The sequence below is a fragment of the Lampetra fluviatilis genome, chromosome 46 (assembly GCF_964198595.1).
Source record: "Lampetra fluviatilis chromosome 46, kcLamFluv1.1, whole genome shotgun sequence".
Lineage (NCBI taxonomy): Eukaryota > Metazoa > Chordata > Hyperoartia > Petromyzontiformes > Petromyzontidae > Lampetra > Lampetra fluviatilis.
Genome location: NC_136320.1, coordinates 2,353,403 through 2,497,581, shown reverse-complemented (window position 1 = coordinate 2,497,581; position 144,179 = coordinate 2,353,403). Strand labels below are relative to the sequence as shown.

The 144,179-nt window shown below is 49.7% G+C and overlaps 2 protein-coding genes across 2 annotated transcripts; both read right to left on the bottom strand.

The window, feature by feature from the left end:
* Positions 1–58,051: 58,051 nt before the first annotated feature.
* Positions 58,052–71,159, bottom strand: CIMAP2 (ciliary microtubule associated protein 2). Its single transcript, XM_078876791.1, has 12 exons — positions 71,052–71,159; positions 70,497–70,592; positions 68,503–68,684; positions 66,959–67,046; positions 65,870–66,043; positions 65,542–65,664; positions 63,910–64,026; positions 63,071–63,214; positions 62,168–62,329; positions 60,107–60,238; positions 59,775–59,902; positions 58,052–58,423 (listed from the first exon to the last, which is right to left on the bottom strand). The coding sequence occupies exons 1-12, from the start codon at positions 71,157–71,159 to the stop codon at positions 58,354–58,356; spliced, it is 1,524 nt and encodes a 507-aa protein (XP_078732917.1). The 3' UTR covers positions 58,052–58,353.
* LOC144947656 (dual specificity testis-specific protein kinase 2-like) lies at positions 70,891–123,384 on the bottom strand. The gene is made up of 10 exons (XM_078876915.1): positions 122,096–123,384; positions 107,199–107,320; positions 102,670–102,718; positions 99,881–100,027; positions 97,372–97,454; positions 91,351–91,441; positions 89,215–89,298; positions 76,970–77,056; positions 75,188–75,326; positions 70,891–74,550 (listed from the first exon to the last, which is right to left on the bottom strand). Exons 1-10 carry the CDS (start codon positions 122,450–122,452, stop codon positions 73,256–73,258), a joined length of 2,454 nt encoding a protein of 817 aa, XP_078733041.1. The 5' UTR covers positions 122,453–123,384; the 3' UTR covers positions 70,891–73,255.
* Positions 123,385–144,179: the final 20,795 nt, after the last annotated feature.

Here is a 144,179-nt window from a genome sequence, read left to right as displayed (position 1 = left end):
ACGGGTTGAAGTTGTATTCTTCTTCTCATGATAAAATCCAGCCTTAAATATACAACGATGCCGTTGCTATTCTTTCCCATGACATGTGCTTGAAGGAGACGCGATCAGTGACAGGTCCAACATCCGACCTCCTGACCTCCTCTTTGTGCCGACCAATTACGTCCCATCTATCACCGGGGAAACAGGCTGTTTGGCAGCCGCGAGGTTTAAAAAAAAAAACCTCCCCGCACACAACACACACAAACTCGCGCAGAGATCCTTGCGTGGAGGCGAAGGGAAACAAAATCAGCGTCCCAAGAGGGCCCTGGGGGGGAAGCGCTCGGGCACCGCGGACCAATTGCAACTTTTGCGCTCCCCAGGGGAATCATCCTGAGGAATGTCACTGGCGGATCTGCTCGACTGACTGACTGACTGACGGCTGAGCCGCCTCGTTCCCATCGTAGGAACGTGGAGTTTCCACGGTGGTGGGCCAGGGGCTGTGAGCAGGAGTAGAAGGAATTGCACCGCGTACAAGCTCACTTGGGGCAGAGAAGCGTTTGTGACTTTTTTATTTTGCTCGGCAAAAAAAATCTCTTGCAAGGGAGACCTGGGATTGTTACTGCCTCAAGTCGTTTTTTTTCATCATTAAATGCATTTGTGCATTTTACTAATTCGGTACTGTACAGGTTTCTACGTATGTTTGTTGAACTTCTTTCACACGATACGTAGTCAACCGTGCTGATCGGAGGTTCGGAGGAAGGACAACAAACGACGGGTCTCTGTGTGAGTCTATGGGTGTCTATGTAGTCTATGGGTCTCTGTGTGAGTCTATGGGTGTCTATGTAGTCTATGGGTCTCTGTGTGAGTCTATGGGTGTCTATGTAGTCTATGGGTCTCTGTGTGAGTCTATGGGTGTCTATGTAGTCTATGGGTCTCTATGTGAGTCTATGGGTCTCTATGTAGTCTATGGGTCTCTGTGTGAGTCTATGGGTCTCTATCTGAATCTATGGGTCTCTGTGTGAGTCTATGGGTCTCTATGTGAGTCTATGGTCTCTGTGTGAGTCTATGGGCCTCTGTGTGAGTCTATGGGTCTATGAGTGAGTCTATGGGTCTCTATGTGAGTCTATGCGTCTCTATGTGAGTCTATGGGTCTCTATGTAGTCTATGGGTCTCTGTGTGAGTCTATGGGTGTCTATGTAGTCTATGGGTCTCTATGTGAGTCTATGGGTCTCTATGTAGTCTATGGGTCTCTGTGTGAGTCTATGGGTCTCTATGTGAATCTATGGGTCTCTGTGTGAGTCTATGGGTCTCTATGTGAGTCTATGGTCTCTGTGTGAGTCTATGGGTCTCTGTGTGAGTCTATGGGTCTATGAGTGAGTCTATGGGTCTCTATGTGAGTCTATGAGTCTCTATGTGAGTCTATGGGTCTCTATGTAGTCTATGGGTCTCTGTGTGAGTCTATGGGTCTATATGTAGTCTATGGGTCTCTGTGTGAGTCTATGGGTCTCTGTGTGAGTCTATGGGTCTATGAGTGAGTCTATGGGTCTCTATGTGAGTCTATGAGTCTCTATGTGAGTCTATGGGTCTCTATGTAGTCTATGGGTCTCTGTGTGAGTCTATGGGTCTATATGTAGTCTATGGGTCTCTGTGTGAGTCTATGGGTCTATATGTAGTCTATGGGTCTCCCGGCGCGGCAGCTGATACAATGGTGCAGCTTTTCTTAAATCACCTCTGTCGCTTCCGTCCAGCCACCCAGCTAGTGTACACGCGCATACTCCACAAGTTATTTGATTACGTGCGGTGCGGTAAAGCGTGAGTACGTCCACCGCTTCCAAGATGTTTTGGGTCAGTGTGGGAAAGAGCAGACCGAAATACAGTCTCCTTCTGCCAGCAGTGGAATGAGCGAGCTCATGCGGGGCTGCGGCCTTATCCTTATTACTCTAAGGTAAGTGTGTGGCGTCACCAGCAGAGAGGCACGTGCCCACCGAAACCCTTTATAAGCTAAATTTCGATTTAAAGCTTTCGTGACTGCAGGGATTCATCTTCTTGGTTCTTTCGGTGAAGTCACGTAAAAGGGAAATAATAAAATAATAAAATAAAACATAATACAATAATTCTCACGACGTTTCGGCCACAACGCAAGCAGTTCTTCAAGGCGCTCTTCCCCCTCCAACCCAGCTTAAATATACGCTCCAAGCGTGGTGGTGTTTCATTCAGACGCTGTCTCCCCGACAGACCTGGTCTTCACCTGAGGACGGCTGCTTGCGTTGTAGCCGAAACGTCGTGAGAATTATTTTATAATGTTTTATTTTATTATTTTATTATTTCCCTTCTACGTGACTTTACCTTTATAAGCTCTTGTTGTGAGCAGATCTTTCTCCTAAATCAGCAGTTGTCCTGCTGTATCGGAACGTCGTGATTTATTTTATTTGATTTCTACCCACGTGACTTTGCCGAAAGAACCAAAGAGTATAGAGGCACGTGTGTTTTGGCAGGCCTTGTAAGTATTCACGTTACACGTGTGAGTTGGACTTAAAAGCCAAGGCGAAGACAACACAAGCATGCCAAATCATTGACAGTACAGGTCAGTGTGTGTATGTATTCCTAGCACAGGTGTGTATCACCGGCAGAGGTAATATGTCTTCACTGGTACTGGTTTGTTTATTTAATCAGCATAGGGAAGTGGGTTTTACAAGTACAGGTACGTTTATCAGTGCAGGTGTCTGTTTTTGGAGCGCAGGTGAGTTGATTTTATCACAACACGGCGGTGTGTTTTACCAGTGCAGGTGTGTGTGTGTGACTCGTAGAGGTAAGAGTGCATTTTTAGTGCAGATAAGTCTTCACGTTACACATGTAAGGTTGACTTATCAGCGGAGGTAACGAAAACACGGGCATGCCAAATCAATTACAGATTGAAGAAAAACCTCCCGAAACTCAAAAAAATAGGAAAACACGCCGCCACACATCAAGTATTTACCGTAACAATCTCCGCTTTCTCGAGTTTTCCTTTGCTGCGAGCAGATGACATCTGTGTACAATTTCTCTCAAATTGGTGGAGCACTGCTTGTTTCAAAGCCAATTTGTCCGGCCTAACTGCCGCGTTCCAGATGGCCAACGCTTGAGAGCTCCCCCACTTGGCACGAGCGCGACTCTGGCACGAAAAAAAGAGAGTGAGCGGGAAGGAAATGGCTGGGCCCGCCACTCGGAGGAGGCACAAGCCACGGGGACAATCAGCCGCCCGGCCACTCCACCACTCGACCACTTGACCACACGGCCACACAGCCGCCCGGCTACTCGCCCACTCGGTCACTCGGTCACCCAATTGCCTGGCCGCTCCACCACTCGACCACTCGACCATACGGCCACACAGCCGCCCGGCTACTCGCCCACTCGGTCACTCGGTCACCCAATTGCCTGGCCGCTCCACCACTCGACCACTCGACCACACGGCCACACAGCCACACAGCCGCCCAGCTACTCGCCCACTCAGCCACTCGGACACCCAGTCGCCTGGCCACTCCACCACTCGACCACTCGACCACACGGCCACACAGCCACACAGCCGCCCGGCTACTCGCCCACTCAGTCACTCGGACACCCAGTCGTCTGGCCACTCCACCACTGGGTCACGGCCACCCAGCTGCTCGGCCACTCGGCCACCCGGCCACCCAGCGGTTGGCCCCATCGCTGCCACACGGTGCCGCGGTGAGAATGACTGGCGTAAGCGGTAGACAGCCGATGCCGGGACTTTTTTTTTTCTTCATCCAAGAAAAGTTACGTTAAGTTTCGTGGCTGATTTTAAATCACGTGGCACGCTGGTCAAATATCTCTCAAAATATTCGAGCCAATGCTCAAATTTGGGCTGATCGTCACTGTCAAGGTCATCGTCGTCGTTATATCTCTGACGTCGTGGTGATTTAAGACAAGTTAAAATAAGTGTTCTGGCGAGAGAGATGAATTATTTCACGTGGCGCATCGATAAAATGTGATTAAGAATTGTGTGGGTCACCACTTGGTAACGCTTTGTCATTATCACCGTCATTGGCAGCATTGCAACATGTATCTTATTTTGATGTTTGAACATCTTAACACCTGTTATATTGCCAGAAAGAGTAAAACCTATTCATATATATATATATATTTATCATTTTTTATACTTCAATGAAGGTATTCCATAGATATAACTGCTCAACCCGAGCTGTAAGTGCTCAGATACCTGCATTCTCTTTGTTCTGTTCGCCTTTTGGCGTCGTTCTCTGGTCTGACACTAGTGGTGAGACTCGGCCATGAAGAAGGCTGCTGTGTCTCTGGTGTAGGCCAATCAGTTTCAAAGACAATGCCATCATATTGTTTCTTTGCATGTATTGCCACAAGTATGTGTGGTCAATGCAGACTTGATGCCTCGCTCGCATCATGCATCTCTTTTGGTATTTGAACATCTTAAAACCTCGTGTGTTTATTGCCAGAAAGGGTAAAACCTATTCTTAAAATGTTATCGTAATTCTTGATACCGGCAAAGAGGTCCCAATAGATATTGGGAGCATGATATATTTTACTTGATCAAGGATATATGCCACTGAGACCACAATTGAGATTGGGGGGGGGGTAGATACATGTAAAACAAAACACACCGAGTGGCAGGAAATAGACTCTTAAACACAGAGTGTAAGTGCCACAGACTTTGCATGATAAGAAACTCCGCGCATGCACGTGAGTCAGACTGCCCAGCACCGTCTAGCAACGGGTGTTCTCGTATCGAGTTGAACAAGGACCCATTCTGACCAGAAACATCGAGTGGGGGGGGGGGTTGTGGGGGGTCTACGTGCAATCTGCCATGTTTGATCTAGATTCGAAAAGCAAAAAGTGTCTGAAAGTATTCTCTGCACACGATTCTTACGTGCTTTGAAAACATTCTAAACTCGATGCCCGTGGCTATGTTTATTTGAGTTGTGAGTTAATGTTAGTTTTGTAAAATAAATACCAAATCTGGCCAACATTTGGGAGACAAACACTTTCCTTGACAAGCGCTGAAACTTATTTTTTTTCTCCAGCTTGAGTGTTGTGGGTTTACTCTCCAAAACACCGGTGTGCTGTACTAGCAACGAATTGGCACGTTCTGTTTCCGTCACAACACCTTGCTAATTAGCTGTGTCGGGTGATGGCGGTTTCTAACGACACATTTACACCCCCCAAAAAAACCTCTTTTATGAAAATGTCTCGCGTTGTTTTCCGGCAATCGACGTCGCGTTAAATTTACGCTTCGAGAAGTTGCGACGAAACTTCTCGCTCCGCATGTTTTTGTCCTGCACCACACGCGCGTCCTGTTTGTCAGCGCCCGGGGTTGTTTTTTTCTCTCTCTATCTCTCTCTCTTGGAATAATTCAAAATCTCGGTGTGTGCGAAGAAAGGAGCAATCGGACCTTACTATCAACATTGTCCTGGCGAAGACAAGAGGGCAGACGACGGAAGCAGATATGACAACGTTACGGCAAACAATCGGCGAAACGAAAAGGAGCCGGGCGAAAGCCGCGCCACGCAGTCGACGCGCAATCTGGCACGGCATCTCGCGTCTGATTGCGCTCCACTCGCGCTGGAGTTTCCCTGCTTCGTCGGCGCCGTGGTGGGTTTGAGATCATGCCCGTGTGTGGTGAGGGTTGAGATCGTGCATGGGGTGGGTTTGAGATCATACCCGTGTGTGGTGAGGGTTGAGATCGTGCCCGTGTGTGGTAGGGGTTGATATCATGCGTTGTGTGGGTTTGAGATCATGCCCGTGTGTGGTGAGGGTTGAGATCGTGCATGGCGTGGGTTTGAGATCGTGCCCGTGTGTGGTAGGGGTTGATATCATGCCCGTGTGTGGTAGGGGTTGATATCATGCGTTGTGTGGGTTTGAGATCATGCCCGTGTGTGGTGAGGGTTGAGATCGTGCATGGCGTGGGTTTGAGATCGTGCCCGTGTGTGGTCGGGGTTGATATCATGCCCGTGTGTGGTAGGGGTTGATATCATGCGTTGTGTGGGTTTGAGATCATGCCCGTGTGAGGTGAGGGTTGAGATCGTGCATGGCGTGGGTTTGAGATCGTGCCCGTGTGTGGTCGGGGTTGATATCATGCCCGTGTGTGGTAGGGGTTGATATCATGCGTTGTGTGGGTTTGAGATCATGCCCGTGTGTGGTGAGGGTTGAGATCGTGCATGGCGTGGGTTTGAGATCGTGCCCGTGTGTGGTAGGGGTTGATATCATGCCCGTGTGTGGTAGGGGTTGATATCATGCGTTGTGTGGGTTTGAGATCATGCCCGTGTGTGGTGAGGGTTGAGATCGTGCATGGCGTGGGTTTGAGATCGTGCCCGTGTGTGGTCGGGGTTGATATCATGCCCGTGTGTGGTAGGGGTTGATATCATGCGTTGTGTGGGTTTGAGATCATGCCCGTGTGTGGTAGGGGTTGATATCATGCGTTGTGTGGGTTTGAGATCATGCCCGTGTGTGGTGAGGGTTGAGATCGTGCATTGCGTGGGTTTGAGATAGCGCCCGTGTCTGATTAATAGATGGCCTTTATGAACTTTCGGGGTTACTTATAAATTTTGTATCACACGAATGTGGGAAACTTCCAAACTCACTATATCTTTGAAGTAGTCGGGATAGTGCAGAACAGTAAGTGGGTTGATTCCCTCTGTGAGTGTCATCTCCCCACGTGCGTGGGGTTTCTCCAGGTTCTTCCCACAACAACCAAAGCATGCGCTCGTGAAATTGGCATAGCGTCCCAATGTAGCAGGGCCCTCGTAAAATAACTCTGTGCTATATTTCTGGGCAAATATTTGTCACGAATGTAATTATTATTATTATTGGGGTGCAGCGGTGTCAAAGGCATGAGCGCACTGATGTTTGGAACCTTGCAACGTGAGTTCGATTCCCGATGATGGCTAACACCAGCGGCACAATATATCACACCCAGTCCTCGGCCCGTCCCTTTACAACTCGCGTTATTGACCGGCGTGGTGAAGTATGGCCTAACAACTCCTGTGACCGACAACAGCATGGGCAGCCTTTCATCCAGGAGTGTAGTAATGAGCGATTTTTAGTACCTCACTTCAACACGACTATTTAAAAATATTAAACATATTTAAAATATTAAAGTTCGTGTTTTTATTCGTGTCATAATTGAGTGCGTGAAAAATTAGCATTGCGACTGCCCTGTGTGGTGGCTGGCCCGTTAAAGCGTTTCAGCTTCCGCGGATTTTTATTTATTTGTTGTGTTCGTAGCCACGGTGGCTGGCCCGTTAAAACGTCTTGGCTTCCGCGGATTTTATTTATTTATTGTGTTCGTAGCCGCGGTAGCTGGCCCGTTAAAGCGTCTCAGCTTCCGCGAATTTTTTTAATTTGTTCTGTTCGTACCCACGGTGGGCTCGCCTGTTCAAGCGTCTTGGCTTCCGCGGATTTTTATTTATTTGTTGTGTTCGTAGCCGCGGTGGCTGGCCTATTAAAGCGTCTTGGCATCCGTGGATTTTTATTTATTTGTTCTGTTCGTACCCACGGTGGGCCCGCCTGTTCAAGCGTCTTGCCTTCCGCGGATTTTCATTTATTTGTTCTGTTCGTACCCGAGGTGGGCTCGCCCCTTAAAACGTCTCGGCTTCCGCGGATGTTTATTTATTTGTTGTGTTCGTAGCCGCGGTGGCTGGCGTGTTAAAGCGCCTCTCAGCTTCCGCGGATTTTTATTTATTTATTTACGTTTTCTATTTTCGCGACGCGCAGTCATCGGACGCTCGATGTGACCGTGCCAGGCAGCGTGCGCCACCGCCGAGGCTCGCGATCCCCACAGCGCAGCCCCCGGGGCCGTCGATCCCCATCAGAGCTGGGAATTTAGCCAGCATGGTGCGGAGTTTTGACAGGCCTAGGTTCATCTTCTTGGTTCTTTCGGTAAAGTCACGTAGAATGGAAATAATAAAATAATAAAAATAAAACATAATAAAATAATTCTCACGACGTTTCGGCCACAACGCAAACAGCCGTCCTCTGGTGTAGAACAGGTCTGTCGAGAAGACAGAGTCTGAATGACACGCCCCAGGCTTGGAGCGACTATTTAAGCTGGGATGGAGGGGCGAAGAGCGTCTTGACAAAATAATCTGCATATCAAGAGGAATTTTGCATATTTATGGGAAATGCAGATATGCGATTAGTACTACTTGTGAAATGCGTAGGAGATTTGCCGAGGGGTTTAAAGCCTAGGTTCATTCACTCGGCCACTCGTTCATTCGTTCTGTCATTCCCTTTGCTGAGTTCGCTCACTCACCCATTCGCTCACTCAACCATGCACTCACTCACTCATCCACGCACCCAATAACTCACTCAACCATTCAATCACCCACCTACTCACTCGTTCACTCACTCACTCACCCACCCACCGATAAGGATTGCCACCGGTCTGAGTTTAACCCAGACATATTCTTAGGTTTTTCGGTAAAGTCACGTAGGTAAAAAAATTAAAATTAATAAAAGTCACGAAAGCTTCAAATCTAGAATTAACCCAGACAGTCCAGAAATAAGGCTTCTGTGCTCGGGTGGCAGCAGTTTATTTATACCGAGATCTGGTGCCAACGTTGCTGCGTTGAACTTTATCGCGAGCTTTGTGCACAGCTTTCATAATATAACAGGCTGAGGCTCACGGGGAAAGTGCCCGGGTTTGGTTTGTGGGAAAAGTAGCCGCTCTGTTCACGCATCTGGCATCAAGTGGATAACCACATCGTCGTCTCTATCACGAGGGCTGCGCCGAAAGTTCTCAGCCTTGTTGTGATCTCCTGTAAAGAAGTGAACATGATTTTACGCTGAACAATAGTTCAGAAGGTGAAGGCACAGCCCTGAAACAGCTTGCTTACGCCAACTGCTTACGGAAGTGCTTCTCGAGGGTCTAGAGTGCAGTTTGGCCGACTCGTCCACACGCTGGCCACACGTCTTGGAAGCGCAGCATCTTTACGTTCACTCTGCGACATGGAGACGCGATCACAGCCAACGCTGGCGATGTCGCTGCCCTTCACGCCGTAGCTTCCTTCCTTCTGCTCGATATAGGAGTCTTTGTTGCACAGTCGTGAGTTGTCGTGGCTTCACGCGACAAAATGCCTTCGCAACCATGAATTGCAAACACCCCTGAAGAGCACACTGTGCATGTGTGTGGGGAGGTATAATATGCTTACAGATTCATCATCATCATCATCATCAGTCATGATCAATCCACTGCTGGATGAAGCCCCCCACCACCCTTGAAGCTGTCGCCATCTGCAACGACCAGTCCAGATTTCACCGCTGCGTCCTTGCCACGCGCGGAGTTCCCTCCTTTAGCTGCCGCTCCACGGTTAGTCTCGGCCATCGGCCACCGTCAGATTCCACGCGGGTGTTTTGTGGCTTTGTATTCACTCTCGCGACGAGGCGGCCTATCGAATATCAAAAGCTGATTGGTAGAGGGAGTGGTGGGACGGCGGTGGGAGGAGGGGTGGAATCGCGCTCTCCGTAGATTCCCCGTCCACGGATAAAAGTAACGTGCGCGCGCGCACACGCACACACACAAAAACTCCCGTCACAAAAAGTGTGTTTTTTTCTTTCTTCTGTGTGTGCGCGACGACAGTTGAGTGGCAGCTGTAATATTCCAGGGGAAGGTAGAGAGGAGGGTCGGTAATTAAACACGTCACACAGATGTCGGCAACAGGGCCCGAAACCAAAACCTGGCTTCCGCCTGCCAGCTCGCCCAATATCGTCCCTTCTTTTTTTTTCGACTCGGTCATTTGCCAACGTTCCGCAGATGTTTTTAGGACATTTTTCGTTTGTTTCTGGGACAGGGATGGGGGGGGGGGGTGTGGGAGGCTGCGGCCGTCGGCGGTGTCGGTTTTATTACTTTCATTATTCTCGCTCGTTCTTTGGACCGAAGGGGCCTTTGAAGCGGCGTGCAAAACTCACAGCGACACACGCGGGAGAGGAAACGGTGCCGACCGCGCTGCTTGCCGTGGCCACGCCGAGTGCCGGACCCCCCGGGAACGATGCCAGCAGCGGACAACTGCAGCTGAGCATTTGGTTTGGGACACGATTGACCGTTTGGCCACCACCCGGTTGAAGAGGGGGGGGGGAGGAGCTGGAGACAATCAAGAGTCCCAGGGGGAACCCGCCTCTGTTACCCGGGTCACCGTGGTATCATTTTTTTGTTGTTTGTTTGCTTTCACGATACGATAAGTCTTCACGAGACGGTACGATATCGAATTTCACAATAACGATGGTTATCGCGATATTCAGTTTCCCATAACTCTGCGCGTTTTGTCATTCTGCGTTTTTTTTTATTCACTTCGTTCGTTCGTGTGCTTTGCCGTACAGTTCCAGAACGGGCAGATATTATTTTAAGCAATTTCAGCTGCAGTTCACTATCAGCAAAAAAACTGCCACGAGTCTGGCGCTTCTAACGCACATGCTGTCAGTCACACGACGGATAATTCAGTAAAAATTGGGAAAATTGCCAGTCGTGCCCATGGTTGGTTTGACCACTGGTCACCCACCGCTTATCTGATCTGATGATTTACACAATACGAAACTTGTAATGTCAAAATAATAATGTACAGCCCTTCGTCAATCCGCTGCTGGATGGAGGCATCCCCATGCAGTGTCGGTAAAGAATTGTTTGACCATACTTCACCACGCTGGTCAGGGCACATTGGTGAAGGGGTAGGCCCAGGGTTTAATTTCTCACTCGACATTTCCCAGAACGCTGCCAGGCTGGCTTGGAGTAAACTTTCTTGGCACAAGACACTGCCACTAGATTATACCTATCAACAATAACCTTATATTATTGACGAAATTGAAGTTGTGGTGTGCCCAAAAATACATCCTATCTCGAACAACAAAGCGAGGTGTTTGTGGCGTGGCCCAACATTAATTTCTGGAGCAGCGTTCCGTTCCGTTCCGGCTGCAATCAATCAGCGGGGGTTACGGCCCACTGGCCGGCTCAGATATCACTCACCACCTCACGTTAGCCGTGGCCCAGGAATCGAACTGGGGTCTCCGGGGTCTCGGCGCGCGGTTTATTATCGTTGCGCTCGCCGTGGGAGTGCCAGCTTTGTCTAGACACCTGAGGCTGTCGCCTCGGGCTTGTGCCTGGCGTGGTTATCGTCACCCGGCCCTGATGCCTTATCTGGGCCAGCGGCTCGGTGGCCATAGAGACCTCCAGATAAACCTCGTGACCGCAAAGCCAGCGGCGTCAAAACCTGGCCCTAGGGCGCGATGGTGCCTGCACGTCCCACCCGCACGCCCGTTCCTGTCACCGTCAGCCGCCCATGGGAATGCCCTCCCCGTCGAAGCCGGCGAGAAATCCGTGCCCCCCCCCACTCTTTAAATCAGCTAGAGAACGTCTACAATGGGCGCGCGGTCGCCGGGTTTGGCTTCGCGACGCCTCGAAATGTCGCTCGCGTACCCACAGAGAGAGAGAGAGCGAGGAGGTGTTCGTTCCCCGCAGATCCGCCACGCGCGGCGAATGTGAGGAGGACGAGACGGGGGAGGTTGTCGATTTCCCTCCACGCTCGCCCACCTCCCGAGGGGACGGGGGGGGGAGAAGAAAAGCCACGCGGGATCGCTTCTCGTGGGGGCCGACACGAGGAGCGACGGCGGCGGCGGCGGCGAATGTGTTAGCGATTAGCGGAGCCGTCAAGCGAGCGCGCGCGCGCGTGTACATTCCTCGGGCAATTATGAATAATTGCCATCCCTCCTTCGCAAAACTCGAAGAAGAAGAAGAATAAGTTGTCATCATGGCACTTCAGCAAAGCGGCGTTTAATAGGCGTGCTCAGATTATTATTTTTTCTCTCGCCCGGTTCTCCCGAACACAGTGAACGACGGGGACGAGGGTATCGGGTTACCGCGGATGTCGAGGCTACGTGTGCGGAGGTTTTTTTTTTGTGTCTTTGTTCTGCACAGTCGGTTGCTGTGCACAGGCCCCAAAAAGGGGGTGAAGCGGTCATAAACAAATAGGACACTATGAACGTTGCAATAGATAAAAGTTAGCACGCTTAATGAGTTGAGCGAGTTTATTATTGTTATTGTAAGAGCTTGGGGAAAAGAGATGATGATGATGATGGGAAGAGGGAATTCCAAAGTGGAGCAGTCTGGTGAGTAGGTGAGTGACCGTGTTATTGTGACTTAGGGGCCGTCCATAAATGACGTCACGCGATTTTGGACGATTTTTGACCCGCACCCCCCTCGTCACACGGCGACACAAAAAGTCAGACCCCCCTTCAAATATGACGTCACAAAGCTCTGCCCCCCCACCCCAAAAAAATAAAACATGCTTAAAATCGCTTTAAACTATTGTCATTGTAGTGCGTATTTAATGTGGCGCTGCACTCTGATGTTGTGTGAGAAAACATTTATTTAAAAGTATATTTAATTAAGGAGAACGTGTTGTCTGTATTTATTTAAAGTTGCGCATTTTTACGTGAGGTCACATTTCTCAACCCCCCCCCCTCGTCACGCATCGTCACAAATGTCTGACCCCCCCCCCCCCCCCACGTAGGTGCGTGACGTCATTTATGGACGGCCCCTTACAGCGTGGTGGTCTACCAGACCCTGACCCTATCATCTCATCCACACCCTCGTGGATGTGACGACAAAGTCAGCGTCTGGTGGACGCGCGTGGAGCAATTGACGAGTGCAGTTCACGGGAACGGTAACCGTGCGGTCGTAGCGATAGAAGAGTGACAAGGAGGCGACTGACCGCTTGGTGAGTGAGCGAGTGACCGGAGGAGTGCGTCATTCGAGTGCTGGGTCATCGATTGCCGGGACTGCTTTGCCTTGAGTTCTGCCCAGTGCGGTGACGTAGCAGCTGGGTGCCACACCCAAGATATGACGTCAGCGGAGAGAGAGACCATTCCGTTTACAGGGAACCCCTCGACTTACGAACATTCGACTTACGAACTTTCAGAGATACGAACAAACCCGGTCCGTATGTCCAGTTGCCCGTTCGGACCGAGAGTCGAAAGTTCAACCGCCGCGCAATTGATGGCGGTGGTGACATCTACATCTGCGCAACACGAAGAACCAATGGCGTCTACGTCTATAGGAGATTATACAACTTGTAAAGCCATTCCTCGTGTTTAGTGGACACGCCGTACAACGTGTTTGGAATCGACAGGAGTAAAGTTGGACTTACGAACAAATCGACTTACGAACAGACCTCTGGAACTCGTTCGTCAGTAGAGGAGTCCCTGAACTGTTTTAAAACCAGGCGGTGAGAACTCAACCGGCCAGGACGATTCTCTCATTTTCAAGAGTGACCCGGGGCATGAGTCTGCCGCAAGGTCGCTATGTATGATCCCAATTGCGGAATTTACGGGAAGTTTTATTTTTTAACTAAATTTGGACCCTGATGCCGGCACACAAAAGGCCGACTCTTGCGAATGATGCCAAGAGGTCTTTAACGTCCGCTGTATGTGTGTATGTTGAACTTCTTTCGCACCGTACGTAGCCAACCGTGCTAATCGAAGGACAACAAACGAAACACAAAAAGCAGTTCTCAAGAAATTCGTCTTCACGAGGCGCGTGGTAACGTGACGATTACTTCCCACCACAGTAATAATCAGGGCGGCCGCTGGATTCCGAACCGCGCGGTGGAATCAACGCCCTTGGCCATGGTGACACCTTGATCTGGATTCCAACTGTGACCACAAAGCGCACTGTCACAACCACTGCCAAAGACCCCCCGTATAGCCTGAACAGTCTTCTTGGGGCAAGTGCTGTTCGCGAGTAGCACCTATGAAGGCCGTGACGGCACACGGGCGGAGGGGGTGGGTGCCCAGCACGATGCCCGGCCGCCCTTGTGTCCCCAGTAACAACATTTACACATCAAATCGGCTACTCATTTGAGGCTGAGTCGACCTAGGGAAGGCCCAGGACCGGTTCAGATAATCGTCACTGGTGTTGGTCGTGAGCTGGAATCGACCTAGGCTTCGCCGGGTTTCGTAGCACAACCGCGCTAACCGCTGCGCCACCGCTCCCCATGACCACCATCCGACGTGCATGGAAATCCGTGCAGCCTCCTGGAGGCCGAGCGCTCTGCCCTGTGGCTGAGAAGGGAACTCTTTGGAGATTCCCGTGTCTTGGGTGATCTGGGCAAAGTTCCCGCAGCATTTTTTGTGTGGAAATCAATTCATTATTGTGACCGAAATTCCATTCGGCTCATATAACCCGTCACTGCGAAATGGAGTTATTTTAGAGGGGAGTGCAGGCAGGGAAAAACACCGACAATCATCATTACAGGAGAGTTGCCGCCTGAGTAGTGCGTTGTCAAGAATACATGTTTTTTTTTAAAGACGAGAATAATTTTCAGAAACATTTCGCTAAGTGAAGTACTTTTATTTATAAAGGGCTGTCTTTAGCGTCGTTCATGCTGTCTTAATTTTCAGCCAATGCTCAAGAAAGAAAATAAAAAATAAACGCAACATTACATACGTGTCTCTTTGTATATTTAAATTTCAGACAGTAACTGCTTCCACGTGCGGAGAGAGGAGATGGGCCCGTGTGTCACATTTGCGATTCTAACAGCGGAAAACTTCACGAATAAAATGTTCAGTAAGAACGTCAGCGAAACTTTCAGCAATCAACAACAAAAATCCGCGGCAGCATCGGTCGGGTGTGCTTGTGGATGTCCATCGGCAGAAACAATAGAAATCCGCGGAAAGGCTCAGATTGCTTGGAGAACAAAGGAAGTGATTACGTCATCGTAATTCAGTCGGCATCACGCGCCTTGCTCAAGCAATCTGTTAAAAAGAGCTTTACAACTCATCGGATTCCTCCGGTATAAATAAACATTCTGATTATAGTTATCAACGCAGTGGGCTCGCGTCTTTGTTGGCGGTGCTGAGTCAAAGGGAGAAATTTCAACATTCCATTGGCAGGGACCGGCTCCTTTTTCCTGCAGAATGACGGAACTCATTTGGAAGAACACAGCGGAATGTTTGGCTGAGAGCGGGCGCTTGGTGATGCAATTCCAAGATCTCTAAATAATTACCGCATCACTTATTAAATTGCATCACTCGTTAATTGGCTGGCAAGACTCTAATATGTAGATGATCACGGAGCTTAGGAAATTTTTGGGAGCGACTGACTGCTGCCTTCCCGTTCTCGTCTGTGGTTCCTCCTCGTTCATCCTGGAGAAATCCGATAAGCTATGAAGCTCTTTGTCACAGGTTCCAGTGGTCGTTCTCTCTCTTCAAGAGCGAGCGGATAACCGTGCGACGGCGGTGCGTTAGAAGTTGAAATCGCCATGATCGGTAAAATCGTTTACACGAATCAGATCATTTTTTTCGAAACGTTTCAACAACAATAAAAACGTTGACACATTTCGGAGTCGGTCGCTTCGACTAAATCCGCACTTTCTAGATGTTCGAAGGAGCCGTCAGTCACTGTTTTCGTTGCGTACCACCACGTAGGTTATTATCCCTACACTGTGGTTTTCGGGGTAGTGACCACGCAAAATGTTGTTCGGCACGACGTCCAACGTTTCGCTCCGCGTGCCCGCCGGTGAGATCGTGCACGAAATCGATGCTCGGGAACCAAGGGAGGAGCTGTCACGGCACGTGCAGCGAAAACGTCGGACAAACAGCAAAAGGAAGAGGGGCCGTCGCAGGGAGATGTCGAGGTGGCGGACACGCGGCACAGCTCCAGAAAAAACAACAACTTTGCTTTCTAATCAAACAACGCGCTGCGTAATTGTAGAGACACAGACAGAGAGAGAGAAAAAAAGAAACCGCACGAGACGGCCGCATGACGCATCTCGCGTGCTCCCCCACCTCATCCTCCTCCTCACTGCCCACCAGCCCGCTCCAGACGCACTAATGAGCATTAGAATTGATCTGCGGAATGCTTGGAGCCAGCGGCCCCCACCACCACCACCACCACTCTCCAACTCCGGCCCCCTCCGCCGCCGCAGCCCCCCCCCCTCGCCACCCCCGACGGGACCCAGCTCGCGGTTACGATGGATCGACGCGTGGCAGAATCGGTTGCCGTCATCACGGGGAAATAAAAGTGCCCCCCTCCTCCCTCCTCCCACATCACCGACGGCAACAGCAGCAGCAACAACAGCAGCAACAACAAGACGGGAGCGACTTTGACCAACAGCCACACGGCCCGCGGAAGTCGCCGTTCGGGTGGATTGTGACAAGCACGAGCACCCGATGGTTGATTGCAAATGTGCGAATTAATTCGCGGGAGTGAATTATTTTGGCAGAGTCGATCGAGAGCCTGCAACAACAACAACAAAAAAACGTGATCTCACCGCAAATAAAGCGTGCCCGTTGTTTTTTTTTTAAATACTTTATATTAAGTTCACTTGCTTGCTTGCTTGCGCGCTTACGACCGTGCAAATATTTCGGTCGTTTTTTAACCAACTTCCCCTGATCCAATCGAGCTGACATTTTGCACACAGACTCGTTGTGCGTGACAATTTATTTTCGTGAAAATGTTTTTCCAAAATGTTACACTTTTTAGGTACATTTTTTTATATTTAATTACCAATTGCTTAATGGTGGCAGGCAATCATCTGACCCATAGGTGGCAGCCATCTCAAGCCAGAGGACGAGAGGACTCTAGCCGCCCGTTTCAAAGACCAATGTGGGCTGGGTTGTGGCCCATTGAACACGCATATAAAGGATTTATAGTGAAAAACTTTGTTTTTACGGGTTAATTTTTTTACCGTTCCTTTGTGCCGGATATTTTTGTTGTTTTTAAAGCAAGGCGCACCAGAGACGGTGGCTTTCGCACGAAGGCTGCTCCAGAATTGTTTGGGCCTTGTTTGTTTCATTCTCCAGCTATCCCGGCCACATTTTGAGTCGAGTGACAATCAACTGCCAGTCCTAAATGCGAGGCGACATGAAACACGGCGTCAATCGAGGCGGCGCGAGAGGAGAGATCCCTGATACGAGAGATCCGCTAGACGAGGAATCCGCGCCCCTTGCCCCAAACGCGAGAATTCGAACGCCACGAACGCCACGACCCTCATCATGGGACCTCCTTTGCCAGTACCAAAATATACTAATAGGGGTTTTCCCCTTTTTTCTGGCAACAAAACTGACACCTTTTTTTTGCATTTGACTGCAAGTATTGTGGTTAATGTAAGCATGATTCCTTGCAAAAGGTGTCAGTTTTGTTGCCAGAAAAAAGGGGAAAACCCTATTAGCCACGGAGCTCGTCGAGGAGAATCCCACGGCCACCGCAACGTAACGCCAACAATGTCCCCGTCGCATCGTATCCCTTTCCTCTGCTGAATTATGGCTTGCCATTATTTTACACCGCTTCTTGTGTTTATACATTTTTTTTTAAATATTTTTCAACATTTAGGCAGGGCCTAAGCACCCTGCAGTGCACCCTTTGTTTGGGATCGCCCTAAAGCACGCCCTACACGCGCCCTGTCTCGCACCTCCGATGAGCACGGTTGGCTACGTACGGTGCGAAGGAAGTCCAAGGTGCACACACCGACATACATCTCGTCAGATCTCGGAATCTACGCACGCTTTTTTTTTTTTGGAGCCCGACGAGTTCCTTGAATGGGTGACCACCAGAAGGGCTTTCCAGGTGTTGTAGGTGCGGGCCTGGGTGGTGTGGCCGGTAGGCGGCAGGGCCGAGTGTCTCCTCCTTCCCCCCTCCCCCACCTCGTTTTGCGTGGTGAGGTTTCTCGAGGGGTCCTCCGGTTCCCTCCCCACACGAAGCCCGACTCTCAACGAGCGTCGCGGCGACAGCGTCGTCTCGCTTCGCGAGGAGCGATGAGAATTGTTAGTGAACTCGACTTTTGCCCGTCCAAGGAGTACATCTGAAACTTGCAAGCGAAAAGCCGACCCGCGACGTGATAATCATCGCATCGATTCGTGTGCAATTTGTAAGGGCGCGGTGACACAGACCTGTTTCATTTAAAGGTTATAATCCCTTGTTCAGCACGACGTCCTTTTTACTTTGATGTCTCAACAGCGTCACGGAGATCGCGTGACGTGAGGATTCTGCCTTTGTAGTGAGGGTTGTGAGTTGACGCCGAGGAGGGGGGAGGAGGCGCCTCGGCCCCCCATGTGGAGTGACGTCACCCGCTCATCATTATTAATGAGGGGGGCTGTTCGATTTGGAGTGACGTCAGTGAGAGGGGGGGAGTACGACGTCACCCGCTCATGATTATGAATGAGAGGTGGGGGGGGGTCCATTTGGAGGACGTAATTTGATCATGAATATTAATGAGGTGGGGATGGTCGATGTGGAGTGACGTCACGAGCGTTAAGGACATTCCTGTGTGATTATACAGTAGTAGGTATGCCGGAGGAATGTGCAGGCAAAAAGACAAAGATCCCCCGTGTAGCGCTTGACAGACCGTCGGGGAAAGTGCTGTTAGCGAGCACCTATGAAGGCACACGAGGGGTGGGTGGCCAGCACCACGCCCGGCCGCCTTTGTCTCCCCAGTGGCGATGTTTACACACCGCATTATGTATTCATTTGAGGCTGAGTCGACCTAGGGGAGGCCCAAGACCGGTTCAGATAATCGTCACTGGTGTTGGACGTGAGCTGGAATTGAACTCGGGGCGCCGGGTTCGTAGCGCAGCGCGCTAACCGCTACACCACCGCTCCCCACACACACACGCAACAACAACCGCCATTCGCCACTACGTGGCAGTGACGTCACCATGACGCTCGTGCCAGGCTATGTGCACGTTGAGGCCACGTGAAGTGTCGAACGCCAGCCGACAGGTCACGGGGCAGACCCAGGTGCCACGGGTCGACTGACTGAGATGAGTGGCCGATGCACCGCCTGTGCCCCCTACTGTGCCAACTTGCTGTGCTTTAGTCACCCGGCGCTCCGCTCGTTGTTGTGAGCGTCGCTCCTCTGCTCTCCGTTGTTGTTGGAAAGCGACTGCTCCCAACTGCCCAGTAGCAGCAGCGTCCTTCACGAGCTTCCTCCACAGAGGCCGATCTTGACACCGCTGGTACCAGTCATCGGAAAGTCCACTCAGCTCCACATCCTCTTGTACCACATCACTCCACCTCTTCTCGAGCCCGTGCCGCGCCCGCTTAGCCCCCTCGATCCGGCCAAACAAAAGCTGTTTAGGCATGCGGTGGCTGGATATGCGGGCTACATGACTTAGCCAACGCAGCCTTGCCTGCCGGAGGAGCTCACCGATGGGGATTTTGTCCATATCTTTCAAGGATATGTGAGCTCCTCACACAATCCAGCCTGGTTAAACCCAGGATGGATCGTAGGCAGGCCAGCCTAAATGTCTCTAACCGGCGAAGATGCTCCATTGGGGGGGGGGGGGGGGGGGTGTACGTTTCGCATGCGTAGAGAATGGAGGGAATGACCGTGGCTGAAAAGACCTGAAGCTTCGTGCGTAGCGACAGACCAGGTAGCTTCCACACCGCGTTACGCAACCCGATGAAAAGATAATGCCGCTCGACTGATTCACGCGCACCCACAAACACACGCGTGCCTTTCGAGACGGGCCTCTTGTAAACTCTGACACAAGTCGACGGGCCCGCTGCTGGACGCCCGTGATCCAGGCGAGGGTCGGTGGATCACGCAGAGATTCGTGAAACTTCCCAAGCCTCGCCATGTTCTGAGGTGGCCTGGAGCTGTCAGTGCGGTGAATTGACTGAGACCGTTGGGGGGGGGGGGGGTAGGTGGGTTGGTGGGAATTCTCCCGGGCGAAGAGTGAGACAACGTCACATATTCTTAGGTTTTTTCGGTAAAGTCACGGAGGTAAAAATATTAAAATTAATAAAAGTAAAATAAAAATAAAATAAAAATCACGACGTTTCGGAGGCAACACAAGCTCCACCTGAAGACGGAAGCTTGTGTTGCCTCCGAAACGTCGTGATTTTTATTTTATTTTTATTTTACTTTTATTAATTTTATTTTTTTACCTACGTGACTTTACCTAAAAAAACCTAAGAATATGAATCCTTGCAGTCACGAAAGCTTCAAATCTAGACGTCACATTGCCGATGCACAACGACGCGACGCGGACGTCACTACGGCGATGACGCTACGCCGCCACTCGTGACGAGGTGGTCTGTGCTCGACCCACTTGAATGTTGAAATTTCCGTCGTTGCTTTGCATCGACATCAGCAGCCGCCGTGCGAAAAAAGCAGAACACGACGACGAAGAAACTGGATCTATCTTTCTAGAGCTTTGAGGGTTGTGGATTTTCTCCAAGTTGTCTGGTTTACTCGCCGTACGGAGCCGAAACTCTATATTCATGGAACTCACGGACAAACATCTCACTGCAGCAGCACCTGGTCTTGGAGCTCGGCGAGGCTTTTCCAGGTAATCGCTGGCACAACCATCGACCCACGTGCCTCTGCAGTTTTGCACAGAGACTTGAGGTGCGATTTGATTTCGATTCTACATCAGTGGGTTCTTAACCTTTACTGCAGCCTTGCACCCATTTGGTTCTCAAGCGTAAAAAAAACACATGTCTAATGTTTAAAAAAACCACAGGGCTTGATGAAACAATGTAGTTGTATTATTCTTAGGTTTTTTTTTTTCGGTAAAGTCACGTAAAAAAAAAAACCTAAGAATATGATTCCTTGCAGTCACGAAAGCTTCAAATCTAGAATTAATGTAGTTGTCCTCACGTGCTTATTTACCCTCGAAAACAATCTGGCCATGCCTCGCACCCCCCAGAAAGGGCATCTCGCATTCCACTGTTCTAGATCAATACAAATTGTATTGCATCATGACCAGTAGTAGCAACAGCACCATCATCATTATGACCATCTTCACTTTCATCATCATCATCAATGTTTACTCTACGAAACAAAAAGTTTGTTTTTGAACGAGTGAAAACGTTCTTAAATAAATAAGTTCCTGGTATCTATGGTGGTCGCCCATCCAAGCCTTAGCCAGGCTCAAACCTGCTGAGTCTTTAGAGATTTGACCGGGTCCATTGAATTCCTGGTGATTTTGCAATAGGCACGGAATAACTACATCTCGAGAGGAAATACACAGATGGTGGTGGGGGGACATCTTCAATGTTGTCCGTGGCTCATTTTGACTTTAAAGTCTTCAACAAAAACAAGAATTGAGCGAATTTCCATGAATTTTATGAAGCCTCTGTCTCTCCATCTCACATCACTCATTTGGCTCCTGGAGGTAGAGTGTTGGATTTGTGGAGGAATGGGGGGGGGTCTGACAGGGGTCCACCCCGCTCCCCTTCATCCCCCTATCCCACCAATCCCCTCCGCCTACTTTGCAACTTTATCTGCCGGGAGGCTTGCTGTTGACTGAGTGCCAGAGAGCTGTTGTTACATAAACGCTGAGATAATTTTCTAACTTGCCTGTGTTTTGTTAAGCTTGAGGTGGGGTGGGGGTAGAGACGGCGGGGGGGGGGGGATCTACAGTTGTTAGCCTTGCAGTGGCTTCGTCCTGTTGTTTTTGGCTGTTTTGTGTGCAAAGTCGACAAACCGAGGCGGCGGGCAACCGCGTTTTAATTTTTATTGAGCAACCTCCCCAGCTCTGCTTATTGGTAGCAACAGAAAAAAAACAACTCATTGTGATTTCGCGGTCGTGCCGCCGGGCGTTGCCACTGCTCGGCCCGGCGTCCCGACGTTTCGCGTCTACCCGTTCAATGCAGTTCGCTGTAGAAAGCTCCCAAGGGGGCGTAGAGGCGAAACGTCGCGACGTGGTGCCGAGCAGCGCGCGGCGGCACGAACTTGCGGGAGGCGCAGCGCGAGGAGTCGTACGAGCTGCGCGGCTGCGAAAAAAACAAAACCGGGTGACTTGCTGTCGAAATCTTTACCGCCGAGACTCAAAATCGTCGCTTTGTTGTTGTTGTTGGTGGTGTTGGTTGAGGCAGCAACGACAACGGAAAGCGAGACAGAGAGAGGAGAGAGAGGAGAGGGGGGGGCAGAGAGCACACGGAAGGGCCACAGCTGCATTTGATGAAAACGTTTCTGATTTTCGGGACAATGAGATCGGAGCGCAGAATTAATCCCTGCGTGGTGATGAGCCGGTGGGCGGGCGGGCGGGCAGTATCAGCCTCATCCCAGAGTCAGATAAGCCCTTGCTTACAAAAGCCAGATAAAAGGCATCCCACCAAGGCAGGCCCAGAGGGCAGAACGGTGGTTGTGGAGTAAAACAAAAGCGGTCGGTGGGCCAGGATTGCGAAAAGCAGAAGGGGAGAAGGGAAATCGTGCGAGGGAAAGAGAGAGAGAGAGCGAGCGAGGAGAGAGGAGAACGAAAAAAAAGGTCTGCACTGAGTGACGGTTCTGGAATGTTCAAAATTAAAACAAGGAGACAGGCCGACAGGACAACAAAAGGATGTGGTGGTCTGACGAGAGACACGGCTACAATTGGGGTTGAAGGGGCGGAGGGAGGCACGCACGGAGAGAGAGGGAGAGAGAGATGGAGGGAGGGAGACACGCGCCCACTTACACCGAGGCAAATTTCATTACGGTCATCAAAAATGGAGTCGTCTTACAAAGCCATTATTGATCGCCGCCTGTCTCCGCGACGCGCACTTAATTTACCCAGATTGCTTTGGTCACGATCGCGTGTTTTGCACAGCGTCGGCTTGAAAAGTATAACCGATGCCATTTAGGATATATTAATATATTTACTTCTGGAAAAAAAAGCCCCTCTCCTAATCCCGAGGAAACGTTAAGCATTTGCAATAGCTAAAGTAATTTCCTTTCGATTTACTGAGCGCGCAGCGCAGACGCGGGGTGGGGGCATCAAAGGCGGGCTTTTCGTAGAAGAAAAAAAACGTCAGTGCCACGCGATGCATGTACTCTACCCTTTGCCGAGAAGAAATTGTTCAGAAATTAAATATCTGTCATCCGTCCAAAAGAAAACATCATTCGCAAAAGCCCCGAGGAGGCCTCCGAACTGCATTTTTCAATTCCATAAAATGGGCGTCAAAAAAAGCCTGGCAAGCCAAGGATATGGGGGGTCACCGAAGCGGAGGTCAACATCTCTCTCCTCCGCTCTCTCTCTATTTTCCTTTCCCAAGTCTTGAGTTCTGAGCAGAAAAAAAAACCCCAACACGGGGGGAGTTGAGTTATTGGGAGTTGTTGTCGATGAAGAAAAACACACGTCAATCGCCATTTCAGCCAAAGAACATTTGTCGAGTGCTCGCCGACGCACACGTGATTTGCATTTTTGTTTCGGCCGAGGTATAGATATTTATATTATATCTTCCTCTTCTTCACTCTCTCTCACTCACCGACTTTGAAAAAGAAAAAAAACTGCCGACGCAGCAATCGGAGACGCTCGACTGCCTCCCGAGTTTGAGTTTAGCCGGTGGAGGAGGTGGAGGAGGGCTGGGCTCCGCTTTGCCTTCCACTGGAGCGGTTCACAACCGTTTATAGCTGGGGAATGTTCAAGTGAGGTTTGGGTGGTGGTGGTGGTGGGAGGGAGTTATTTTCTCTCTCTCTTCTCCCTAAGCCAGATGCAAACACAGCTGGAGGGAATTCATTTACCCTCCCATAAACACGCTGTTACTGCTTGACAGCTATTTTTTTCCCCTTCTTCTTCTTCAAATTGCGGAGGGGGTCCGAGGTGTTGTGGGTAGGGAGGCGACGATGATCTGGCGGAGTGCTCCTCGCAAAAGGACGTCGCGCGGACGTTGGGTGCGACTCGACGCGACTGGACCTCCGCTCAACCTCGGCTCGCCACATCCCGGCAGACTCGCTTCAGCTTGTGATTTCGCCTGCCGATGGCTCTCTGTGTGGAGGGCCCACCACTGTCGCACTGGCGGCGTGACGGGCATCACGCCGGGCCTTGCAATCCAGAGGGTTCGACGGTTCGATTCCATCTCCCGGCGCAGGAGTTCAAACAAAGCGGACAGGTTTCTAAACACCACCCCACCCACCTCGGCTCCTCTGTCCACCCAGCCGAATGAATGGATTCACCGCTGTCAATCAAGTTGGCCGCGTGATGGAAAGTTGTGACTTCGAATCTTGGGCGGGTGTTCATTCAGCCGATCTGTGGTGGGGACAGGACTCGCTCCGCCCCCGCCGTAGGAATGTGGAATTTCCACCACTGGCTCGAGGCTGTAAACGGGAGATGAGCACCGGAGCAGGGTCTCGCTTCCACTTCAATTCCCCAAGAAGCCAGCGTGGAAGAGTAGGCCTCTTTGTACACGGCCTTCCGCCAGCAGTGGCACGAGCAGGCAGTTGCAGGGCTGCGTCCTTACCGATGGCCATGGATAGCGGACTCATAAAGGCCCATGTCCAGGTCTATTCGCCCAAAGGCAGCCTCCTGACTATAGCGATGTTTGTTTAAAACAATGAAGATTTTTCACGTCGGTTTTCATTACACGCTTTCTTTTAACTCACTTTGTCTGTTGTTGTCGTCGTTGTTGTATCCTCAAATCTTGTAACTCAATTTTAACCCACTTCCCAATGTGGTATCGACTGCAAACTTGGTATACTTATGTCATACTGATGACAATACTATATTCTATCATAAAACATTTTTTTAAACATTATTTTTATGTGTTATGTTTCGGCTTGGGTCTAATTGCCCACGCTTAACTCACCACGGCCCCTTATGTGATGGCAAGCCTCGGGGCCACTTCCTGGAGTCGTGGAGTTCTGCCATTATTAGGACATTTCAGATTTTTTGAAAAATATTACTCATTTAATAATATAAATCGGAGGAGGGAACTCACAGCCCACCTGTTTCGTTACAAAAAACGGCACCGCCACTTGCTGGTGAGTGAACTGCGGGAGAAACGCTGCCCCACCTGGGTTCCACACCGGCCACGGCTGACATCACTTGCTGGGTGCGGACTGAATCAGTCCCACCACCACTCCATCAACCCGCACTGGCAAGCTTGGTGAAGTAAGAAGGGTTGTCACGCAAACAGACCGTGCCAATTTGTCACTAGTACAGCACTAACCGGTGTGTTGGAGAGCCAAGCCACAACATTTACAATCTGAGTACGACGTTTCGCCAGTAATTACAACAGCCAGATCTGGCTGTCGCCTGATGAAGCACCACGCCCGTCCGCCTTTGTCTCCCCAGTGCTGATGTTTACACATCACACCAGGTACAAATTGAGACTGAGTCGACCTAGGGGAGGCCCAGAACTGTTTGAGATGATCATCAATGGTTTTGTTGGCCGTCATCACAGCGCGCTAACACGCGAACGCAAAAAAATTAGTTTTTTAAAAATATAACATTCTGGAAGAACTGTGATGGAAGGGAAAAACAGTACGGCATTTCTCCTCGCGTTTCACTTCGGCCCTGTAAATGGATTCAAGTCTGGCACACGGCCTGGCCATTTAACACCGCGCAGATGGGAGATTTAAATTCTGACAAATGTTTGCTTTGATCGCCGTTATATTTTACTTCGCTCCCTCTTGTTTTGTTTGCGCGCCGCGGTCGCAGAGCCGAGAGGAGGGAGGAAGTGAGTGAGTGAGAGGAGGGAGGGAGGGAGAGGAGGGAGGGAGGAGGAGGAGGGAGGGAGGGAGACTTTCACTCAGAGGCCGCGTCGCGACGCACGCGAGCCGTGTCACCCTCACGCACGCCGCGTCTCCCACACTCAAGCCGCATCTCCCACACGCACGCCGCGTCATCTCGCGTGCCGTGTCACCCGAACGCCGCGGAGCCCTCGGCCACACAAAGGCGAAGCGGTCAACGCCCACGAACGCCGCCACCTTTGGACTTCGTCCCGAGCGCTCCCTCGCACGCTCGCCCGCTCGGGTTTCAGGTCACCAGGTCCGGCCCATGTTGCTTTTACACCCCCCCCCCCTGACCAACAACCACCACCACCGCCACCACCACAACCGCCCACCAAGACAAACACCGTCACGCGACGAACACTGCTGTCACGCGACCGACATTACTCGCACGTGGCAGAGCGGGTGGCAGAGCGCTGCTCGCAGTTCGAAGGTCACTTGAGGAAGGGCCGTTCCGAGGTGGTTCTATGATATCCGCTTCCGCGGGCGGCCGCTGTCTCCGACGGCGGCTGTGGTGCTGCTGCTCCTCCCAGAGAGCCGACACTGGTCAACGAGGTTGCTGCTACACCAACAACTCCCGATGCTTCGTGGTTGTTTTTGTTTGTTTGTGGTGTGCAGCGCGCTGAGTCTCTTGTAGGAAGGCGCTTTGTAAACGTGGTCATGTCACTGTGTAACAAAAAAACGTTTGTTCCTGGGTAATAAGTGTTATTTTCTAATTGCTTAATGCCTCAAAAGTACAGAAAATGGACATTATTCCCATTTAAAGCTTTCGTGACTGCAGGGATTCATCTTCTTGGTTCTTTCGGTAAAGTCACGTAGAAGGGAAGTAATAAAATAATAATAATAAAACATAATAAAATAATTCTCACGACGTTTCGGCCACAACGCAAGCAGCCGTCCTCAGGTGAAGAACAGGTGGCCGAAACGTCATGATAATTATTTTATTATGTTTTATTTTTATTATTTTATTATTTCCATTCTACGTGACTTTACCGAAAGAACCTAGAAGATTATTATTCCTCACAAACTTTGCTTTTGTGAGCAGGACACAAAAACAAAGTTAATAATCCAAACTAGATTCGGATATTAATCCACTCAATAACACCGTGTAACACATTTATTAATTTCTTGTTCCGGGGTAGTAAGTGTTATTTTCTAATTGGTTATGCCTCTAAAGTACAGAAAGTGGCTATTAGTCCCCACAAACTTTGCTTTTGTGAGCAGGAAAGTGATATTTTAAAATACACCTACTTTCAATGAGAAAAACGTGTGCATTTGTGTCTTTCCTTAACATAAATTCCTAGTCACAAAAGCAAAGTTTGCGGGGAATAACAGCCATTTTCTATACTTTTGAGGCATAAGCAATTAGGAAATAACACTTACTACCCAGGAACAAAAATCGTGTTACATCGTGTTATGTATTGTAATTATCACAGGCAAGCTCGCATGTGCTTTAGACGCGTTCGGTCCTCCGTTACCCCCACCCCCAGGCTGCCAAAATGTGTTTTAATATATAGCAGCCCACGCTTATTATGTCTCAAGACGTGACACCGTTGATCAGGGGCCCCGTAGTCGAGACGGAGCGCTGTCGCCAAGAGCATCTGACAGCCCAGCGTCAACGTGTCCAACGAGCCTGCTGATGAGACCCAGGCGGAGGTGGAAACCGGTCGCTCGCTTGAACAAATGCTGATGCGGACAGCGAACAGAGGCCCCCGGGGGGGTGCCGTCGAGTTTGCTGCGCGTTCCCAGGGGTGCCGTGACACCCCCAGACGTTGTCCAGAGCACGCGTGGGCCGTGTCCCCAGGGCACCGTGCGGCCACGTGCAGCCGGGCCCACGGGGCGAGGCGTAGCGCGCGGGGCTGTCAGCTCGAGCCGGCCTTTGCGTGTCATCGCTGGGGGTCGCCGGTCTTCACATTCGCGATGCGAATTTTTCGATTTAAAGCTTTCGTGACTGCAGGGATTCATCTTCTTGGTTCTTTCGGTAAAGTCACGTAGAAGGGAAGTAATAAAATAATACAAATAAAACACAATGAAATAATTCTCACGACGTTTCGGCCACAACGCAAGCAGCCGTCATCAGGTGAAGACCAGGTCTGTCGGGGAGACAGCGTCTGAAATATCAAATTCACCAGACGCTGTCTCCCCGACAGACCTGGTCTTCACCTGAGGACGGCTGCTTGCGTTGTGGCCGAAACGTCGTGAGAATTATTTTATTGTGTTTTATTTTTATTATTTTATTATTTCCCTTCTACGTGACTTTACCGAAACAACCAAGAAGATGAATTCGCGATGCGGTTTACAATTGACGATACGATTTCGAGTTCACGTGGATGATGTCGAATTCGCGGTACGATTTAAACTTCGCAAGAGGATATATTCACAATACCTTATTTAATGCACGACGCCAGATCATTTTCACGATACGATTTAAAGTCCACGATTCGATATCATATTCCGAACACGATATCAAATTCACCATATGATATCAAAGACGATACGATACAATATTCACGATACGATATCAAATTCACGATGTGATATCATGTTCACGACACGATATCAAATTGACGATACGATGACGATCGCGACATGAGTTTTTGCCGTACCATTGTAAATGCGTTTTGCATTTGTCTCCCTTCTATTTTATTGGTGTGGTCGTACAAATAAAGACGAAAGACGTTCAACTGCTTTTCGCTCGCACATGAACCTTCTCATTGAACGTTGCGATCTGTAACGATGATCACGAACGTGGTGCAGTCAGTTACTATAGTGCATTTTTACACGCTTTCTTTTAACTCACTCTGTCTGTTGTTGTCGTTGTTGTATCCTCAAATCTTGTAATAAAATTTTAACCCACTTCCCAATGTGGTATCGACTGAAAACTTGGTATACTTATGTCATACTGATGACAATACTATATTGTATCATAAAAATCAATATTTTTTAAACATTCTTTTTTTATATGTTATGTTTCGGCTTGGGTCTAATTGTCCACGGTCAACTGACGTTGGCTGTAATTGGTCACGGTCCCTTACGTTATGGCAAGCTTCGGGGCCACTTCCTGGAGTCGTGGAGTTCTGCCATTACTAGTACATTTCATAAAACCGTGTTTTTAAGAAAGTTTTTAGAAATATTACTTATTTCCCGTGTGATCAGGGGATGACTCGAGAGCTAAAGACAGCATCATTCGTAGCCAAATCAATCACTAAACAAAGTAAAACAGCAGTGAAGTAAACGGCAATCGGATCAAAAGCAACAATTTTCATAACAGAGGTTTTTTTTTGTATTAGATCACGAAGCTAGAAATGTGTCGTTAAACTCGCCCACCACCCGACACAGCCAATCAGTAAGGGTTCATACTCTTATGTTTTTTCGGTAAAGTCACGTAGGTAAAAATAAGTAAATTATAAAAATGAATACTAATAAATAAATAATAAATATAAAAATAATAATAGAAATAAAATAATAAATTACAAGCTTCAAATCTAGAATCAGTAAGGGCTTTGTCACGTCAAAAATAAACGTGCCAATTCGTTGCTAGTGTTGAGGCGTAGCCTGATGGCGTCATGGGATAGTGGGATGACGTCATGTGACGGGGATTGTAAGGGGGTACTTAAGGGGGACCCCGTGACGTAACGGGGGTCGTTGTGGGAGCCCGGGCTAAGTAGGGAGCTCTCCCGCTCGTGACCCGGCGGTGTTGGCTGAACCCCCGTCCCGGGTTCAACGAGTGGGAGAGCCGTCAGCATAGCCGAGTAGAAGACTCGAGGAAGTCCTTGAGAGCCGGCTATGGAGAAGTGGGGTGCTGCTCTCACTCGGTCGGACAGAGTTGGCTGAACCCCCGTCCCGACTCGGGTGAGAGAGAGAGCCCAAGGGAATAGCCGAGGCTAGGGACAAGAGTAGAGCCGAGGTCCAAGGGAAAAGACCGAGTGGAGTGTGCACCTACCACTGGTGTGAGTTCGTGTGATTATTGACAGTGTTAATGAACCGGAGTAAGCCCTTACCTGGAACTCCGAGTCCACGTGGCTCTACACCTCAACACTAGTACAGCACACCGGTGTGCTGGAGAGTAAACCGCCGGTAATTACAACCAGTCTCATCAGGCGATAGCCAGAGTTGTGGAGAAATCCTCCTGTTTCCAGTTATATTTACGCGATTGAACCCCTTAAAAAAACCTCAATCAATGTTAATAGTTAAACGTTTAATTTACTGCAGGGCAAGTTGGCTCGGGCAGATTAAATCCATATTTATCAGAGTACAAATTACAAAAGTGATCGTGTGCAATCAAACGAAATATTGAACTATTTAAACGACAACATCATATCATCGCCATGCCGTCAATCATAATGAAAAACAACATCAAGCACCAATTAACGGATCGTAACTATATATTTACAGTTCAACACGTAGGCTTTCGCGACCAATATCATCCATAATATAGGTTTATTTACGCGATCTAATCCCAAAAAACCGAAATGGATATATATACACAACGTTAACGATTACAACCTTAGCGATTTGCTTTTCACCGTGAATAGAACATTTGAGAAACACAACGTGAGCAACAGTCATCGCAAGGTGGCGACGTTGTGAGAACGGGACGATGGTCGCGATTGTCGCGGACCTCGCGTCGTGTGATAATATCCCATCGTGGTATTGCCACGTGGCGGCATCCTTCGCTGGCTACGCGAGTGCTGCTGCTGATGATGCTGCTGCTGATGATGCTGATGATGCTGCTGCTGATGATGCTGATGATGCTGATGATGATGATACTGATGCTGCTGCTGATGCTGATGATGATGCTGCTGCTGCTGATGATGATGCTGCTGCTGCTGCTGATGATGCTGATGATGATGCTGCTGCTGCTGATGATGCTGCTGCTGATGATTATACTGCTGCTGCTGATGATTATACTGCTGCTGCTGCTGATGATGCTGCTGCTGCTGCTGCTGCTGCTGATGATGATGATGATGATGCTGCTGCTGCTGCTGCTGATGATGCTGCTGCTGCTGCTGCTGATGATGATGCTGCTGCTGATGCTGCTATGATGATGATGCTGCTGCTGCTGATGATGATGCTGCTGATGCTGCTGCTGCGTAACGAAGGATTGAATTTGGCCAAACGGGCAACCACTCTTTTGTTGTTCTTGCCCGGTCTTGGAGTTGGGCCATCTTACACCTGGCCCAACTTAGTTCTCAGCTTTAATCAGGCAGCGAATGATTAAGTTGGCCCGGGTGCGCCAGCGTGTGTCTGACGTGTGCGTGTGGGGCGACCCAGTCCCCCAGCAGTGGAATTCAGGTGACACATGCCTGGTTGCTCGGGCCTGGCGTGAGGCCACGTTTGGTGGCGTCAATGATGAGTGTGCGACGTGAATTGACTCCTGGGCAATTTAAATAAACTCTAAAACTATTAAAAAAAAATTGTTAAAATTTGATCAGGTAAGGCTCCACTGAGCTACGTACGCGACCTGGCCACAAAATGATAGCTCAACAAAATGGCTTATACCATGGAAATGTATAGCAGCTAAATTCTCTAAACGCACGTTTCTAAATGTGGAGTGAAAAAGAAACCGGAGGACCCGGACAAAAATCCACGCGACCACGGGGAGAACATGCAAACTTCAAATATACAGCAGGCATCAGGGTCAAGATCGCACCCACGACCTCTTGCATACCATGGCGAGGTAGTTAACATCTCGCCACAGTGGCACCCCAATCGCTTTATGCGGCCACCGTCTCTAAGGTCTCGTTATTTATCGGTTCAAGCAGTGAGTGGGTCCTAACAACTGGAGCCACTCGTAGCGATGGCAAAGTGTAAGTAAGTGTACATCCTCACCCTTGACCTTCGACCTCCACGTGCTGTGCAGCACATCGGGCACCGCAGCTGCGCCACCGCTGTTGATCTTGAGCCAGCTGACCCACGTCTTGGCCTATACGTGTACATCTGTTCGGTTAAAACACGACTGTCAAGAGGGACGATACACAGGCATTCAGGGGGTCGTTCAAAAGGCACCACTGTGAGACGGCTGGGTGATTCAGCTGTCAAGAGTGGTGACCAAGCACCGCTGGGATCCTGGGTTCGAATCCAGACGGCTGCCCGTGATTGAACCGGGTTGTCGAGTGGAGTGAGACCGTGGTCTCAGCCTGGTCACGTGTGACATCATAAACTCCGTCTCTGAGAATAAAAAAAATGAAAATTTTGTTATTTGACGAATATTGTGCTGCAGCAGGGCGGGTAAGAAAGTGCTGCCTCTGTTAGTGTGGCATCAGAGGTCAATGGACGGAATCTCACGGGTAGTTTTGTGATATCCCCTTCTGCGGACCGTTCTCTAGCGTATAGGGTCACGGGGCTCTGCGAGATATCGGAGCGGGAGCTTCGTCTCGTGAGGAGGCACTTTTTCTTCTCGCGATCGAGATAAAATTGGGGAAAATTAGATAATTGTAAGAAAAATTGAACCAGTGAGTAAAATCGAGTGTGTGTAAGGTTGAGCATATTTCCGATTGTCTGGCATTGAATTTTAGATACAAATACAAATGCTTAACATTTTATTCTTAAATCTTGACTTAAAGCTTTCGTGACTGCAGGAATTTATATTATTTGGGTCTTTCGATGATTGCTTGTGTTGCGATCGAAACGTGGTAGTTTTTAATTCTACGTGACTTTACCGAAAGACACGAAGAATATGTTATTCTTACTGATAAAACAAACACCAGGTCTACAAGTTAGGCAGATGACGACCACCACCATCATCGTGTCAACAAATAAATGCCTCCCCCCCCCCCCCCCTAAAAAAAAAACCAAAGTAACAACGGCGACCTCTGAGACTTGCTCCCGGGGACTCGGGGTCAAGACAGTCATCCCAGCGAAGACGGTAATCACGTCAATCGCGGACGAAGCCCTGGGTGACGTGGCGGTGGCGGCGGCAGCGGTGTCGGTGGTGGTGATGGCGCCGGTGACGGTGATGGCAGCGGTGATATTGGCGGTGACGGTGCAGGTGGTAGCGGTGGTGGTGGCGGCGGTGGTTAGTGATGGTGGTGGTGGCGATGTTGGTGGCGGTGGTGGTGACGGTGACGGTGGTGGTGACGGTGGCGGTGGCGGTGACGGTGATGGTGGTGGTGACGGTGACGGTGGTGGTGGTGAGGGTGGTAGTGACGGTAGCGGTGACGGTGGCGGTGGCAGTGGCGGTGACGGCGGCGATGGCACTGACAGCAGTGGCGGCGCTGCTTCTCGTCCGACGAGAAGTGCCGTTAGCGGTGGGGGGGGGGGGCACGACGAGGTGGAACATCGCCGCCTGGAGACGCTCTGACTTGACGCGACAACAACAACGACAACAAAAAAATCAACAACCCCCAAAACAAAACCCAAGGCCCGCAGGTGACGACGATTGAGTAGCAGCTACTGACGCCGCCATTATCCTGTCAGCGTGCCGCCAGCGTGAGGCTGGGCTCGGTGACATGTGTGTGCGTGTGTGTATTGGCGTGTGTGTGCGTGTGTGCGTGCGTGTGTGCGAGTGTGTGTGTGTGTGCGTGTGTGTGTGTGTGCGTGTGTGTGTGTGTGCGAGTGTGTGTGCGCGTGTGTGTGTGCGTGTGTGTGTATTGGCGTGTGTGTGTGCGTGTGTGCGTGCGTGTGTGCGAGTGTGTGTGTGTGTGCGTGTGTGTGTGTGTGCGTGTGCGTGTGTGTGCGAGTGTGTGCGTGTGTGTGTGTGCGTGTGTGTGTATTGGCGTGTGTGTGTGCGAGTGTGTGTGCGTGTGTGTGTGTGCGTGTGTGTGCGAGTGTGTGCGTGTGTGTGTGTGCGTGTGTGTGTATTGGCGTGTGTGTGCGTGTGTGTGTGCGTGTGTACGCGTGTGTGCGTGCGTGTGTATTGGCGTGTGTATGCGTGCGTGTGTTTGTGCGTGTGTGTGCGTGCGTGTGTATTGGCGTGTGTGTGCGTGCGTGTGTGTTTGCGTGTGTGCGTGTATGTCTGTGTGTGCGTGCGTGCGTGTGTGTCTGTGTGTGCGGGGAGTGGTAGTGTAGCAGTTAGCGCGCTGCACTATGAACCTGGCGACATGGGATCGATTCCCGCTCACGGCCAACACCGGTGACGATTACCTGAACCTGTCCTGGGTCTCCCCTCGGTCGACTCAGCCGCAAATGAATACCTGGTGCGATGTGTGAAACATCGCCATGCCGGACTTCATATGTGCTCGCTAGCAGCACTTGCCCCAAACAGCCTGTTAAGGCTACACGGGGGATCTTTGTAATTGTTGGGTGTTGGTGTTGCCTGCATACCGCAGCGCAAGACCGAGGGCAGGTCTGTAATTTTTCCTGGCAACCATTGGCCCTGCTCGCCTCTCCCGATGGGTAACGGGACCCTTCGACTCGCATCAGGGAAGCGCGTTTGTTTTGTAATAATAAGCGCTCGCAGTGGACAGGACAGGCCTGGGAATTGGGATTTATCGAATGAGTCTCCGAATGGGGAAACTCTTGTTTTACTTGGGAGCTGCGATGCACGGCGTCTGCGTTCACGCCAAGACCGGCGAATTCTTCAGCGATGGTATTTGCGATCGTTCTAGATTTCGAGAATCGCAGATTGACCAGGGCGATCGATACATTTGGTGGGAGATTTGTAACGGGGGGGGGGGGGGGGGTTATGGGAGGGATGCAGCACTGGCATGATAGCACCCCTGTCGGGCGAGACGTGAGTAGCATGCGTGCTTCGGAGGATGAGCAGCTCGCAAAATGCGTTCACACATTCACACACATTCACACACGCGTACACGTTCACACACTCATACACATTCACACACGCGTACACGTTCACACGTTCACACACATTCACACACGCGTACACGTTCACACACATTCACACACGCGTACACGTTCACACGTTCACATACATTCACACACGCGTACACGTTCACACATTCACACACGCGTACACGTTCACACATTCACACACATTCACACACGCGTACACGTTCACACATTCACACACATTCACACACGCGTACACGTTCACACATTCACACACGCGTACACGTTCACACATTCACACACATTCACACACGCGTACAAATTCACACATTCACACACATTCACACACGTTCACACATTCACACACATTCACACACGCGTACAAATTCACACATTCACACACATTCACACACGTTCATACATTCACACACATTCACACACGCGTACACGTTCACACATTCACACACATTCACACACGCGTCCACGTTCACACATTCACACACATTCACACACGCGTACACGTTCACACATTCACACGCATTCACACACGCGTACACGTTCACACATTCACACACATTCACACACAATGAATGTGTACGCGTGGTGCCACTGTGCGTGGTGTCACCGTGAGGGGTCCCAGCCAGGTGCCACTCTCCCCGCGGGGTTCACTCTCAGGGGCCACTGACGCCCGGGGCCCGCTCGCGGGTCAGCGGAAGGCCACGCCAAGTGCCCCCGAACGCGACACAAAGCGAGAGGCCCATGGTTGCGTGCAGCGATAAAAGGGCCCAAACAAACAAACAGAACAGAACGGCGTCGTGAAGACAGATTAGCCCCGAAAGGATTTCAACAACAACAATAACAACAAAAACACACGCAACAACTAAAACCTCACCCACTCCCTCCCCCCCCGGGCACGGCACGGCCGCTCCGAGTCGAAGCCATCGCATTGTGCGGCCGACGTCAATCGGTCGGTCGCGTGCCGTTCTGCGTGTGTGTCACGCGCGCCGTGTAGAGTTCGCGGGCACAAAGCGCATCGCGTGAGAAGGCGCGCAAAGCTCGCGCTCCCAGACTTCTCGCCAGGGGCACGTCGAGGCATCGTCGGTCGGCCGGTTGGCATGGGGCAACGACGTTGCCCACCGATGTTGTTTCAAAATTTTGTAAAAAAAAAAAAATTTTTTGAGGCTTTGCCGGGTGAGCTCAGTAAGTCACGAACAGCCCGCGTGGAAGATTGTACGAAACACAGAGTTCCTCGTGAACGTCATTCACATCGTCGTCACCCAACCCCCTCCCACCCGCCCCCCCCCTAAACCGCCCCCCCCCCTCCTCCAATAACTAAACTACTTGTACACACACTAAAAACTCCCCCCCCCCTAATCTCTCTGCGTCAATCGCCGCTGGATTAAAATCACACCGGCAGCTTTCGACTTCGTGACGGGATGGCACATTTCGCGAGATGCCAAATAATCCCCGCAGCCGCAGGAGGCGTTCCCGCGACCTGGAGCCGGCGAAGAAGAAGAATCCCAAGCGGTGCATCGCTCCGACGTCCCGTCGCAGCGTATCCGGCAACGAACTCGTCGCTGTCGTCGGCCACGTTCGCTCCACTGCTGGATGAAAGCCTCTCCGAGCCGCCACTGTTACCCTGCGCTATGAAAACTTCACCCAGCATCTGCATACGAGATGATTAAACAACAAAGCTGACAAATAAGTTAATGCCTCATTGCGCCTTGCCTGTTCGGATGGGGATGGTTTAGTTGAATTTGTATGTTTTTGGGTGATTTGTTTAACTTTCTTGCACTTTGCCCTCCTATCGTGTTTCTGTGCGTTCTGACCAGCCCCGACTGGACATCCGTGAAAAAGAGCTTCATAGCTCATCGGATTCCTGCCGGATAAATACACACTCTGATTCTGATATGCACTATTGTTGTCACACGCGTTGCCATGATTATCTGCTATGGAACGAGCTCCTCCCTATTCTGGACATTTTTTTCAAAAACCTTCGGCCTTTGATAACTGGTAGCGCGCAATGCGGAGGTATGTCACGGAAGGGCATGGCAGGCACCTCGGAAGGTCCACACGAGCACGCAGGCAGGCACGTGTTGCAGATGTAATCGCACAGAGGAGGTTGCGATTGGCCGGACAGAGTGGTGTGCAGGATGGAGGAGGATCGGGTAAGCAACTGGGAGGTTGGGAATCGGGCACGGCAAGCGCAGCGTTTGTCGACTCAATCCTGGGAGGCTGCGATGGGGTGGAGACGCGTGCACGGTGGTGGAGGAGGAGGCCAGGTTGCCGAGACACGCCTTGGAGTGGCACCCAGAGGGGGGCGGGAACCAGTGGCAATGAGCGGTGGTATAATCGACATTGGCCCCGATGACCTCTTGACCTAGACCCCTGTGCGATAGAAGACCGAGACGGTAATTAACAGGCTGCTGCGTACTTTTTGGCCACCCTGTAATTACGCTCGGCTTCCCCTATCATCATCATCATCAACTGCTGCTGCCGCTGGCGTTGTGATTTTCCTGTTTTAACATTTCATTGCCGTGTCTCCCGAGCGACGCGTTGAAGCGGCCGAAATTGATGCACCACCCTCTCGCCCTCCCCCCCCGTGTCATCGGTCGGGGTGGGGGTGGCGGGGTACGTGCGCGTCCCATTGGCGTCGACGAAGGAATGAACCAGAAGGTCTCCGGTTACCGCCAGGACAATGCTTGGACAACCCCACGCCACACGCCGGGCTTTCATCATTTACGGTGGCAATTCGGGAGGTCAAGCGACGCGATGTCAGCTGATGATCCATCAACCCGCGGCGTCGCATCCGCCTGCCTCTCGTCGCCCTCTTGTTACCCTTTTCGATTTTGAGAATCGGTTTTCCCCCTTTTTTTCTGGCAACAAAACAGCTGTGTTAAGATTTTGAGTTAAATCTTTCGTGACTGCAGGGATTCATATTATTGGTTCGTTCGGTAAAGTCACGTAGAAGGGAAATAATAAAATATTTTTTTTCTTCTTATTCATGTTAAAACACCAAACTGAATCATGTCTGCATTCACCACAATACTTGCGGTCAGAATGCAAACAAAAAAAACGTACTCTGATAAAATATGCATTGTCTTTGAAACTGATTGGTCCACACCAGAGACAGCTTTCTTTTGAGCCTAGTCTCAAAACGGTGTTAGACCAGAGGACGCCGATGTTGTTTGTACTACTCATCGGTGCTTGTGGTGTACTCGCTCCTGTTCACGTCTGTCCACGCGGTGTGGAATAATTTCCACCCCGCCCCTCCTCCGCATCTCTACCCCAGCGATCCGTGCTGCCGATTCTCTGGCCCGGTTCAAGTCCAGGCTCCAGACGGCTCCCGTCGCCACTCATCGATGTCTTCCCGAAATCTGTGAAAAAAAACGAAACAGAGCTGTCGCACCTGCTCGGGTTCTTCCAGGAAAAATGAGCAAGTTAAGAGTCTCATTTTGAATACCGTCAGCGCAATGCACATCTCAGTTGTCAGTTGTATTCATTAGGTATAACCCTGTGAGCCATGCGGCTCTTGACGCGGGTGCAACCGCAGCAAAACAAAAACATGAACAAGAAACAGCTTAAAGTGACTACACGCAACAGAAATATCCTGGAAAAAACAGCAAAGTCTTCCAGACAAAACACCGTATTTCAACGCTGTGTGCAAAAATCCCAGTGGGATGCAAGTCAAACAATAACAACCATAAGACAATGTAGATTAAAGTTATCAGTCTAACTCTGTACTACAACAAACAAATATGGCTAAAACAAAACGTGTTAAAAATCACCAAAATAAAGCTATAAAAACAATATAACAGTGATCATAGGAACTGTGATTCACACTGTGTCTGTGCAGCGTCTTCGCATGCAGTTGCAATTAGACTCCACGAGTGTATATATACACATTGACGCCTGTGTTGTATTTTAAGGGAGAATGGACATGGGAGCACGCAAGTACAATACAACAACAACAACAACGTCGGGTGCTGCGGCACTGCCCTCTGCTGTCCGGCACGGAGCCCCGGTGCGGGGGTTGGGAGGTCCGAGCTGCGAGGAGAGCGAGGCGCGTCTCTGTCCGCCTCCATCAGTGGGGTGCGCTAGCGTCTGTGCGGGTCAAATCATTACGTGGGGAGCGGTAGTGTAGCTGGTGAGGACACTGCGCTGCACAGCCGATGACCCGACTTCCATTGCAGCTCACAGCCAACATCGGTGACTTGAAGCGGTCCTGGGCCTCTCCTAGGTCGACTCTGCCTTAAACGAGAATCTGGTGTGCTGTGTAAACATTGTCATTGGCGACATGAAGGCGGCCGGGCGCGGGGCTGGCCACCCACCAACTCGTGTGTCGCGCCAGCCTTAATAGGTGCTCGCTAACAGCCCTCGCCGCCACAGTCGGTCTGGGGGATCTTTGTCTTTGCGTGGATGCGTTTGCAACTTCCGCGGCATTGCGAAGCTTCGGGTCTTATGGGCCATAGTTGTGACCTCGCTTCTCTGTGCTCGCAAAACGCGGACCGCCTTTAAAGCAACGCGTGAGTCAGCTGAAAGCAATTCGGCTGGCTTTTCTTATAATTCTTCCTGGGTTTGACCAGGCTGGGATTGTACGAGGAGCCCACAAACCCTTGAAAAGGCTGTAAAAGGCCCATAAAGTGAGCTCCTCCGGTAGGCGAGGCTGCATTTGCTGAGTCATGCAGCCTGAATTCCCAGTCTCCACATACTCCTGCAGCTTCTGTTGGTCGGATAGAGGGGGTAGACGGGCAGGGCATTGGCTAGAAAAGAGATAAGAGCCGATGTGGTACGGAAGCGATATGGAGCTGAGTGGACTTGCCGATGACTGGTGCCAGTCATCGGCCTCTGTGGTGGATGCTCGTGAAGGACGCCCACGGGAAAGTTGGAGGCAGTTGACCTCCGGCCACAACGGAGGGCGGCTCTGTGCGCTCGTCAAACAATCAAGCTGCGCGGCGAGACCACGTCAGCTTGCCCAATGGGGTTCCGACTGCCAGTCATCTCATTAAGATACCCCATGACACCTGGGTTCGTCAAGTGACTCCCTGCCGATGAGCCTTCAACACCTAACGGGTGGCATCAAAGTGTCCGGAGCCTGTGACTGTTCGTGTGTGCGCTTTCGGGTGTACCGTGCCGGCCTTCATAGGTGCTCGCTAACAGCACTTGCCCCAAAAGTCTGTTAAGGCTATACGGGGGACCTTTGTCTTTTTTTGTTTGCGGGTGTGTGTGAGGGGCAGTGACATCGTCGTTCGCACACTGCGGTGCTACGAACCAGGCAACCCGAGTTGGATTCCCTGCCACTGCGAGCATCGGTGTGAAGCAGTTGTCAGAGCTTATCTCCGAAGTCGGATCGCCAAGCAACAAGAAGAGCCAATTTTTTTTTCCCAAATTGGGTAAAACAATTTTTGTTTTACTTAAAATTTTCGTGACTGCAGTAATTCATATTATTTGGTTCTTTCGGAAAAGTCACGTAGATAGAAAAATAATAATAAAAAATAAAGTGAATAAAATATAATAAAAATAAAAGAAGAATGTCTTTTATTTTATTTCTTTTTTTTCATTTTTATTCACTTAATTTTTTATTCTTATTTTTCTACCTATGTGACTACCGAAATAACCAAATAATTTAAAAAATATATATAATTTCAAAATCCGCAGTGCACGTGGAGAACAGGAGACGGTGGTGGTCCTCAATAAATCACGCGTCACGAAGCAGCAGTCCTTCAAGAGGCGCATTCGGCTGCGGAGCCGTAGGTTGCCGACCCCTGACCCCTAGGCCGGCCGAGCTTTCAAATGAATACCTGGCGCGTGGTTGTGACCACCCCCACCCCACCCCCCACTCCCCTCGTGTGCGCTTGCTCGGCCTTATTAGGCTCCCGCTCGCGGCACTTTCACCGAACAGTCCATAATAAAGTCTGCACAGGGGAAGCTTTGTCTCTGTGGTGTGAGCGAGCGAGCGAGTGAGCGCGTGTTTGTGCCACGTTGCAGCGGATCGCACCGAGCCACGAAACCCCGTGACCCGGTTTCAATTTTTTCCGCACACGGGCAACACTCGGGGGATGCGTGGCGTCTGTATCCGTCTCGGCATTCACTCCCCCCGGTGCTCGGAGAGCGTGCGAACAAGAACTGTAACTGGAGATACAAAGGCAGCCGAGGCACGGCGCTTGCCACAACACCGCCGCCACCATGCGAAGTGCTGGCAATGCGACGCATTCTCTGCACGGTATTCACTCCTCACTCTCGTAGAGAGAGGGAGAGAGGGGAGGAACCACAGACAAGCCGGTGAGCTGGCGCCAAGGCATTTGCCCACGCTCTGCGCTCCTCTATATGTTAAGGCGTTACCGGCCAATGTTCGTGAGTGATTCGCACGTGGGAGTAAAACCGGAGCACCGGGAGAAAACGCGAGTGGCTCTCCGCCACTCGCAAAGAGAGCTCGGTCCCAATCGTCTCCGTGGCGAGCAGACGGTGCCCATTTCCTTTGTGTGTGGATGTAAGCGTGCATTGTGTGCGCGGGTGCGTGTGTTCACCCGTGTTGAAGCCGGCGAACGCCTGTTTTCACTGCGCTCTGACACAAACACGTGGGTTATTAAGTAACTACACACTCGCGTAAACTCTTGTTTGTTCAGCCGACCGGTGCGCAAATATTATATTTATAATCCTCAGTCAGCCTTGCATGGCATAACCAGCAGACTTACGTACCCCGGCTGGCTAGCTGGCTGGCTGCAAAGTCGCCGTGAGTGCGATACATTCCAAGCCGCCGGTAAAAATTCCCGGACCTCCAAGAGACTCTCTTAAAGGCCCTCTGTTCATCACACTTACGCATGGCCTCGAAACAACCACCACCTCCACACACACACACATCACGCAATTCTTTCAAACTACCTTAACGCATCGGTCAATGGCCTTAAACGAAAAAAAGTCCGACGTTTCTGGAAATGGACCTTCTCTCTCCTGTTGACGATGCTGCCAGAGCGGCGATGTGACGGTCAGCACCACACATGAGGTGCACCGGTTCGACTCCATCACCAGGCGCGGCAGCTGAAGCAATGGGGGCGAGTTTCTTAAATCCCCGTGTCCCCCCCCCACCCCCGCCTTTGTCATTGTTGCTGGTCTTTTTATGACACGCTTTCTTTTAACTCACTCTGTCTGTTGTTGTTGTTGTCGTTGTTGTATCCTCAAATCTTGTAACTCAATTTAAACCCACTTCCCAATGTGGTATCGACTGCAAACTTGGTATACCTATGTCATACTGATGACAATACTATATTCTGTCATAAAAAAAATCGATATTTTTAAACATTATTTTTTATGTTACGTTTCGGCTTGGGTCTAATTGTCCACGGTCAACTGACGTTGGCTGTAATTGGCAACGGTCCCTTACATTATGGCAAGCTTCGGGGCCACTTCCTGGAGTCGTGAAGTTCTGCCATTACTAGTACATTTCATAAAAGCGTGTTTTTAAAAAAAAGTTTCTGTTAAATATTACTTATTCACTTCTGAGCTGGTTAAGTAAAGTAAAACAAACCAAACTTGTGTTGTTCAACATAGAGGGAGGAGTTGGTCAGAGCAGGCCAGAATTTGCCCTCTCGGAGGGAAATCTCAAGAGCGCTCCCCTCCCGCCGAGTAGTGGAGGCCATTCCTCCGGCAGCAAGCAATTGCAGGGGCTGCGCTTTCACCTTTCCCTACACTTATGCAACACAATTGCAATTATATTTTGTGTGGCTTCGGCGGCGTCGGCGGCGCAGAAACCCGACACAACCCAAATATTATTTTTCGCCACGTCGGAGGGGGTGCTGCCGAGCCCTGGGGCGTGGGGTCATTGGACGGGGCTCTCGGGTTGCCAAACAATTTACGCTGCGCCTGGGTGGTCCTGAAGGACTGGCTGGAGCCAGGGAAGGGGCCCAATTGCGCGCTACCCCTTCGCAAGAGTCCGACGGAGCCCTCCTGTGCACCACCGACGCCGTTATTTGGGGCCGTCACGTTCGCGAGGTGTTAACGCCCTCGCCTGGTGTGCAGGCCGTCGTGGGTTCGATCCTCGCCCTGACGCCTGCTGTGTGTTTGGAGTTTGCATGTTCTCTCTCTCTCTCTCCTTCCCCGTGGTCACGTGGACTTTTCTCCGGGTCCTCTGGGATTTTCCCTTTGCACGTTGAGAATAAAAAATCACGCGTTTAGAATATTTGGCTGCGATACATTTCCACGTGATAAGCCACTTCGTTGAGCTTTCAATTGTGGCCAGATCGCTTCTGAAAAAAAAGTTTTTTTTTAATTTCCTGTGATCGTAATCTGGGCCAGGGTGAAGAGCACCGGGCCCCAGACGCTGAGATGCTTGGTTCGAATCCGTGTCGCTTCTCAAACGGCCTCGTGAGTAAAGCTGGTGTGTCACAGGTGTAGCGTTGCTGTAACGCCAACTCCTCAAGTCTAGAGAGTTGTTGGGATCAGTTCGCGCAAGAATGACTTACTGAGAGACTCGTATAGAGAGACCCATGGCGGTACGTACTACGTAGACACTCGTAGACTTGCACGGAGACCATGAGACTCACACGAACCGACTGGTGGTTAAGCCGGGCTTTCACGTGCAGCGAGTGGGTGCGTTCAGCTCGGTCACAAAATGGCTGCACACACAAGAAAGCCATTGTCTTTAAATATTGCTTTTCACTTGTTTGACACAAAAAAAATTCCACCCCTTGAAAATTCAACATTTTGCTTTCATTACCATCCGATGGACATCTCTGTAGGGGCGGGGGGGGGAACGAGAAGATGCACGGCATGTGAAAAATAAATGTGGATTCGAGGCCGCTGAAAGGGCCTCCGAAATATTTCTGATTTCACCTTCCAGAGGCGGTTCTCCCACACGGTGGTGCACTGCTCTCTGGAGCGGAAATTACGGGAGTCTTCATTCCTTTTACCAACGACACTGCGCGCGGATTGCACAACTGCGATGATATTTCGCAGAACAGGGACACGTCTTTATCTTCCGAAAACATAATGAACCCCCACGGAGTGTGTTTACATGGCAGCTGTATCGATAAAGAATTGGAACATGAATTTGGCAGGGAAGAAAACGAATATGCAAATACTCAAGGCAATCTCACATGGCCATGCAACCAGCAAAGCGTGGCACAGAGTAAGCAGCGCGGGGAACTGGAGTGGAATCCGCAAGTTAAATCTGCAATGATGAAGCCGATTGATCATCTTAATATTTGAATCAATTAGGCGGGTCCCTTTAAAACTGATGGTCGCCCCTGGCAACCCCCCACATCCTCCTCAATACCCCCCCCCCACATATCCCCCCCCCCCATATATCCCCCCCCCCCATATCCTCATGCCACCCCCCCCAACCCAATCCCACCCCACCCCCCCTTTATGAGCAACGCCCAGCATTACACGGCAGCTAACGCTGATGGCGTCAACCAAGCCCCAACATGTCACCTCCCGTCCAGCGGCACACATGGAAACAAAGGTGACATTTCATTTTATTTTTGTCCATCTCGTTTCTTTGCGTGTGATCGGATTCGTCGAGTAATCGGACCGATAATAAACAATCAATGAGGAATTTATGCCAGCTCTACTGATGGCGCGTTCTGTGGAGGTTTGCAGGTATGTGGGTCACTGTAAAGACCACGGCATTTGCCCCAATGAGTCACACACCCGCGTACCCCTCCCTACAGCCTCCATGCTGCATATATGTGGTGAGGCGTGGCTGCCGCGGATCTTTCCAGTCAAGTCTCCATTCTGGAGCGAGATGGGGCTGCTGCAGATTTCTCCGGGCCAAGTTTCAGTTCCGCCCTGATCGTTTTGCTGCCGCAGATTTCTCAGGATCCAAGTCACCTTGCTGGGGTGAGACTCGGCTGCCGCAGATTTCCACTGAAGCCAAATGTCCATTCTGCATTTAGGCTGGGCTGCCGCAATTTTCTCTCCTCGAGTCTCCCATTTTGCAATGAGACTTGGGTGGGCTGCCGCAAATTTCTCGAGCAATGTATCTCTGCTGTTGCGCCAGGGAGGGAGGCTGGGGCTGCCGCAGATTTCTCCGGCCAAGCGTTGGTTCCGCTCGCTGATCAAACGCGGGCGCCGGTGCCGGACGTGCCACGGGTGTCTCCTGTGCTGGCGCGAGCTGCAGACGAAGGCGAACTCGTGAGCCAATCCCTTGACGGAGCCGACCTCCAAAATCCTCATCGAGTACCCAGGATGCAATGCGTCGACAACGGCTGATGATTTGACTCGTAATGCAAAAGTATCACGCACACGATATTTTGTGATTTTTATCTTTTACAAAAAAAATAAACATCTCTGATTTTGGAACTGCTGTTCCCATGCCGATTAAAAAAAACTGCTCATCGAGAAACATTCAACTGTGCCTCTTATCAGTGCCACATTTGTGTATACGGTGTGTGGCGCAGTCTACAATGATTATTATTCAAGCAGCCAATTGATGATTGAGCTGTGCTTATTAGACGTGTGGGAGGAAACTGGAGCACGCGGATAAAAAAGCCCACGCCTTGCGCGAGGGGGGAACGCTCGATCCCCGTACAGATGGAATCAAATGTCGATTAGTCCACTTTGCCGTATCGGCTTCTCCTCGCGAGCCAAGGGAACAACCATCCGTGTGTGATCCACCAACCCTCGGCTGCTGCCATGCAATAGTGGGAGCATTGGCCTACTCTTCCATGGTGGACAGTTACGTCTTGGGAGACTTGGGAGTCAGCCCGCACTTGATCCCACCACCGACTCTACAGCACATGGCCGGGCGAGACGCTGCGATAATTAATTAATAAACATGCCCAACGTTTCAGCTGCCGCGCCGGGAGATCGAGTGTGCTAAACAGTACAGCCTCTGCATCATCTCAGTTATCTCTACGCTGGCGTAGAATAGTGATAATAACAATGTCACATCTTTGGTGGGTGGCGGGGCGGGGGGTTAAGAAACTTGTATATAACTTAACCTGCCGCGCCTGGAGGTCGGTCGACGTACACACATTCTTTACGCGACCTGGGCCATCGCAGCCGCCCTGCGATCGTGTGCCGGTTGTTCCTCCCACCGTGGACGGACAAAAGACACAGAGAACGAGTGGGCGCAGACGTTTGGAAGGGACGGACCAAAATGCTTTCTGGGGCCAAAGTTACATCACGAGTAGCTTATGGGGCTCCTTGTAACAACAACAACAAACAAACAAACCCACTCGGGACACGAGACGAGACCGGGCAGACTGTGTGCATTTTGCCAGGGTCGACACTGATGCGCACGTGAGCAGCCCCGCTCTTCCAGTTTGCCGTCGGTTGCCTCCAAGTGAGCCTCACGGAATCCGTGGAGATTTGACAAAGCTCTGTTTGTTGTGCCGAGCCTTTTCTCGCTTGACAGACACGCCTGCCGAGCATTCCAAGACACCTGCAGAGGTATCCTGGACTCTCTCTCTCTCATCTCTCTCTCTCTCCGTCTCTCTGTGTGTACACGGGACCATTGTTCCCTACGATTAATACACCGCGTGTGATGGTGTGGCCCCAGCAATCGCTCGCTCACGACCCTGCTGTCAAACAGGGCCGTCGATATAGGGAGCTCTATAGAGCACATCTGCAGCGGATTTGGCCTACTCTTCCATGCCGATCATAAGTTATATTCGAATATTATCTGAAAATGTACTCGATTGGAATATGAATAGCAACCATCGCCCCCTACTGCAAAACAACTTGGCAAGACCCTCCGAAAGAAAGAGTCACGAGACTCGAACTTTCCTGGGTAGATAATAACAATGTGTGTATTTTTTTTTAAACATGTGTATTTATTTACATTATCTCAATTATATTGAAACTGCACAAAGTCAAAGACCCCATCGCATAGAGCCTCTATTGGGGCAGGTGCTGTTAGCGAGCATCAATGAAGTTCAGTTCAGTTCATGTATTAGGTATTGCCCTGTGAGCCATTCGGCTCTTGACTCGGGTGCAACCGCAACAAACAAAAACATGAACAAGAAACATCTTAAAGTGACTACGCGCAACAGAAAAATCCAGGAAAAAACAGCAAGGTGTTCCAGAAAAAGCACCGTATATCAACGCTGTGTGCAAAAATCCCAGTGGGATGCAAGTCAAACAATAACAACCACAAGACAATTTAGATTAAAGTTATCAGTCTAACTCTGTACTACAGCAAACAAATATCGCTAAACCAAAACGTTTTCGAAATCAACAAAAATGAAGCTATAAAAACGATGTAACAGTGATCATAGCAACTGTTATTCAAATTTAACAATGAACGATACACATAGCATAAGGCCTGCACGGAGCACGAGGGGGGTGGGTGGCCGGCACCACCACAGCACCAGGTTACTCATTCGAGGCTGAGTCGACCTAGGGGGAGGCCCAAGACCGGTTCAGATAATCGTCAATTATGAATCGAACTCGGTTCGCCGGGTGGACACGTGTGCTGTGTGTTGTTCAATTGCTGTTGAGTTGGCTAATTAGCAGGAGAAAGTGATAGAATTTGGGCGATTATACAAAGACTTAGACAAAGATCATCCGTGAAGCCTTAACAGAGACTGTTGGGGCAAGTTCTGTGAGCGAGTATCACCTATGAAGGTCGACACGGCTACCCCCCCCCCCCCTTCCTCCCACACACACACACACAATGACACACACAATGACACGCGCGCGTGTGTGTGTACACACTCGCCACGAAAAGCCAAATTCTTTCAGCAGCGCGAGCCGCATTGCTGAACGCGCACAGAAGCTTTGTTGGTGGGATTTGGGCAGCACCTGTTTGCCCGGAGTCGCGGATTACCCCGGGCGCGCGAATCCTTTCAGCCTCCTTTTGTTTTCCCACGGGCAGTGGCAGGAGGGAGGGTGGTGGGGCATCACGCGTTAGCGCTCCATCTCGCTCCGCGTCTCGCGATCGTGAACTTTAGTCCGTAGAGCCAAAGGGAACGGTGTGTTTTGGGGTTCCCCCCCCATCCACCATCCCCCCCACCCACCATCCCCCCCCCACCCACCATCCCCCCCCATCCACCATCCCCCCCACCCACCATCCCCCCCCACCCACCTACCTCCCCCGCCCACCTACCCCCCCCCCACCCACCATCCCCCCCCATCCACCATCCCCCCCACCCACCATCCCCCCCCACCCACCATCCCCCCCCCGCCCACCTACCCCCCCCGCCCACCTACCCCCCCCCACCCACCATCCCCCCCCCACCCCACCTTCCCCCCCCCCCACACGTTTCGGGACCACCACCATCATCGGGGCGTTGTCAACTTTTGTGATTCCCATTTCGTGATGTGGCCAACAACGGTGAAATATTGCGAGCACGATTTAAACTAAAACTACACTTTACAAATAATATATTACACCAGCTAAAGGCCCCACTGAGCTATGTAACTATTGTTCAGAAGCGACTTGGCTATCATAAATGTGAGCTCAACGAAATGGCTTAGGGGCCGTCTATAAATGACGTCACGCACGTAGGGGGAGGGGGGGGGGTCAGATATTTCTGACGATGTGTGACGAGGGAGGGGGGGGTTTGAGGAATGTGACGTCACATGAAAATGTGCAACTTTAAATAAATATAGACAACAAGTTTTAACACGTAGGCTTTCGCGACCAATATTGTTCATAATCAACGATTTTTGGGTTTAGATCGCGTTATTTATAAATGTGTACTAATCAAGTATATAATTACAATAACCCCCCCCCTCAAATCTTTGCACCTGATGAGTTAATGAGCTAATGATGACGTCACCCTGCTGCTGCTCTATATAAGAACGGGAGACACAGCAGAGCCTCACCATTCTGGCGAATTGCCCGATGATGCTGGATGCAATTACCAGCGAAACGTCGTACAACTCAAATTGTAAATGTTGTGGTTTCACGCTTCAACACACCGGTGGGCTAAAGCAGTGAACTATTTGTCTTTTGTCAACGTGACACTTTTTTTTACTGATTGGCCGTGTCGGGTGGTGGAGGGTTACGACACATTTATAAATAACGCGATCTAAACCCAAAAATCGTTGATTATGAACAACAAGTTTTACTTAATTAAATAGACGTTTTAATGTTTTCTCCTACAACATCAGAGTGCAGTGCCACATTAAATACGCACTACAATGACAATAGTTTAAAGCGATTTGAGGCATGTTTTCTATTTTGGGGGGGGGGGGGGGGGGCAGAGCTTTGTGACGTCATATTCGAGGGGGGGTCTGACTTTTTGTGACGCCGTATGACGAGGGGGGAGGGTAAAAAATTGTCCAAAATCGAGTGACGTCATTTATGGACGGCCCCTTATAACGTGGATATGTATAGCAGCCAAAACACTCTTAACGCGTGATGTTGATTCTAAATGTGGAGGGGGGAAAACCGGAGGACCCGGAGAAAAATCCACGCGACCACGGGAAGAGAGACACGCAAACTCCAAATATACAGCAGCAAGCGTCAGGGTCGGGATCGAACCCACGACCTCCTGTATACCAGGTGAAGAAGTTCACATCTCACCACCAATAAGTCGTCACACTTATTGGCCGTATGCATAATTTGATGCCACTAAAGTTTTGCTACCTCAAGGTGTTACAGTTTTTTGCTCTGGCCAATGAACGACTACACTTTACACCCAATAAAAAACACAATGGGGCCATCCAGCAACGGATCGATCAGTGCTGATCACGAGATGTACCTTCCAAGCTCTAACGAATACTTTGCCGTGAATGCTGCGTTGCCCTCTGCCGGCAGAGCTTGGCGTTCGCCGCTTGCTGCAGAGCTGCACGGTTGGAATCCAGCGGCCGTCCCTGGTGAATACTGCGGTGTGCATTAACCACAACACAATATCTACGCACCTCCTGCGTCACTCACAGGGGGACGTTCCAAATTCTGTGACGTTAATCACAAGAGTAAGGCCGTTGCATGCCAGCGTCACGTTCCAAATATTCTACATTTCAAGACATTAATAATAAAGTTTTTTTGGGTTAGATCGCGTAAATAGAAATGTGTCGTTCACCCACCGCCACTCGACGCAGCCAATCAGTAAGGTTTGTCACGTAAACAAAACGCCAATTAGTTATGACCTCATCCCACCGGTGTGTTGGAGAGTAAATCCCCAACATTTACAATTTGAGTATCGTGACGTTTCGCTGGTAATTACCTCCAGCGTCATCGGGCGATTGTTCCAGAATTTCAATAAATGACGCCCGACTGCGGCAATTTGGCAGGACCCTCCTGAAAAAGAAATAGAGAATCGTGAGACTCTGGGAGACTTTCCACCGACCAAAAACGAAGCCGCAGTGTCACACTCCAGCCCGCCTTTAATGGAATTATTATGAAGTCGATGAAAGTCGACTCGTTTGCAATATTTCACTCGTGCTGCTGGTCGCATCGCCATGCGAGAGGCCTGGAGCATTCCCACTTGTCACGTCGACACACCGCGGTCCGGTATGTTTCAGATGATATCTTTTTGGTTTAAGTCATCTCTACAGTTCCATCGGCGGCAATCATGAGACCAAGACGTTTTCATTCGAGCTCGCCAGCTAGCAGTGCACCACCCTGCGTGGGAGAACGGCAGTTCTCTTAAATCACCACCCCACGCCGAGCCTCTGTCCATCCAGCAGTTATAAAAGTAAAACAAATAACTGGGTTAAAATTCTTGGAAATATATATATATTTTTTTATTTTACCAGGTAAGGCCCCAATGAGCTATGTAGCTCTTTTTTCAAAAGAGACATGGCCACAAATGGTAGCTAAACGAAGTGGCTTAACACGTGGAAACGTATAGCAGCCAAATACTCTAAACGCGCGTGTAGAAGTGTGGACGGGGTAGAAAACCAAAGGACCCGGAGAAAATTTAACGTGACCACGGCGAGAGGAGAAAATGCAAACTTCAAATATACAGCAGGCGTCAGGGTCGGGATCGAACCCACGACCTCCTTCTATACCGGGCGAAGTAGTTAACATCTCCGAGCCACCGTGGCGTAGTCGGTCGGCAGAGTGTGGGTACTCCCACCACCCCTTAGGGCAGGGGTGAGAAACGTCCGGCCCGCGGGCCGTATAAGGCCCGCGAAATCATTTGGTGTGGCCCTGCCAAGGCAACCGCAGGCGGGACTCGAAATTCAATAATCTAGGAGCAAACCTGGAAAAGCAGTTGCGAGTAGTAACATCATCAACACCAGCTGACATCACACGCCTCACCAAAGAGAAGGAGTTCCAGCCCGTCACATTAGGGGTGAGTTCATTAAATGTTTGACCAAATATAACAGGATAATTTTTAAGTTGATGATTTTGAATGTCCGGCGAATGATGTTATAAATATCCAAGTGGCCCTTGGCAGAAACAAAAGGTTCCCCACCCCTGCCTTAGGGCCTCTCTCAAGTGGAAGCCCTTCTGCCAGCAGCGTCGTGAGAAGGCGATTGGAGGGCTGCTCCATCAGCTCGTGTACACGGCACGCACATTTCGGCCAAAGGGTTCGGCCACCAAAGACAACAACAAGAGGGAGCCACGTTTGTCGAGTTCGGTCAAATGTTGCAAGGGCCGCAACGCACCGTGGTGAATAGGAGAGCGTGGTGGTGGTGGTGGCTCAATAGACAACTTGTCACGAAGCAGCAGTCCTTAAAGAGCCGCACGCGGTTCCAGAGCCGCAGGTGGCCGACCCCTGATTTAGGCGGTAAATACTTGAACATTACAACGTGGTGGGCAGCAGATGGTAGTACAGCAAACAAACATTGTTGTACGGTACTGCACTTGCAAGCACCACTAACCCCACCCCCGAGTCTATGATCCCAGCCTTTTTGAACCCGCACTGACCAGCGTGGTGAAGCATCGCTACATAGCCACCCCCCCCCTTACCCACGACCCTCAACGGCGTGGAAGAATCTCTCATCCAGCAGTGGAGTGACAGACGTTGTGTGCACGTTTTACACAGTCGCTGCCATGTTGCGAGTTCAAATCCTGTTTCGGAAGATCGACTTAGTCCATCAAAGTCCCACGTGTCAAATAACTCACATAGGTAGCACTTTGTGGAATGGGTGACTCTGTCATGGGATGTGGAATATCCTCTATATAGGCTCGACAGTGAGGGAATTTGAATTAGATAAAAATCAACATCGTCCAGTGGACGGAGACACCGGCGGTCAAACATGAAGATACATAATTTAATTAAACTCAAACACATTAGTCAACGACACAATGGCCTTTAAAATAAAAATATAAATATAAAATTGGTGATGTTTCGGGCATTGGAACTTGATAATAGCTCACGGAGCTCACGAAAAAATAATGATGGTGTGTAATGGTCGTTTGTGAAAAGTTCAGACGCGTTTGAGATTTGAAAAGTGCGGTTACCCATGACAGCCACGGGGTGGCAGAGGCGCGCCACGCACGCGACCCGACCCTCCCGGGATCCCACGCGCGCTGCGGCGCGGGTCAAAGGTGCCGCGGTTTCCACGGCCGATGGAATCGGACCCGAGCCGTGCCGCGTTGTTCTTGGCCGCGCGCGGTTTCGTTTCATCACCCGAGCACTGCAGTTAGGGGCCGTCCATAAATGATGTCACGCACCTAATGGGGGGGGGGGGGGTCAGATATTTGTGACGATGTGTGACGAGGGGGGGGGGGGTTGAGAAATGTGACGTCACATCAAAATGCGCAACTTTAAATAAATATAAACAACACGTTCTACTTAATTAAATAGACGTTTTAATAAATGTTTTCTCCAACAACATCAGAGTGCAGCGCCACATTAAATACGCACTACAATGACAATAGTTTAAAGCGATTTGAAGCATGTTTTTTTTGGGGGGGGGGGGGCAGAGCTTTGTAACGTCATATTTGAGGGGGGTCTGACTTTTTGTGACGTCGTGTGACGAGGGGGGAAGGGGTAAAAAATCGTCCAAAATCGCGTGACGTCATTTATGGACAGCCACTTAGCCATGCAGCTTTTCCAGCCTGGACCCTTCCCACGCCGTTCCACACTCCACTCCCCTCCACGGCAAGAGGGACATATGTTGTACTTAAAAAAGATAATCAAGCTTTGTTTAATCCATGTTCAGAATAGGTAACGCTATCCCGAGCTAAAGTATATTTTTGGCTTTTTTTTTAAACGAAACTCTGAAGTTGATCGTAATTGGTTAAGGGTCATTCAGCGCATATACTTTTTAAATCCTTTATATTAAGTTCACTTGCTTGCGTGCTTGCGTGCTTGCTTGCTTGCTTAGGACCGTGCAAATCTTTCGGTCGTTTTTTTAACCCACTTCCCGTGATCCAATCGAGCTGACATTTTGCACACAGACTCGTTGTGCGTGACAATTAATTTTCGTGAAATTTTTTTTCCAAAATTGTACACTGTTAAGGGAATTTTTTTTTAAATATTTAATTACCATTGCTTAATGGTGACAGACAATCATCTGACCCATAGGTGGCAGCCATCTCAAGCCAGAGGACGAGAGGACTCTAGCCGCCCGTTTCATGATGATGCAAATGTTGACTAACCACATGGCATGAAATCCCTGCCCCCACGCTGTACAATGGAGACTATTTATAGAGCAGTTAAATTGAAGCTGCCAGGTTCTTGAAAGTGGTAAAACGGGTCAACGCTAGTGCCCTCGGGAATATACGGGGCATGTCAAGAGGTGACCTTACATATAAAGGATTTATAGTGAAAAACTTTGTTTTTACGGGTTAATTTTTTTCAGGTTGACTCAATCAATTGGGAACCCAGTTTAATCGTCCGTGGATAAAACAGACGACGTGAATCCCGGATCTCAAACATTGTCCGGACATGGTATGAGCCCCTTGAGCCATGCGGTGCGGTGCTTTTAAGGGCACGTTCACGAACATTACTAAGGAGCCACAATAAAAGTCTGCAAATAGCAAACAAATCCAAGGACAGATTTTTTTTTTACAAAAAAAATGATTACGAAATATTTTTCAGTTTTTTTAGGTGCACAGTACAGTACTTCAACAACGATATCACAGTCGAGCATTTTCAAAGCCTCGTATATTATCTTCGACATGCATCAACCAGTATGATTATTGATATAACACTGTGTAACGAAAAAAAATGTTTTGTTCCTGGATAGTAAGTGTTATTTCCTAATTGCTTAAATTTCTCAAAAGTACAGAAAATGGCTATTATTCCCCACAAACTTTGCTTTTGTGACCAGGACATGATATTTTGAAATGTACCTATTTTCAAAGAGAAAACGTGGTGTGCATTTGTGTCATTCCTTCAAGTTTGTGGGGAATTATAGCCATTTTATAATCGTTTTAGGCACAAGCAATTAAAAAATAACACTTAGTACCCAGGAACAAACATTGTGTTACATAGTGTAATTCGAGGGCGAATATGTATGTACGGTGAACTTGTTTCGCAGATCGAACGTAGCCAACCGTGCTTAGCGGAGGTGCGGGAAATATAACTGTATTGGTATGAAAAGGGTAACTTCCCCCGCATCTAAATGTAAACTCGGCGTATGATTAAGACGTTGATCCTGCACCGCACAGGATCTTCCTCTCCTCTGTTGCCTCCGACCGCCCGTCTCTCTCTCTTCTCAATAATGAAGCGTATTTATTCGCACTTACGAGAATAATGGCATCTCAACCCCCCCCCCACCCACTGATTAACATCACCATCAATTCTGGCTGTAATTAAACAAAATCATCATACCAAAAAAAAGTACCCGCTTCTGCAAACCTCCACGGAAGCGCGCGCACTTCCCTTTCACCTCCGCAAAACGCCGAGATGTCGTTACGTTGAAACAATGCGTACAATCAGTGGCAATGTGTCTCAAACCCAACTATTTCTGTAAATCATCGTTAAACCTCCATCAAAACAGGAGAATGCGTGCGGGATGGAAACAATTAGATTCAACGGCACGCACAAATGTGCTGCTGCTGCTCACTAAGTGTGTGACAGCACGTGTCACGTGACCACCACATTGCACGTGACGTGCTCTCAGCTTTGTCTCGACCACCAACTCCAGAGATTGAACACATCAAGGTGCGCTGCTGCTCACAAACAGCGTGACGGCACGTGTCACGTGACCACCACATTGCATGTCCAATGCTCTCAGCCTTGTCTAGACCACCATCTCAAGACATTCAACAACACACAAAGGTGCGCTCCTGCTTACAAACAACGTGAGGGCACGTGGCTCCCACCCATATGCCTTGCGTGTACAATACTAGCCTCATGGAAGCCACGAACTCCGAAGAGCCAAACGTTATTATTTGTTTAGGCCGCAGGCTCAAAAGATGTCAAAAAACATGGCCTTCACAAGGGGTATCGGTGAAAGGAAGAGTCGCTGACGACTCGAGGAGGAGTCGTTTGGTCGGAGTGTGCGTCCACGTGCGGCTGATGAACCCAGCGACGCACAAGTACAGACACTTACACGCGCGTGCCGCGATGCGTAATTGTACGATCCACTGTGTGAAGATGGGGCGATATGAAAACGGCTGAAATAGGAGCCCGCGTTCAGCACAAACCCCGACTGAAAGGAGAGCCGCGTGTTGCTGATGAGCCAATACCTCCCCCCCCCCACCGCCGCCCCATCTCCCTCTAAAACGTCCACGCATCGGATACGATCATCACCACCACCACCATCATCAATTCACGTGCAACGTTCGCAAAAAGTTGCCCTACGACGCAAAGCACCGCAGGTGACATTCGACGTGGGGGCCGCTGCACGGCTCTCCGAGGTGGGGCTCTTCGGCTCTCGCACCGGCGCGAAGGGCCCACGTGTCGAAGCGTTTCTCAGCGCCCGGGCACGTGCGGCGAAACGTCGGACACCGTCGCCCCGGCAACACGCCGGTGCTGCAAGCCGGACGACTCTGGCACGCGTGGGGCTTTTGCCGACGGGTGCCAAAATCGTCAAAGGTCAACGCCGCGTGCGTGGGTCACGGTGCATTTATTGGCAAGGGCAAAATGTTGACCTCAAAGCAGTCGCTTTTGAAATATCGGTGACTTTGTATCACGCTTGCTTTCCCTCCCTCCTAATCATTATGAGTATGTTAACAACTTAATTGCGTAATTGGCCCAAAAAAAAAAAACACGTGCAAAGTGGAAAATGCTAATTAGGCCCAAGACGAAAAAAACCCACCTCTGGCGTGGCTTCGCGGGCGCCTGCATTGTGCGTCAAACTCTCTGTGCCGCCAGCACACATCGGGCACCGCTAAATTATTGATGGCTCCTGAATAATGCACGCGTTGGAGGCGCGACATCTATAGTTAATGCGTCTCCGGGGGGCGGCATTCGCCGCACGAGATACGGAGCCGAGCGTGCGTGGCAAAAGCCAACCGCCCAAAGTCATCATCAACTAAGTGGTGATCATGACGATCATTGTTACTGAGACCAGGAGCAACAACGTGCTGATCATCGGCATCACCGTCATCATCATCATTATCACCACCACCACCACCAATGAGACCACCACCAGCGCCAGCATGTATCTATGTATGTGATAATCGGAGGTGCGGGGGAAGGACAACGAACTAAACACACGCAAAAAAAGCATCCACTGCAAAGGTCAATTGATCATCATCATCATCATCACCACCATCATCACCAACACGAGTGCACGCCACCTCATCTCAACGACGACTTCTGCCGCGTAACGCAATGGTGGCAGGCGGATAGTTTCCATACCGAGGGGCCTAATGAGGCATTCGGATACCTCCAAGCGGACCTCAGCGTCGTACAATCACAACGCACACATGAACGCGCAGGCACGAAGAGGGCATTGTAGCAACAGAAGTGGCCAAACGAATATCACAGCGTGCTCGAGCCAGATTGACAATATCACCTCCCACCCACCCACTCCTCCTCCCCCCGCCCGCTTGTACCCGATTAGTGCGGCTAAGACGCTTCCCAAGTGGCGAATCAATATACGTCGCGAGCCGTGTCCGAGTGGGGAGTTCGTGTCCGAGTGGTCGTGGACTTTTACCAATGACGAAGTCGCCTGCCACGTCCTGACACGCGGGGCCATCGGCTTCACCGCTTTCCGTGCAGGAACGAGCCAGCCAGCCAGCGCGCACTCGGCCACATTTACATCCATAATGCAGGTGGTTTTTAAATCCTTTATATTAAATTCACTTGCTTGCTTAGGACCGTGCAAATCTTTCGGTCGTTTTTTAACCCACTTCCCGTGATCCAATCGAGCTGACATTTTCCACACAGACTCGTTGTGCGTGACAATTAATGTTCGTGAACATTTTTTTCCCAAATTTTACACTTTTTAGGAAAAAATAAATTATATTTAATTACCAATTGCTTAATGGTGGCAGGCAATCATCTGACCCATAGGTGGCAGCCATCTCAAGCCAGAGGACGCATATAAAGGATTTATAGTGAAAAACTTTGTTTTTACGGGTAAATTTTTTTTCAATTGGGGTTAGATCGCGTAAATATATAAATGTGTCAGAGCTTGAATTAAAGATTTCGTGACTGCAGGAATTCTAATTCTTGGGTCTTTTGGTGAAGTCACGTAGATAGGTTATTTTCACCGAGAGACCCAATACTATAATTATAAATGTGTCGTTAAACCCGCCACCGTCCGACACAGCCAATTAGTAAGGTTTGTCACGTAAACAGAACGTGCCCAATTCGTTACGAGTACAGCACTAACCTGTGTGTTGGAGATCAAAGCCGCAACGTTTACAATCAGAGTACGAAGTGTCGCCGGCAATAACGCTGGTCGCGAAGGCCGATGTGGTGCATTCACATTGACATCAGTTTAACACGTGGCAGGCTTTCGCGACCATTATTATTCATAATCAACTTTTTGGGTTTAGATCGCGTTATTTATAAATGTGTTGTAACCCTCGCTTGTGGTTTCACGCTTCAACACACCGGTGGGCTAAAGCAGTGAACTATTTGTCTTTTGTCAACGTGACACTTTTTTGCTGATTGGCCGTTTCGGGTGGTGGAGGGTTACGACACATTTACAAATAACGCGATCTAAACCCAAAAACATTGATTATGAATCACATTGATATCGTTCGCGCCGCCGCATGCATTGGCGGCTCGAGCGGAGATGTTGCTCATTACAGGTCGTGACGCGGGCCCTATTTTTGGCACGGCTCCGTTCTCTGCGTGACTCATCCGTGGTGCGTTAAAAAAAAAAACAATTACGGCAACAACAAAGAAAGAGAGAAGCCAATTAACACGGCCGCTCATCGACACGAGAGGCGTTGGGGTTTTATTTTTGGTGTTAGATTCACGGCCGCGGTTTGACGGGCGCCGTCAAACAGCTGACTTCTGCACATGGCCACGTGTTTATCGCTTTACGATCCCGGAGATGGCCGTAAAGAGGTCGGACCATGAACGTCAGACTTGGATCCGAGGTTTAGGCCACCCGCATTTATGTTTCATTCGTTGCTCTGTCCGGCGTTGGCCGTAGGAGGCGCGGTCGTCGAAACGAAGGGGTGTACGGGTCTCGGTATCAATCCGAATCATCCTGCAGCAAGCCCATGTTCATTGACACGACACACAAACACAAAGACAAAGTCCCCCGTATAGCCTTAACCGACTTCCAACCGACCAGTGTAGCCTTTAACAGACTGTTGGGGCAAGTGCTGTTAGCGAGCACCGATGAAGGCCGGCACGGCACACGAGGGGGTGGGTGGCCAGCACCACGCCCGACCGCCTTTGTATCCCCAGTGCTGATGTGTACACACCGCACCAGGTACTCATTTAAGGCTGAGCCAATCAAGAGGAAAGCCCAGGACCGGTTCAAATATTCACCACTGTTGTTGCTTGTGAGTGCAAATTGGACTCGGGTCACTGGGTTCATAGTGCAGTGCGCTAACCATTGTGCCACAGCTCCCTGCTCACACACAATCCTCTCACCCTCACAATCATTGCCGGTACCCCCCCCCCCCCAGCCCCACATCGTGTACGGCGTAGAGATGAGGGCCTCCCCTCGCCGTGCATGCCTTAATTGAACATACTTCACCAAGCTAGTGCGGGTTGGTGAATGCGGTGGGGGTTGACGTTGGGGCATAGCAAGAGTACAGTACAACAGTTGACTTTGCGTTACCTGCGTGCCCTCCGTGCTGCCGGCCACTAAATAGCCCCGGCAGCAGCCTATAACCTATAATAGCACCGCTGTTATGCACGCTGGTCGCTCGTTCAAGCGCTATCCGGGCTCAACGCTCGCTTCATCTTTTCGAGGTCTACGCAGGGACGAGTTGGTCACTCGCAGGGAAGAAGCAGGGAAACTCGATGCCCGGAACGATTCCTCATCATCGCGTGGCGATGCCCAGGCGAGGTTGTCCAACCTCTGGGTGCATGTTGAGTGGTCGGAGCCTCTCTCTGTGGGAGGGGGGGGGGGAGAGTGGAGAGGGGGGGACATGGGAATGGCTAAAGTCGTGATGGATCTCAGTCCTCAGTCCATGTCTCCGTGTCTTTCCCCGTGCCTGTGTTTCTGTCTCCGTCAATGAATATGAACAATCTGTAAACCCTGCGCTGCCGCCAAGCAGTATCCGCTCGCTGTCGGAGGAGAATTTAGAGGTGCGAGGAGGAACCACGGACGAGCGGTGCAGAGCTTGTGTCAATAAATGTCAACAAATCTTTGGGTCATGACTTGCTGTGCGTTTTCTTGTCGAGGGAGCACAGGTCAAGATATGACTGATTTGTGTCGTTTTCGTGTCATCTTACCCCAGGGCACATATGCCCCGCCCACTTCGTTGTGCCGCAGGAGCGCTTGTGCCACGCCCATTTTTGAAACCTTTAAAAACGGTTGCCTTCGGTGACCTTCCCCCTCTTTCCTCCTGAAGACGATCGCTTGTGTTGTTATTGAAACGTCGTGGTTTTTGTTTATTATTATTTTATTTTTATTACCGAAAGAACCAGAATAAGTCGACATTATAGACTGCCAGTACGCTCACTCAGGTTAAGAACCAGGCTACAGTCTGCATTATAGGCTGCCAATACTCTCACCAAGCTTAAAAACCAGGTTCCAGTCTACATTATAGACTGCCAGTACATTCACTCCGATTCGAACAGGCTACAGTGTACATTAGTGTTTATTTTTATTTTTTATTTTATTTTTATTCACTTTATTTTTTTTCTTCTTCTTCTTATTTGTCTAGAAACGTGACTTTACCGAAAGAACCAAAAAATATGACGTCATATTTATATTCATGTGTATTCATGTAAGTGCGTAGTCGACCGTGCTAATCAGAGGTGCGGGGTGTTAAGGTGTTCTCGGCCAATCGATGAGCGTTTACACGTGGGAGGAAATGGCAGCGCCCGGAGAAAACCTACGCATGCGAGGGGGAAACACTCCATCGCAGTGTTTTCCTTGCAAGGCCCACGGGCCACTGGCGGCCGCCCTGTGGCCTCGAGTGCGGCCCCTGACGTGCGGCCCACCGACAACACACAAATGGTGACAACAACCCCCATCATCATCATCATCGTGCTGCTGTCAAACCCCCAATGGTTTCAAATGTGTGGCGGCCCTCACACTGATCATGTTTTATCGGTGAAAGTGTCTCTCTATCACCTCCCCCCCGCCCAAAATTGGTGAAAAACACTGCTCTATCCGATACAGACAGAACAGGCTGAAGTCCGCACTTTGTTGTACCGCCGAAGTCTCGCAACGTGCGTGCGCGGCCCACCAACCCCGGGCGGGGCGGAGCGGTGCGGTGCGCGTCCTACGCACCGCATGTACTTGTCCCACTCCAGGTCGGCCAGGTATCGTCGAGAAGACGAGGAAGGGGTCGCGTTGGCACGAGGGGCCGGTGGGGGGGCGGGCGTCCTGGGGTTGTAGCGGCCCGGACCAACAGGGTTCTGATCCGGGAAGCGAACGCGGTGAGGGGGCAGGGGGTGGCGGACAGAGAATTCCGTTAATTTACACGAATCGATCTCAGCATCAAACGTCAGACAGAAAGCAATGATTTAGCAACCACAACTTTCTCTCCAGGGCGCAGAATCTGATGGTGCCCTAAGTGGGTTTTGCCTGCGTCACGCCTGGCTTCAGGGAGGGCAAGGCACCTGGCTGCCCATGAAGAGGCGGTCCGAGCGGAAGTTGAAGCGCGCCGAGCTGCTGAGGAAGGGAGGGCGGGAGGCGCTCCGCACTTCGCGCGCCTCCAGGTTCACGTCGTAGGTGCCAGGCCCAGGCCAGCTCTGAGGGAGGGCACGCACACAGGGGAGGCCGAATCAGGAGGACTCAAGACCGAGGACTTCTTCACAATTTGGCCCAATCGCCCGATGAAGCTGGTTGAAATCACGGGCGAAACATCGAATTGTAAATGTATGTATGTTTGGACTTCGTTCGCACCGTACGTAGCCAACCGTGCTAATCGGAGGTGCGATGTTGTGGGTTTACTCTCCAACACACCGGTGTGCCGAAGTAGCATCTAATTGGCGCATCAACATCCCCGTTAGAGCCGCCAATGCAAGCGCGGCGCAAACGATGTCAATGTGAGTTCACCACGTAGGCCTTCGCAACCAGTATAATTGCTGGCGAAACGTCGTACTCAGATCGTAAACGTTGCGGCTTTGCTCTCCAACACACCGGTGTGCTGTACGAGTAACGAATTGGGCACGTTCTGTTTACGTGACAAACCTTACTGATTGGTTGTGCCGGGTCGTGGCGGGTTTAACGACACTTCGATATATTTATGCAATCTAACCCCCAAAAAAGCCATTCATTATCATGGATAATATTGGTTGGCGAAAGCCCACGTGGTAAACAGACAGGGGAGCTCAGAACTCAGTTGTGGTGGGCCTGAAGGCCACTGCTTGCCCATATCCACATAGCCACGCCCATGTCCATATAGCCACGCCCACATTCACACAACCACGCCCACACGATTGCTAGCCCTGCCACACGCAGCGAGCGGTCTTCCTATTGGGGCTCTTCGTGATGTTGGCTCCGCCTACCGTTCGGGTAGCCCCGCCTACTAATTAGTTGGCTTCACCCTCTGCCCGTATCGTGGATTGAACTACCGAGGCCAGATAATTTATCTGAAAAACGTGGGGGACAAAATCCTAAGTTTTAGATAAATCTTTTGACACGAGGGAGGTGGGGGGGGGCACATTTGATGAAATCGGAACTGTCCTGGCCAATGCAGGAGGTTTGATAGCTCTGTCTGCTGTGAGGACTGTAGCCGATGATGCAACAAGCTCGGCTATTACCCAGATGGGTTGCCTAAGAGCCCAGTCTGCGGAAAACAGGGCTGCAGTCCAATTCGAGCCGAAGCGAGGGCTGTTTGATTCAACACTGGAACTCTTCCAATCCCTACAACTGGTCATAGGGGACCTGTTTGGCCACATTCAAATAAAAAATAATGGACTGTACTGGCAGTAGTTTGCAAACAAAAATGAACTCCACCTTTGTCATTCATACTGCTTTATAGCAGAAACTAAATAAAAAATAGGCTGTTCTGAAAAAAAAGATGGTAATTAACAATAAGCTCTCCTGTCTGCCATTTGTCCATCTTTCTGTCTATCCATCTCTATGTCCTGCCTTTCAACTGTCTTCGCATGTCTCTCCGTCCATACATCTATTTGTACGTCCATTCGTTTGTCCACATCACTCCATCCGTTCATTCATCAGTTTATCACTTGTCTATCTGTGGGTCTTTGCTTCAATCTGTCTGTACATCCGTTTGTCTTTACGACAGTCGGTCAGTCCCTTCATCTGTGTTTCCAGCCATCAGTCCATCTGTCCGTCCTTCCATATCTCCTTCATTCTGTTTGTCCATCTGCCTTTACATTTGTCTTTGCATTTGACTGCCTGTTTGTGCATCCATTCATTCGGTCCATCCACCCGTCCAAATGTTTGACAATACATTCGCTTGCCCATGCTTTCATCCACTGCTCCATCAATCGCTCTGCCGGTCCCGTGGGAGTCTAACGGTGCCAATACGGCACGGCAGATGACCGTCCCGGGTCGTGCAGCGGCGTCGTTGGGCGCGACGTGCGACGTTACGCTCCACGTGCCGGCGGAAGCTTCTCTCGCGGAACCGAATCGACGCGCGCCCCAAACAACACGCGGCGCAACCCAACGACGGCGTCGCGCGTGCGCCGATCGCGGTGCGGCTCGGTTACCGGCTCCCGGCGGCAGTGAGCCGGCGCGTCCAGGCACAGGCGCAGGCCGGGCCGCGCGTTGGGGCCGGGCTCCGGGGCGAAGCGGCCGCTCCTCGTCCTGGCGGCCAGCGCCTCGGCCATGGATGGCTGGGGGCAGCCGCGGGGGCCCGACCACAGTGACTCCTGAGATCGACGGAGAGGAGAGGGGAGCGCGGTGGGGGGGGGGAGATTTTTGGAAGTCTGCTGGGAGTGGGGACACGAATGGCACTGATGCGTGTGGCGTGAGGCTCTGCTCGGGGAGTTGAGGCCAGTGGCTGACGCTCCAAGCCATTGGCAATAATGCACTCCCAATGGTGATGACGACGATGATGATGATGGTGCATTAAAATGTTACGGATAATTCCTGAACTTGCATCACACCTCATCTGACACGTTTCAAAAAAGGGCACCCCGCAGTGGCAGCTGTCCCTATTCGGCACAAGTTGCCGCAGCGCCTGGCCTTTAAGTGGGCATCAGTCTGCCAGCGGGGGGGGGGGGGGGGGGGCGGAGGGGGCGATGATTGTCGCTCTGTGTGACATCCCGATTGGGTAAAAAGTGGGGCCATTTCTCCAAAGTGCAGAATTGGGTGACTACTGGACGTCTGTGAAAAAGAGCTTCATAGCTCATCGGATTTCTCCAGCTAAAAATAAACATTCTGATTCTCAGGTGAACCTTTACCATCCACTGCGAGCGAAGCCGACAGCGCTTCGTGCCACTTCACGTTTAACACAAAACCGCAGCATTAACCAGGGCGGCCCGAACGGAATCGAACCGCGAACCTCTGCTACGAGCGAGAAACGCAGCTGCCGCTGGGGTGCCACGTCGCCGGCGACTCCAGCGGACGACGGAGCGCATCCCCCACCCCCCCCCCCCCGTGGCTCTCACCGGTGCCGCGAGCCACCCGGTGCGCACGGGGTCCGTGCGTCGGCCCGTGAAGAGGTCGTACGGACCGCGCGCGCTCACGACCCGCGCGGCCAACTCGTCCGTGAAGCTCCTGTGCTCATGGGTCCCCGGGCCCAATCCGCTGCCCTGCGCGTTCACACAAAGACAAAGATCCCCCGTGTAGCCTGTTGGGGCAAGTGCTGTTGGCCAGCAGCGCCTATGAAGGCCGGAACGTCACACGGTGGGGGGGGGGGGGGGGGGGCAGCACTACCCCCGGCCGCCTTTGTCTCCCCAGTGGCTATGTTTACACATCGCATCAGGTACTCATTTGAGGCAGAGTCGACCTAAGGGAGACCCAGGACCGGTTCAGGTACGTGAGCGGGGATCGATCCCGGCTCGCCGAATTCGTCGTGCTAACTGCTACGCTACCACTCCCTCAACACAAACAAACCCCCAAAGATCTCCGGTATAGCCTTAACAGACAACACACACATACACAAGTTAGAGACGTCGAATTGTCTTTAAATAAAAGTACGGGGGCGTTGGTAAGGCGCGCGTCACGGCTATGAAGGGACGGCGGGCGGCGGTCTAGACGGACGCAGGAACGGCAGCGGATATGGAGCGACGAGATTGCTTCTCGTCTTGCAGGAGCCGCGTGGATTGCCCGTCGCATCTCGGGACCCGTAAGAGACAGGCGGCGACTTGGGGGGGGGGGGGGGGGGAGGAAACGCCTTCATCCAGCGGTGGATAGCTCATGGCTGATGTTGACGGTGGGGCGATAACAACGCGGCACGGAGCGATAGAGAGGGGGCCCCAGCGTGACCCCACGTGACCCCACGCACCGTTTCGGGGGTGCCGCGGTTGACGATGCTGCTCAACTCCATGGGGCCGCGCGAGGAAGGTTGGTGGGCCCACGCCGCTCCCGGCCGCACGTAGGAGCCCGGACCAGGAGTCGAACTCTGCGGGATATTTTAACCACACAGTGAGCGTCGCCGCAATTGCACGGCTACGCGTTGCGATCGTCGATTTTGTATTTTTTTTCTCTCTCTCTCTCTCTCTTTTGGCGCATCAGCAGCAGAAAATGCGATTCCCCATCTCATCTCCCGGCGTTCAGTCGTTGGCAGAGGAAAGGAGGAGGAAGACTTTTAGCCTGGACTTGCAAATACTTACACAGACACTACAGACTTGCATAGAGATCCATAGACCTGGACAGAGACCCGTAGTATATCTATGAAAATGACTTTCAACCTTCGTAGTTTGAACCGACGAAGGTGGTGGTAGGATTTTTTTTTTAATATTTAAATTTTCTCAATGCCACGCTGTGTCCCGAGAGGTGACGTGCGACGATGGAGACGCGTAACGAGTTGCGATGTAAGCAGCAGGCAGCTGTTGTGACGATAAACAAAGCCACGCTGGAATTTACGACGGGAGTCGCCGCTGGCACGATCATCATCACATCACGGCGCGTGAGCGGTCGACGGGCACGCAACGTTATTTACTGCGTCAGCAAACCGCTGCCGTGCACCGCTTCACCTTGGCAAAAGTTCGTTCACGTATGAATTCAAGTTGTTTCCTGCCGAACGAGCCTGATGATTGGTAAACAAGCCCAGCGTGACGCAGAGTGTTGGAATAAAAAGGTGCTCTATCCTCACCTTGAATCGGAGCTCTCAGCGTCACGTGGCGCACAAGGTCAACACCATCGCAAGGTCTCCTTCGCGTAAAAATAAACGGCCCACGGAAGTGGATGACACAGAGCTTCCTCTGAAATTCCTGCAAGTGAACCTCTAGGGAGCAGCACTTGACCACTCGTCTTTCCCACCGAGAGTAATGGTCGTCGCACGAGAGTGTCCCAATATTTGTAATTCTCAAAAAAATGTATTTTGCCAAAGTACAGATTACAATTCAACGTTACGGGTTTGTTTTTGTGTGTGCGGTCATTGGTGGCTGTGCTGAGGACATCAACTCGCTACATCTGAGGACCAGCTTTAATCAGAGGCGGCTGCCAATTGGATTCAAACCCAGGGTCTCGGTGGTGCAGGCTCAACGCTCTGCCCTCTTAGGCCCCCCCGGTCACCTCCTACTCCACATCATCAACGTCAATAAAAAGACGCCAGGACACGATCTTCCTTTAGAGTCACACCAAAAGTTGCGTTTGCGTACGATGAGCGGAGCGCTGGGCGGATAAGCGCAGCGAGTTGGCACAGTAGCGGGAGGGGGGGTACAGCTGGTGCATCTGCCAGCCATCTCAGTCAGTGAACCCATGGCACCTGCTGCGTGTGGCCCGTGACCTCCTATCAGCGGTGCCATCGAAACTTCACGTGGCCTCAAATCGCACCTAGCATGGCACAAGCGCCGTGGTGACGTCACCGCCACTGAGTGGTGAACGGCGGTTGTTGTTGTTGTTGTTCTCATCGGTTAGGGTTATTAATATTTGTTGTTGTTAGGCTGTCAAACTTCGGTGAGTATTCTCTCACCTTGCCGATGTTCAAGAAGCGCTCCTCCAGCGTGTCGCACACTCCCCTCCGACTCGATGGTCTCTCCCGCTCCAGGTCAATGAAGTCCTTTGTGTCATAGATCCCAGGGCCTAGCCTACTTTTCTGAGGGGGGCGTGGGGGGGGAGGAATATAGGGGGTGGAGTAGAGGAGAAGCTGGAGAGAACAGGGCAAGTCTCTGCGTGGCTACATGTGAAAGTGGCAGCAACAACGTCCTGGAGCAACCAGGGAAAATTCGCCGAGGAGTCTCGGGGGTTCATTTTTTGCAGGTGGGACTTTCATCCGTCCACGAACCCCTCTGGACGAGTACCTGGGTTCGCTCCTTCTCCCAGGCCTCGCGGTGTCTGAAGTGAGGTATCCGGGCCGACCGGGACAGCTCCACCTCGCGTGCCCAGCCCGGCCCGCTAGCCCGGCGAGAAACGGCCCGCACGCCGAACCCTCCGGAGCCCTCGGGGTTGTAGCGCCCGGGACCCAGGGCCCTGACCTAGAGGAGTTGGGGGGGGGATGCGTCAAGCCAGAGTCGTTTGCCTTCGTCGTCATCAGCAGCAGCATAAACAGCGGTAGCATCGTGATAATTTGTTTTTTACCCTTCTATCTGGCAACAAAACTGACACCTTTTTATAAGGAGTCATGTTTGCATAGACCACAATACCTGCAGTCATAATGCAAACAAAAAACATAACTCTGATATTTACACCATTGGAACCTCATTTGCCAGTAAAAAATATGATAATTGGTTTTTTACCGTTCTATCTGGCAACAAAACTGACACCTTTTTACAAGGAGTCATGTTTGCATAGACTACAATACCTGCAGTCATAATGCAAAAAAAAAAACACAACTCTGATAATGTGCACTGTTCTTGAAGTTGATTGGTCCACACCCGAGACAGCTTTCCTTAGAGCCTAGTCTCACATGGGTTGGACCAGATGACGCCAGATAGAAGGGTAAAAAACCAATTATCATATTTTCACTGGAAAATGAGGTTCCAATGGAGCGGTAGCATCATTAGCGCCACCTCTGATTTGCATGGTGGGCTGCGTACGGTGCAATTTTTTTTTTCAACGCAGTACAAATATATACCCCGTGGCGATGGGAGTAGGGTGGCCACCTCTGCGTTTGGCACGGAGAGTCGAGGAATTGGCATCTGCATTGGTGCGACGGCGATCGATTTGCACGGAGACCCGCGCTGTTGTGTCGAGCTTTTATCGCACGAGATTGCAGAGTGTTGACAATAGACCGAGTGCCGACATGACAAACACGTCCGCGATGTCGGGGAGTGGGGGGGGAGAAGGTGACAATCTGACGATGTCAGGATTGGGTTGCTTCCCGCTGGGACCCCATGAGCCCTGGGAAGCCGCTCTCTGCCAATCATCCACCTCCTCCTCATCCTCCTCACCTGGTTGCTCATGGTCTGCGAGCAGTAGGGGGCCTCCGTGTAGGTGCCGAGTGGCTTCAGCTGCGGATGAATTCCAGAGACGTTGAACCTTGATCGGCGTGGCGCAGGAGGGGACAATGAGGGATGTGTGCCGGTCGAGACGGACGGTGAATTAGAACGCGTGATATCTGCATTGGCAGTGGGTGCACAGGCATTACTAACGAAGTGCACACACACACATCGTTTTCGATTCGTCTTCCTTCCTTGCACCCTGCCACTGGAATAAACTTCCCCTCTGCAATTAATTCCCCCTCATTTCGTTCCTCTCTTGAAGCCTCACCTCGTTTCCATCGACCATTCTCTTCCTACTCTTAGTTCTTTCCGTAAAGTCACGTAGGTAAAAAATGAAATACAAATTTATAAAAATAAAACAATAGAAATCACGACGTTTCGGAGGCAACACAAGTCTCCGTCATCAGGTGGGACCGTCACAGCCAGATTTGCTGCATCAAGTGTACTTAAGAGCTTACACCTTGAACCCCTCCCTCACTTGATGCAGCAAATCTGGCTGTGACGGTCCCACCTGATGACGGAGACTTGTGTCACTCATTCCTGGGCCCTTGCACTGCCATCTAAAATCACTCGACTTTTTTTGTTACCGCTTTTAAACGATGCCATCGGGCGCATTGAGCCGAGACACTCTATAAATATCAAATAAGATAAGATCGTGAACGTTGCCCGAACAATACAAATAACAATTACGATACGTGACATTCCAGGCAATTGTATTCAGCAAATCCTGTGAATGGCAATCGATTCGAGTGTGACACAGGGAAGGCCACAATGACACCGTTTACAACTGATACGAAATTTGAGAATGAGGCTTGGACCGGATGCGTCACGGCCTAGAAGGGAGGATGGTGGACACAGATCACAGAGGGAGTGGCAGAGAGAACGCCCATCGTTAAGGAGATGGAGCAATGAAATCGGCTCGTGTGCCGGCGCTGGGCGGTTTGTTTGGTGGTCGCGCACCTGGCCACGGAAAATCATGGAATGTCAGCACCTGGGCCCGGGCAAGGCGATACAAAATCAACGCCTGTGTATACACGCGACTGAGGCGGTCGTCAGTGAGCGCATACAGGCGAGACCGAGATATGGGTGACATAACATTCCTCCCTATACCTGATACCTGTGAAACGAGACGTCAGTAGCCGATACAGGTAAGATTAAAATTGTGCCTGAATAACAGGTGAGATTTGAGGGTGTCACTACATGGATACAGGTGAAGTTGGTACAGGTAAGATGACGCTACGGCAGCACCCAAATACAGGTGGCATTTGAGCCTCAGTTCCCGGATACAGGTGAGATTTGAGGGCTTTCAGGAACTCGATCCAGGTGAATTTAAGTGACATCAGCGCCCGAAGGGAGTCCCGTACCTGGATACTGGTGAGATGCGAGGGCATCAGCAACCCAGACGCAGGCGATATGAGCGCGATGTCAGTAACTGGAGGCAGGTGATCGAGTCGTCAGCATCCGAACACAGATTCGAAAAACACCTCTGTTACCTGGCCGTTGCAGAACCGAACGGGGCACCGTGGAACGCCACGCCGGGCATTGCTGCGGCTCTCCCCGGGCTCTCGCCGGGGGTTCTACTGCCTCGGCAGAGCGCGAGAGTGCGGGCGGAGTGCGTGATTTTATTTGTTCTCGACTGCGTTTGTTTCTTCTGGTGCAATTTGCCGGCCGGTCGCTGGGCAACACGAAGCCCCAAAGAAATGCGGGGGGGCAAGCGGCAGTGGCCCGGAGCTGGCACGCGGCGGGGCTCAAGCGAAGGCGAGCGCCCACTCGTTCCGCGATTGCAACAACGGTAACTACAAACTTTTTTTTTGTCACCAGCTAAGGCCCCAGTGAGCAACGTACCTCTTTTTTTTCGTTCCAGAAGCGACCTGGGCTATCGCAAATGATAGATCGACGAAGTGGCTTACCGTGTGGAAATGTATTGCGGCCAAATACTCTAAATGTGGAGGTAAAAACCCGGAGGACTCGGAGAAAAATTCACGCGACCACAGGGAGAGAGACCACACACAGACTCCAAATAGAGAGGCATCAGGGTCGGGATCGAACCCACGACTTCCTGCATACCAGGCGAGGTAGTTAACATCTCCTCGCCACCTTGGCAAGATGTTAACTCGCCACTGTGGCGAGATACGTGATGGGCCAAGTTCTTTCCACTGCTGGATGAATATCTTCCGTGGCCATATCTCTCTCTCTCTCTCATGAATCCTGTGATGTCACAATCCACCCGGTGCGAGTTTTCTTTTTTTTACCACAGTTGCTGAGCACAAGTCTAAAGGGCCCATCAACAGACGGCGCCAATAAAAAGCTGCCGAAGATGACTTTAAACTTTTCATGAATTGCGCGAGGTTATTCTCGCTATCATCGCGAGAGACTGATGGAAGGGAATTCCCAAGTGGAACAGTGCGTGGATGGAAGAAGCACAGACAGAGAGAGGTGGTGTGAGCTCCGGTGTGGTGTGACCTCCAATATAATAATTGAACAGCGTGGATGAGATGAGTTTGTCTGGTCGTGTCAGATGGTTTAGAGCTCATGATACACTCCGTCATCGCATCATTGATGATGGCAATCTGCGATGATTTCCAGTCTATTTTTGTTTTGTTTTACCAAGTAAGACCCACTGAGCTGTATAGCGCTTTTTTAGAAGCGACCTGGTTATCACAAATGATAGCTCAACGAAGTGGCTTATCATGCGGGAATGTATAGCAGCCAAATACTCTAAACGCGTGATGTTGATTCTAAATGTGGAGGGATAAAAAAAAACGGAGGGCCCGGAGAAAAATCCACACGACCACTGGGAGAGAGACACCGCAAACTACAAATACAGCAGCAGGCATCAGTGGTCAGGATCGAACCCACGACCTCCTGTATACCAGGCGAGGTAGTTAACATCTCGCCACCGCGGTACGCTTCAGTGACCTCGCACACGAAGGCCGTGACACTGGCCCCGCCCGTTGCAGACGATCGCGGTTCGACTCCAAAGGCCGCCCTGGTTATTACTAGGGGCGTCATAACCGTGACAATACTACGCGCCGTCTGCTTCACGGTGGACGTTAAAGATGCCCTGTGTGTATAACTACGTAGCCAACTGTACTTATGCCCTGACATTGGCAACGGTAGGCCATTGTGTGCCCCGGTGTCACGGTCAATAATTGGCAAATTTGGAATTTAAACCGTAAATAACTCTATTGCGATTATACATATAGCAATCATCGTCTCCAACTGGCAAAAGACTCATATTCCAGGTCACTGATGCAAACGAGACTCATCCTGGTCGAGTTTTCACCTGGTTAACACAAAATTAATTTGAAATTTAAAAGTCTAGCACATATGGCATGTAGCGATAGGTTAAACTGTGGCGTGTAACAATTATTTTCAACGACCATACATTGTAAGAGTCGTCCCACAATCAATTGCAATAACTTATTTGGTCAGACATGTGAGTTGGCGATAGAGTGAGGATATTTTACAACTCCAATGCCCGCACCTCCTGCTCCTCTTCGCGAGATCGGAGGCGGCGGGGCAGGAGACGGACGCGGCCGGGGGTTGACGTCGAGAGGGGGGCCCTGGCAGCTTCGAAGTCCTGGCATTAAGTTGACCGTCAACATCCGAACCCAGAGAGCCGGGATACGTTGCGATCGATACAGGTGACTCGGACAGTCACAACAGCACAATCGCCCCCCCCCCCCAAAAAAAAAACTAAACTTCAAAATCGATTCTTGAGTCGAAACGCCGCCCCCCCCGCCCCGAGATTGCGACGATCGCCGCGCTCTCCTGTCGTCATCAGAAAAGCGTTCTCCAATAAGGCATTCGGAAGCAAGCGGCGGCCGTCACGACCCTGTTCACTCTCGCACCGACACGCAGACAGGCAGCGGCCGAGTGTTGAAGAAAACTTTATTGCTGTTCAATTGGGGGGGGGGGGGGGGGGGAACTATACAAATTGGGGGTTAACGGACAGAACGCAAACATAAACAATCAATGTATTATCCAACGTTTGTCTTTGGTCTTTTCCAAAGAAGCGGCACTGACGAATTGCGCGCACGCCAGGCCCATCGGGAGGCCTTTGGGCCACGCCGCACGGCTGCCCCAGCCCACGAGAGCCCCCCACCCTGCACACCTCCCCGCTCTGCTCCCCGCACGGACCTCGCATTGTTAATGGACGCGGTTGTTCAGCGTGATCATTAATCGCATGAAGATGTGGGGGGGGGGGGGGGGGGTGGTGAAATCGTTTCGTCGCACACAAATATCGAAATGTTCGACAATAAAAACACATTCCAGGACTTGTTTACGATGCGGACGTCACCACCTTGGGGGGGCGGCTGCTGATGAGCCATGCTGCTGGCACCGCCTGGAAGTTGGTGGACAAACCGCGTTCGTGGCCTCGCGCCGATCGGTCCGGCTAGAACTGAACCGGATTCGGTTATAGATTCCGAAGACGAACGTCGATGAACAAAGAAAACCACAATCGATGATGGAACAACCCCTTAACGCAGAATGGACAAGAGCTGACACTCCCGACCCCACACCCCTCCCGTCCCCCCGCAAGTGCCGAGACAAAAAATAAAATGTCCAAGCTGAAACGGGACGCTTGGGAGAGTCGGGGCCGGCGGTCCGAACGTCACGTGCACCACCTTCACCCTCACCGTGCGCCATCCTCACCGAAACGCCTCGATCCATCGCCTACTACGGGCACGGTGACACGACCCGGCTCCGCTCGTTCGTTACCCGGCTCAACTCGAGACTGCCGCTTCAGTGTTCGGTGCTAAGCAAGGTACCCAAGGCACAGGTGCAAGGCGAAGCAACACGACGTTCGATTACGACGACGTGAAACACGCAGTGGTGGGGGGGGGGGCGGCCCGGCACGGCACTCCTCCTCCACAACGCCACGCAGACGGCCTCGCACTTGGAAGGCATTTTGACCTTTCGCTTACGCTGGCCGGAGGTGGACAAGACGATTGTACAAAAAGCAGCCGAATCAGTGACCCGATGAAGGCTCATCGCAGAGATAGCATTGACCTGATCAACCTATGCGTCATTTACATCGATTCGTGGGGGGGGGGGGGGGGGGGGGCACGTTGCACGCTCGTTGACGGCAACGGTTTTCGCGAATGCCGGTGACCTCAGCGTCTCAACTCCGAGTGGGCCATCGCCAGGGGCAGCTTCGATCGAACACGGAATTGGGAGTCTGGTAAACGACGCACAGGAACAGTCCAACGCTAAAAACTCTGTCACCGTTGAACCTTTACATTGAGTCATTGTTACGCAGACAGCAAAAGTACAGCCGGTAACAAGACATAGGTCAAACCATTCGCAAGGACTTGGGAACGGGTTTTTCCGGGAGGCAAACTTCACCGTGCTTTGTTGCACGGGTCAACGGGCCACGGGACGGGACTCATCCCGAAGGGTGGATGCCCCTCCCCGTTACAGCGGCACAGCTACGAGATGAGCCACTGCCACTTCTAAACCGCAGTGGCTGAACGAGCAACGTTGTTGTCATCGCCACCGCCGCGTTAAGGTTCACGTGCATGGACAGCTCACGCTCTGTGGCCAGAGTCGTCCATAGCGGTGCGCTAGGCCCGGAGCAAATCACACCGTGTGCCGCCACCCCCTCCCCCCCCCCCGACGGCTTGAAACTAAACCGGAAGTATTACATCTGACATCGTGCCGTCGATGCGCGGGCCTCCCCCCCCCAAAGTACGGGGCCCGGGGCAGTCGCTCTCCGATTTAGAGACGGCTCCGTCTGTGTCAACTGTTTGCCCGCGGCTCGGGGGAGCAGCCGTTTCCACACGCGACGGAGGTGCCCGCATATCAACAGCTCCTTAGAAGCCTGGACTGGTTGCAAGACTGACCTGCCTCGGCTTGCTAAAGAAAATTTAAGACATTCAGCATCAATAGGAATAAATTATAAAATTATTTACAACCTTGACTTTCATTAAATAGATGCACAATTTCTTAGACGGAAAAAAACGAACAATCTCTTTTAGTTTTAAACCAAATTTAGCATAAAGAGTTTGTACAGCCCTTGCATATGTGCGTTCGAGTTCAGAGCGTGTTTATCAGCATTGAGAAATGTCTCTCTTAATCTGGAGCGAGCACGCACGCGCACGCCCAGACGGGCACTGTGCGCATCCGTCTGTGCGTATGTGCTTGTGTGTGTGCGCGCGCGCGTCCACTTTTTACATTTACTTCACAGCAAATAAACGATTACAGAAGCACGCTGCCGTGGTGTGCGTTTCGCCCCGCCGCCTAAAACAGTTCCTGTTGCAGCGTCGCTCGGTTGCCCATGCCCCCTGCCGCCCTCTGCGTCGTCACGGCCACTTCGCCGGGGCTGGCGCTGCCCCGCAGCAGTACGAAGGGGGTGCTGCTGTTGTTACTGCTCAGCGAAACGGGCTGCGGGGAGAACAGCGCCTTGCCGTAGCCCGGCACGGCCTTCCCGGCAGCGGACGGTTTCCCGGCACGGTGGTACACCGGCGAGCGCGCGCAGTCCCTGTACGCCGGTGACTCGGCGCAGCCGGGCCCCTCGGCGTCCGAGTGTGGGCCGCACCTCTGCCCGTGCGGGCAGCCGCGCCGCTGCTCGTCGCTGTCTTGCCACACGTCGTCTGTCGAGCCGTCCGTCACGTCCTCGTCGTCGTCGTCGTAGCCGCGGAAGCCGTTGCCGTGGAAGCTGGAGGAGCAGTCCGTGGAGCCGTCGTCTCCGGGCTGCGAGTAGCACCCGCTGCTCGAAGTCTCGCTCTCGTCGCGCGAGCACCGGTAGCGCGGCGTCTCGGCGTGGAACCGGGACGGGGCGCAGCCGTCGCCGCCGCCGCTCAACTTCATGCCTGAAAAGCGGCTCTCGCTCAGTACGTAGTCGAGTTCCAGCGGGTCACTGTCACTGCTCGTCGATGCAACCGCCACCGCTGCCGCCATGCCTCTGTCGCCGGCGCCGCCCTGCCGTGACGACGTCAGTTCCGGGCGAGGGGAGTCGGTGTGGCGGCGGCGGTCCTGAGTCGCTCGCCACGTCACCCGGCCGAGCGTGGCGTGAGTCACCGGTGCCCGTACTGGCATGTCTCTCCGCGGCAGCTCCGGCGAGCTGGGAAGAGACCTACACGTCCGCAACGGCATTAGAGTGAAGTCCATGTCCAGCGGGCTATCCCACTCGTCCTCGTCCGCTTGCGGCCGCTGCTGCGTTTTCTGCGGAGTCGACTGCGGTTCCGGCTTCATGCCGTCCACGGCATCTTTCATCGGCTGGTCGAACGCCAGGGGCGCTAGCGTCGGCCGAGTGGGCGTGTCGAAGAACTTGACGCGCCCGCCTTTGAGCTCCTTGCGCGACGAGAAGGGGTTCACCTTCCCGCTGTTGGCGCTGCCCGGCGTGTAATAGGGGTCCATGACGCTCACCACCGCGCCCCCCCGCGTCTTGGAGTGCGGGGAGAAGACGTCCGAGTGGCTGCGGGAGAGCCGCGTGTCCAGGCGCGGCCGCGGGCTCTTCCACGCCGACTCGCCGTCGCCCGGCGGAGAGTTCAGCGGCTTGCTGCGCTTGCACCCTGGCCCCTTCTCCCGCACACCTGCGGGAACAATGCAGACGCAGAACGTTGGTACGCTGTGCATCGTCGTCATCGTCAGCTACGATAGATCCACCGTTGGATGAAGGCCTCCCCAAAGCTGTCGCCGACTCTCATGGTCTCGCGATGCAACAATCGATTTAGCACCGTCACACGAGCATTAGCTTGGTTGAACCCGGCGACCATCCCTTCTTGCGATGTGTCCTGCCCGAGTCCACTTTCATTACTGGGTGTTGGCTTGCGGGTGGGGGTGCAGGATGGGTGGTACCGTGGATTGGTGGTGATGAGTGGTGAACGGGTGGGGGTGCAGGATGGGTGGTACTGATGGGTGGTGGGAAATTGCTGGGGGTGCAGGATGGGTGGTACTGTGGGTTGGTGGTGATGGATGGTGGTGATGGGTGGTGATGATGGGTGGTGGTGATGGGTGGTGGTGAATGGGTCAGAGTGCAGTATGGTACTATGGGTTGGTAGTTGGTGGTGTTGTGTGGTGGCGATTGAGGTGGGTTGCCAGAATGGGTGGTGATGTGGGCGACTCCCACCCCTATCGGGACGTCTGGCCAGCGTTGAAGAGTAGACCAAACTACCCTTTAAATGTGGGCGTGGTTGCGGCTGCTGCCTCGGGCGTGAGGCCGAGTCGTACCTGGCTGCCACACGGCCTCGGTGCTGCCCCCCTGGCTGGACGGGGACCCGGTCTCTGTCCTCTCCGCCTCGGTGATCCTGCAAATCTCCTCCAGCGCCCGCTCCACCTCCTCGAAGTTCGGCCGCAGCTTGGGGTCCATCTGTGAGCGAGGCGCCAGGCAAGAGGACGACGCCCAATGGGGGGGTGGTGAAGGAAATGTTAAGAGTCGCGAGCTACGAGAGGAGTGAACGGTGATGCGAAGGTGCACTTCGAGGCGTTGGTTTGAAGCAGTCTTTTTCAGTTCTCGTTTTTATAAAATGTCAGTGTGGGTGAAAATAGAACAGATGTCTTGTTGGGTTTTCTTTAAAAGTCATGCAAAGTGCCTATGACCAGAAACCCATCAGATCTCGTCGCATCTTGCAAGCTAAGCTGGTTTCAGCCTGGATCGTACTTGAATGTGTGACTACCATTAATAAAACAAGCATTGTAGGCTGTGTTTACACAGCAGGAGGACACAGTGTGGCAAATTTAAATTTTGTATTGTGCTACGCTGCGACTGCTCTGTTCACCACCATCAACGACCGCACTCATCGGCATGGTAGAGTAGGTCCTACTCACCCATTCACACACCCGTCCACTCGTCATTTTGGAATTCCCCACCAACATGTCTTTTCCCAAGTCCTTAAGATAATAATAACCTTACTCAATTTTGCAACAAACGTGTCAACTCTTATCCACCACCGCTTTTGTCAGCGCCGTTTGTTGCTGGCCGCTCGACATTTTGGGCCTTCGGGCCTGCGCTCAGCAAGAACGTAAACGCCCCCAACCCCCGCCCACCCCAATAAGAAGGCACCGCAACGCAGACTCGGCAGGCCCTGCCAGGAATGCGTCACAGTTGCCAGTAGCGTGTGCAAACACTGGGCGGCCGGGGGCCGATCCTCGTGACAAGGAGGCACCTGGGTGGGACAGGGTAACGCCGGCTTGCGATTTCACCCACGCACCCGCCCGCCCGCCTGCCCACGTGTCTGCGTGCCCACCCGCTCGCCCGCCTGCGACCAGAAGCCTCCCGACCGCCACAGACAACAGCGGCGGCTGCAGCGGCGGCCTCCCATGTGTTCCGTATTATGTTTCGCCGTCCTCTTTGCGAACGGATACTCCCCGGCTCGAACAGATGTCGGGGTGATTTGTGCAATAAACGGGGGGGGTGGGGGGGGCACGCGCTTTCACTCCTCGCTTTGATGTTTCGCGTCAAGATTTTGAAAGGTGGGTCAGACGCAGACGACGCCCCGCGCTGACGCGCAACAGGGACCGCCAGGAGGAAACGGCCCGATTTTTTTTTTACTTACTACAAGGAGGCCACTCAAGAAGAAGGGCGGGGAGTGAGATCCATTTCGGCCAAGCGCAAGGGGCCGGCAGGAATAAAAGATTCAAATGATGCTCATTCGGCGCGATGTCCGACGTTTCGCCCCTCATGTGCTGGGAGCTACTTCAAAAAAGGGAACGAATGAATATGGTTTTCTGAAATTTTGGTTTGCGATTGCTTTTCTGAAGAAGTTCCCAGGCACGTGCATCGAAACATCAAAAGACATCTTGGCAAGCAAAACGCGGTACAACACGAAAACAAGTCGCAGAGCCGCATGCTCGTCCACTGTTCTTTGTTCTCTCGATATTTTAGCGTGACACGTACGCTGCCGCGGCAGTCACGGACGTGTGATCGCGGGCCGCCGTGACCTACTCGACGGCCGCCACCTTGCGGGGAGCGGCGCGTGGGAGCTGCACGTGCAAAGGTGCGCGGCTACTCACGTTACAGCAGTTGAAGGCGAGCTGCAGGAAATCGGAGGGGCAGTCCCCGACCATGTGCTGGAAAGTCTCGTAATCCAGGCCAAAATTCTGCAGAAAAACGACACGAACAAAAATAAAGAGAAGCGCACTAATTGTCGGCTTGTTCGGCACGTCGTGGCAACGCTTTCGGCGGAAACAAGGAGGTTGACCGCGGGGGGGAGGGGGGGGGCGGGGTAAGGGGGGGGGGGCAGGTGCCGCGCGCCGTTAAGAGGCGCGTAGGCGCCGCTCGAGCGCTCGGCTAGCTGGTTCCAGGAGTGCCGGAGGAAGTGGTTTGAAAGCCGCGAGCGAGCGAGATTGATCCGGCTCGTATGTTCGTCGAGCCTGCGCCCAGGGAGAACGTGTGGTCAAATGTTGCAACTTGCCCGAAACCACAGCGCGTGTGTTGCGACAACGCACGCGGTTGATAAGCCAACGATAAAGGTGCGTGTGTGAACCAGAGTTGTAATGTCACGGGAGCTCTTCTCAAATACAAAGAAGGGTTTACAGTGACCTCGACGTTGTGAGTGTCATGGAGAAGAACTGGACCAAATGCTAGATGGGGTTGTCAAAATCGTGGAGCGTGCACACACACACACACGCCCCATGGTCGGTCGACATTCAGAGCAGGGAATGTGAAGGCATGTTTATTTACATTCAGAAACAAACCGTATGTGTCATAGCATTTTCATTTCATTTACAGCCCATTGCCAAAACACTGTTGGACGAAGGCCTCCCCAAATCAATGTTGATCATAGGGATTGTCTGACCATACTTCACCACATACCGATCGGTGCGTGCTGGTTACGGAGGGGGTGGGGGGGATGGGTGGGGCAGGGGAGACCCAGACATCACCCACCACTTACGGAGGTCACTGGCCAATGAGGCTCTCCTGCTCTCTAAGAGGTTTCACAGTGGTTACACAAAACAGACTTGTTAGCCGTGGCCAGGGAATCGGGCTCGGGTGGCTGCGTTCAGGCCTCAGTCTGGGCCAACGCCTGCGCCACCACTCCACCCCACGCCGCGCACCTCGTGTACGGCGAACACAAAAAGCACTGTGCAGCCACCGAGCTCAATTACAGATCCGCTCAATAGTCCGAAGCATTAAACGACGAGCTGCCATTATGTCCGATATGATATTACGGCCGAGAAAATGAGCGGTCATTACCGTTTAACATGCCACTGCGACCGAGAGCTCGACGCGCATGAAATTAGAAAAGTCCAGCGAAGCCGATAAAAGTGTAATTGCCCTAATTAAAATGAAAAGTGACGAACGCATTTAAGCGGCAAACTGTTCGACAGTGGACAGGGCTGATTGCGACGCTTCTCGTTTGAGAGCCCCCCCCCCGTGAAAAACAAACTCTCATTACCTCTGCCACTTTCCCCAGGGAGTCCATAAATTATTAGCATTAAGCAAAGTCTGACACGTGAGCCCTGCGACCTTGCGTCACCATCACAAACCCCCAGGCCTCTCCGATGTGTTTTCAAGACCACTCGTAAAAAAAAACCGAGCTCTACAGCTACGCACTTCTATTTACCATGGTTCTCCTTTACCATGCCATGGTGGTGCAATGGCTAATACACTGGACTTGCAATCCACAGCCCGCCGGGTCGATTCACGTGATACCACGGGGCAAGTTTTTTTTTTATTCCCCGGCATTTGCCTCTGTCCACCCAGCAGCAGTGTGAATGGGTCGACCACAGTTAGTCGATAGGCAAGGCTGGCCAGTGGTGAAGACTACGCCTAAATTCCTTTTGAAGAGGCTCCCGAGAGCTCCGTCGACTAGTGAAAGGCCGTTCTTTTAGCAGGAGCGCGACTAAAAGCGATTGCGGCGCTGCTCCTTTACCCATCACCAACAAACAACTCTGGTGCTCAGCTGGGCTACGTTAAGAACGGCCCGGGCCGGCTGCGATTGTGCAACGCAAACAACCCGAGCCAACGCGACGGGGCAGAGCGGCGTTACCACTCAACACACACGCGGAGCCCGGAGCCGCGGTCGAGTCGGCACAGGAGCCGCCCCCGGCAGGAGGTCCGCGCCGCGGCCAAAACCCGCCACTCGCAGCGCTCCGTAGATTTTTAGAAAACATCTCAAGTCATGGCCGGAGATCAAAGGGAGGGGCGGGCGGTCTCGAGGGCCTGGCCTCTGACAAAATGCGGTGCGGTGGTGGTGGCTGGCGGCGGCAACGGCTTAGTGGGAGGAGCGCTGGAGTGGACACAGTGTGGGTCCTTGTCATTGGGGCCCAAGTAGATCCATCACTCCAGGGGGAAGGGCAGGAGGGAGATGTGCCAGGGCCCCCCTCTGGTAACCTTGGGTTCATCTTGGTGGGGGTTGAGGGGGGGGAACAATGGTACCATTGTGCACTCTTGAAACACCCGGGGGCGGTGGTGTTGTTGGCTCGAGCACTATTTACATATCGGAATATCGGTGGTATCTGGAAAAGCGTTTCCAAAATCTGTATCGTGAAGAGAATAATTTATTTTTACACGGTGAGCCAGACGAAATTGAAAGACGAAGCTTATCTTGCATCCAGATTCTATCCGTACTGCTTTTGTGTAAACTGGTGACGAAAAATGTAAACACACAAAGCTGGCATTGGGACATCTATTATCAGAAACAATCACCCTCCGTTTTCCAAAGCAAATTGACAACCCACTGCAAAAGCCGAGTTTAAAAAACAATCCCCACCCCCCACCACCACTTGGGAAAATCCGATTGCACAGTTCCCCAGGCAGCTTTCCGAAATGCCGTCGTTTTAGAATACAAAATAAACGGTAAACATCCCGATTTAAAGCTTTCGTGACTGCAGGGATTCATCTTCTTGGTTCTTTCGGTAAAGTCACGTAGAAGGGAAGTAATAACATTCAGACGCTGTCGCCTCGACAGACCTGGTTTTCACCTGAGGATGGGCTGCTTGCGTTGTGGCCGAAACGTCGTGAGAATTATTTTATTATGTTTTATTTTTATTATTTTATTACTTCCCTTCTACGTGACTTTACCGAAAGAACCAAGAAGAAGGTAAACATCCCGCGCGCATGGACTCGTGGTCAAAACTCCAGCGCAATCGTCCTCGCCGATGAACCATCACGAGGCAACTATCCCACGCGCCACGCGCGCTCCGCTCTACTCCGCCGTTGCGCATTCATAAACGAGAAGCAGATGGATGCCGAGCGGGCTTTGCTTCCCGTTTTCCGCGCCGCTAGAAACGCAAACCCCCGACGTAACGCGGCGGTGACGGCGGCACGGATCCTCCCGTCTCAAGGGCGACGCGCTGATAGGAGCCGGGAGCCGCGTATCGTCCGTGCCCGGCCGCCGAAGGGTGGCTCCCGGGTCCTATCAGCGCCAGACGCCCCGTGGCTCTCCGTTTTTGTCTGCGCAAGAAACGCATTGCTCCTGGTCACGGATGAGCTTAACTACTACACACACGCGGCGCGGGCAACGCCTGCCCGCCAACAACCCCCCCACCCGCTCACCCCAGCCCTGTGAATACAGTATCTCGTGAGATCACACGGCTTGCCCCGTGATGGAGGCGTGCGTGTTTTGCACTGTACCGGTGGTGGTGCTGTTTTAAATTCAACTCGCCCTTATTTGGAATAATGGCAAGGCCTGTGCCAGACAGCCAACCGAGACTTCACAGCAATGCCATATAAAGCCCTATAATTTAAAAAAATATATATAAAACCTTCTCTTGTTCTTACTACATTGGGCAAACTGAAGCCCATAGTCTATATTGTTCAACACGTTCGTTTTAAAATGCCATATAAAGCCCTATAAATGATTATTTTTAATAAATATAAAATCTTCTCTTGTTCTTACTACATTGGCCAAGCTGAAGCCCAGAGTCTATATTGTTCAACGCGTGCGTTTTAAAATGTTGTTCGTCAGCAGCGCTGGAGTGACTGCTGCTGCTGCTTGATCTGATAAAGGCATCACGCTGCAATCACGCCAGCGACACCCAGGCTGAATGTCAAAGCAAGTTGTGTCGCACCGTCCGCCTGCTGCAGTTCCATCACCCGCCTGACTCACTTCCAGCGTCTCCTGCCGACCTGCTGAAACCGGTACCAAGGGCTGCCCGCGCCAGATCGGAGAGGCTGCACGAACCCAACTCCGTAACGCAGACGCCCACACGCGCTCGATTGCTCGGGCTGCCGCAAATACTTGCCAAGTCGCAGCCAATTCCCCCATGCAGCTCCGACACGCTTTTCATCCGTCGGGCTGTTTTCTTTACTTCCGAGCGGCGCGAACGAGCGCTTTCAACGCGGCGAACCCGCACAGCGAGCCCACACGCACGCAAAAATCACGTTCTCTGTCAAACCGTCGCCCTCCGGCACAGGAGGGGAGCCTCCTTGGGGAGCACGGATGCCTGTGGACTTGAACTCCATCCCCCTACTCCCGCCTCTGTTTGCGCCGCAACACGTACGACCCGTCGGCCGTGCCATTCTCTCGGCGCGCCAACGTCTAACTCTTAATTGAGTTAAACGCGCCGTTTCAAGTGTCAAGTCGGCCGTGGCTCAACGTAAGCCATGGAGGAAACGTCCGCACGCTAGCCCTGGTCCCGTTGCAGCCGTCGAACGGCTGCACGCGCCCAGAGTCTCGCCTCCTCCGGCGGTTCGCGGTTCGTGGGTGACCTTTGATGCGCTCGAAAAAAATAACTTGTCGGACGTACGAATGTGTTCGTTTGCGGACGCCCGCTTTCGGTTCGCGCAAGGGGAGCAGCTTCGCGGTGCGGTGCGCGTCATCGTCGTGCGTGCAGCCATCTCTCTTGCGGCACGTAGCTCGCTCTCCTCAAACGCAGTTGTTTTTGAGCCTTTTGTTTCATTTGCTTTCCTGCCCGAAGTCATTTGCATTTCATTGCTTTTTGCCACTTTGGTCACTCTTCCAAATGAGACTCATTCTGGGCTCTAGAAGCTCTCACCTGGTTCAAAATTGAACTCCAACCTGAACTTTCTCTCGTTATCCCTGGCCGCCAGCTTCTCCGAGCGAGAGAACCTCGTGGGTGGAGGAGGTGGAGGCCGAGGGGGCGGCCGGAGGCCTCTTGACTGCGTCAGATCGACCGCTACAGTTGAAACTTGGCGATAGGAAGAGGGCTCGCCTGGGTGCTTTGCCAGGTGGGACCCCTAGGGGTTGGCATCAGAGAGTGGATGCCTCCAACGCGCCGTGTTGGCGCACGCTCTCACAAGTTTGCTATTCCCACCCGTGCCACCGGTGATACACACGATCCGGACACCGCCGCCACGGGAGCCGCTATGTCCTGAATTCACCTCGAGCGGCATTCTCGCACTAACGAATCAATCAATGAGCGCACGTCACTTCCTCGGCTCTCGCCCGTCACTCACTGTGCAAGTACGCGCATTTAACATTTTACATTCCTTATCCTCCGGCGTCCCCATCCTGTTCCCCGAGAGCACCAGCAGCGTCTAATTGGCTGTCACGAGTGAATAATTTGGTTTCCGTCGAATGTAGGTGAGTTGGTGCCCTTTATTTTTAAGCAGGCGAGAGCTCACCAGGGAGAGAGACAGAGGGTCTCTTCCGGGTGTTGACTAATTTTATCCACAGCCTAATGAGCGCAGCTCCCTAGACGACTTCCGCTTTACGATTATTCAGCCCCACTCTCTGGCCCGCAGGGTTCGTTTTAAACAAGCCACTTGGCCGGCAACATCAACAAAAACAAAGCCCCCCCCCCCCCCCGCGGAATTAATGAGCACGCAGCACTCATTCCGGTCCGGGCTTCTGCTGCAACATTTAAGCGGCTTACAGAGGACAATCTGAGAAATCCTCCACGTGACGAGGGAAAAAAATAAACTTGAACCTTCACCTCCTTTGTAGATGACCAACGGAGCTGGGCCTGTGCTCAATTCGCTCAAGTTAATCTTGGGTGGCAAGGATGGAGGCGCAGTGGTTAGCGCTTCTGTGCTACGAATTCGGCAACCTGGGAGGGTGGCGGCGGGGACTGGAGTTTGCGCGTTCGACCCTCTGCCGGAGAGGTTCGCGGTTCAAAATCCAGCAGGCCGCCATTAATCACGCTACGCGCAGTCTGCTTCACAGCGGACATTAAAGATCACCCGGGCGTAGATTCGAAAGAGTAGGCCATCGTGTGTAGGCGCCAGGGTCCAAATTTTCCAAATTCCAAAAATCACCCGCAATTTTCGCAAATTGGATTAGAAAAGGCGGAAATCATTGCCCCCCTACAGGCAGACTAATGCCCCAGGTCACTGTCGCAACTTACGACTATCCTGAGCCTCTTAGAGTTCTCACTTGGTTAAAGAAAATCAACTTGCAACTTGAGTTGAATTCCCGGCCATGGCTAACATCCGCACCACTGCTTGGCATGGTTAGCTACGTAGGGTGCAAAAGTTCAACATACACACGTACAGCGGACGTTAAAGATCTCCTGATGTCATTCACAAGAGTCGGTGAATGATGTGTGATGTATTTATATCGCAGGCCTCTCAAACCTCTTTCACCAGCCCACACCAAACAACCATGCCTAACACCACAGTGTGGGTGGCCTATATTCAACAAGAGGGTTGACAAACGGCTGTCAAATATTATTTTGACTACTATCATTATTAAAAAAAAATCTCACAGATGAGCTTGAAGCCAGCGATGGAAATGCCACATTACTATGATCGGGGAGGGGGGGTTGAGTTTTTTTTAAGAAGAAGAACAACACTCTGACTCTTCTTCACAAAGCGGTATTCATGTCGCTCGCACTAACACAACGGTCTCGCGGGGAGAGGCACTCTGCGGTTACTGCAGACCGCATTATAATTAGCCACCTCGCTTTACAACCGCGTCTCCGTGTGCGTGTGTGTGAACGCGCGACGGCTCAGGAGAGGCGCCCTCCACCCTCCCGCGCGCCCGCCACCACCACCCCTGGGCCTCATCTTGGTGCCACGCCAGCGAGTGCAACCCAAGCTCATGGTGGCGCTGCTTGTTTACCGAGAGGTGGCGTGTCCAAACACGGCCGCCGTCACCCCCTCCCAACAAACCACCACCCTCCTTTCTCTTGCTGCTGCTACAAGCCTGGAAGTAACCCCCCCCCCCCCCCCCCCATTCCTATCCACAACAAAAACAACATCGCCCGCAAGATACCCGGGCACTTTGTCATCTCCGGTGAATTTTCATGATTTATTTCGTAACAACGCCTTGGGACGATTCACCTCCCGTGTAATTTGGGTTGGCTCCGAGCAAGCGGGCATTGCCACTAAAATCCCAAGAATGTGCAATGCTACGGACTACGGTTTTAGAAAACGGTGGACACCCTATACGGTACTAGTGTACAAACTGACGTGTCAGGAATGACGCTTGTAAGCGACCCCTGTAATTGCTTTATAATTATTCCCGTGACCATTTTGTTGTTCTTGCTGAACGCTGCTCACCACCAGCCCATGTCACACGAACAGCTACGGTTCAGAGGGACGCTGCTTTAGCTGCACACAGGCAGTGTAACAACGCGGATTCGTTTTCATTGTTAAGCTCGCAACACGCGTGCCGAATCACATAAGGATGTAAGTGTATTGATTTGGACGTGTTGTAATGGGTGGGGCGGGAGGGGGGGTGTGGAGCGGGTGGCACATTGGTGTGCGCACCTCACTATGAACCCAGCAATCTGAGCTTGATCCCCGGCCTGGTTGCTGTCTGCACCAACATCCAAGAACCAGCATGGTGAAGTATGGTCAAACTACACTATTGACTGGCCCAGCGTGGGCAGTCCTTCATCCAGCAGTGGATTGATAAAGTCCCTTGCATGCTGTAGTGGATTTTCTCTCACCCTTGCAGTTACTAAAGGCGTGAAGATTCACTAAAATAGATATAAAAAAAAACGAATCGTGAATTGTGAATCACAACAACTCATGAAACCACCGGGAGAGGAGATATTTCGACCCCTAGTGGACAACATCTCCGATTCCAACCAACACACACCCACGCTCAACCCCAAACGCTCTACTGCCGCGAGGAATCACAAGTGGTAATACCACGGCGATATCCCTCGTTATGAAGCGGAGGAGGAGGCTCCTTAGTTTGGATCAGACACCTGTGGCGCACCATCTGCCCAGCGCTAATGCCAGGCCGATAAGACAGGATGTCCGGGGATAATCGGAGGGGGGGGGGGAATAGCTGCCGCCCCAATGCGCAAGTGTGCCGTGCCAGTCACGCACACAAAGGAGCCGCGAGGGTGGGGGGGGCATCGGGGCGCTGGACGTCGGGGGAGCAACAAAAACCACAAAACAAAGAAAAATATGTCGTTAAAGTCTGCGCCGCGCTGGCCCCTGCCTCTCTCGGTTGGGTATGAAAACGCAGATGGGCTCGCGCTCTCGCATGCGGAGATGGGTCCCTGGTGCAGCCCGTGCAATTGCTCACTCAAACCGCTGCTGGCAGAAGGACCTCTTCCACTAGAGGGAGCTTCTCTCTCTCTCTCGAGAATTTCCAGATGGTATGTGGCCTACTTTTTTTCCTTGCTGGCCAGATGTCTCGGAGGAGAATATGAGCAGCTATTTATACTGCTGGGTGGACATAGGCGGGGAGATTTTGGGTGCCACGTTGCCGACATGTTAACTACCTCGCCTGGTATATAGGAGGTCGTGAGTTCGATCCTGACAATGACGCCTATATATTTGGAGTTTGCATGTTCTCCCTGTGGCCACGTGGCTTTTTTTCCGGGTCCTCCAGTTTCCCCTCCACATTTAGTAATTTGGCTACTATAAATTTCCACGTGATGAGCTACTTCTTTGGGATATCATTTGTGACCAAGTCGTTTCTGAAAAAGAGCCTATATAGCTCGGTGGGCCTTACCTGGTAAAATCGTTTAAAAGTTTTTGTCTTAATATTCAATAAATAGCCCCATTGTCGCAAAGGCTGTGCCAGAAGTTCGAACTGAACCGGTGACCTCTGGGTCGCAAGTCCAGAGTGCCAGCTATTACACCCCCTGTGGCAGCCTCCCCGATGTCCTGTACCTCTGATTAGGTTATCTTCTGCAAAAAACAAATGTTGAGTCAAGGTTCGTGTCAAGTCGCGGAACACTTTACGGTTCACGTTACACGCGCTATCGTGCAATGTGCTCAACCTATTTTTACTCGTAATTTCTGGAAAGATCTAATACCCTCCTGTAAAAAGAGTCTCGGGGCGCAGCGAGGCTTTCTTGGATTAAAAAAAAAACGGTCGCCCATCGGGAGGTTGCGAGTTGAAATCCTTGTCAGGGGTTGGCGCAATCCATCATCCCTCCGATGTCGATAGAATGACCAAGAAAGTCGATAACGGTTGTCATATGGCGAGACCTGCGGTGTTCATCTCCAGTTTACAGCCCTGAGCCAGAGGTGGACATTCCACATTCCCATGGTGTGGTCAAGACTGTCCACGAGTCAATCTCTGTTCATCCAGAGGGATGATAGACTGAGTAAACCTCCAACCAGGATTTGAACTTGCAACATTCCAATTGCGAGCCGCTTGCTCTAACAACTGAGACACCTGGTCAGCTTGTGTAGAGTTACTCAAAAATATATTTCCACACTCACAGAGCAATATACACGCAAGCACATACACTCAGAGCAATATACACACACACTCACAGAGTACTTAGAGAGTAGGTGGCTGTCCAAAGTGCGGAAGGCAGCCAGGATTAGTTTCGTTAATCATATGCAAACAAAAAAGCTCTCCGTTCTATCATCTTGGATTTCGGACACCTGGCTGTGTCGTCATCGTATCAAAGTGAGTACCATCATCATTCTAGATTTGAAGTTTTTCGCAACTGCAGGGATCCATATTCTTTGGTTCTTTTGGCAAAGTCACGTAGGTAGAAAATAAAATAAATTAAATCACGACGTTTCGGGCGCAACACAAGCGTCCGTCGTCAGGTGGGACAACCACAGCAAGAAACAATTGCTGAAGTGGGCAAAAGGGCTGCCGTGACAAGAGGCTATAAGGTAAGAGAGGGGGGAGGAGCCAGGGAGAGATAGAGAGGGGGGGGTAGGGGAAGTGGAGCGCTGCTAGAGGGATTAGGTGCAAGGCAAAATGCCAGGGGGGGAGTGGGCGGGGCTGGGAGTGGGAGGCTGCCGAAACTCGAGATGCGGATATGAAGACAACATCATAAAGCAGTTAAGATTTTACCTGGTTAATAAAATCATTTTGCCTTGCTCGTCTTCTAATCCCTCTAGCAGTTCACCCAAACGCACCCGACCTGCTGATCGACTGACTGTGGCATACACATTGGCACTGCTGCTGGGTGTTCAGAGATGGGGGGGGGGGGGATTTGAGAAAACGTGCCCCATTTTTTCAACTGCCGTGTTGTGAGGTTGAACCAGCGACCTCCGTATTGCAAGTTGGCTGCCCTAACCATTACACCACAAACGCTTCACCATCTTCACCTTTCCCAGCGCTAGGAGTGTGCCAAGTCGCAACAACTCATTGATTACAATTGATTTACGCTCACGCTGCAGGCAAACGGATCATGCGCACAAGAATTGATTCAACTGTGATTTATGCAAACGTAATTCAAACAGTGCGCTAATGCTGGACGCGATCAATTATGCGAACAAAGCAAACAAAACCGTGAACACGAATAAGTAACGGTGAGTACCAACGCAGATGAGAAAGCAAAAATGAGACCAAAAAAAAAATCTATTTTTAAATCTAATCGCTCATTCCAATCGTGACCATCACGCACCTGACCGCCAAGCTATCTCGCTCATACCCACACCCGCACTGCACCCGCCAAGCCCCGTAGGTACATTCCTTTCGTGCCACCTCAAGGTGTGTAAAGCACGCACGCGTCTGTGCAAGCGCCTGTTCCGCCGTGCCGGCCTCAGTAGGTGCTCAACTTACGGCACTTGCTCCAACAGCCTACGCAGGCAATAAGGGGCAACATCAATTTGTTTTGCCCTTGTCCTGCAGATGAAGTCCTGAATGGACGCGACTTAATGTCCGTGTTCAAGCTCGCTCTCTGGCGTGCATTTGCATGTGGCGCACATGTTAGGCGCGCACGCCTGCTCGGGATCCTGGCCGCCTGGATATACAAAGTCACGTACCTCTGCGACCCGCAAATGTAGAACGTGCACTTGTCGAAATAACTGCGTGCGTGCGCTGGTGTGTGTGTGCGTGTTGCGGTGGAGCAGTTCGTGCGCCGCACTACGAACCCGGCGTCCAGAGTTCAATTCCCGCACGCGACTTGCCGATGGACTAACTGTGGTGTACCAATAAATACTTCTGGGTGGAGAGAGGCGGAGGGGGATTTGAGAAACTTGCACAACAGCCAAGCCGGGAGATGGAATTGAACTGGCGACCTCCGAATTGCACGCTGACCATTAAACAATGGTGGCTGTGACCCCGGCTGTATGCTACATAGCACGCGTGTGTGTGCGTGTGTCTAAAATCGACTGAACGCGGCGGTAAGAAAAATATGCAAGTGGTGCTAAGCATTCCGGATTTAACAGCGTAATTAGCAAACGCTTCACGGCAACAGCGGATGGTTAAAGCCCAACTAAGCGATTTCCTTCCGCGGCACAGTTCGACAAGGGACTAGATGCTTTATTGTGTGTTTTGACTTCCAAACTATTCCCAACTCGGGCTCCGTAGGAAACCGATGCAAACGTATCAAATAACGCGCCTCGCTGCGGGGGGCACCAGGGACCTATAAAACGGTACGGGGAAGCGTTCAACGCGGGGGCTTTGGAACGTCGCGTTCCTCTGGCTCCGTCGAGCAGCGAACAAGAGTGAGTTTGTCTAACAGTTGGCACCCACGCCCGCTCTCCCTGACGAACGCTGCCTTGGTTCCTGTGGTTTTTCCACGACACTTCGGTGGGCAGTTTCAGCCAAGTCATCTTTCATCTGTTTCGGAGGGTCGAGAGAGAGAGAGTGCGTCCGTGCGCGCTAACACAAGCCACATTTGCATGCGAGGTTGGTAAGGCGCCTATTGTGGTCGTCTCTCCCAGCGATCACTTCCCCGTTTGCGGTGCCAAGCATTTCGGCCACGCTGGCGCGCGTACGTGCGCGTCACCACCGCGGCTCGCATGCTTGCCGGACCGTACAGGGTGACAACTCAAAAGGTCAAATGTACTCGAGTACATTTAACCTTTTAGAATTTTTGTTCGCTCACTTTTTGTGGTGTACATGGATTTGCATTGTTGTCGATCGTTGTTGTTTGGCCCGCTTTTGTCCTGGTGCCTCGACACATGCGTCACGGGAGGTATAAATAATTCACGATGAAGACGGGCGCACACCACGGGCGAGACTCACCTCCGTACGCGGAAGGTAGTCTGGGTCGGCCTGTACGCGGGCGATGATCTCGCACAGGATGATTCCGAAGGAGAATACGTCAATCTGTCGGGGTTCACAACAGTCACCAATAAAGGGGCGGGTGATGAGAAACGGGGCTAAACGGAACGGTAGTCGCAACGGCTATCCGTGAGGCTTCGCATTACTTAACCTCAACGCCACACACACCCAACACCGTGACAGGTGCGTGGGACACACAGGAACCTTTCAAGTGTCAACATGACCTCTGCAAAGCAGAGATGAGGTTCTCATCTGCGTGTCACTTTGCATCAGAGCCGGAATGTGATTCCCGGCAGTCACGCAACGCTTTGTTTGGCCGTACGCGTCAACCTTCAAGGTGTTTCGCGGGAGGAATTTTTGACCCTCTGTTAGTGACATACGACAATGTCGCACGCGCATGTGTGTGTGTGCGGAAAAGTTAACCCGTCCCTTGGCTCATTGCTGTGGGTCGAAAGCTTTAAGTATGCACCTACTAACAGCACGCACGCACGCACGCACATGCTGCCCCGTCCTTCCAGCGGGGTTAGGATGTAAATGAGGCAGGGGCGCTGGATGACAGCAGGACTTTTGACAGAAATAAACTGGCTAGTAAATAACCTTTTATGACAAGCGAGGGCTATTCATAGTGTTTAATGACAAAGTATGCGATATTTGTTTGGCTGCAGGCATTATATAAACCAAAGGTAAACGTCTAAAATGGGCGTTCAACAAGCTCGATATCTTTGTGATGAGTTTTTGGGTTTATGGGTTGTAACTCGTGTTGTTTGAGAAGCTCCCGGGCTGCACGTGGAGCGAAACATTGTACATGACGAGCGGTACGAGCCGTAACCACAGCGGGGGAGAAGCCGTACGACAACGCAGCCGCGAAAAATTTAACGCGGCAAAATAAAGCTCACGCAGATAAAAAAAAAAAAGCCTTCCGATCACGGGGATGTGTGAAATGTTCAACGATACGGATGGCCATTTATTACCGGTGGTGGTTTGGCAATGAAGCGATTAAAGCATCGTTGAGACAGAAAAGGCTTTAAAAGTTCTCGTTAGCCCTGCGTGCAAGTCAGAAGCGGTGCCAAGACGATAGAAAACTCGAATCACAGAACTGCCAAGGACTCCCCCCACACATAACGCTTGGGGGAGAACACGCGAGTGTGGCAGCAACGTCTCGCAGTGGGGGACTTGGACTCGCTCAGTTTACGAAACGCGTCGCTGGCCTGCGGGAGGGGGGGGGGGCAGGTGAGCCCTGACAATGCCCAGACAAATACCGAGGTTAACCGAAGAAATTAAATGTTGCATAGGTTCCAGGGGGTTTGGTTGGTGCACATAAGCTGCTGACTCCACGATGAGAGAATAACTCATTAAACGGAGGGCCTTGAACGGTGGTGACAGATAACGAATGGATGACAACGATGCCTATTTACGTAAAGCCTTCACGCTATGGTGGCTATTAAACTAAGTGCGCCAGGCTGTAACCAACAGCAATTGCAACACCAGTATTGGTCGTTGTGGCAACCCAGGTCACTTGCAAATGAGGCTCTATGCTGGTCTGATGAGTTCTCACCAGGGTAAACGTATAAAGTCGACTTGGCTGAATTCTATTGGTCCCGAGTGGAATAGGCGCGCAAGTGAGAACCTTCAAACCGTACAACCCACGACGTCCAATATGTATTTATTATTTTAAAGTGTAACCCTTTGTCAATACACGTATGGATAAAGGCCTCCTTCTCTAGTTGAATAACGACCATTCCCGCTGGAATGGCTTTACAATATACAAAACTAAACGCTTTCAATTATTTTATTTCCTTCTAAGGTTTTTAATGCAACTGTGAACATGTTGTAACTGGCGTCCCATATAATTTATGAGGTTATTGATGGAATTACATGTTCCTGTTATGCAATTCATTTTCGCTCCACCTGCGTTTATCTTTGCCCTCGTAAATGAATAAAATGTTTAAGCAGACAACACGCCCCTTTCAAATATCTATCCCTTACCATAAAATTCCATGACAAAGTTATGCGTAACCCGTTTTCACAATAATCGTCAACATGTGAAAGTTGATGTCGTATCCACTTGTGAAAACATGATCAAATTATTGTGCTTACCGTCTCATCGTAGATCTCTCCGCGGAGAACCTCAGGAGCCATCCAGAAGGGGGAACCCACGACGGCCAGGCGCTCCCGCTCTCCCTTCTCACTGGAGAACAAAGACAAAGACACCACCGTATAGCCTCACCAGGACTTCTGGGGCAAGTGCTGTGTGCGATTACCTATGGAATTGGCCAAACATCTCAATGTAGCAGGAACTTACACTATGAGACCTCCTTTACCAGTGGCAAAATATAGAAGATCCCTTGTATAAAGGTGTCAGTTTTTGTACCAGTTGAAAGGGTAAAAACCTATTACTATATTTTGCCACTGGTAAAGGAGGTCTCATAGTGTAAATGCTTACTCCGAGCTCTCAATACTCTGATAGTGCGCTGTTTTTGAGTTGTACGCCTTTTGGCGTCATCTGGTCCCAACACCAATGGAGACTAGGCTCTAAGAAAAGCTGTCTCGGGTGTGGACCAATCAACTTCAAGGACAGTGTATATCATTATCATCATCAGAGTTGTTTCTTTTTGTTTGCATTTTGTCTGCTTGTGTTGTGGTTATTGCAAACATGATCCCTTGTATAAAGGTGTCAGTTTTTGTACCAGTTGAAAGAGTAAAAACCTATTACTGTAGCAGGAACTCTCGTGAAAAATAGTCTTGAGACTCAGCAAGGCCTTCCTTGATATAAAATCCATTCTTATGATTATTATAGCCAAAAGCGTTGTGCCAGTGGTCAGTGACCCAATCACTGCACGCTATCTGGGAGTAAGCGACCCTGCTCCTGCGCTGCCTGGTCCAAATATTTCTTTGGACCCATGACAAACAAATTCCTAAACAATCCCCCACTCGTACCCGATTAGTCTGGCTAAGGTGCTTGGAAAGCGATGGGAAAAATATTGTGCCGTGGGGCCATGTGACTGTGAAGCCGTGGGCTGTGGGTTTCCCACCCCATGTCCCAAGTAAAGAGGAGACCAACAGCTGTCCCTGGGCAGAGACACATGCCATTGAGTAAAAGTGGTTGAAAAAGACTTACATTATTCTTTGTGTTATTTACAGGTCCCCTTTTTGAACACAGGTTTCGAACACATTTCCCACACCTCCGGTTAGCACGGCTGGCAAGGAAGGGTGCGAAAGGCGTTCAACGTACATACAAACATACAGTGGTGAGTGCAAGGTGCCCAGGTATGCACGTGCATAGAAAGGGCTTCTTGTCAGCGCACAATTGACGTGCAAATATTTAAACTCTCCTCGCAGGGCCTTATTCTTGGCACAAAAACAATGCCGGCGCTCTTGACCAAAGAGGAAATCTTCACACGCCACAAGTGCACAAGAAACTGCTCTCATTGCAGCCGCTGGGTTTAACCGAAGACAGCGGAGGCGGATGAAACGCATCACTGGGCAAGTTTCACTTTGTAAACCCGTGCTCCCGCCACACCCCCGATTCAATCATTCTTCTTTCGCTAATTCACGATTTCTGGGGTCGTATTTCCTCGTCGATTTCGGAATTTTTCTTCACACTCAGCAAGTGCACAAGTAATTCCCAAAACAGTGGCAACAAGTTTAACCGAAGGCTGAACGGAACAGCTGAAAGACAACACTAAAGAAGATTTAACTTATAAATCGTGCTCCGACACCAGAACCCCGGTTCTTTGCAAAATAATTGCCGATTTCATTGTTTTATCTTCTCCTGCCAATTGCGGTTATCTGGAGTTATTATTTTTTTGTCCCTGCATAGGTTGTGCTGTAAAGCCCTGGAATGCGCGTGGCGTTCGGCTTGTATCAAACACCACGAAGCACAGCGTGGAAACGCACCGGGGAGCTGTCGGGGGTAGGGGGATCTCTGGTTTCCTTGTCAGCTTCTCCCATCTCTCCCTTCTCTCCCCGTATCTCTCATCTCTCCCGTCTCTCCCGGTATCTCGCGATTCCCTCTCCTCGTCCCAAACTCCACCCAAGGGCAGCTCCGGCAATTAGGCAACACCACGGCCGCAAAATTTTCGAAATCACACTGAAAATGCACCATGGGGTGTAACTTTGAAGGCAATCATTTATATTTATAGAATACATGGCTCAGTTGTGGAATGCGTAAAACGGTTTGACACACACAGGAAACCGAACATACGATTCCAGCGTGCATGAAGAGTCAGGTTGCCCGAGTACGTCCGACACCGCAGTAATTTGAGCACAGATGTGTTGAGTACAGGTCCAAAAGGTCCAAGATGCCAAGGGGCCAGCAACAACAGCACGATTCAAGGTGTAATAGATGAGTCAACGTATTTTTTTACGAGGTAATTAGACATTTGGGAAATTAGATTATTATGGAGGCTTTCTCCCCCCCCCATTAAGCAAGGCTGACATTCTTTGAAACTTAATTCTATGTATGTATATTGAACTTCTTTCGCACCGTACGTAGCCAACCGTTGATTATAATCGGAGGTGCGGAATTGGACGTCTTAATTGGTTGATGTGCTGTGTCCAAGTAAGAAGCCACGTCATAAATGGAACGATTGTCCACATTTTTAGTGTCTGAAGTGTATGAACCGCCCTGCGAACATGTCTTTGGGTCCTCTATAAGACAGTCCTATGAATCTCTTATTTGGTCTTTCCTTGACTGTCTCCTCTTATTCCTCTTTTTTTTTTCCCAAGACGTATTCCCAACATGACCTGCACCCCTTCTCACCCGCCAATATATATACACACAAAGAAATACATATGTTAACCTGGTAAAATACCAGATGTCAACTGCAACAGTGGCGGTAAAAGAAAAATCATAGGTGTGACACAGAAACTTGGCAGCGGCGTGAATTGTAGCCTTGTCGGCCGCTCACAGGGGTGACCCTGAACGTAATGTGGGATTTGACCGAAATCCGTCGCCGCAGCGCTGAGCGCACAAAATCCAGCGGGGGTTCCAATTCCGTGACGAACTTGCGAATCGTCAATTTCACCTCTCCACCTTGGATGGCCCAATACTCCCCGCAACCCCCCACCTTTTTTATCGACGAATATGTCAGCCTGAGATGCAAGCTGGCAGTTGTAGAAGCAGAGGGGCTTTGTGTGAACAGTGCCACTGCTCAGGCCAGGATTAGGGGCAAATAGCTCTTCAGGCAGGGGCAGTGGACGGGAAATGGGCTCTTAGTCACGACTGACCTACAATCAACCTCGGGTCTCGTCCGTGAGTGACGCGTCCGAGCACACAGAAGTACGTGAAGCAGAATTGAGACAAGCTAGCAATGCATACATTATCAGAGTATGTTTTTTGTTTGCATTCTGACCACAAGTATTGTGGTTAATGCAGACATGATTCCTTGTAAACGGTTTCAGTTTGGTGTTTTAACATCTTAACGTCTGTTTTGTTGCCAGAAAAAAGTGGAAAAACCCTATTATTAAGCTAGCAAGGATTGCTATTCGAGAAATTAGTTTTAGATTTTTGTTTTATAATTTACAAAATGGATTATCGGGACTCTTCTAAAAGTCACGCAATTGATCATCGCATCCAGTTTATTTTTGGGAACGATCGAACCGATTGGCACACGGCAAAGTAAAAACCGCAAGGCGCGTTGCAATAAGATTGGTCACAAGAGTCGTGGGGGCTGCTTGACCATACTTCACCTTGCTGGTCATGAGTGTGAATGGAGGCTGCCCAGGACCAGCGCGATATCACTGGCCACCGATGTTAGCAACCACAGCTCCATCCGGACTATTTATAGCGGGGATGTTAAAGATTAGCTGAAGAAATTCGCAAGCGTAGGCCATTGTATGCTGGTGCCAAGGGTGCAAATTTGCCAAATTCGAAAATTAACTTACTCAGTTGGGACTATACATAGCAATCGCCCCATACTGCTAGACTAATTACCCCAGGTCACTCTTGCAAAGGAGACTATCCTGGTTTCGAGTTCTCACTTGGGATAAACATTTATATATATATTTTATATCTGCTGACCTTGCTCGTCTTACGTGACCGGATTTCATAAAAACAGATCTCATGTGCGAGCCAGCCCAACTATTCAAAGCACTGCTTGGCAAGTCAGACAAACAAAAATGTCATACCTGCCCCTACCCACCTATCACTTGGGATCTTACCTGCCATGTGGGCAGGCTGCTCGACAGCATTGCTCACAGTGACAGCAAGAGAGAGAGACAGACTGGGCATTTCACAATCTCGGTGAACATCATCCCACTTCGCTTGGGCACACAGCGCTGTCTGAGACCTGGCCCCCATGTGGGTCCCCCACTGCCACTGATTGAATGCACTCTAAAAACCTAATCGTGTGGACTTTATATTAGGCACTGTACGAGTTTAGATTACAGATTAATTCTTTTTCTCCCAACATCAGCAGTTAAACACACCGGATTGTTTCTCCATTATCAAAAGTAATTCCAAGAGACGATTAGTAGCAAACTAATTCAAAAATATATTGGCAATGACCACTATTGTTTCTGAATACAATGGAACATAGCACACGAAGCAGATGGATAACCCAACACTCAGTGCTTTTGCCTATAACTCAGTTTGCATTGGTGGGGCGATTTGATTGCCAGGCAATGGGCAAAGGTAATAAGTATAACCCGTAAAAACAAAGTTTTTCACTATAAATCCTTTATATGCGTGGCAGCGAACTTAATATAAAGGATTTAAAAATATATTCGCCTGTGGAGGACGCGGGGATCGATCCCGCGACCTTTGGCATGGGAAGCGAGGGCGCTACCAACTGCGCTACTCCGCCACGGCCTGTGGAGGGGTTACGCTCTGGGCTCTTACACTGTTACGTTCAGCCAAAGCCATGAATGAGTTCTATTTGAATATATGTAAAATAAATATTTTTTGCCTAAAAAGTGTAAAATTTTGGGAATTTTTTTTCACGAACATTAATTGTCTCGCACAACGAGTCTGTGTGGAAAATGTCAGCTCGATTGGATCACGGGAAGTGGGTTAAAAAACGACCGAAAGATTTGCACGGTCGTAAGCAAGCAAGCAAGCACGCAAGCACGCAAGCAAACTTAATATAAAGGATTTAAAAATGCCATTTATTTACCCAGAAAGACCTCACCGAGTATCAAGACTCTACTGCAGGAAGGAGGTTTCTGCATTGGGATGTATGGCCAAGCGTGCCGATGAGTGTTTGACATTCGAGAAGAAACCAGAGAACCCGGAGAAAACCCACCAGGGCATACGAGGGGGGCGACACTCAGCGCTGCTATCTCCTGGCCAACTTTACAACCCCATCCTTACAATGCCTGGCAAGCCCCGATGTAACCTACCAGGCTTAAAACAGCTTAGCTTGTGTAAGCTGATAAGATCGAGTGCATTTAAAGTGAGTTGGTTATAAGCTGTGGGTCATTACCAAAGTGCAGAGTCCCTGCAATTACTTCTTTACTTTGAAGCATGTAATCCTTCACATATACAATACTTCCTTGGCAATATGCGAGACTTTTCATTGCAGGCTGGGATAGAGCAAGCCTTTCCCCCCCCCATGTTCACAGTAAAAGTGTTTCCTGCCCAAATGAGGTATGTGCCACCGCTCACAGATGTGTAAGGATTCAAACAACCAGTGATGCTATCAACGGTTGCAATCCAGGGAAACGATTTAATTCAAGAATATATGATTGGTTGCGTCGGTTTACCATCTCATTTGTATTCTCAACCTTTGGCAAACCAAATTAAATCAGTTCCTGAAGCTCAAACAAAGGCAACGCAAAGCGTCAGACATCATGCTGAACATCACGGCGGTAAAACTAAAAAAACACACTGGAGCACGAGTACTGATTTTATCCACCTCTGTAAGTATGATAGACCGAGTTGAGCTCTGACCGGTATTTGAACTGGTAACTTTGCGTGACTGAGTAATCACACACACTATAACCATGTGGCTTGTGGTTGTACACATAGAGCCCTTAATTAATCCACTGTTGAACGAAGGGCCTTCCAATCCTGTGCAGCTGTTGAGTGGAGGTGCGGGAGGTTATTTGACCATACTTCATCACGCCGCGATCACAGAGTGTAAAAAAACAGCAATGTGTCCTGGTGGCGTTATTTACTTGCACTTTGGGATCGTCTCAGCCAGGCCAAAGTCCCCGACGATGCCCGTGTAGCCGCTATCGTCGTACTTTATCAGGCAGTTCTGCAATCGTCAGAAAACAAACGCAAAAAAAAGTCAGACTTTGCACGATCAACTCTGGAGCTGAGAAGCAGAGCGCGATAGGTGGCGGCAGCAGCACAGGTGTGCAGCTGACGTTACGTAACGCGTCTCCGAATTGAATTAGGTGTTTAACCGCAGCGCCGCAACACCTGCGAACACAAGGAGACGCACGCAGGAGCCCCGCAGACAATTAACATGTCAGCGTCCCTGCCAGTTTTCTCATTCGCCGACGGTTAAAGTTACGCGCCACCGTTGGGAGAAATAAAACACGCAAGTGATAAAATGTTCCCGAATCTCTTGAAATGTTGCAGAACATTTATACGAGCGTGGAGTGATCGTGATGGGGGGCTAGTGTTGTCGAAAGAAGATTTTAATAGGTTTTCTTATTTTTTAATACAGGAACTTGCAAAAAATGTTGTAAAGAAAACATGAGCAAGTAAACAAACGAGCAAACTCGCCCTCCGGCATTCAAGCACCGCCCACGTCTAATCTCTATACTCCCCGTGGACATTGGGCGTTTTATTATTTCCCTTCCCTTTTGATTGTTCCACCACGAAAACCACTGGGCGTGACAAGGAGCCATGACCCCCTCCCCACCCACAGTCGTTAAAACCACCCAGCGCAACTTTTGCCTGGAAGAGTCAAGATCGCGAGTGTCTGTGAACGCAGTGTCTCTGCGTAGAGAAACGGCCTCATTGACCTCTTAGCCAGCGGCGAGGGCTTCCCCACCCCCTCCTTTGTTGTCTTTAACCACGTCCACAACCGTCACCGGCAATGGTCTATCCGCTGCTGGATGCAGGTATCCATGAGCCGTCGCCGTCACGCGATAAAAACAATCCAAGCGGGTCTCATCGCTCCGTCTCCACGGTGGAACTCCCCCGACCGCCGGCCATCGCCCCCCTCTCCTGCTTGGGGCAATGGCATGTCCCTAAGACATGCCCCTGTCCGATTATAACCTTCGCAACACTCGGATAGCTCTAACTTGAGTGTTTTCTCAGTCCATGTCCAATCGTGCACCTCTCCACGCTCCCTTGCACACTTTTTAGATTCGATTCCATTTTCCTTGTCAACGACCGTGTTTTTAAATCTACGTCATACAGCAGGTAATATACAAGCTGGTTTTCGTAGCCAGTACAGTGACGTGTATTTGATTTTGATGTATGCCAAAATCCTTTACATTTATAGGTGGGCTTTACCGGTGAGACTCTGATGAATCGATTTGCACGTACAGATAACATCTTTGTAAAAGTAGCAATCTTGTTGGGTGGTGGAAAGGTTAACTCTAGATTTGAAGCGTTCGTGACTGCAAGGATTCATACTCTTAGGTTTTTTCGGTAAAGTCACGTAGGTAAAAATAAATAATAAAAATAATAGAAATAATAATAGAAATAAAATTATAAATCACGACGTTTCGGAGGCAACACAAGTCTCCGTCATCAGGTGGGATCGTCACAGCTAAATTTACTGTATCAAGTGAGGCAAAATTCCAAAAGACAAGCTCTTAAATACAAGTTAAGGGGGAGGGGGGGGAGGGGGCTTATCTGAATGTGGTAGCCAATGAACGGAACGTGTTTGGGGGGCGGTGAGGGGGGCTAAAAGAGAACAATAGGTGCACTTGCTGTTGTAACCGGTGTTGGCTGACAATCCAAATACAAAAAGGGGAGTACTGTTAAACGCTGGGGATGTCAACACTCGGTAAAGTAGAATAGTACCTGTCAAAAGGTTAACGGCCAAGAATTTTGGTATACAACTACCACGCGGTCTAACCCAAAGATAAATATGGATCGGTCAATTTTGATGTCTCTAACCCGCGTACGTTGTAAACCTGCACAGCCAACGCGGAAGTACGAGGCGGCGGCAGGGCCTTCCAGAGCAAACTGGCCCGACGCGATTGATGCGGTATCCCTCAACATATAACGTGGACGGATGTGCAGAAAACAAACAGGCGGACCACGCCCTCGAAAGGGACTGCAGAAGCAGGCTAATTCAGCTCACTGAAGCGTAGAGGATCGCGCACACACACGCGCGCCTGCCCGACAACGGGATTAGATTCCATACCCGACCACGCCCTGCCAACATGTATCCATCCTGTTAGGCAGGCGAACACGCGATATGTTGCCCCACCAACACAAACAGACGCAGGTGCGTTAGGTAAGCGTTCGGCATGTAATGATTCACACCTCCACCACCATAAAATTAGCCGGGCGGTGGCGGTGCACACGGGACCTCTGCACTTCCAGAGGGCCGTGTGGCTGATGGGACGTGTTAAAAAAAGAACAATGTTGTTTTTTAAGTGGAGACGCAGGTACGCGAGGCGGTAGTCCAAATATTCATCTCACTACTTAAATTCTCCACAACGTCGATAATGATTTTACTGCACGCGTAAGCGATGCACCGCTTAACTGCACCTTGGAGGTGAGGTCACGGTGGAAGACGCCCCTCGAATGCAGGTACTTGAGTCCCCGCGCGATGTCCAGGGCCAGCTTGATGCGAACCAACCACGACAGGTACACGGGGCTGTCCAGCAACTGCTCCAGGTTACCCCCGTTGACGTACTGCGAATAAAGCCACGGGTTACGATGGGCACCACCCACTGAGGGTTCTGGTCGTCACACGTACCAAGGCACAGATCGCCCCTTGTAGCCTATACAAAAATAGTTTGGGACAGTGGTGTTAGCGAGAAACTGTGAAGGCCAGCATGGCACACGAGAGCGTGGGTGACCAACGCCACACCCGGTTTTTGTCTCTCCGGCGGTGAGGTTGAATGCACCGCACCAGGGCTGAGGAGACCATTGAGATAGTCGGGCGGCATTCCGGGAGATTTGGTCACAGGCACCGTTTATTTAGAACTCCAACTGTAGCCGTGGTGCAGAGGACAGACGATGACGCACATCGTTGAGGACTGTCTCCGCTAACCAAGCTTAGAGGCGGTCTGAGGACAACACCGCATTCTGCAATTCATGAAGCTGCTGCCCGGCTTGGCGCAAAAGCACAGGCGCTCAATTAATAAATAAAATGCCGAGACATTGCATTCAGGATGCCCTCGCATTATCGGTACGCTCGCATAAAACTGCACACAGATTGCACAATTCAGACTGCACACCGACTACAACCACTCGCACACACTCTACCAGCCACAAAACACCTTTATGCGCATTTAAGTAAGACGCCCGCTCGACCATTTCATTCATAATTGATAATGGCATACCATTACTTGAATGTACAAAGAGAAAAAAACCTTCGGTTGAAAGGCAAGAGTTGAAAATAAGAAACCACCCGAGGCAATGAAAACAACGATGTCACCGAAAGCCTTGAGGACACCCGAACGCGACCCGAGCCTCGAAGGCAGGCGGCAATGAAGCGCGACGACTTCGGTGAAACGTCACGCTGCATCGGTTCAAATCCAGCGGCCTCCATCGTTATTACCGCGGGCGTAATCGCCGTAATCATACTACCCTGGCCATCCGCTGGACAGCGGACGTTCAAGATGCCCACGACGTTATTTGCAAGATGGCACCAATGATCCAAATTTGTTGAATTCTAAAATTATTTGCAAAATCACTCAATTCGGATTATACACAGCGATCGTCACCCTCAACTGACAGACTAATGCCCCAGGTCACTCTTGAAAATGAGACTCATCCTGGTCTCTGAATTCTCACTCGGTTAAACAAAATGAATTTGAAGCCCTGTCCCCATCATGACAAATTGGAAGGCACAGTTCAAGTCTGGAGTGTAACGAAGCCCCGTGGCATGTTAGAAGTGCATGCGTATGCAGCCAGCAGCTATACTCAAATGACCTCTCTACGGGCGGGGGGATCACTCGCTCGCTCACACACGGCACACCAAAAAAAATGCACATTTGCCACCAGTGCCACAAACGAAGAATTTTGAAAATAACTCGAAGCAGCAGGTCATGAATACACAGGCCTACTTATTTACAATTAGCTGTTTTTGTTGCTGTGGTTGTGTGTACAATAAGCAGCCAGTATGTAAACATGCATTTTTGTGTGTATGGATTCATGGTTGGTAATTTAGTAAACGAGTGTTATTGATATATATTGACATGCACAAACACGATAAAAAAAACTAAATATCATAGGTTTACAAACTGTCACCAACTATCACTGATCAGTGTGGTGAAATATGATGAAAGAAGCCTCATAACTGACATGGAGTGGTGGTACAGCCTTCATCCAGCAGTGAAATTGCCAAAGTGCTGTAAGTTCTATATATTTGCATATATGTTGCGTGCAATTGGTTGTCACATGACCAATCACATTGGTCATGTGACAACCATTGGTCACGTGACAACCATGACCGATGTTTGAACGCTCTCGCGTGCCAATCGATTACATTGTTACTCAGGTTGAACCAGATTTGATTATCAATTCCACAACTTTTGGAGCTGAAAAATTATTCTGTAAACGAACATCCAAAAACTCATAAGCGATTAACAACCCAAGTTGCAAGTATGTTCTGAAACACGCCTACCCAACCGCTCAACCAATTTCAACGACGGTGGGGTCATTTGAAAGCTTATAATAAGAAGCTCATGCGAGCGACATCGAATTTATATTTGATCACTTTGATAAATAATTCGGCCCGATTATCTTATACATTAAAATCGGATAGGTGTGTGCCATTGGGAAGGAGTGTGTGTGAAGGCGGGGGGAGGTGGTGGGGGTGACTTGCAAAAGGCATCCTGCAACATTTAAGAAACTGGTGAGGGTGATTTGAATGCTGGTGAGTAGTGGTGTGTGTGTGTGGGGAGCGGTAGTGTAGTGGGTTAGTGTGCGGTGCTATGAACCTGGCGACGCGAGTTCGATTCTCGCTCTTGACCTACACCAGTGACTATAATCTGAACCGGTTCTGGGGCGTCCTCTAGGTCGACTCAGCCTCAATTGAGAAGCTAGTGCGATGTGTCTAAACTTTGTCACTGGGGAGACAAAGGCGGCCGGGCATGGTGCTGGTTACCCACCCCCTTGTGTGCCGTACTAGCCTTCATAGGTACTCGCTAACAGCACGTGCCTCAACAGTCTGGTAAGGCTAAACGGGGGATCTTTGTCTATGTGTGTGTGTGTGTGACATCGGTGACGAATGTCTATTGAGGGGTCAGGTGAGTGTTATTCCAGTGTCACCTGACCCCCGTCTGTAGGACGGGCTTCCCACTCACGACAATCCTTCTGTGTCTCACCTCCGTTAGCGCGTGCAGCTGTCCCTCGTGAACGCAAACGCCCATGTACCTGCAAGGAAAAGGAAGATGATACCAAGTCACAGTGGTTTATACAACGATCGCATAATAATGATAATAAAATAGAGAACTTTTGTCAGGCCGTTGCCGCCTTGTATTGCTCACAGAATGCGCACGGCCCTTAGGATGTGCGGTACAACTCGGTAGCCTGGCCATTATTCGGAAACACGACTTATCTTAATGGCCAGGGCACAATGACACAGACCCACACACGGCGATCAGTTTGAAAAACGAGCACGACTCAAATGTTCCCGAAGCCCATGTGGCTCAACCATCCCCATGGATTATGCTGCAGTTTCGACAAAAGCCCAAGAGAACACACAGACATCATTAGAGGACAAAGGGACACGTTCAGAGTTCCCCCGTCAGCTTACGCCAGTCCGAACCGCTGAAGTGAAACTACACGGCAATTATTTCGTACTTCTTCACGTTGCCCCCCTCCACTCCAACGCAGCGCATTTCCTTATTGCGGTGCCAAGCAGCAGACATTCGACGTGACAGCACATCACCTTGCGTTATTGTGGAACGCACGGGAGGGCAACGGTTCTGTACGGCTTTGTTGGCGGCTTTAACCTTTTCCGGTCTTCGGACAAGGTAGCCAAAGCCCCCTTTGGCCTAATTTTATGTTCACCGTCCACCGGGGATACGAATATCCAGGGAAATGATGTGTCAACGCTTATTTAAATCCCCAGGCGCAAAAAAAAATTGTTCGCAGGACCTCCCAGGACCCCGGCCAGTAACGCTTTAACGCTGGTGCTTTAAATACTTCTCATGAGCGAAAGTGAAAAGGTGTCAGTTCTGGAACCTTCATGGGAAATGTATTTTAATTTTCAGACGGGAGGGATTTTACAATCTCAAAAGAGACCATTATAATCTGAAATGTTTCATGGACACAAATTGTTAGGCGTTAAACAACAAGCCCTCTTACTGCATTAATTGCCGGCGTTTCCGAGGCAGGATTAGTGCGGAACACTTTAATGCCACTAATTAAAGCAAATGTTAACTTTTCAAGTAGAGGAAAATCAAGCATGAATTTGGATCCATATTCATTATTGCCAGTGGGACCCGAACTAATTTATTCCTAACGCAAAATTCAAGTCCCACTTATAGCGATTAATAGTCATATTTTAATTAAATAATTTTAATTAATAAAGCGCACGATCGTTCTCAGGGCGGTAATTTACAGCCCCTTTATCAATTCCCCGGTGGATTAAAGGCCTCCCGAGCACAATGTATCGGTCATGGAGTGTGGGGTGGGTGGGGGTGTGGTGGCGGGTGTAACAACTCATTCACCGACGTTAGCCATGGCTGGGAATCTAACTCGGGTTTGTCGTGGGTTTATGGAGTGGTGCCCTATCACTCCGCCTCCGAGAATGTGCCATCAGTACATACGCTACTCAGACAAAACCTCGTATTTGTAAAGTGCTTCGTTTCAGATCACGACCTGCTGTCGCGAGTTAAGACACGGCTAAGGGTTGTTGTTTTAAAGGATGCCGACCTATTTGTCCGAACAAACTGGCTCCAACTTTACATTGTAAAAAGCAAAAAAGACGGCTCGCCTGTGAAGGTCATTCAAACCTTTTACCTTCTGGGCCCTGCCGTGGTGTGGGCTGCATTGCATCTTTTGATCGGCAGCCGGGTTACTTGTGCGATTGCACTGGTTGTTGAACATTGTTTAAAGCACCCAAAACCATGCACAACTGGGTTGGCCGTTTTGTATGCCAGTTTTTTTTTATGTATATTATAAATAAGCTGGACTTCGTTCTGTCTCCATACACAAATAAATAAATACACACCTGATCCATCATCCTGTTGGCTTTGGCGACCAACATTATCAGGCTGCATGTGCTTCAGCAAACAAATCCTGGGCTGGTTTTGACCTTCTGAGTCTCATCAGCCATGGATCACTAGATCATACTGGTAAGGGTGGCAAACTGAAATTTTGGGGCCATGTTTAATCCAAATAAACAATAATGAACAATAATATAATAAAAGCACACGTGAGTTTGTTATGAATTAGCAGGTGCTCTAAGCATGCAAATTTTTTGTTCAGAACACTTGCATGCCACACGAAGGTGGGAAAGTATGGTTATCTTAAAGCTGCCTGGATTTCGTGATATTCAACTGTTCACTATTTATATACCCTACTCAACTCTCAGAGGAATGATTGCAATCACAGGAAATGGCAGGTTTGAAGGGGGGGTGGGTGGGAAACGTCATCTGTTACATGTTATGGCCGGCGTTACACAATGAGCCGTAATGTACACAGAATATGTCGTCAAAGCGTGACCGTACACATTCAACACAAACACACCCAGGCGCGAGCAATAGCAGAGTGTCTAAAACTAGGAGGGCTACGTCAGTCACCAGGACGGCACATTCACATCCGCGTCAAGAGGTGGGAGGGTGGGGGTCTATACGCGAGTGCAGGACACAGGCACGCCAGTAGACCCCCCTCCCCTCCTACAGATGACAGCGACAGCAAAACAAAACATTTACCATTGAACCCTCCCCCCGCCACCTCCTACGCATTCCACAAGTAGTGACTAATCCCATATCTGCATTTCCCATAAATATGCTAAATTCCTCTTGATATGCAAATTCCTTTGTCAAGGCATCCTTCCCCCTACAACCCAGCTTAAATATACGCTGCCAAGACTGGTGGTGCTCATTCAGACGCTGTTTTTCCGACAGACCTGTTCTTCACCTGAGGACGGCTGCTTGCGTTGTGTCCGAAACGTCGTGAGAATTATTTTATCATGTTTTATTTTTATTATTTTATTATTTCCCTTCTACGTGACTTTACCGAAAGAACCAAGAAGATGAATCCCTGCAGTCACGAAAGCTTTAAATCGAAAAATTACCACTCCAGTGTTCAAGTGACCGTGGGCATCCATGCAGGCAGCTTTGTGCGTGAGTTTAAAACGTAGGCCTTCGCGACCAATATTATCTGTAATAAAGGTTTTTGTTGGGTTGGATTGGATCGCGTAAATATAAATGTCTTTAACCCACCACCATCCGACACAGCCAATTAGTAGGGTTTGTAACTTAAACAAAATGTGACAATTAGTTATTACTTCACAGTACGCCAGTGTGTCGGAGAGTAAACCCACAACATTAACAATTCAAGTACGACGTTTCGCTGGTGATTCCAGCTTTATGTATATGTGTCACTATTTGAGGAGCGGTGGGGTAGTGATGAGCGCACTGCACTATGAACCAGGCAGCCTGACTGATTCCTGGCCACGACTAACATCAGTGGCGAGTGATATCAGAACCAAATCCGAGGGCCTCACTAAGTTCAACTCAGCCTCAAAATGAGTACTTGGTACACCATGTAAACATTGCCATGGGGGGTAAACGGTGGCTGGCCGTGGTGCTGGTCACAAAACCCCCTCTTGCATGTGGTGCACCGGCCTTCTTGCCACTGGGGGTGCCACGGTGGCGAGATGTTAACTACCTTGCCTGGTATACAGGAGGTCGTGAGTTTGATCCCAACCCGATGCTTGTATATTTGGAGTTTGCATGTCTCTCCCCGTGGTCGAGTGGATTTTTCTCCAGGTCCTCCCGCTTTGTCCCTCAAAATTGAGAAGCATGCCTTTATAGAAATTGGTTGCTATAAATGTCCACATGTCGTTGAGCTATCATTTGTGGCCAGTTCGCTTCTGGAAAAGAGCCATATAGCTCAGTTGGCCTTACCTGGTAATATAAAAAATAGTTTAGTTTAGTTTAATTGAGCCATCCAGGATAAATGTGTGCAGCATGTTCTGCCGACCATGCCTGGCTTGAGATCGGTTCAGCCTTGAAGAACTATCATGGGAATGCTGACTCTTAGGGTTTGGCCCGGGAAGAGCAACCAATCGCGGTCGATTCCCAGCAATCGTGGAACCGTGCCAATGGAAGCTCTTACAAAGCTACCGCCGGTAAGTCGTCTCCTTGTCATTTTTATCACTACCACCCTAATTACTGTTCCCGTGAACTTCGCTCGTTGATTCTTCCACCCGTGCAGATGACTCGTACTACAAGACTGACTGTTCAGTCTCATCCACAGTGTTCAATCTCGTCCACACTGCAGGTCACAACAACAAACTCATTCACCCAGCCACTCACTCGCCACACTGCAGGTCACAACAACACACTCACCCACCACACTGCAGGTCACAAAAACACATACACCCACTCACTCACCACAACGCAGGTCATAACACTTTTATTTCCACTTCTTCCCTTACACTTTTAACCTTTGCTCAATTGGAAAAAACAATTCACTGTTATTGGTCACATAAATAAATTGGAAGCGCTAAAGTGAAGCCACCTCGGGTGGTGCCGACAAGTGAAATATCTGGTCTGGTTTCACGGACTTGTATAATAATCGCCTGTATGCGTGCACGTGCCGCACCTGCACAAGCGCCGCACCTGCGTGCGTACATGCGCTGCACCTCAACGGATGCAGGGTGTGGGGGTTCGCGTACCCGAGAATGTTCGGATGAGAGAGGCGGTTCATGAGCTGCACTTCACGAAGCATGTTGCCACGGTTGCTGCTCAGGATGTTCATCTTCAGCACCATCACCTTCCCCGTGCCCTTGTCTCGCACCTGAATGGACACACACGTCAATCAAAGGTCAACATGAATGCAAGGATAAAAGATCCCCACCGTGCAGCCTCCATAGGATGGTGGTGGGGCGAGCGCTGTTAGTGAACACCTATGAAAGCCGGTTAGGGGCAGGCATGCGACAGGTGGTGTGGTCAACACCACGCCCGACCAGCGTTGGTATACCCAGTGCTGACGTTTACGTGTCACACCGGGAACTCCTTCAAAGCCAAGTCTATCAAGTGGCTCTCTAAAGCTCCCCCGAGTGGAGGCCTTTCCGCCAGCAGTGATGTGGAGCAACACATTCCATGGCTGCACCCTTATCTCAAGAGAGGAGGCTCACGGCCATACTAAATGTTTTCCACTCAAATGGCTCCAGACTTGCACCTTAACCTTAGGTACATAAAAAAAGGTGCATTCAGATGTTTGCCGGCGACGTGAGCCGTGGCCGGTAATCAATCTCAGGGTCGTTGGGATTGACAGCGCGGTTGCTAACCACAATGCCACCGCTCCACCCAAAGGTCAGTGCGGGTGCACACATACTCTCTCCGCAACCTGGAATGATTGCTAAAGTTCCCACCCGGCCTGTCAGGAGGCAGCGGAATGTTTACAGTCGCTAAGCAAACAAATAAGTCAGAATGCACCGTGTTAATTTTTAGAAACCACAAGGTTACTTATTAACCCCGAATGCATTCAATTGGAGGGCGTTTTTTAGTGCGTTCGAGAAATATTTGCAACACCGGGTATATCTGAAGAGGTTTATAGTTTTAAAGGTTGGCCATGACAATAGTTCAATGTTCAGTAGGAAGTTTCAAACCGAGCACTACGATCCTAATCCAGGGTACACAGTGTGCGACACTGCCATCTCGTCTTGTCTACGTGCCATAGTTAAGATGGAATGACAAGGCAAGCCGTTTTTTTTCTCGTCTTGGCCACATTAAAATGTATAACTTAGCTCCGTGTAAAGGCGATCATTTATCTCAATCGGTTCTTACCTGCTCATGACTAAAGGGTTGTACGATAGCGTGCCTTTGTATATTACTCCAAGAGACACGTAGCCCTCCACCTAAGGTGGCTACCAAAACCAAGCCAAGTATAAAACGTGTCTCGTGGACATTCACTCGATAATAACAATATGACAGTGTCATTTCTTTTTACAAGAAAGCCTCACCGAGCCCCAAGACTTATTTAAGGATGGCCCTGCATTGAGACGTTGGGCTAATTCCTCTTAAGGAGCGCTTCTGTATGCTAGAGAGTACCTGAGCACCAAGAGAAAAACCCCACGCACAAGAGGGGAATAACAAAGGTTCAAACATGTCGCACACCTACTTGCTGTACTGCCAAACTCTTGGCTCCTTCATTAGCCCATTCACTTGTTGTGCTATTGTGGTAATAACACTCAAAGGTCCGCACAGATGGGCTTATAAATCAATATGTTGTATAGTGCAACATTGTATATCAGTAATGGACAATTAACCACTCGCACGCCGTGCGGTATTTGTGACTGGAAAAACGAATTTCTACAGATGTTCACAAATCCGATCTTTTTACATGCGCCTATGCCTGAGTGTCCTGTACTACAGATATGCGACGTTGCATGGCCAACTCAAAAAGCCCTCCGGGGAGGTTTTTTTTGATCATTTACACGCAATTAACCAACCCTCAGTCTCCGATTTTCTGGATTTGACTGGGAAGACGATGACCAAATTGATTTACTGCGATGTGCATTGGCACTTCACAGCAATGGAATGTGTGCAGTGCCATAAAAAAGACCTGTACTAGAACACAACCTTTGTTTAAACGTTTAGCCACATTCCACCATCGCAATTAAATCTGAAATCGCAAAGTTTTTACAATCTCAGCTCTCAAAGGGTGCCAAGGTACTGCAACAAAGGTACACAAAAGTACGCAAGCATTCATACAAAGATAAAGATCCTCCCATATAACCATAACAGACCATGGGGGCAAGTGTTGCTAGCAAGCGTCAAGAGGTCGGCACGGCACAGCATCACGCCCGGCCGCCTTTGTCTCCCCAGTGGTGATGTGTACACACCACACCAGGTATTCATTTAGGGCTGAGAAGACCTAGGCGAGGCCCAGGACTGGTCCATGTATTAGCCACTGGTTATAGGTGGCGAAGGGGATTCGAACTCGGGTCGCCGGGTACGTAGGGTAGTGCACTAACCACGACACTACCGCTCCCCACAATACATTCATATACACATGCCATTTTTGGTTTGATTAGTCTAGAGGCCATAACCATCCACAGGACAAAGATGCAGTGCAGGCCACACACATCAGGGGCATGAAGATAAAGGCTATAAATGACCAATATTCTTTGGGTCTTTCGGTAAAGTCACGTAGATAGGTTCAAAGAAAATAAAAAAAAAACTAATAAATGACCTTTAAAGGTAAGCACTTTTTCATAAAAAAATCATGCGGAAAAAAAAATAACACATTTTAAGATGGCACTGAGTAGGCGTTTGGGGCCGTGTGCTGCATGGTTCTGAGGCGTGGACACAAGGATTCAAACTGCACTTGACATTGGGGGGGGCTCTGTCCACACCACCCGCTAAGCGGGACTCTACCGACAACACGGACGACTGTACACCCACTAAAAAATAAAATATAACATCCTGGCGGTTGAGAAATATTATTTTGGATGCATACCATATTCGTTTTTAAACAATAGACACATGCATGAATGTGTGGAATTTTTTTGTTATACCCCAATTAGTATGTATTATCGCCTTTTTGACAACAACTGCCTGAGGAAAATTTGCTGCAGCTTCTTGCCAAACAATATTTCACACTGGGACCTGTACATCAAGACCAATTCAAGATGCACAACGCGGGACGTAACAGAGAGAAGGCTCAGGTGGCTGGGACATGCGCTGAGAATGGAACCAGAGTCCATAGCGAAAGCTGCCCTTATGGTGGACACCACGAGGGAAAAGACCACGGGGTAGGCCGAAGACCATCTGGCGACGCACCGTTCAAAACCAAATAAAGACCCATGGGGAGCCTGTCTTGGTGTCAAGCAAAGAAAGCTGCTCAAGACCATCCGGCATGGCCATGGGCTTGTCGCGGCCTTACGCTCCACAGGGAGTGAAGAGGAGTAAGTAAGTTGTCTTTTCGAACCATTTAATAACCTCCAAACTCGGAAAAAAGGTGGCCTACGTGTTTCAAATCAAACGTGTATTTTTACAAATATGGTATTGAAAGCAGCTGCCGCCTTTGGATGGTTTCGTTACAGCACAAGACTCTAAATAAGCATGCAAAACCACTACATAGGAAAGTCAGTCATTGATTAAATTATTTATGGGGAGGCCGCCTCAAATAACCCATGTATAACACACGATCAAAAGCATCAAAAGAGGTTTTAAATAAAGCCTCTGATGGATGAAGCCGATTTTATCAATGGCTGATAAAAGGCGGGTACAAAGGTAGGCCTCCACTATGCCTCTGTTAAGATTAGATTCTACAACGGGTCAGTCTTTTACAATATTTATATATTTTTCCCCTCATTTCTTCCTGATAGTATTATCGGCGTCACGTGATTATTTTTTGTGCAGTCATTGATGACTGGCCTAACACCATAAACTCACTCATGACTGTACTACAACAAAATATCACATGATGCTGATATCAAGATAGTATATCATTATTGTTCATTTTATTATCAGTAACTGGCGATCAGGCTGACCCCTTCAACCCACTACACTTGAGAGCCAAGTTCAACCACAGGTGATTGAAACCTGGATTTAAAGCCAGAGGTCAGCACTGTGAACAGATGTCATCATTCTGACCTCTGAACCACCAAGCTACCTTGCAAAAAAATTATTTCACGCTCATTTTTATTTCCCGTCCTGTATATTCTGCGTCATTTATTCTTTGTCGTCAGCTCCGTCGTCATTCAAACAGCTTTTCATGCAATTCGATACAAGTCGAACTAATAGTACATTACTGAACCCTATGTCCGCATTTAAATACATTACGGTGAGCATAACACTCGATTTTAACCAACACATCGATGAATGTGTGTTAAAGGCTAGGGGGCTATTTTGTCATCAGAGGGCAGTGCAGCAGAATCCGTTGTTGTACTGTACTTCTATGCTCCAGCATCTATGTTCGCCACCTTGGTGACCAGCTTAGTGAAGCATGCTCAAATGACCTTCACGACCGCCAGGACACGGGGGAGGCCCTCATTCAGCAGTGGTTGAAACAAGGGCTGTACATGTACATATAGGATCTTGTAAATCACAAAAAATCTAAATTATGTTTGTGCCTGCATACCATTTATTTGTTCATCAGCGTGGATCGCGGCGACTCACGTGACACACGACCCTGGTTCTTTTATAGCACAAAGAGATCCGCTCGCTTTTTATTTCTACTGTACGGCCCTGTTGTGCAAACCTACAATGGTCCAGGATTTATCTAACGTCCCTAAATCCCCAAATGGTGAAGGTTCAGAACGTTTTGCGAACACATTTTCTCAACGCCCAACATTAATCATCCACGGTGCACATTTACCGTGCCCCTCCTGCTTACACAAACCAGTCATCACCCAACTTGAAATCAAAAGTAATCCGGCGCTTTGGGGGCCCCGTGAGCGCTTTTGGGGCGGATCAAATACATTTCTGCAACTCCCAAAGCCGCCAGGAGCTGCAGGATCATGTTCATGAACAATCCACTGCTGCCGCTGGGCAATAGCCTCCCTATGCCGTCTGGTCACGGTGGGGGGGGCTGCATGACCATATTTGACCAGGCCCTGCGGTGCGGGTTGGTGAGAGGCGGGCGGGGGGGTGTACAGACGTACCGTACACAACATCGCGCCAACAGCAGCCATTAACGCCTGCTATATGCACGGTGGTCGCCCATCGAAAAACTAGCGAGGTTGACACCAGCTTCACTGCCGCGATCTGACGAGATGGGGCGCATTCCAGGCGAGTTGGTCAGAGGCAGCAGAGCGGAGTGGATTGACTCCACCAGTGCGGAAACTTATTTACTTGTACGAGTGGGGTTTTTCCTGCAGGTAGCCGTGGTGTTCTACCGCAAGCCAAACACTCGTCAATGGAAGTGGCCAAAAATATCTCCAACGTTGGACCCTCATAAAAACGAGTCTGAATACTCATCGAGGGTTTTCCTGGACAAACAAAGTGGAAGGAATAAAACAAATATCGGTGTGTGATTTTGCCATGACCCAGTGTCATTTTGGTGACCCAGGTTTACTCTTATATAGTGTCCCATCTGGTTAAACAAAATGAACTTGAACCAGAGCATTAAGGCACACAAAAAGGTGAATACCTCCCAAAAGCTGTAGAGCCAGTGGCAATTGATGTAAACAATTGGTCACATTGTTTCTTGAGCTTAAGAAACGAACGACGAAAAACTGAAGGCGACAGTGACTTATAACCATCAAAACCTAACACTGAAAAAACAAACTAAACAGTAACTGGAAGCTGAAAACGCCTTGGTACACCTCAATGTTTACCCATTGCCATCACTGGCCAATGCTCACTTCCCACACTAAATTCAGACTGCACGACATGCTTTGTTGGGGCTGAAATTCGACACCAGACTGGTTTCAAAAGGGGCCCCCCCCGCCCCATGTCATTTGGTGCACAAAGTGGCGATCCAAAAAAACGCCGGAAAAAAAACTAAGTTACCAGGTCGCCACTCACTCCATTGTGGAAGGTCCCAGCCTCGGGGTTAGCCGCAGGTAGCAATCGAGGAAAGTGCGCTAATTTTTTCACAAGCTGTACAACTAACAGGGGCGTCACGAACAGGTGGGGGACGGAGAAGGCGGAGGGGGGACGACGGAGAGTGAAACGGGCCGAACGTTCGACGCTGAACGTCCCTATGGAGATGGAATGCGCAGCTGTAACGATGACAAGCTCCTACCCCCATCGCGTGGGGGTGGCCCTGGCATGCGCAGGTGAAGCAAGGTGTACGTAACCGGTGCATTTGGTCAAGATCAAGACGTCATCGTGGTCACAGCAGCTAATGCCAGCTCATGGTCGATACCAATGCGTTCCACCATGCACCAGTTCCCTCAGCTGCCACTGCTGCTGCTCGGTATACACGTGACGATTTGCCCAAACAGTAACCCTACCATCTGCTGTCAGGTCTTCCTCCCGCGGTTGTTGCACTCGGTCATTTGAACGAATGTCGGAGACCGAGAGGGTGCGGAATGTTAACATGATTGGTCGAGGCACGACGGAAAGGGCACACGGTACAGAGGCAGAAGTGGGAATATTCCTGTCCCGGTTCAAATGTACACTTGCATTCAATCTAGACTGAAGACTCATTTCTTTGAGAACTGCTTTTTTGTGCTTAGTTTCCTGTCCTTCCCCCCCGCACCCCCGGTTAGCACGGTGGGCTACGTACGGTGCGAAAGAAATTCAACATACAAAATACACACAGCAAGACACATGGCAATACATTAGCCCATAACTCTCTATTTAGATCTTGAACTGCAAAAGTTACCTTAGAAATACAAAATCCAGGCATAGCTTGCGATGCATTCATGAATTAAATATTTGATTTATATCATTACATTATGAAATAAATATTCGCATAGAATTTGCATGATATTTGCTATCCCCATGTACAACATTGGCGAGTTTCTCAGATTTCGGAGGCTGGATTCCTGAAGTAAGCCATGTCGAAATGGCTGCCGAATAATCTCCCTCCCCTTTATAATTGAGCCACCGGTTTCATCTGCTCATCCACTGGACGGCAACCTATGGAGCTCGTATGAATGACCAACGGATTCGCAATAGTTCATGGACTAAAAAAAAGTGATATAATACACCACGGTTTAAAAAAAATAACTTCCCCCAGGATTCATTCATAAATGAATGTGCCTCCACTGCAGTCAATTCTAAAGGCCTTTAATATGGATGCTGCCAGTGCTTCACTTTCCTGCAAGTCAATGCACACAATGGGTGGCGTTAAAGCACCACAATTTCACGTGTGGAACGCTGTCTGAGGTGACTGCAAAAACAAAATATATCCCAAGCTCCTTTGTGCCGTGTCATATTCAAGGTTTTTTTTTTACGCTTTTGTCTCGATTTCGGAACAATGGAGGGCCGCGTCTTTCATTCTGGAGACGTGACTAGCGGAGCCGATAAGCCATCTCCTGCGGCCAACATAACGCCCATTATTTGAATTCAAAATAGAAATGCTGTCAACACAAAAAAAAACACAAATTGAGCTATCTTTGGAATAAAAGGGCCATGAGAGAATGTTACTGCATCCATCCCCAAGGCTTTTATTTGGCAAATGAAGGTGAGACGAAACTGTCGGTTTAAAAAAAACACAGACAGCACTCACAATACATACACACAATGAATTAGAAGGGCACTTACATAAGTCATGGATTATAAGCTGGGGAGAGGTTCCCATGTGCAGCTAACACTAATCATTCTCCATAATCGACAATAACCTGTACATCAAGTGAATAAACAAACGAGAGTACGTCTCAGATACGGACCGTCATGTACCTGCCCTGATAAATTAATTGCCCCACACTCAGTGCAGTATTTGCATATGGCACAACTATCTCTTTCTATAGATATTCTCAAATTCGACGTTTCTTTTCAAACTCTTTCTCCCAAATTACCAGCAAGCATTTTCCCACGTTTTTAAAGCAGTTTGCGCTCATTTCTGTCCAGTAATTTACTTGTATATTTAATAGATATCTGTTCACGTACCTGACATTTTCACATGTCCGCCCATATTGGCAGGCCTCTGCGAGTCTGGACGTAAAACGATATTAATAGTGCTCGCGTGACTATTGGACCCGTAACGGAACGCGTCAAGAAGACCGAGATACATTTGCATACGGCTTGCGGTCTACGGCTCACGCCGAGGCTACGCGGCCAACAGAGAAACGCAACCTCCAACCTCCATCTCCCCCAAAACGGCACCTGCTCATGGCGACTCTGAAAAAGCCCCAGATCCTGCAGCGTTACCAGGATAAGTGAAGTTATTTTGGTAATGAACACTGGGAGACGGATACCCCGCCCCCACAACTTCTCCCCCCCCAGCACTCCCTCCCCCCCATTTAGCCCTTAATGACCTCTGGGGATCTGATACCCTCCAGCTCCGAGTACAAACGGGAGTTGCCAATCAAAAGCGAACAAACACTGCAGGCCCAAGCGGAGGAGCGCTTAACAGAATGGACGACCACACGGCCAAGTTCACATTCCCATTGCTAATGTATAAATCCACCCTGCCAATCTAACTGGCAGCGTGCGTTATTAAATTTCATCGATTGGTCCTTTTGATGTGTACATTTTTCACCACCGCGACGTGATTAAAACTAATTTGTTTTGAGGTATTATTGAGTGACTCTAAATTGCTTGCCAGCCGTGTCGTGAAGCAAGCAGAAACCACGATTAAGTTGTTCAGAATGTTACTGGAATACATAAAACACAACTGATATATGAAGTGCTGGTGAATCTAAAAGTTTAAAGCCAAATACTCATTTGTGGAATTGTCCAACCATCTAATGCAGGCATCTCCTGAAAAAGTGCCATAAGATTCAGTTAGGCTTTACTGCCTAAACAAACCTGGAAAAACCAAGCCCCTCATCTTAATGCAATGATCCATACGACCAACACAACACCGTCTGGTATGTGGCACAAATCCCAAAACGGTAGACAAATGCATGTGCACGGACCAGAGCAGGATTTCCAGGTGTGCATATTTTGCTTGTACAGGCAGCAATGAGGCTTAGTTTCTTTCATCGAATTTCTCCTGTTCAGTTTGACCTGTCTGACCCTGGGGAACTACATTCCTGCACATACAAAAACACAACCCTGCTTTTTTATTTACACTTCATATCCATTTACGTCGAGTGGGACTGGACATGGGCAGACAATACGAGACCAAGTCAAGGCCAAGGCCAATGAAGATTTGGGTATCCAAGCAAAACTTTTTTAATCATCGCGCGGGCTCTCCGAGGCTCCCAATGTGCTAGGCCGCGCATCAAAGGTGTGCAACGGACCGAGCATTTCCGAGGAGCCAAATGCAGCCGAGAAGTGTTCAGGCCTCACTTCCCTTTGAAGTGGCCGCTCACGAGGGAGCGAGGATAAAGGGTCTTTTAAAACTAAAATAGCAAGGTGTCATGCCGTCACTATAAAATGACACGTTGTGCGTAACAACACCTTTACATAAGGACACTTAAGTGCGCCAGCACAACATAAAATGCAAATAATTCCACTTACCCAAGATAGAAATCGGCCAGACCCGTTCAAACATTTGTGGAATGTTAAATCATTACCACCAGCCAAGTCCCATTGAAGGAAAAGGTCATTTCAGAACTGGGTGTGGGAAGTACATCAAACTTATACACATTGCTGCAAATACATCACTCATAACACGTCAAGTCTAACAAAAGGGGGGGGGGGACTGGTGAAGATACAAAATACTAATGCTACGGGTAGCACGGAGAACAATTTCACCGGGCCCTTTGTTCACGTGTAATGGCATTGAACGCGTATCGAGTGACGGGGGGCCACGCTCAAATGGAGGCCACAGCCCGCCCGCCCGGGCAAGTGCTCTCACGTTCCTTCGTAGCGACACGCGTGCAAGCGCAGCAAAGATCGCTTCACTGTCTGCTGTCGTTTCAAGCGCCACTGTCATCCGGAAAAGCAAAAGAAACAGGATGCCACCGTGCTTGAGACGATGGGCGCAAAGTACACAAACGTAGCATTACCAGGCACTGGGTAAGTGTCGGGAGCGCTGCGGTAGAAATTATACGAACGCCTTGCGCGCGAAGCTTAGAAAAAAACGAGACGCGTCAGTGTTGTTGTTGTTGTCACAGGTGGCAGGGTTCATCTACTCTCATCGGCCACAGATTCACACCGTGCCCCGCGATGGGAGACTTATTGCGGACGCTTTGTCAACAATTTCCTCCTCACTTGCATGACCTGCACAGTAGGAATTTACATTTAAAGACAAAATCAACCACAGGCAATACTTAACTATGTGTGCTGGCCACGCATATATACAACAACAGCCCGAAGGCCATGATTTTAGTAATTTGACAAGACTCTTGCAATGTTCATTACCTTGAAATGCAGGCTCATTAAAGGGATACCATGCTACCAACATGCAAGAATAGCTTGAAAATGGTGATCCGATTTATTTTCCTTAACATAACTTCCTCCAAATACTTGCTTTGTTACATCAGTCACGTAACATTATACACGGGAACATATTTTCAGCGTGTGCTTTGCTTAATCTCAAACGGCCAGATCAAATTACACTGCTGGATGAGGGCCTCTTCAACCGTTGGGGTCATTTGACCATACTTCACCAACCTGGTCAGTGTGGTTTGGCAAAGGTTGGCAGTATAAACGTAGGAGCATAGAAATACATTACAACAAAGGATTTTACTGCACTGCCCTCTGCTGATAATATGCCCTGCAACAGCCTACAACACATGCTTTATGCATACTGGTCACCCATCCAAGCATTATCCAGGCTCAACACTGTTTAGCTTCTGCAATCTGACGAAATCGGCTGCATTACACCGCTGATTTGGTCATAGGCTGGTTGTATTCATACAACAGTTTAATTGTTAAGAGCTAGCCATGCTGGTAAAAGGAGAGGCTCTGCCAGGTGTAGCTATCTAAATGTAAAATCTTGCAGCCAACTCTCAAAGTGTGTGCATTGTGTGCAGTGCAAAAGGCAAAGCCACCCCCTCGCAGAGGTACGACACAGATATGCAAGCCCACTGGAATGTGTCCCCAACTGGCAGCAAGTACTAGCGTGGCTTGCGCCGCAGAAAACATCCACTCTGGTATTCAGCTCTGCCGGTGCCAACCTCATGAACTTGACTATTCCATATTTTAATTTATTATATTCACTAGGTGCCTATGGTGACTCCATGTAGACCATCAATATTTCTATTCAATTCCAAGATTGCTAAGAATTCTGAATGAAGCTTGCACGTGCACACGCTAAAGGGCCACACTCCAGAGTTTGGGCACGCAATTCATTTTTAGCACGGAACACACAGCCAAACTGCCCGATTGGAGCATGCCCTGTGGTGTGAACTTGCCTCATGCCTGACAGTGTGCAGCTGCATAACCCTGCTGCCTCAACTGTGGGAGGTCCATCAGCAGGGGGTAGCAAGGCCAGCCACGTGCAATGCCAAAGCCGCAAATCAGGCAGAAGAAAGCTCTATTAATAGTCGTGGCTGCTTTTTCTTAAAAAAATTTAATTGAAGACAACTAGGTGCAAAGGTAATGGTGCAGCCCTGCAATTGCTTGTTCACGGCACTGCTGGCGGAAGGGCCTCCAGTAGAGGGAGCTCTATGGAACTCCCCTCTGGAGAGAAATTGGCCTACTCTGCCATGCTGACCAAATATCTGGGAAAAGGTGTGTCTACCCACAATTGATATTGCCACATGCGGCACGCCAATAGACTGTGGTGTACCCATTGTAAAATCCTAGTTTTTATTTCTTAGTAGATTTGGATAACTCTATATCCACACAAGACCTCAAATACACGACCTTAAAAACCACAGTATACAAATGGCTACCAGACTAGGTCAAACGAGCTGTGGTTTTGCTCAGAGGCGCAACTTATCACATTCCTCGTAAAACTATGATGACTTTCCACACAAATCCATTCCACTGCCCTTGCTCATCTTCTCCACGGCAATGGCCTGTGTCAAACAAGTTAAACTGCCGAAATCTAACCAACGGGGTCAAGTATTTAGGTTGTGCCAGCTGTACGCGATCCAAAACTTTTACGGCTGGAAGCAAAAGGTATATAGCCTATGGCATCGTCATACAAAACATTATACAGCACCGTTATTTGTTAACACAGCTATGCGTATCATCATCGGAACACTGACATCAACGCCAACACCATGGGGCTCCCCAATGCTATCGAGCATCATGCCACCCCACATTTGCCGAGCAGTGGCATCATCAAGGGAAGGACAGGGCTACGTCAAACGCCGAACCGCCGATTTGGGACGATCTCAACCGGCTCTCCCTTAACTTACGTGATAATCCCGCCACCCTTTCTGGCGAGTAATATAAAATGCCGACCACATTGTTACCACCTTAGGGGTAGATGGCAAACAGCATCGAGGGATGTAGAGGTGACCCAACAAAGACTTCATCACACCTCAGCGAGCCAAATGAATCCGCTCCTGGTTTCTCGCTGCCCCACCGTGAATCGTATTTAGACATCGCATGGTCGATGCACTTCATCTATGACTGCAGAGTGGAACAATGGAGAACATTGTGAAACCACTGCCCATCAAGAGCATTTCACGAAGGCACCAAAGAAAACCATTAGCTTACAACCAACGTTGCTGAGTAAATAAAGAACTTTTGTTTCTGTTCGAAAGAAACAGTTGAGTATCTTTGCAACACGCCATATGAAGGCAATGTTGTTACGGGTTAAAGGTTGGGTTTATGCATTAAAGTCTTGCAGAGGTATGGTCTTTTATCTGCAGAGCAGTCACCCACAAGAAAAGCTCTGTTGTCAGTTACATTAATCAACTTAAGTAGATTTCAATCATTTTTTCCCCTTAAAGCAACATAACTAATCATTGCATCTTTAGAGTTCAAGTCTTCGTATATTTTTTTTCGTGCAGTGAACTCGGAATCGTTTTATGGTTTTGTTTTGGATAGCTATATTACAGGTATAGTGATGCTTTGGGCTGATTGTTAATGATATATTGAACCTCAGAACATATTGGTGCGAACTATATGTACATTTTCATCTAAACCAGTGGGTTTACAACCTTCTGGACCTGCATTGCTCTCACGAAAATGTGCAAATCACAAAGGACCAGCAACATTTTTTTAAACATTTAGACCACTCAGTAAAATGTCAATTGACCTCCATATAAACAACTGATTTCCTTGCTTTGCATTGCTTCGTATTAATGAGACGGCTGAGTCTACACGGGTTTTGTGATGAAATCACAGTATACTCAAGTTCCGCAGATGACTTCCAATGGCCTTGCAGATCACTAAGTGTGGTCTGTGAACCACAGGTTGCAAAACACTGATCTCTCATTTCTCTACTTGACAGCTATAATGCAAAAACAATGAAAGACCACACACACTGCAAATGAAGAACTCTAAGGGCAGCCTATAGAATCATAAAACGGGGAAAATAACTCCAGTTGAGTTATGGGATAAGACACCAACACACAGGGTCACCCTGAGTCGGATTCCCACTGCAGCTTAATACTAAAACTAAACTATTTTTTTTACCAGGTAAGGTCCACAATTGATAGCTCAACGAAAGTGGCTTATCATGCGGAAATTCATAGCAGCCAAATATTCTCAAGAATGTCTCTAAATGTGGAGGGAAGAGCCGGAGGACCCGGAGAAAAATCCACACCACCATGGGGGGGGGGGGAAACATGCAAACTCCAAAAATACAGCAGGCGTCAGGGTCGGGACTGAACCCATGACCTCCTGTATACCAGGCGAGGTCGTTAACCGTGGCGCCGCCGTTTTGATCAAAACAGTTGCAATAGCACAGGTCATTTTCTGTTATATAACAAGGGGCTCATGTGTGTGCTGCATTGAAAACACACAGCCTAGCGACGATGCGGGGAGGTTTTCATCGAGCAGTGGATAGAACACTGTAGTTGATGATGTGTGCATTGTAACATCAGCCCCTGGAACATGAAATGAACAAGTTTAACACGTAGGATTTCGCGACCAATATTATTCACAATAAAGGTTTATGGGTTAGATCGCGTAAGTATAAATGTGTCGTAACCCTCCACCACCCGTCACAACCAGCAAGGTTTGTCACGTAAACAAAACGCGCCAGTTAATTACTTTAGCCCACGAGTGTGTTGGAGAGTAAATCCACAACGTTTACAATTTGTTTGACATTTACAATTATCACGAATGAAATAAACAAGTACAGTGCAACAGTTTTGACCAAAACATTAAAAGAAACAGACACACACGTGTTAACTTCATGCCAACTATTGCATTACACGGTCGTTGACAGCATGGGTGGGGGGAAAGGTCTGCGTCCAAAAGTGGATTGGCCACAGATAATGTTGATGCCGATGAAAGCCAAAGTGGAAGTGCAGGGGGGCACTAAATCATGCCAAGCCCACTTGGGGCATCTCTTTCATTCTAGGCCATTGGCGTAGCTTGCAAACTCTTAGCGAAACACTCCAGTTTTGAGACTTAAGTTACTACTACAGCATACGATTTAGCCACATCTGTGCCACTAAACTGGTCTGCCTGATGAATGAATGGCCCAGCATCATCCCCATCTCGACAGGACTGAGCCGGCCGGAATAGTGCTTGGGAACGGGCGAACACCCAGGCGTTATAGCCGGCATTGCTTCTGGGTCGGCAGCAGACAGCAGCGCCTGGAAAATCCACTGTTGTACGCTACTTCTATGCGACCGCGTCTTGTGGGATGATCTGAGTGCGGAGCAACTTAACGACTTCAGCACAACCGAGAAGTCATCATCACCACCACGACGACCACGAACAGCGGGCAGCTGATATTCGCCACGCAGGGTGACGCCACCACCGCGCTTTGTGCCAGGCTAGGTTCACTTTTAAGACAACTAAGAAGCATACTCTTTGGTTCTTTCGGTAAAGTCATGTAGGTATAAAATAAATTTAATTAAATCACAACGTTTCGGGCGCAACACAAGCGTCCGTCATCAGGTGGGACAACCACAGCAAGAAACAATTGCAACTCACAACCACCCCACCCAGAGAACGCGGTGTGACCCCTGCCTCCAATCACCTTGTAGACTTCGGAGAAGAATCCCGATCCGATCTTGAGCTCGCACACGAAGTCGTCCAGGCGAGCCAGCTTGCTCACGGCGCTGAACAGAGCCAGGTAGGAGGACGGCCTCAGGCGGCCAAGGCCGGGGATGTGGAAGGGCACCTGTGGGACAGCAGGAGGGTTGCTGGCGGTGGTAGCCGCCGCCGCCGCCTCCGCCGTCGCAACGTGGGCCAGGACTATGTCCCCACGGTCCCCTGAGCCCGTGTCGGTCTGCAGGGAGCGAGGCTGGAGGAGGGCACCGGACTCGATCCAGCGCTGGGCCACGTCGCCCACGTTCACCGCCACCGTCTTGCTGCTGCTGCTGTTGATGTTCATCGTAGCCCCGGCGGCACCGGCGTCTCCCGCTTGGACTCTCAGCGACCGAGCGCCGCCCGCGGCATCGCCCCCCTCGGGCGAGGCCGGAGTCGAGGCTTGAGGTGGACGAGGAGTCGATGGAGTTGGTGGCGAGGCTGGAGCTGCAGTCGAGGCTGCTAGATCCAGGGCTGCAGTCGCAAGGGACGCGGCTTCGGCTGTGGGATACGTCGCGACAAGCACGCCGTAGTTTAGGCGGGAGCTGGAACTAACACAGTGAGGTGGGGCGGGTTGTCTATTGGAGAGCAGACTGTGAGGTTAAGGTAGCTGGAGCCGCTGAACGATGCAGTTTGGACTCGTTATGGAGCTCTATCCACTGCTGGAGCAGGAGCTCAAGGGCTCTGGATCTGATGATACTCGAGCTGCAGCGCAGGCCCGAGTTGAAGCTGGATATGGATCCGCTGCGAGATGGGAAGTCGACGTTGGAACTATCGTTCAGGCTTGACCCGTAAGAAAGCTGACGCCGCTGGACATCTATCCTATAGTGGCTATGAAGCTGCGGCCACTTTGCTCTATCCGCTGCTGAACGCGAAGTTTAAGCTGAACTCGGGGGAGGGGAGCCGAGTTGGAAGCTTCTGAAGCTGCTGCTGCTGCTACTGCAGTCAAGGCCGGAGCCGCTGCACCGATAATGGTTCGATTACGCCTCGGGAACCGGCTGGAGCCGCCTGCGACGTGCGCTCCTATTCGCCCTGAAGCTTGGTCAACCTTTCAGCTTGCTCTATCCACCGCTGGACGGGAACCGGAGCCGCAGCGAGAGAGAAAGAGCGAGAGACGTGAGGGAAGCTGCGCTGAAACTCGGCTTCTGGCGCCGTCTCCACGCGGCCACGCCCGGCCACCCACCCCCCACGCCGCGGTGCACGCTGGGATATGTTTACCCCTGGGCGTGACGTCATTAAAGGGACAGTGTACACTTTGAGCGGCGTAGCTGAAAGGGCGATTGTGCGCGTGTGTGTGTGTTTTAAAGTTTATATTTTTTGAGCGCGTTGGACATCGCAAGCAGCTTCGTACGCTCGCGTGCAATGGCACGTTTGCTGCAGTGGTGCTAATGCATTAGTCGTTAGCGCCGTTGCGTCGATCGGAATGGAAATAAGTAACAATTGCGTTTTGGCGGCAAAGTATTTGTGGAAGTTGTTGCTACGTTACCGCTGCTGCAGCCGCCATAACGTGGAAACTGAAGTGTTAATTTATGAGCTCAACCGGGCGATGATTAATCGATTAAGAAGTTAATCGGCCTAAACTACTTAATCGAACGCTTTCCAACATGTCTTGGGAAGTATATACGGGACTGTACGTCCATAATAAAACATTTTTTGGGTTAAATCTCGTAAATATAAATGTGTCGTTAAACCCGCCACCACCCGACAAATTAGGGTTGTTATGTAAACAAAACATGCCAATTCACAAGTACTGTACCAGGATGGCATTGATTTGGCATGTTTGCACATAATGCAGTAATTTTATTGCTCTCGCTTATCATGAAGTGTTGGATATACCTTGAATAAATGTATTGGTATATGATGGCAATAGTGTACAGCAGTTTAATTTCTTAGTTCCTTTTTCATTTCTACTTCGTTTCACGGGTTTAATAAAACCGTTACTGATGTACAATGAAGCATTGTTGAGTGACTTGGTGTTTTATGAATTATAAAAGTTAAAAATATATACTGTAATAATTATTTCCACAATGCTACTTTTCTTACCCGCTGATCAGCGTAGATATTGGCAAGTATCATAAGAAGAACGGAACAATGTTAATGGCAAATAATAGGATACTCCTACGATGGATTTCCCCCGTTGCACCGCGTGTTGCTTGGAATGGTGTCTGACGTTTCATTCCCAGCCCAGAATATTCACTTCCTGAATAAGGCCCCCGGCATGTGGAGTGAAACGTCGGATATCGTGCCGAACGACACCCGAAAACTCCAGAGAACTGCACAGCACAGCCGCGAGAAGAGGAGTTCAACTATTTTATTATAAGTACTGCAGTATCATAATTACCATCTGGAGACATTATACAAGGTTAAAATAGTCAGGAGTTTAAAGGTACAACAATGAACGAGGTTGCAGGAAACAATGTACACATTTTACAAGGTTAAAATAAATTTTGATTTAAAGCTTTCGTGACTGCAGGGATTCATATTCTTGGTTCTTTCGGTAAAGTCACGTAGAAGTAAAATAATAAAATAATAAAAATATGAAACAATAAAAATTCTCACGACGTTTCGACTGCAACACAAGCAATCATCATCAGGTGTGAAATCCACAGCATGAAAATTTGAAAAAAACAACAATGAACAAAGTAGCAGGAAACACTGTCCACATTTGACAAGGTTAAAATAGTCAAAAGTAAGTTGCAACAATGAACAAGGTTGCAGGAAACAACATGAACACCGTCCTAAAAAAACTACACATTTCAACTCGTGTAACTTATACAGGCAACATAGGCAACTTAAATAATGGCGGAGAACCTCTGCAAAGAACCAAGTTTGAGACTGCATTGAGTGGCTCACGATGCAACGGCTCCCTCTGCTGTTTACCGCAACGCCATCTCTCTCAGAACTCGTCTGTGAGCACTAGAAGCGTGTCTCTCTCTGCCTTTGACGTGGCCATGTCGGGGACCACTTATTGCAAGTGCTTGAGTGATTATCAGGGGCTCACCCAGTGGAAATAGATTTAATATCTGTAAAAAAGCGACATTATATTGGCACGTGTCAACCCACGTGCTTTGAACAAGTTTAACACGTAGGCTTTCAGGTCCAATATCATCCACAATAGAAGGTTTTTTGGGGGGTTAGATCGCGTAAATATATAAATGTGTCATTAAAACCCGCCACCATCCGACACAGCCAACTAGTAAGGTTTGTCACGTAAACAGAACGTGCCAATTCGTCACTAGTACAGCACACCGATGTGTTGGAGAGCCAAGCCACAACATTTACAATCTGAGTACGACGTTTCGCCGGTAATTACAACTAGCTTCATCAGGCGACAGCCAGATTTGTGGAAAAAAAACCCTCAATTTTGGATGCTTGGAACAAGTTTGCATTTACAAATGCGCACGCACAGCCCACATTGACTCCAATTCTGGAAGGGGGCCTCCACCATATATCCTGCAAGTTGTGGGTGTTTCACCACATTTTCTCCTTGCTGGGTCGCAGCTGCCTGGTGAAGGCAGGGAGAGTGTAGGCATGGGAGCGTGGAAGTATAGCGTAATCATGCCCTGTGCTGCCCACTGCACTGCCCTCCCCTGCCCACAGTAGCCCAGCAGCCTAAATCACCTGTTATGCACGGTAGTTGCCTATCCAACTACTGTCCAGACTGAGTATTGCCTAGCTTCTGATATTTTACAAGATTGGGTGCATTCCGAGTGATTTGGTCATTTGCAGACATATGGATATGATTTAACGTTATGCCTTTCTGTTTTACTTACGTTTTCAAACCTGTACGATTGTGTTTGATCCGTTTTTACCATTTGTTTTGCATTATTTAATGAACCTGGTTGCCCTTAACATGTATAGATTTAGCCTCAATGGACCCTCGCCTAGTTTAAATACAGACTTTGAATAAATGTTTGATTTTTACTTTTATAATTCTATATCATAACATATTATATATATTTCTCGACAAAAATAAAACATTTTGGAAAAGTATATTTTCCATCAGATGTATATTTAGTCCGGTGTTGGACAAACAACCAGCCATGCCATCCTCTCCTGCATGACCTTGAAAAACCTTTGTGCTGCCTGATTGTTGTCATAGTCAAGGGTCACCACTATATATGCCAATTTGACATGTGGAATAAAACGTCCACGAAGATATATGGTCAGATTTTGGTAAATATTCTTCCGTGATTATTGTTAATCCTTTAATACTCCCGAAATATTATTCATCTTGACTAAATATTTACGAAATAACAAACTCAATAGTTAACGTTCGAAACGAGCAGCCAGTATCCATTAATTTAGTTATTTGCAAATGTCTTTCATGGTAACGGTAATTAACAGCACATGGCAGCCTAATTTTTTAAGTTGATTTCTCGTGTAACTGACAGCACGTACGTTCGGCATTAGAGGTTGTCAAGTTTTTGATCAAATTGCTTATGGCAGGGTTTGGCGAAAAGAACAGCAGTTCAACAATCTAGATTTGGAAGTTTTCGTGACTGCAGGGATCCTTACTCTTTGGTTCTTTCGGTAAAGTCACGTAGGTATAAAATAAATTAAATCACGACGTTTCGGGCGCCATATTTCAGTGGTAGGAGGAACAAACTGGAGATTAAATTCACATGAATAAATATATAATTTCAGATGTTTCAATACAATTGCCAATTTTTTGGACAAAGATGACATCACCCAATGCTACGTGACAGCACTTTTTTTTGGATCAAAGCGAAACTAAATTAATTCCTGATAATACAAAATTGTGCACCTAATTTCAACATTTGGATTTCTCGGGGTTAATTCAGAAATCAAGAGCATATCTCAAATACAGAAAGTGCATAGAGGCGGGGCTTAGATACTCCTCATTCCTGGAGCCCAGCTTGCTCTTAATGGCTTAGTCCATTGAGACATATGAGTGCAGGAAAAGAAGAGGTGTAGTGAATTAACGTCAGGCAGTAGCAAGTTTCCTACTTGGTTTTCTTCACTGTTTGCCGACCTTTCCAGTCAGCTCCTGGCAGCTGGAGACTTTTTTTTTTATAGAAATGTTCAAACACCACACAGTTCCAAGGATTACGTGACATTTTGGACTTTTTTTTTCTAGGGAAAAATGTTTCAACAATGTCTCTCTCTCGCAACACTCTGGTTATTTGCTGTCACAGTATGTTGGTCATATATTTTCTGAAATAAAAGATTCTTCGGAAAGTAAAACGCACCCCGGATTTTTTTGTCTGATGTTAATAAAGTTATTGAAATATCTTGAATTGAAGCTTTCGTGACTGCACGAATCCATACTCTTTGATTATTTCGGTAAAGTCACGTAGGTAGAAAAATAATAGATCACGACGTTTCGATCGCAACACAAGCAATCGTCATCAGGTGGGACAACTACAGCAAGAAAAAACTTATTGAAATATGGCACCCGCACACACCGGATTCTAGGATGTGTCCTCAACTTTTGCTCTGAAATGCAGGGGATAAACAGTGCATTATTATCCGGAAAAAAAACTGGAATGGTTGTTTGGTGTCTGAGCATTTATTTTTGCTGTCACAGCGTTTGAATTATAAATGCCCAGGTGACCATTGCAAAAGTGACAGTGTCACTCATCTCAATGTACGCAATGCAAATAATGACATATACAATTTTTTTATGATTACCTAGTGCTGTTGGGCCAGTGTCAGGACTCCAAGAATGGAAGATACATTGCACCTTTAGAGATGTAACAATTCGCGTCCCTTGACGAGTCAATATTTTGTTTTAAGTTTCAGGGTAATCATCCAATTCAAGAATCATTAATTAAAACATATATTTTTACTTTGTGATGAATGCAGTGGACTATAATGGTTGGATTTCCACATGATCAATCCACTTTTGGATGAAGGTCACCGAAAGCCGTTGCCATCACAGATGGTCCTGCAATGCAACAGTGCACCTAGAACATGCACCCGAGCTGATTTCATCACTGCATCTCCATGATGCATGCTCTCTACTTTGGCTGCCACTCCGTTGTTCGTCTTAACCACCAGCCATCAACCCTTGTTGCCACGTGTCCTGCCCAATACCACTGGTTTTTCTTAACGGTCAATGTGATTAATCTAACTTGCGTATGTCCTGTGATCGCAGTGTTTCTCTTTCGGTGGTAATTGGAAGCATGCATCTCCCCGTGCTTGTTCTGTGCACACTTTTCAAAATTTGATTACATTTTCTTTGTCAATGTCAATATGTATAATACATGTTCTAAAGCAGATAACATACACTGATTAAATTAATCTTCTTTAGGCCACTCCTATAGCTTGTCATGATCAAATTCAGTTTGCGAAGCGCTCCAACCGGCAGTAATCCTCTTTAAATCTTGACTTAAAGCTTTCGTGACTGCAGGAATTCATATTCTTTGGTTCTTTCGGTAAAGTCACGTAGATAGCAAATAATAAAAAGGTAAAAAAAGGTAAAAAGCTTTAAGTCAAGATTTAACCGCCTCTACGGGGAGGGTTTCCACACAACCATTCGATCTTATAACAGACTCCGAGACAAGAGGTCCCATCTGATCGAGTCGCTCACTTCTCTGAAGAGATGCCGCGACACCGAGGTAATACCGATCGCATTATTTTTGTTTGCATTCTGACCACAAGCATTGTGGTTAATACGGACATAATTAGCCGAGGTATTCCTAGCTCTGCGATCTTGCATTTACTTGCAAATTCCATCTCTGGCGCCGCCTACTCCAAGCTTATATAACATTTGGTTGCAGTGGTTCTGCATTTGGCTCAAGCAGCTCTCTCGTGATATTTCTCTCAACGGTCCGCCAGCTGTATTTGTTCAGCTGAGGACGATCGCTTGTATTGCGATCGAAACGTCGTTTTTTTTTTAACCTTTTTATTATTTCCTATCAACGTGACTTTACCGAAAGAACCAAATAATATAATCTTCTTCGCTTCATCGTTGTGTTCCCCGGTGCGTCTTCAATAATTTCCCGAGTGACGCATGCCCTGATGTGCCTTCCAGTTGTGCCTCACTGCCTCTCGATACAGGCGTCTTCAATTAATTAGCGAACGTGTACTACATGACACTTGCTTTGCTCATATTTATCCCGAGGCACACTTTTCAGCCTTCTTGATGAATTGTTTTCCATAATTTCCTGCAGTTAATTTCCATGCATTATTACAACAACTACACATCACCTGCACAACAATTCACAGGAGACGTTGAAATACGCTCTTTTAAAAAAAAAACATTGTATTGAAGAAATGAAGGCATGATTATAAAAATTGAAAATATTAACGATCTGACGCTTCTGAGTTACCAGATGGTATTGTTCAAAATGAAAGTGTATTTAGTTTAACCAGGTGAGAACTCACGGGACCAGAGTCTCATTTGCAAGAATATTCTTAATATGCCCCTCACTAGACGTTTTGGTATAATTACTCCCAGCTGATCAACATCACCACCGCATATCTTACGTGGTGGTGATGATGCCGCTGCTGCTGCTACTGCTGGAATCCAAATTGCCTGCTGAGAAAAGCACATAGGAACTCGTCATGTGCGGGCAGATACGGTTATCTGTGGAGGTGAGATGCACGTTGTTACCTGGAGAGACACGGTGCGAATAGGAGTCATATTCAGCATTGAGTGCCAATCGCGGTAACTGCGTAGATAATATAGTCCACCGGATAACGGAATGCACACTCGTGCGCAGAGGTTAGCAGATAACGCGGACTGGTGAAATGGGATGCAAGCGATGTTCAACGTTTGGTTTATATTTGCCCTGCAACATTTTGACGGCTTCTGCTGAAAATGAGCGCACTGTCTATGGAGTAGCATTTGCATTTTCAACGGATGAATTATAAATTATGATTCAGGAACTGAAGAATATCACAGAGCTATGCAGTAGAACCGCACAAAAATCTACGGAGTAATTTTTTGTTTTAGATATATTAATATGCAACTGTATCCTTGCCACGAAGAAGGGCAATCGCGTGAAATGTCAGCATCTTCATCATCGGCAGTCATTGTCAATCCATTCAATGCCCAAGTCTCTGCTGGATAAAGACCTCCTCCCCATGCCATCTCCATCTCTCACGGGCTTGAGATGGAACGTGCATCGAGCTCGGTGATCTCCGTTGCAAGCCCCCCTGACGTATAGCCCCTGACAATACACATATTGTGAAAACACCCCATCATGCTGTCAAACACCAATGGTTTCAAATGTGTGGCGGCCCTCACACTGATGTCTTATCGGCCAAAAGGGCCGTCCATAAATGACGTCACACACTTAGGGGGGGAGGGGGGTCATACATTTGTGACGATGTGTGACGAGGGGGGGTTTGAGAAATGTGACGTCACATCAAAATGCGCAACTTTAAATAAATATAAACAATAGCATTGTTATAACAGCACTAATTTTGATAAATGTTCATGATTAACTATTTCATTATTTAAATTTACTAAGGTCACCTTCTATTTATTCCATGAAGGAGCATTTTGCTTTTCCATGGGAGAATGGAGAAGCATACATTTTGTATTTTTTTTGTTATTAAACATTTAGATTTTCATTCTGTGGAATGAATATGTGATTGTTATAATTGTACTCTCCATTCTGCTTCGTTCTACTACGAAGTTAAAAGTATATTTTTTATAGTTATAATTACTTTTACTATTTTATAATTATTACATAATTTCAATATAATATTCTGAACATCTGCAGTTTTAGTTAGACGTTGAATATTTTCAAGTGGATGTTATGCTAAATTCCAGCTTTCCAACGCCTCCTTTTTAATAAATGTTTTTTTAAGTGGTCCCTCTCTTAAAATTAGTGAAGAACACTGATCTGGCTCCTGCACATGAACCGACTTGATCGCTCCATCTCCACGGTGAGCGTCCTTTTGGACGTGTTCAGGCAGCATTATTGATGAACGCGAAAAGTGGCCTTATTTATTTGTACACATTTGGTCGTATTCCCTCGTAAACTAAAATACGAATACAAAGCTCAACTGAGGAAATGAATGCAGCACTCTGCAGGCATTGATATTTTGTCGATAGGGGTCACTGTGGTACAGAGAGGCAGGCACGCAGCTGATGGCAAGCAACCGTTTGGCAACAGGACCCAAAGAGAAACATGCTCACACAAACGTGAGGTCTATATTAAATGCTTACATTTAAAATGTTTAAACGGTGGCAAGATGTTAACTACCTAGCCTAATACACAGGAGGTCGTGAGTTTGATCATGACCCTCACGCCTGTATATTTTGAGTTTGCATGTCTCTTTCCTCGTGGTCGCGTGGATTTTCTCCGGGTCTTCCGGTTTTTTTTCCTCCACATTTCGAAACACGCGTTTAGAGTTTTTTTTATTGCCATATATTTCCAAATGTTTAGCTACTTTGTTGAGCTATCATTTGTGGTCAGGTCGCTTCTGATAAACAGCTATGTAGCTTAGTGGGCCTTACCTGGTAACATAAAAATAGTTTAATCGTATAGTATATAACAGATGGAAGCTGTTCAGAATCTCCTACCAATGATGTTAGCCACGGATAAGCTGAGTGCCTCTGAAGCAAGAACAGTAACCCCACTCTGCTACTCCAAGGTTTCCAAATATGAATACCTCCTTGTTTAGTACTCAATTTATCTTTCACCATACACTCCGATCTCAGATTTCTCTCTGAGATGTAGTTACATTGAAAATTATGCATTGATTCAAATCACATTCCATTGCTTTGTGTATGCGTCGAATAAGATTAAAGCTTTCTCCTGGATAAATACAGATTTTGATTCTGAAAGCTTTCGGTGCATATATGCCACATCTGAATGTGGGATTATGAGTGATCTGTGGGCATCTTTAAGGTACAGGAAGACACATGAAGAGAAAATATAGCCACATAAATATAGGTTAGTGATAGTTTATTGCATTTTGTAGATTCACTGGTGGATGTAGACCAACCCACAACCTTGCTGGTCATGTTTTTTTTTTGACCATACTTCACTACGGTGGTCAGTGCGGGTTGGTGGAGCAAGGACTAGGTCAGATATCGCTCGCAGCTGATGTTACCCCTGGCCAAGAATCAATCTGAGTGCACTAACCGCTGCGCCACCGCTCGTTTCCTAGGCATGTGAATAAGTTACAACTTCATAAAAGGATGTAATGCATTTAATTGCCACCCTGCCATCATATTAAATGCAACGCAGAGCGCGCCGTGAGACAATGATTTGATATAACGAATCACATGAGAATTCGCTCCTAACACTCAAGTAAACAGACTTTCTGGAAGGGGGGGGGGGCATATGCGTGACATTTTGTATTGTTAGTTTCTGGGCGAGAGCGATGCACTGGATGTCTCTATGCCAACGCTGTGGCTGCTGGTGAAGGGCACGTGACGTCACGTGGCATTAAAGATTGAGCCGTGCAAGGAGAACTTTAACGAGAACGGGTGTTAAAAATAAGCGCGTGGGTTACAGCCGGCCCCGGTGTTACATTACCACGGGGGAAAAAAAATATCTTCACAAACCACGGTCACTAACGACGACGACGAGAACAAAAAATATAGAACTTGAAGCTTTCGTGACTGCAGGAATCCATACTCTTTGGTTCTTTCGATAAAGTCACGTGACTTTCCCCCCGTGGTGATGAACATCAAATCTGAAGCAAAAAGAACCGCTCTAAAAACAAGGGGAGGTGGGGGCGGATGCATGCGTGGAAATACACTGAGTGCAACAAGACGAGCACACAGATTAGAGAATGTATGTGGTTAATGACATCGTTTGCACCATTTAGAGTAGTAAGGGGGCTCAAGCCTATATAGCTCTTTTTTAACGAAGCGACCTAGCTAACACAATATACCTCAAAGAAGTGGCTTATCAGCCAAATGCTCTAAACGTTCCATGGCCAGAAGGGACAATGGCTGATGGTCATCACTGATGAACTGATAGGCAGCCGAGGATTGGGACGAATTTGCGTGGTCACGTCCATTCGAGGAGATGGAGCGAAGAAATCAGCGCGTGCCGGGTGGATTGTCACATCGCAGGCTCGTGCGAGATGACTAGAGCTCCATTTGAAGCTTTCGTGACTGCAGGGATTCATCTTCTTGGTTCTTTCGGTAAAGTCACGTAGAATGGAAATAATAAAATAATAAAAATAAAACATTATATTATATTATTTTATTATACTCTTAGTTCTTTCGGTAAAGTCACGTAGGTAAAAAATGAAATTAAAATTAATAAAAAATAATAAAAACAATAAAATCACGACGTTTCGGAGGCAACACAAGCTTCCGTCTTCAATTATTTTATGATGTAAAATTTGTATTATTTTATTATTTCCATTCTACGTGACTTTACCGAAAGAACCAAGAAGATGACTAGAGCTCTTTATCCAGCAGTGGATTGACAAAGGGCTGATGATGATGATGATGGCGATGGCGATGATGACGAGGATGAAATTAATGATGAGAAAAATCTTTGGTTAGCCGTGTAACGACCGCCCCTGCCTTCGCGCAGCGTTAATTCCGCCTGCGGGGCCAGCGAGCGCACTGCTCCGCCAGTTACCGCTTCATCAGCCCTGATGCCGGGCATTGTCTTGGACGGCCGTGAAACAGCGTCTAATTTTAACGAGTCACTTGTTGACAAATTGGCTCGAATGCGGAGCTCTAACGTTGCATGTAAGGGTAATGGAAATTCTGAGCCGGTGCCAGCGTATTTTATGGTAACCGTGCTGTTTTGCCAATATAACATCAAACGTTTCTCTTTAGCTGCCTGTTGCTTAATTGCAGCCATTGATATTTGCCAGTTATTCTCAACGTCAATGACTGAGTCTTCTCATGCGTCCTTCGCTCTCGATCGTGTGTTCTTTGTCTCGGAGTCACGAGGCAACCCGCCTCAGCTACTTGGTGTAATGTGGTCCAGGGGCCTGGTGGAATAAGGGTGGTTAGCAGTAAGGGCCAGTGATAGTGGCTGGCTGGCTCGTGTGGTTAGAGCGAGGGATGGGATGACCACGAGTGGGGAGTACAGCTGGTGGTGCATCTGGCAGTCATCACAGTCAGCCAACCCATGGCACCTCCTGGGTCTGTTCCGTGACGGCCTGCCAGCGGGGGCCTTCGACACTGCACGTGGTCTCGAAGTGTACCTAGTCTGGCACAAGCGCCATGGTGAAATCACCACCACTGAGTGGTGAACGGCGGTTGTTGTTGTTGTTGGTTGTGTCATCGGTTAGGGTTATTTTTTTTTATCACAATTGCTTAGCACAAACCTCCGATGTCCAAAGCACCAAGCGACCGGTAGAAAACGGCACTCGCAAGATGCAATCGATGAGAGTTAATGTTTCACGAATTGAGCAAGGCTATGAGTAATTGAGAAAAGAGAATTCCAAAGTCAAGCAGTAAAGGGAAAGACGCTGAAAGAGACATGTTGTGACCTGGTGATTAGGTCAGTGACTGAATCAGTGAGTGGGTGAGTAATTGAGTGGTTAAGTGAATGAGTGGGGGGAGTGAATGGGTGTGTAGTTGAGTGAATGAGTGAGTGTGTGAGTGATTGAGTGTGTGGTTGACTGAATGAGTGAGCGACTACGTGGTCGAGTAAACGAGTGAATCGGTGAGGGATTGAGTGAGTGGGTGAGTCGGTGAGTGATCGAGTGCATGATTTGTTGTGACCAGCAGTGTGCAGGATGAGACGACACAGTCAGGGCCTGGTCAACTGAATCCTCAACGTGGGTGGAGGAATGAATGAGTGAAGTTCAGGGGAACGGCAACCATGGTAGTAGCGATAGAAGAGTGGCAGGGATGCGACTGGCCGCTGGTGAGTGAGCGAGTGATTTGAGTGCATCAGTGAGTGCTGCACCATCAGTCGCCCTGACCGGACTACTTTGTGAGGGAGTGAGCGAGTGATTAGATTGCATCAGGGAGCGCTGCACCATCAGTCTCCCTGGCCGGGCTACTTTGTGTTGGAGTGAGCGAGTGATTGGAGTGCATCAGGAAGTGCTGGACCATCAGTCGCCCTGGCCGGACTACTTTGTGTTGGAGTGAGCGAGTGATTGGAGTGCATCAGTGAATGCTGCACCATTAGTCGCCCTGGCCGGACTACTTTGTTCTTTGGTTCTTTCGGTTACTTAACCGAAAGAACCAAATAATAATTCCTGCAGTCACGAAAGCTCCAAAATTAAGATTGGACTACTTTGTGTTGGATTCTTCCCCAGTGCAGTGAGGTAGCAACTGGGCGTTCCATCCCCACATGTGAAATCTGCATTCCAGTTTCGGCCAAGGTTGCTGCATCAGTGGTGGAATGGTTATAGCGCTGGGCTTGCATCATTGCAGATCGCCAGTTAGATTTCATGTACCGGCTCAGTCGTTGAGACGATTGGAACGTTTCCTAAACCCCCGCCCCCTCACCTCTGTGTACCCAACAGTGTGATGAGTTTAGCACAGTTCGTCGATCTGCAGGTTGATGTGCGGTGGGTTAAAGTGTGAGAACTCTCTCTCTCTCTCGAGAGAGAGACACATTGTTTGGTGCTGCTGCTGCGTTGGTAATGCTGCATCAGCACCAATGACACAAAACTGAACACATTCGACAATTTACACGGCCTTAAAAGGAAAATAAAAAATATATACGGCGATTATATTAAAGGCGATGTTTCGGGCAATAGCCCTTCTTCATAGTGTAGTGATATAGAATGAGTCACTGGAACAAGCGATGTTTCGGGCAATCGTCCTTCTTCATGGTGTAGTGACATCGAATGAATCACTGGAACGCGTTGCGCTGGGGACTGGTATAGAGGGGGATTGTGGGTAGCAGCCCCGTCTACCAGTGGGACACGTGGGCGAAGCCCGGAGCCTTCTGGGGGAATCCAGAAGGGGGCGTGGCCGAGGGCGGATCCTGGCCATGCTGGGGAGGATAAAAGGCGAGTTCCGACTCACAGTCGGGGCTGCGGTGGTCTGGAGTGGAACTTGTGCTGCCGTCGTCGTGGTCTTCGCCTCTTCGCGCTGTGGGTCAGGAAGCATGTTGGCTATCCTGAACCGGTGCGTCGTTATCCCCTATGGCTGTGAAGGCTGGAAAAAATGAAAGAGTGCCTCCTACCCGTGTCTCTAAATGAGCACACTACAATAGCACGTGCAATCAACAATTGCTGTGAAGAACGGCCATGGTCCGAACCGTCGACCATGATGTGTGCTTCCACCAGAGACACTTTCTTTTTTATTTGAGCTCCCGCTCGGGGTAGCCTCTTTTGCCGGCAGTGGCGTGATCCGGCAATTGCAGGACTGCGCCCTTACCTTTGAATTCGCTACCTGGGCTTGGCGAGGTAGTGAGAAGGGACGGCGCTCCTGGTCGCGGCATGGATGAGGGCACGCACTTTCACGTTGCGCCACATCGATCGGCGATAAAGGCAGGGCTTTTTATTTGTCCGCTGCGTGAGTGCAAAATTAATGGCCCGAGTTTAGCGTGCTATAAACTTACACTATTTAAATTCATGACCGTTGTAACGCAGGAATTCAAGCATCTGCAGTTTTGTTGTTGTTGTTGTTGTTGCTGCTGCTGCTTCGTGCGCAGCCACTACACTGTGGAGGATTCCGAGTTTGTGGTATTCCCAGGAAACAGTGATGCACAGCCGCTATTAATTCCTCTGCACGATTTGTGAATATCCTATACTCAGCGTGGCTATGGGGTGCGTGTTTATTTCATAAACAAAGACGGATTCAAGCACGCTTCATCAGTGTCGGCATGGGCCCCAGTGCAAGGGTCCAGAGGCCAGGGGTCATGGTGCAGGGGTCAGGAGTACAGGGGTCAGGGGTCAGGGTACAGCAGCCAGAGGACCAGGGGTACAGGCGCCAGGGGTTCAGGAGCCAGGGGTCAGGGTTCAGGGTACAGAGGCCAGGAGTACAGGGGCGAGGAGTCGGAGGCCAGGGTAGAGGGTCCAGTGGTACAGGGGCGATGAGTCAGGGGTCAGGGTACAGGGTCCAGGGGTACAGGGGCAAGCAGTCAGACCAGGGGTCGGGGTCCAGAGTCCGGGGTCGTGGGCTACAGTTTCCACCTCCCCCTGAGATACACAAAACCATACTCTTAGGTTTTTTTCGGTAAAGTCACGTAGGCAAAAAAAAATTAAATTAATAAAAGTAAAATAAAAATCACGACGTTTCGGAGGCAATACAAGCTTCCGTCTTCAGGTGGAACCGTCACAGCACGATTGCTGTATCAAGTAAATAACCTAAGAGTATGAATCCATGCAGTCACGAAAGCTTCAAATCTAGAATACACAAAACTATGACATAACCATGGGGGTAAGAAGGTGAGAACTGGGTATAAGTGCACTGCCTTGAATGGTGACAAGGTTATGGAACTGACACAAAAAAAAGACGGGATGTGTTTTTTTGCTATGTCCCAGGAATACTTATTTTGTGTATACGGCCTAGAAAAAAACAGAGGTCGTCCAGTAAAAATCAGGACAGGTGGCAATTTTGGCTGGGCCCCCTCCGGCCGCCGGGGCCAGGTGCAGTTGCACTGCCTGCACACTTGTTAGCTACGCCACGGGTACCTTCCTAATGTACCCATGAAACAGACACAAAGGGGCCGAACTCCATTGTTCGCTTTGACTGCAAAACATTTTTTTTCAAACAAGAATTAGCTTCTACAGCGGCGATTAAATTTTCAACAAAAGTCCGATTATGCCGCTTAGTTTGATGGCGTGCCGGCAATGGTGAGTGGGTGCACTTTAAACATGTAGATGATGCACAGCTGGTGTGGGGGCGACCGCACCCCTCCTTTACCCCCCCTCCTTCCTTACCCATGGGATTCACAATGGACTAAGCTACCTTCCTGTCTGGTGTGGTAAAGCCCAGCGTCGATCTGCCCCCCACCCCCACTCTCTCCTTCCCCGCCCCCAGTTTTAGTATTTTTCTGGGAGCGCCGCTTTGATTTATTGCGTTCTTCCGTCTCATCATCTTCACGGCAGATTGCAGAACGCCTTTAATCCCCCACCCCCACGGCCCCCACCTCGTGCCTGGCAAGGCACCCTCGTGGCCAGCACGTGCATGGTGTTTGTATTCATAAGTACACAGATTTCTCTAATGCAAACTTTGTATGTGTCTGTATATGGTGGCTGATGAGAGTGTGTGTGTGTGTGTGTGGGGGGGGGGGTATAACTGTATCAGGGACCCCCCCCCCCCGTCTCCCCTTAATTAAAATACGTTTCATATTGTTTAAATATAATGCAGTCCATATTACACAATTAGGCCAAATGGTAGCAGATATTCAATGAATACCATATCAATTTAACCGATCTTCTTTCACAGATACTAAATTTTGGGTCGCGTGGCAATGCATTTTTGTAGTTAGCATCTTAGCCACCGATTTAATTCGTGAAAAAAACTAAAATACGCAGTTGTCGTAATTAAGGAAAATGGGAATTAAAAAAATAATGCGCTGAGTAAATGGTGTAACACGTGGTACAATTGAGGCGTGGGAAAAGTTGGGTTACAATCTCGGCCTTACGGAGCATCTGGGGAAGGGAACGAGGGCCCTGCCAGCCAACACCATTATAAGGTGAGCAGGGACCCCAAATCTGTCTCTCGATGGGCCCGACAAATGCATATACGTAATATGAATTTAAGCAACTGCTGCTGCATCATCGCAATTCTTAGAGTGCTCACACAGGATCATTCAGCCGGGCTATAATCCTGCCATTAAAACTGCATTATTTAATCCTGGTTCACGCCGGCTGATGATGACGATGGTGATGAAGATGATGACAGCGAAAGCCTGCGCTGGTAATCCTTGACACATCCATCAGTGCCGCGCGTTAAGTGCACGTTGGATTTTTTTTTGTTTAATGTCCGATGCGAGAGAAGAATACGCATCCGGCGCTGATGGGAGTTGGGTGCGAATGGAGTGACGACGCAGGAGATAGATTTTGCACGGAAAACCAATGCCCCCCTCTCCCCCCCCCCCCCCACTGTGCGTCTTTCGTAGCGGTGCTACTTATTGATGCGCTCGTTTCTGAGCGGCAGAACCTGAAACAAGAGGTCACTCGGCAGGTAGCGCGCGTGGGTGCAGTAAAGGTCACCTCGCCGAAGGCTCCGTGGCAGCGCGAGCCCTGTGCGTAGCCACGTTTACTCACGGATGAATAAGAGCACACACGCACGCACATACACACACCGTGAAATTACAATAATTATTCAGCGTTGGCAATGAATAATTATTTTTAATCTTCCGTTTGCCTGTATTAAACCTCCCGCTGCAGAGAAAGGCTGACGTGAAACGAGGAGCGGGTGAAAAAAAAACCAAGGGGAAGAAATAAAATAAAGAAAGCATGGCCCCCTCGTACTGGTCTGGGGAATGCCAACAGTTTTGATGACACCGTGAATTGAATTGTGTAATTATTTACACGGGGAGGAGTCTGTGAGACACGCGCGTGTGCGTGGTTGAGAGGGCTGCGAGCGTGATGAAGCGGTGGCGTGGTGCGCCAATCACCGCGCCACGATCCCGGCGACCCGAGTTCGATGGCCACTCACATCCACCAACACATCTAAACCGGCCGTGAGCCTCTCCTCGACCGACTCAGCCTCGAATGAGTACCAGGTGCGATGTGTAAACATCACTACCGAAGAGACAAAGACGGCCGAGGCATGGTGCTAGTCACCTCGCCCGCTCATCGTGTGCCGTGCCAGCCATGATTTATGCTCAGTAAAGCACTTGCCCCTTCAGCCTGCTCAGGCTATACGGAAGAGCTTTGCCTTTGATGCTGTGAGTGGTTCTGCTGAAGCGTGTTCGCTCTGCGGGGTCTGCTGCTCCGCACACCCGGGGAACGGGTTCCCTCCGCAATGACTTTGCCAGACGCGGCAAATGAGGTACAAATTAATTCAGCGTAGGCGATGCTCAGTGACCTTTAATGGGTAAACCTGGCTCTGGTTATTTGTAAGACCCGCACTGGATCACCAAGTGTGGCACTGCGGAGCAGTGGCAATTTTATTGTACGTTGCGGGGGGACGAAATATCCACAAACCTCGTACTGCAATGCGCTTTTTGTTGCTTTTGCAACCGACTCAAGCTGGTCAAGGATATTTGTAGGGGACACCTCGTGCACCTTTGCAGACCTTTGAATGGCCGGTGTCAACTGTGCACCGCGTGTTCTTGCCCGCGTGTCGCGCGCTCCGGCAACCACGGCACTTGGATCGCGAGCGGATTGCGAGAACCTACGCGCGATGAAAATTTTAAATTAATCAAATCGCGCCCACGTCAAAATTTGGGGATTTGGCCGCAAGGAAAGTGGCGGGGGGTGGGGCGATGGCAGAGGTGCGGCGGCATGAATATCCTTGTCTGCGATGTCCGCTTTAGCATGAACTTGAACTCCGACCTAGGTCACATGATGACCTGTCTCTGAATGGGGGTGTGGGGGCAGAACACGAGAGTGGCAATTTTGGAGAAGTAGGATTTTCTGTTCCTTTGGGGAGCAAGGAACCCGATGGGCCCCCTCTGCCCCCCCCCCGCGACTTTGGCACCGATGAGATGTCCCGTACGATTGAAATGCAACGTAGGCAAAGGTGGACTCGGTGAATTAAACACTGCAACTACGATATCTCAGTTAATTAACGAAGGAAGTGTCATTATTATTCAGGCCACCATAGAGCCAGCTGATGTTCCTATTGGTTAAGTTATCGCAAAGGCTGCCGCTGGAAGAGAATCGCCAGGGATTGGAAAGTGATTCGAGTTAGCGATGTGTGCTCACAAAGGGTCCACGGTCTCACGGTGTAAAGCCTTAGTGTGCATGCGACGCTCTTTTTTTGTCACTCCACTGCTGGATGAGGGCATCCCGTCGTCTCCCTACAATCCCATGCAGGTCGTGGGGGGGTTATCTGACCATACTTGACCACGCTGGTCAGTGCCGTGTTGGTGAAGGCAAGGAGCATGGCACAGTGCAACAATTGATTTTTCTGCACTGCCCACAAACGTAGGCGCCGCAGCAGCTGTAGCAGCCTATGGTACCTGCTATGCACGGTGATCGCACAAGCAAACACGGTCCGTGTGTACGTGAGTTGAACCTCACTCGCATCGTACGTAAACCAAGTGCGCTCATCGGAGGTCCTTTAGCTTCCGAGATCCCACAAGATGGGGGCGCATTTCTGGGAGATTTTAGTCGTCGGCTGAAAACGTACACGGTCGTGAAACTAAGACTCCAAACAACAACAACAAAAGATTGGTTGTAGAAGATTGACGGAAACCGTGTGCCAGTGGATCTCAGAGATTGAGTGGCGGATTATATTAGTTGCAAAAGTAGCTACATATGGTACGGGCCCCGCACTTTCAAGGGCTCCGCGCTAAATGCTTTCAAGCTATCAATTCCGGTTCAGTGATTCTGCACTTGCTCTATTACTATAGTACTATGCTGCCTTCAACTTTTATGAACGACTGGATGTTTAAGGTTAGCGATTTGTCATATTATCTGGCTGTATAGCAATTAAAAAATGCAATAACTTTACTATGTAAGTTATATTTTACGTGTTCTTTTTTTTAATTTAGGGCCCCTTTATTACATATCCTACAGGCCCCGCACTAGCTTAATCCGGCACTGCAGAGAAGGGTATCTCAAGGGGGGCAGCAGCTCGGAGGGGCGCAGGGGAGAATGAAAGTGATACCGAGCACGACACTCCGCAGACGATGTCCGTCCAAGCTCGGTGCTTTGGGGAGGGCTTGATTGAAAAATAAATTTACCGGTTGCTCTAGAAACCCAGACGTTTGGCACAGTTCGTGCAAATTGCGCGCTCGTGAACTTAATGAAAATTGCGCCGTTTCGCTGGAATATTCATGCAGAATCACGAGGTTCAATTGAAGTGCCCAAGGCTCAGAATAGACTCTGGCAGAAGCAGACACTTGTGGGGAAGAAGAAGAAGACGAAATTTCACCGCGGGTACGTATTGCATTCAGAAAATTAGGATTTATCTTTCGGCGATCCTCTAATTAGCGGTGCATATGTACTCATCAAACACACCGCGTCGATTGCAAACATGACGAGCACGTGTTTGCAACGCCGCTGCGCGGGCGAGCGAGCGTTCGCGGGAGCAACGCGTGCTCGCCACCTCGCTTTGAAAATCCGAGTCTCGAGTGGTGACGGGGCGAGAGTGGCACGCGGTGGCAACCAGGCCGTTAGTTGGGTGCCGAGGGAGCGGCCAAATTTGTACTATTTACCAGAGGTGGGACAAAGTCATTGTTATGCAAGTCCAAGTCGAGTCGCAAGTCATCAAATTCATGACTCGAGTCTGACTCGAGTCCAAGTCACATGACTCGAGTCCACATCTCATAGGTGGGACAAAGTCATTGTTATGCAAGTCCAAGTCGAGTCGCAAGTCATCAAATTCATGACTCGAGTCTGACTCGAGTCCAAGTCACATGACTCGAGTCCACACCTCTGCTATTTACGTTTATCGTTTGGGGGCCAGGCACATTTTCACGGGGTATTTCAGTTTCATTAAGTAACACGTGCGCGGTGGCGCGGGGTACCTTTGTAAAGAGGGACCCGGTGAGACTGGCAGAGTGACACGGTGGCCTGCGCAGGAACAGGCGAATCTCCTTGGTGAGCGGAGAGGCAGAGGGCCCCTGGTTTAATATTCACGTTACGGCAGCGGTTCATAAGAGGATTCCGTTCTTGGAATAATAATGTAATTAAGACCTAGGCACTGGAAAATGTTCGGTACATTATACTCTTAGGTTAATGAGGCATAAAGAAAATCGTGATGGCTATGAAATTAATGGCTTTCGAGAGAGAGAGCGGCTCTTTAAAAGCAGTGACAAGGCGTTTATCCACGCGTGTTTTATTCCGCACAAGTCAAAACAATTAGGTAGTGATTTTATTTCAATTTGCTGCTTTATATCAAACAAAAAATAAAGATGTTGTCACCAGAAGCGATCGCAGACACTCGTTATAAATTTCCGGCCGCGCTGCCGGCTGCGATGTAATTGGCTTTTCGCCGTCTCATAAATTACTCATAAATGCTGCAACCGCATTAGCCCAGAAGATGTTGTGCTACACTACAGAGGCTCTATCATTGGCCGTTTAATGCATATTTTATTCAAAGAGTGTGGGGGGGAGGGGGTGAGATAAAGCCAGGGCTATGGTTTGGGATTAACGTCATGAGTGAGAATGTTGGACGTGGGTCAGTCAAGGCGCGTGTCCTATGGTGCGGGCGTGCGGACCGGGATGCGGACGGGGGTTGCGGGAGGAGGCGATGCCCGCGAATGTTGACGGCGAGACGGTGGCGCTCCCTCCAGGGTGGGCGTCCGGCGACAACGAAATTGATGAGTTTGAGTCCTCACCTTGTCCTTTCCCCCCGCACCACAACCGATTAGCACGGTTGGCTACGTGCGGTGCGAAAGACGTTCAACATCCATATACAGATGTAGTGACTGTAAATGTCACTGTATGGTGCCGGGCTTGCGAGGCCACGGCGGACACTATGTTGTTATTATGTGCAGCCCGGTTACTGGGCATAGTACCAGCCCTTGCGGGGCTTGGGTGACCGCTGGTTAGCGCAGAGGCACCACGTACAATGTGCAGTGCGGGCTCCTGGTGAGGGAGCGAGAGAGAGCGTCAGCCAGCCAGGGCTACGTTGGGGCAGGATACGCTGGTTGACCTGCCGACACGTGACCGGATGATATTGGAGGGGGGCCACCGGTGGACGGGGGGCCGCTGGGTGGTCACGTGGTATAGAGGAGCTCTCGGGAGCCTTCGGGAAAGAGCTCGAGAGATCTAAAAGGTGGGCGGGGCGAGGGGCGGAGCCAGCCTCAGCCCAGGGCGATATAACGTGGGCCCCGTGAGGGGCTCGGGGTTCTTTGGGTTGTGGGTGAAGAAGATCCACGTCGGGTTGAAGAAGCCTCTAGCCACGCGGTCCGGGGCCCAGCTCGTGGTCCGGACCGAGATAGCAGGACCGTGTCTAGTTCTACCGTAGCGTGGTTAGATTGGCGTTCAACACTCGAGTGTAGGTCACGTTATGTTGTGTGTTGAGTGGATGTAATAAATAGTGTTGCTCCCAAGGCAACGTCTGTGACTCAGTTGGACTCACTACACATACATAG

Bases quoted from the DNA above. Each gene is read 5' to 3' on its own strand.
- CIMAP2 (XM_078876791.1), bottom strand. From the start codon at position 71,159: ATGCGAGGTCCGTGCGGGGAGCAGAGCGGGGAGGTGTGCAGGGTGGGG. The intron at 66,044-66,958 runs GTGAGGAGGATG...CAACTCCTCTAG, and splicing joins CGCAGACCATGAGCAACCAG to GTCAGGGCCCTGGGTCCCGG. The intron at 64,027-65,541 runs GTGAGAGAATAC...AATATCCCGCAG, and splicing joins GCTTCTTGAACATCGGCAAG to AGTTCGACTCCTGGTCCGGG.
- LOC144947656 (XM_078876915.1), bottom strand. From the start codon at position 122,452: ATGAACATCAACAGCAGCAGCAGCAAGACGGTGGCGGTGAACGTGGGC. The intron at 107,321-122,095 runs GTGATTGGAGGC...GTGTCCATTCAG, and splicing joins TCTTCTCCGAAGTCTACAAG to GTGCGAGACAAGGGCACGGG. The intron at 102,719-107,198 runs GTACGCGAACCC...TTTTCCTTGCAG, and splicing joins TCTCATCCGAACATTCTCGG to GTACATGGGCGTTTGCGTTC.